The sequence below is a fragment of the Fringilla coelebs genome (genome assembly GCF_963513975.1).
Source record: "Fringilla coelebs genome assembly, chromosome: 5".
Classification (NCBI taxonomy): Eukaryota; Metazoa; Chordata; class Aves; order Passeriformes; family Fringillidae; genus Fringilla; species Fringilla coelebs.
The window spans coordinates 24,132,834-24,244,843 of NC_140033.1; the positions used below are offsets into that span (position 1 = coordinate 24,132,834).

Sequence of the window (112,010 nt, forward strand, 5' to 3'; positions counted from 1 at the left end):
GCCTCTACTGCTGAATCCATTTGACAGGCCACTGGGGTAGGGAAAGACTTATAATTTAGCCCTCATCTGACTACACTATATTCTTTATATACATCTCAATGTCTTCAACCAGAGAAACATGAAAGATACTTCTCATCCATCTACTCTGGTAAGTACTAAACATTCCAGCTCTTCACTTCAAGCCACTCCTAAAAATAGAAAGCTTTCAGCATCTCTCCAGTGGTTATTTCTTGACAACAACATGGACTATGTTCCTTAAGTGAATGTCTGAGTCCGTCAGACAATATTTGCCTTTTTTTTTGGGTTGCTGAGCATGAATTCCGAAATTAAAACCATGAAGAAACCTTCTCCATCATTCAACAAAGGCAGCAACATTCATCAGCAACAGCAAAACCAGCAGGCTTGAGGCACATCTCTTCCTGTAATACAACTCAAGTAATTTACAAAATACATCCGAAACCCTCCAGCTTTCCAGTAGAACTGGAGAAGCAAAACAGCCTCTGCTTGAAGAAAGGATGAAGGATCACTTTCTTGGTTGTAACTCTGGCTAAAGTGATCAAACCATAGGTAAGAGACGTGAGAATTACTAAGTGGGCTGTTCTTCAAGAAACTTCAAGTGACTTTAAGGGAGCACAAGGTATGGTGGTACTGGGCTGTAGTATCACTCAGAAACCTCTGGCTGCATTTTACAAGGATTGTATCTGGAGGCTCATGTGAGCCCTAGGGAGTGAACTTAGTATAAATATTGTTTATCCTAGGAAGAGGAAATTGGTTTCAGAGAACATGGGGGTTTGTAAAGGAAATGTATTACTGTATTGCATTGTATTGCTTAATTTGCAAGATGTTTTTAGACAGCAACTAATGGTCCATTAATGAACAGTTGTACGTCAGTTCTAAAGTGGTGTGGGGTTTTTTCCAAATGTTAAATCATAGCCAAGTAATTATAGACCTAAAATACCAAATCTATAAAAGAAAAAGAGGAAAAAAATCACCAGAACATTTTTTTAGGCAAATAAAATTGAATAAATTATGTAGTTGTGAAATTACCTCCAGCAATTAATACCAATTAATACAGGAAACTGCTTTAAAAGGCCTGAAATTGCTAAGAAATAACTTAAGCCTGTTGCTTATACAGGGTAGATGGAATTCAGAAAGTGTAGATGTCATCAGGTATTTAGCAGCTCTGATGTAACAGCCTGAGATTTTTGAGACTTGTGGAACTGGAGTCTTTAAGAAAGACTTTGGAAATGGCTATGTAATGAATAAAGCACAGCTAGTAAGACACCAGTTAAGCAACTGTGAAAAAAAAAGTTGTTTGTTGCAATAGCAGGCTTGTTTGACTCCAGTGAGATACTGAGCAGTTCCCACTAATGACAATTATCGAGCTACTTTGTGTAATTATTTTGTATATAAGATTTATGAAAATGGATAAGTGTGCATAGCTTAAGTTTGTTTAGGCTATCCTTGCTTAGCCTTTGCTCTCCCAAGAGCTTCTCAGTGCTGTAATAGTAGTGTGGCCACCCTTCCCCACAGTACTTAAGGACAGCTACAGAACCTCTTTTCAACTTTTTTTGTTAGCAGGCTGCAAAATGAAATCTCCACATGTAGTATTAAAGTCAGCATGCTCTTCTCTTTGTCTGTATGTTGTACACACCCACATTTCTGTACAGGTAGTTTTAATGACAAAGTGCTCTGGTAAGAGTATTTTTTATATCTGTTCTATCAAATACATGCAAAGCAAAGCACATGAGAAGAAAAATTCCCTTAAGTACTGCTTAGCCTGTGTTTATGAAGGTCATTGTTTGTTCTTCCACAGTTTATGGCCTCATTTGCTTCTTTTTTATTTTTTCCCTTCCCTTTTGTGCTCCATTTTCCATCACAAATAGCATGTGCAACTTCCCAGATTAGTTTCAGGCAAACATCCCTGGGAGCTGCCACCCTCTGGCAGCAGGTACAAGAACATTTACTCTAGAAAGTAACATGCTTTGCTCAACCTGTGTTGGGAAGAAGAGGCTGTGTCATCCTCCTCATGGAGGCTGGTACTAACTTACCTCCTGTTCCAGCTGGAACTCCAGAGGAGCTGGAGCAGTGGTTTGGGACTGAAAGAAATAGCACACTCTTCTCTCAGTTGCCCTGAGAGGGCAGCATCTTGCCTGGGCTCTTTGGAACTGGCACTGGCAGAAGCTGCTTCGGTGAGTGTTGTGGCCCGGGGTGGAGGCCATCAGTCAACTGATTTCCTTTTTCTTTCAAAATCCTCCTTCTGAGTGTTTGTATCAGCAGCTTCCATATGTCCCATCTGCTACATGCTCCTGCTGTATTTATCTTTTTTCTTTCCTGAAATGTGTCCTCATCTGCTGAATCCAGCTTACCTACCACCTTCTAACTCTGACAATGACACAAAACACGAACAGTTTTGCAAGCTCTGAGGCATGCGCTAGTTCTAATGACAGTCGTTCTTTTCTGCTGATCTTTCTGATCATCTTGTTTATTTAGATTATAAACTCCCCCACTGCTGTAACTCTTGAGTAACATCCTGAAAAAGAGTGACCCTTGGCACACCTCCTTAGACTTGGCCACACTTCAGCAGCCCTGGTCTCCCAGCCAGCCTTGGCCACCTACTCTGTAAAGACTTGTACAAATGGAGAGCTGACTGTGTCAGAAAAGGGACAGCGTGAGGTGAACAGTTTGAGGGGATAAGGGGAGTGGAGATGGGATTCAAAAGTGATGCTACTTCAATACACAGTTGGCTTTCAATTGTTATGAATCAAGCGGAACTTAGTGGCAAAGAAACAGTGACGTGGCAAAATTGAGACCCAAGGGTATCCAGAATGCTCTGTGAGCAAGAGGCATTGCTTCGTGGAGACAATCAGGCGGTGCAAGGTGTCCCCCACAGAAAGAAAGGAAAGAGACCCAGGTAAGTGCTAAAGATGGACAAGCATAAAAGTACAGTATGAAGGACAGGGCAGGGGAAAAAACGCCAACAAATATTTGCAAATGAAATGTCTAATGAAGGCCAGAAGGTATGCAGAGGGGGGCAGAGCCAGAGGGAAACCAGCGTGAGGCAGGGCGAGCAGCTCCAGAGTGAGCCCCAGGGCCTGCGCGCTCCGCCGGACACAGCGGCGCTTCTAGCAGCGCCAGCGCACAGCCGGGGGCAGGCCAGGCCAGCTGCTGCTCCAGGACGCCTGAAGGAGGTTAGTCCGAGCCTGAAGGAGGTTAGTCCGAGCCTGAATGAGGTTGGTCCGAGCCTGAAGGAGTTTAGTCCAAGCCTTGCCTGTGCTGCTCTTCGCAGCTGCAGGGCTCGGGCTCTGAGGGGGAGCCGGGGCCGAGCGCAGGCTGCGCCGCAGCATTTGAGGCCCGCAGCACCACCTAGTGCCGCCCGGGCAGCCCCGGGAGCCGCCGCCTTCCGAAAGGAGAGGGCGGCTGCTGAAAGTTGTGGCCGTGTTTTTGATAGCCAGCAGTGACTGAAGTGGAAGTAGTAGAATCTCTCCCCAGTGCCTGCCTCGTTAAGGGGGGCACGGGGGGCTGTAATGTGTCATACAGGCAGTTTCTCTTTTTAAAAATTTATTTAAAGACAAAAATAATCTAAAACACCGGTATATCACTAGAATACTTTAGTGCACAAAGACAGCATTGGACAGTACCTGGCCAAACTCTGGGGCTGCCCTCGTTTTCAACAGCTCTAGCATAATGAGACATCAAAGTCTAGTAGCAAAATATCCCTGCAACAATCCAAATATAAAACTTTTTGTACAAATATATTTTTCTTTATAGTACGTAATCACTCTTAAAATACATAATTTCCTTAGCAAAAGTTTGCAACAATATTAAAATAAATAAAATATCCTAGAGAACATTCAGTTTCATAATAAAACTGCAAACCAGAAGAGTATAAAAATTAATTTCATTTTTAAAGTCTACTTCTGAGAGGTTTCTTCCCCCTTTTTTTTTTTTTGGTTAGGCCAAAGTAAAAAGCATATAAAGATGCTAGACCTATACAGACTATTACAGGTCCACTGCCAGGAGTCCCACCTTTTGCTAGATACTGGTGTCAGCCTGCACTCATCCAATTGTGAGTGTGTGCAGGGTCAGGTTAACAGTCTCCTAGGTTTTAAGAGGAAATACCAATTCTCCCTTAACTGTGGAGACATGACAGATGTTGATTGGCTTCCAAGACAATATCCTTTCTTCCTTCATTTTCACCTATGCATGTGGCATTTGGCCTTTCCTGCTAAGCTGAAATTACAGTCACTGCATGGAAAACAAAGAGGAGGAAGTTTTCTGTGTGCCTTGCTGATATTGTCCCTTAATTCAGTTGCAGGAAGTGAATCCACAGAAGTTTTTTACATACTGATTTTTCTATTTTCCACCCAGATTTGATTTTTTTTTTTTTCACATTCTTCCTGCTGTCTAGTCCTCTCACCCCAGCAAGAACCTTTCTAAAAGTTTTCTGAAACAATTATGTCAGGCTAGGCAGGTTACTTCTGCTTGCCATCTCGTTTGTTTCCAATCAGAGCAGCTTTCCAAAGGAAATCTGGTTTCACCACTATAAGTGGCAAAACCTCAAAGAGTGTGCTAACATGCACATGATTAACCACAGAAGGGAAGCAATTCCCACGTGCTCATGCGGTCGCTTCGGTAAACACCTCTGGGAAGGCTGAATTTGTGCATGGCTGAGGCAGTTTCAGAAGTGCTGGTCCTGTCAAAATGGGGCACTGCTGACCATTCACTCCACAAAGGTCTCTACATAGCATCTCACAGTCTTGTCTCCTGCACTTCTTCCTCTGTCTCCTCCTGCAAGGCAGTGATTTGGGGTCGGGGTTTACGTTTGCTGGAGTTTCTGTGGTGTGCTGGCAGGAGCTTTAGGCGCGCAGCGTGACTGATGGCCTGCCTGAAGGAGCTCTTCTCATTCAGCAGCTTCTGAATGGATTCATACTGCCTCAGTGTATTGTCCTCGATCACCTGGAGAAACAGCACTCCATCAGATGAGCAGTGGTGATGCTGACAGAATTCAGCTAATGCAACTAATGGAGCATGGAAGAGACATGAAGACATGGCAAACATCTTCCAACAGAAAAAGCCCAATTTACAATTTCTAATTTCTAGTCTGCAGTTTCTAATTAAAACCACAAAAACATGAATTAAAATTTGAACACATGGAAAAGGTGCCTATTACCCAAATTACAAAGTGCTGCTGCACTGACTGGTTTCTCCTTGTGACTTGGTTTACCTCTGAGTCCCTTTATTGAAGTCTCCCAGTATCCTGGCATTTCCCTGGCACTGTAGACCGCCCAGTTAAGAAAGCGTTAATTTTTATATCACAAGGAGAGAGACAAGGCTGCCATCAAAGTGCCAGCCTTTCTTTGCTTTCTTCTCACCAAACAAGGAAGCACTGCTCACCTCTGTTTGAAGGAGACAAATTTACCCTGTAGGGTTGTGCCAGTCTCCCTGTCAGGTAGGAGCCAAGATAAAATCAGGCTCCTTTGCTGGCACTGCAATGTCAGCATATCTGGTAAGGGCACAGGTCTGACAGGAGAGAACTTTTAGCATCTCTGTTGCTAAAATGTGGTCTGGAGGGTGGGAAGCCTTTTCAGAGGTGAGGCTGTCTGCCTGCTGGGGGCAAGGCTGAGCCCAGCACACATTGAGGAGCAGCACATCCAAAAGGATGTACAACCTCCCTGCTGACTAGCCTGCTTTAACTCCAGACAGTGTTTCTCCATGCTAATGCACCCAATTCCTGCTGTGCTAATGAACCTAATCAAATAGACATCAAAAACCGTGTTTTGTTCTGCTAATAAAATTTAGATGCCCTCTCATAGAAGAGTGAAAAAAATACAGAGAGAAGAACCTTAAGAACAATTTGCATACCTTGTTTTTTCTTTACTAACCATTTTTATGTAACAAAGGAAATACCCCAGGACTCCAGTAATTTGTCCCCTTGATGACATGTAAAAGGAGTATTTACATGGCTTGTTTAAAGAAATCAGCAATTCTGACCATCACATACTAGGAAACTCCTCTTCCCCATGCAGCCTCCTATTGCTCAAGTGCAGTTGATTCTGCATTTGCAATTGTAAAACTCTGTGAGATGCTGAGACTTTTTGAATCTCCTGAGCCAATCAAAAATATAAGGCACCTGGATCAGCAGCTGGATAACCTACACAACTTTCCTTCTGGTTGAAACTTTCCTTCTTGCTCCTCCAGAACATGACCCAGCTCATCTGAACACAGATGTCTGTCACAGATCAGGTGAAGGAGCAAACAGGAGCCTGCTGCGGTTCTGCCAGTGGGTAAGTTGTTCAACTGCCCTGAATGACTCCCATCAATCCAGAAAACATTATTTCCACTTGGTGTGTTTGGCATGTTAATCAAATGTGGTGAGAGAACAGTAAGTGAGCCTATGAGAAATGCTCACCAAAAATCTCTGGCATTCCAGCATCGCCTCCAGCCTGTGCTCGGAGAGTATCACCGTGCAGTTGGCAAATGCGTGCTTCAGGGTCTTCCTGATCACTTGGGAAGTTCTGAAAGGCAAACAAACAATGCAACAGTGCATGCCCATAACTGCACAGGCCCATAACACACATGTGTAACAGCCTGGCTGTGGGTTGTAGAGCTTCACTCAGGGACACAGCTCTGCGGTGCCTCAGCTGCACCTCTGCTGTCAAAGTACCTATCAGCCATAGAGGAAAGGCTGTAACCAGGCTTCCCTGACCCCTTGCACAGAATTACCAACACGCATTACTGAAATCAGGCTTAGTAATAGGCCAGACAAGTTACAAAAGATCTCTTTAGATGGTGCTGCCTCATGGGGTTTCTTATTCCATATTAGAAAACAGAACAAATGAACAAAACATACACAGGGTCCAGGTGAGCACTTGGTTCATCGAGCAGCAAAATTTTAGCTTTGCTGAGAACTGACCGGGCAAGGCACATCAGCTGCTTGTGGCCATGACTGAGGACACAGCCTCCATCCACCAGAACAAAATCAAGCTTGCCTGGAAATTGCTCTATTACAGACTTCAGCCCAACCTGCCAGAGAAAAAAAGGACACAAAAAGTTTGCAAGACATAATTACTGCTGACTGTGGTAATCATTTACATCTTTGTAAAAGTTACGGAAAGTGATTTTTGAAAAGAAAACGGGCCTTTTTGGTTACTAGGAGTTTAAAAATAAGTGACCAAAATTTATATGCTACATTATAGCAACAGAAAATAACCCCAGTCACCATGGCCACTGTCTTCACGGCCCTAACAGTGTTTCCAGGTTCTTCTTTTATTGCCCTAAAAGTCTTGTACACTTTGGTTATACTAGGGGCACGAGGGGCTTCCCTCTGGCACTGGTGACCAAGTGTTTAGAGAGGTGCCCATGCCAATTGAAGCTGCTGCCTTTGGACCAGAAATCAGAGTCCAGCCCAGGAGATGTTCTCTGACTGTTTCTTCCAGTGCTTCTGTTTACTCTCCTTGGGAGATTTACACCTCCAGGCAAAGTTTTCCATCTTCCACAGATCCAAACCTACTGTGGTCCTTGGCCTTATCAGCAGAGTTTCAAGAGATATTTTTTCCAAGAGATATTTTTACAAAATATGAAAACTAGGAAATATATAAAACACTCTAAAAATGTAATGAAACTCCAAAAATTTAAAAAGGCCACCTCCCTTAGATTTTTTAAATATTACTGATCTGCAACTAATTTGCATCCCAGGGAAAACAAAAAATTGGAATTCCTACAAAGTGTTTTCACTTTGCACGGAAACAATATTGAACTGTGGTGTATGGGTATATGTGTTGTGTTTCTGGAGAGCTCGTGCTTTAATTTTCATGCAAATTTGTTCCTCATTCTCTTTTGAACACATGTTGTGTCCTTAATGAAATTTTGCATTCAATGGATGGAAAAGGTCCTTTCTTCTTAAAACTGCACAAGGTCTCTCCATGTACCCATAGGGTTCAGACAGCTGACTTCAGGAATAAGACTTAAGCTCACAAGTCGACACAAGTCTGACAGATTCAGGTGCTGAAATATGGGGGCAATAAAAAATGCAACATCAGAAAAGGCCTTGTTCTCTGCAGTTGATTGCAAGGAGTGTAAAAAGCTGATGCTGATCTCAGGAGGATCCTCTAAATCCTCAGCAGTCAACATGGGTCTGGAATAAGCTGACAGCTCATTTCTGTGCCGTGCTCCCAAAATTACACTGACTCACTGCTGAGCCAGGCTTCAAGAGCATGAACTTGGTAAACAATCCAATCACTCCTAGTAAAAAGCATTACAGCTCTTTCTTTTTTTATTTGCTTTGCATTCTTGCTTGTGCAATGGAAACCTCAGTATCAAATACAGATTTGCCCAACTCTTTAATGATAAACACTTCAAAATAAATTTTTTTTCACACCATTGTAAACGAGGTTTAGCTCTTTAAAATCCCAAGCTCAATTCCAACATACACTGGGAACAATCCTCCAAAGCAGGAGAGCTTATCTTCTTCAAGAAAGAGGATTTTGATCCACACTAAATTTTTTCCTGAGCCTCAGGGAAGCAGAGAAACAGCACTGAGCATGCTGTTGCCTCCACTAGGCCTGTCTGAAAAGCTGCGGTCACATCATCTAAACAAAAATGTCTCGATACTTTCATTTGACGGTAAATTACTCATAGAACATGTCTACTTTCCTCTTTTCCAAATATAGGGAAGGAATTAGAAAAACCCAAGAAAGCAAGCAGAGGCAGAGTTAACCTCCTGGATGGGAAAGGAGGAAGCTTTCAGATTAAGTCCCACAACTGTAAGCATTTTTTGATACTTGAGACTTGCAATGAAGGAAAGTGGCACCAATGTGTGCTTAGGTCTGTATTAATTAGGTCATCTCTACCTTGGGAAAAGGTACCCACTTTCTGGGCTGCAGCCCTTTCCCTCCTGTAATGCTCACCTGACTTTTCCTGGGCCTTATGGACACCTCTGCAACCCATGAAGCACTGTCAGAGCCAAGAGGTGGCACCTGACAACTGCCATGTGTGGCGCCTGTGCAGCATGGAAACAGAATCTGGCCCCTCAGCTTGGGAATTGGAAAAAAAAAAGTTGTGGATAACTCAACAAAATATTAGAAGACAACTTCAGGTCAGGAATTCTAACATTCCATGACTCTTATTTTCCATGACACAGGAAGCTCCATGACACAAGTAGAACAAAAGCCTGAATGCCTTGTCAGAGAGAGCTCCTCCCAGCTGGCTTCCCATTGGCCTGAGAATTGAAATAACTATTTATATAAAACATAATAGATATGGTTTGTAGCACAGCATGACCTTTCCCCTGCATTTTTTCCTAAGATTCTACATAAATGTAAAATATGACAATGATTAGACCTACACTGCACCCTGCTGTAACCACATCACCAGAGGGAGACAAATAACACTGAACAGCTTTACCTCCTCTGCAACTTTCCATATTTCTTCATCATTCCACTGCCCATAAGGATCCAAATTCATCCGAAAACTTCCAGAAAATATGAACACTTTCTGCAAGAAAAAAGACATACAGACACAGGTAGATAGATAGCCTGAAACATTGTATAAAGCATTGGAAATTGTGAAGCACACAGATAAAAGAATAACCTTCTGCAATTACCAGATGGAGCTAACTGCAGGGGTGCTTTTTTTTTAAATATTGTTCCCAAAAAAAGTGATTTTGAAAATTCTTATATATTAGAGATTTTGGCAATTATCTGAAGAAAATCTTAGCCAAACTTGTCGGAAGACCAGCAAACCCCAGATTTCAGCAGCTTTCAGAATAAAGTATTTCCTGCATTTTCATTTTGAAATAAACATTTTAAAGTGTCTTTGATTCTTGACTATGTGAAACATATTCAAACATACCAAAAGAAAATTATCAACCTAAAGTGTGTGTTTCCACAATTTTGCTTAGAGGAAAAACTATAGTTTATTTGTCAAAATTCAGGGACGTTGTGCTAAGTTGCTTTTCATCAATTAATTTCTTCTTCTAAAAAACGGTAGCCAAACACACGTTTCAGCATCATTCTGTTCCCTGGCATTTCACCGTGTCCCAGTCCCTGTGCCACTGTCACAGGGCTGAACGGTGACAGCATGGCTGCAGCAGCCCCAGCCCTCTGGGTGAGTTTCCCCGCCGGACACTGCGGGCTGTGCTGGCTGCACGCTCTGCCCCTGCCCCGCTTCCGCTGCAGGAGATGAGGAGGATGCACATTTCCTGGCACCGAGAGAGAACACGCCCTTCTCCAGCTGAAGTTTACTACTCCATTCTGCTTTCCCCATCAATTCAGGCAAGCAGATTTCAGCCATCATACCTTAGATACACGTTTTGTGGCTCAAGAAGCAGTGACTCAGACAAAATTAAATATTTGTTGAATCTCTTTTTACATGGGGTGGATTCTGAGAGAAATTAGATTCTTCAAGGGACACTGAGGCTGTAGGACATTTAAGAAACTGGTTTTTTCTAAGCTGTAAGATACACCCGCTGCTTGTATCAGGGAGAACTTGCTCTCAAAGAATTTAAGTGCCTTGTTGAGAAATATTACCATTTGCTTTCTCTTTCTGTGTACGTACACAACAAATACCAAGGGGAAAAAATTGAGACAATTATTTTCTCCCGTCTTCCTAAACAAAGTATTTATTTAGAGAGAATGTGTTGAAATGCCAGTGATTCACAGCCACGTAAGTTCCTGGAGTCTTGATAATCAAATACCAAAAGTAGAGAAGGACTAGCTGTACCAGCAGAAAATAACAGAGAGAATACACTTAGCAAGTGCTCTCTGAGTTTGGCCTATCTACCACGATTTCCATCTGACCCAACCTGGGAACTTGGCATTCTTTCATCAGATTTCAAAGTGATTTATACACGCATTTACATTAATCGTTTAATTATGATTAATTAAAAGTGTAAACATTGCAGAGGAAAATAAATTACATTAATTAATTTGCTCGATTAAGATATGCGTGCCATTGCCAACATATTTGGTGTAAAAGAGAAGGAAATAACTAATTCAAGAAACCAGAGGAGAAAAGCAGCTGCACTGTGGTGCTGTGCGCCAAATGGGGTGGATTTAAGTGCAATGATACCTTCAGCACATGGCAAACAATGCACTGACAGAGGTGCAGAACCACATTCAGCTAAAAATTAATCACTGAATTAATTTTTGTAGAGACAACAGTGAAAGAGTAGACTCTTTCCCTTATAATTGCTATTGTTAATAATAGTGAAAGCTTCAGTGAAGTACAGCCTAGTCCTTTCCCCATGCCCTGCACTGCTTAGGTGGCATGAGTGGGGTTACATATTTGCAGCAGGATTAGGTTCCTCCAAAGAGTGGGTGTGGTGGAAACAGCAATGCTGTGGAAACAGTGTCATACGTGGGTTTGCTCACACTGTGAGCCCCATACATTTAACTAATGGAATGCATGTTTTCATTTCTCAGTGCTAAAGAATAGTTAACTAAACAAACCAGTTCTAAAAAAGATAGGGCTGAATAACATTCCTGCTGAAGTGCACCAGGCAGAGTAACAAGGGGTACAACTTTCCTCTGAAGCTGCTGCTATTTCTAATAACTGTGCTTTCAAGAAGCAGGGCACTAAAAGCAAGCTATTCCCAAAAGCAGAGTTGGTTTTTCATCCCCACAAAGTAAATATTTCATTGTCCTGAATTCTGGTACTTCTCCATTTCAACACCTCCTTCCTCCCAGCTCATTAGAAACCATATAGGGGTCACTTAAGTAAATACCATATGAGTCACCTGGGCAGTTAAGGGTCTGCTTGAAGAGAAGCAGAAACAAATCTCTCCACATTCTTAAAAACTTGAAGTCTAAAGTGAAATAAAAACACCCAAAAGAGAATATGAAGGACTTACATTGTTCATAAATATGGAAGAAGTAGAAATAAGGAGAGAATTGGAAGAGTGAATGGATGGCTGGGTAGACTGGAAGCAAATCTGGAATAATTTCCTTCTTGGTCACTTGTTCAAATTCCCACAGGATGACAGTGGGTGTGATTATACAACAAACAGTTTCTTAAACCTGACATCCACCCACAAGCAAAACATTCAGAAACATAAATATGGTCATGTTTATGTTCTGGCCACCCCAAATATTGCAAATTCAACCCTTCTGAAGGGCATTAATCCCCATTAGTGGCTACAGCCTCTGTGTATTGGTGTGTGTGGCAATAAGCTTCCTAAGCAATTTATGTGGAGAATCAAGACCCCAGAGTACCTAAGGAAATGCTTACAAAAGAGTTAAGGATCAGCTGACAAGAGGCTGCTAAGGAGTAAGAGTATCCTGGTTGTGAGTAGCTGCTGCTGCAACCTGTGTGCAGGTCCTCAGCAAGATCCATGGACTCTTCTCCCCCAACGCTCCAGGGCTGGAGGACAAATGTAACATCAGCTGGAGCAGCAGCTCCATGCACAGAGAAGTTAGGAGTAACAACAGCATGACCCCCTTGTAGCCTCCTCTGCTTTGCCTGTGTTATAGCAGCAATATCAACATGAAGCAAAATCAAGTTACTATGTGAGTGCTTTAGCATTAGATGCAAGGTTTGAGGATTTGTTTTCTTAAGTGTGTTTTAGGGACAAAACATCTGCCTCCCATAGAGCTTACTGGTAAATACAAGTGCTGTGCCCCTGGCAACACTGAACCCATGATGTAGAAAACAACTTATAGAGTGCCCAAAATGAGCACGAGCATATGGAATGGTTAACTAGCATCCCCAGCTGCTCTGTGCACAGGTCTGAGGCAGCAGACACTCCCCACCATGGTGATGCTGCCTCTTCCCAGTGCCCTGCAGGACCCTCTGTGGGAGCACCTTGGGAAGTGGCCCTGCTCAGCAGCTGCACCAGGCAGGAGTGTGCTGGCACACCACAAACAGCCATGACCTCCAAAATTAAGCAGGCCTGAAGGGTACGAGAAATAGTGCTAGAGGCAGACAGACAGAGACAGACATATACAATGAGCAGAATGTGATAGCTGCTGAAAAACTGGAACTACAAAGACAAAAGTTGCAAAATTTCACTTCAGTAAAATAAAGGAGCAAAACAGGTTTGTTTTTTTTTTTTGTCAGCTGGCAGTCCTGCAAACTCTAGAAAACTTGTTCTCCATTTTAAGCTTGATTTTAACTCTATATGGAGTATTTACATGTAGAAAACAGTGTGAGATCCACTAGGATGCATGGAATAACACTAAATAAAACATCAGAAGTCATCCCCTTCCTCAGAGCTAGCAGCGCCTCATGGGTCTCAGTACTCTCATACTTGTTTTAACTGGAAATCAACTGCAGGTCTCCTGTTCTCCATTCAGAGACACATTTCTGGTGGCATGTCCTCAATCTGACTCCATTAAATACTTCAGGATGCAATCTGCTTGAGGACCCATGCATAAAAGCCTTACTGTGTTGAAACCAAATGCAGCTGGAAATCCTTGCTCTGGTAATCTAGTGGACAAATACCTGCAGAAGAATCATCAGAAAACCCTGTCCAGGAAGAAGAGATAATAGGTGCAAAAGTACAGCTGGTGTCAGTGGAGCAATTGTTTTTGGGAGAATGACAAACAGCCTGTAGGAGCAATGTTGGGCCGGCTGTGCTTCGACAGCACAGACATGTGAGAAGCTACAGCAAGGAACTTCCTTGAGGGTGCTTCAGGAAATATGTTTTATATGATTTAACTCTTCGCACCTCTACCAGGCATGACAGCCAGATTTGAGATACTGAAAAAAACAAGGGGTTTTCCTTTCTTCTGCTCAGTGTGATCTCTGACCACCCTGCAGGTGATTCCAGCACAGCCTGCATGGAGCAGACAGCAGAGTCTTAGGACTCTGTGTGTGCTATGTGGTTGTGCTTTAGTGAAGTTCCCACAGTGGAAAAGCACTTCTTTTCTACTAAATTGGGAAACTTAGGGTTAAGGAAGAGGAGAATGTTGGAAAAATTTCAGGAGGAAGCATGCCTCCATTCTCCTTTTGTTGACGAAGACTCTCCTGGAAACAGTGAATATCCAGGTGTTGCTGTAGGAGAGCCTCCCAGGAAAGGAAAGGCAACCTTTTTTCCATTCTGAAGCTTTAGGCGAATGGCAAAGAACAAATGACTCCCTTTGTTCTGCTGGGAAAGGCAGGGTGGCATATGCAATTTCTCTTTCCTGCTGGGAAAGTGCTGCTGAAAACTTCATTTTGTTCTGAATGTGGGAACTTTTGAGGAATAATGTGCAGCTCTTTGCCAAGGCTTTGGGACAAGTGCTGTGAGCTGAAGCATGCAAACAGGCTGGCAACTCTCATGACCTTACAGAGAATGGAGGGCTGGGATTATTTGGCATTGATCCATGTATCAGGGACTTTCAAATGTGAACTAAATGTGTAATTTTAACAATGAACTAACAATGCACCTCACTAGCAGAAAGGCAAGTTATATGCTCATATAATAAATGTCTCTTGCATTTTGCTGATGGCTGCAGAATGATATTTTCTATACCACTAGTGACTCTATAGTGAGTGCTCAGCTATGAGAATTATCCTTCATATTTTCACTGGGACAATGAGACTGCTTGTTACCAAGCATTCAGATTACTTCTCAGTCCATGCATTCCCAAGGACATGGGAGATGGAACACAGAAATTCTGGTGGGCAACCACATCCCAAAGGGCAAAAGGATGAGAACAAAAAGGTGACTATGACAGATAAGGAAGCCCTTTCCAATACAGAAATTTATACTTGGCTGTATAGGAAAATTTTCCAGTGCAGACATACCTTACTGGTAAAAGCATCCTTCATCCTGTACAGCCATGCTTCAGAAGACAGCTGTATAACATACCTGTCCTCCAAACTAAATGCAAGCAGCTGCACATGCAATTCACTGCACAGATGCCTTGATCTGAATGGGGGATCTGAGTTTTTTCAGATCTGAATGGGGGATCTGAGTTTTTTCGTACTTGCAAGAAACAATCACTCCGCAGAACTGAACCAGCTGTAATAACGAAATGAAAGTTTAAAGGAGTAGATAGATAGGAAAATGTTGAAGAGAGGACAGAAGAGGTGACAAGAGGTCAGTTATCAAATGGCAGCTTGCCAAGCAAGCCTCACCTCTGCAGGCAGTGGGTGACTGGCAGAGCTCAGGTAAGAAATTAATGCAACCTGTGGACTCAACACCGCTCTGTTAGGCTTGGTTTGTTAAAGGTGTAACGTGGCAGGGAAGAAAGAGTCTGTTCTGACAAGGTCAAAGTGCTAAAAAATTGCTGCCTCTAGAAAATTTCAGACCATGAAATGCACAAAGAAAAGAGAGTTGTACCTGCTTTGCATACCTACTCTAAATAACTGGCACTTGGGCTACTAAGGAATAACATATTTGGTAGGGAAGCTATCAAAACTGATCATCCCATAGAAAAATTGAATTCTGAGTCCTCCTTGTGTTTGCAAAATCAAGGCCATTTTTCTTCCAGCATGAATATTTCAGTGTCTTTTAACAGTGACCCAAGCTGTAAAACTTAGGGAATTTTTATGTTTAACTGTCTGGCTGTCCCAGAGTCTCTCCAACTAGTTTAAAATTCCTCATGTAGTCACTGCTACAACAGCTTCATACTACACGTACAATCCCCAGCTTTCTAAGACAAAACCCACCTTTCTCAGATGGGAAACTATCAGGGAACGCATCAAATCTTTACAGCAACAAGATGGAAACAGCTTTACTGGGGGACAGGATGGGGAATCACATAATTAGGGTTTGACAGCTAACAGTTAAAAGGGGTTGCTTGGGCACCTTGGTCGGCCCACTCCTTTGTGGGTGTGTCACTGAGGAGATCATCCAAGGTGACTGGGGATCAAACCATATTTTTCAGTCTCTGGGGCTGGTAGCCACCCTCAAGGATGGATGGATGGATAAAGGCAGGAGAGGCTGCATGGCCCCTCACAGTGTGGCAGGCTGATCTGCAGTCAGTCTCCTACTGCCGCCTGATATGACGAGCGACTCGTTGGTAAGATTGCCAGCAAGTGTTACTTGAATTAGTCTGCCACCATCACAGGATTTCCAAAGGAATGAGCACTGTTATGGAGGACATTGTGTATGTTTGGAAACTGAAGAACTATCTGATGTATAACTGTCAAAGAAGAGATGGTCAAGATGTATTATTCATGTATCAGTGTTGTTGGTAAGGATTGACACCAAAAGTACAAAGGAGTTAAAATTCTGCAGTTCATTCCATCAGTTTTCATTTCTACCTTTACAGTGAGCAATCACATTTTAGTGTTACTGTATGCGGACAATAATGTTCATTTTTCAGACAGATAATCCACAGCTGTAACTGATACAAGATGCTGTCCAGTGGCAGGAACATTGGCAAGAGACTCAGGAGCCCTAGGTTTACATGTTTGCTACCAGTCTGCCAGGGAAAACAAACAATGTGCAGTGTCCACATGTTAACGATAATATGTGATGTAGAGCTTCAGAAAACAGTAGCTGAGAACACTGATTGTGTTTTTTTTTCTTCAGGTGGCACTATCTTATCCTCAATCAAAATGCAAACTGTCTCAGAGAGGCAGGGATAAGCAGGCTGTAAACACTTCTGTTTGAGCCTGCTGTACCTTCCCATTTCTAGAGCAGTTCTTGTAGGAGCAGCAGAGAAACCCTAAAAATGCAAAGTTTGCTGTGAATCATTGCATCCTTGCACCCATCCATGCCACTCCCCTTTTCACAAAATCTGTGTTTTTTTTGTTTCTCAGCATATCATAACAAACACCTTAAAAGCAGCTATGTACGTACAGATACAGAACAAAGGTACAAAAATATTCAATATTCTCATTACCTGAGGAATCACTCCAAATGCTTTTCTCCATTGCTGCACGCTGACCGTGTTCCAGGAGACTCCATCAATCTGGATATCCCCTTCTGTATTCAGCAGTCTTAAAAATGCAAAAAGTAAAGTGCTTTTTCCTGAACCTGTTCTTCCTAAAAGGCCCACCTGCAATGCAAATCATACAAGCAAACATTTAATACTCTTCACAGATTAATCACAGACTAAAGCAAAAGCCTTAGAGGTCTCAGAAGTAAAGAGCAGTCCAGATAGATCTCAATGGGATAGCAAATGTCATTTATGTGGGAATGATAAAAGCCTACAGCAAGGGTGAAATCAAACACTGGAGAGACTCTTCTTTGTTTTTTTAGAATTAACTAGATGAAAAATCTTTTAGCCTACCCTTAGCTGAAGGACAGAAATTTGCTTGTCTATTATCTTGCACTGATCAACCCAGCTCCTTGTGCCTTTTCCCTTCACTTTGCCCTGAAGCCCTCATCAGCAAAATCGCATATAGAAACCAAAAACTAAGTAGGCAGTGCATTTGGATCGCCCTAGTAAGCTACTTCATTCTCATATGATTGAAAATAAAGGGCCTAACTCTGATTAGTGGGGTAGCTTGGGGCAGAGGCAGTGGTTACTGCAGACATCATCCCACTGGACACCTCTAAGCATATGTGCAAGTCTTCAGCCTGCCCAGAGTATGCTGATTTTCCTTATCCCTAGGGTGTGAAGAAACATAATAATATAGGTTTTGGGGTTTTCTAAAAGTTGTGTTTCCCTTGTAGGGGAGCCGATCTATTGCCAAAAAAAGCAAATATCTACAGTAACCACCGACAAACTCCAAGATGCTGCTTTTCCAGCATCTGGGTTTACACAGCTAACAATGTCCTGAGTGTGGGCTGCTTTTGTAGTGTGACCATACTGAAGAATGGCTGAAGGGTTGTAGTGAATGGGGCTATGTCTGGTTGGTGACTGCTATTAGCAGTACTCCTCAGGGCTCAGTCCTAGGGACAGTTCTCTTCCATGTATTCAGCAATGATCTGATGCAGGAGTCAAATGCACCCTTAGCAAAGCTGCTGATGACACCAAACTGGGAAATGCTGTTGACTTTCTTGAGGACACGAGGACTTGCAGAGAAATCTGATAGTTTGGAACACTGGGCAGTATTTAACTGCAATTTAGCAATCCAAATGTCAGATTCTGCACCTGGGATGGAGCAATGCCAGGCACAAGTATAAACTGGGAGAGGAATGGCTGCAGAGCAGCCCTACAGAGAGAGATCTGAGGGGGCTACTGCCAGCAGGATAAACATGAGTTAGCTGTGTGTGCCCGGGCAGCCAAGAGGGCAAACCCCATCCTGGGGTGATCAAACACAGCATCAGCACCAGCTGGGCAAAAGGGGTGCTTATCCCACCCTATTCAGTTTTGGAGGAGCCTCACTGGGATGCTGTGTGCAGTTCTGGGCTCCACAGTTTAAGAAGGATGTGAAGGTGAATGAATGCATCCAGAGGGGGGCAACAAAGCTGGTGAAAGGGCTGAAAGGAATGTCCTGTGATGAGTGGACAGGAACATGGGCTTGTCTAGTTTGGAGAGGAGGCTGAGGGGCAGCTGATTACTTATCCTTGGGACCCAGTGAGAGAACATGTGGAAATGGTTTAAAGCTACACTGGGGAGGTTCAGACTGGACATCAGGAAGCATTTCTTTACTAAGATGGTGGTTAAACACTGGAACAGGCTTCCTAGAGAGGTGATTGATGCCCCAAACCTGTAAGTCTTAAAGGCCCTTGATAATACGCTTTAACTTCTCGACAGTTACTAAGTGCTAAGGCAGTGGGAATAGATGATAATTCTGTTCCATTCCATCCCTCAGCAGAGGAGAGCTCCTGTTTTCTTCTTGGTGCACTACCTACGCAGTAGAGACAAATTCTTTCAAGTTTAAGGAGCATCTGAGTCCAGGGTTGATCACCAAACTTGAATCACAGCCCTTGAGAAAGGGATTTTTGTTTTTACTGCTCTCCCCCTCTCTTTACAGTACAAAAGTGTCTTTCATTTTCCTTACTCCACTGCTTCAAAGGATATTCCAGGAAGTAAATCTACTAGGCTGCAGCAGCACCTCTATCTTGACATTCCAGGAATCACAGGTATCTCTCTTTCAAAGGCAGACTTCCTTCAGGACGGTGCTACAGGAAGTCAGAACTCTGGATTCAAAATTTTGGTGCCCTCAAACTTAGTAGATGAAACATTCAGTTCATGTAAACCAAGACAAAGCTGCCAAACCCATTAAAGACTGGTGCTATCCAGATTAGGAGTGACTATGTGCCTCATGTCAAGGCCAGGGAGCTGTCACTGAACCTGTTTTCTCATTTACGTGGGACAGTTAAAATCTCCTCTTCCTCTGTATGCCTTCAGCTCAGGAAAGCACAAGCCTTTCTTCCCATTCCACCAGGGATGGGCCTTTAGCATGATCTTGAAGCAAAGTGTTAAACATCAACCTAAATGCTGTCCTGAAGCTAAAGCCCTTTCTTAAACACAGCTCCAAACACACACGATTAGAGAAGTCTGTCAATTCTGTAAAGAATAGAGGTGTTTATGGTCTGCAGTACAGTAATTCAGGGTGGTGTAGAGCCCTCATGGCACGGGTGAGATGGCACCTCCGGCCGCCGGAGCCAGCGGTGCGTTACCCTTGGAACGGCTGCCCGTATTCTTGTGTGCCCTGCCCCATCGGGTCAGCCTGTCCCCAGCACCTGCATTCACCAGCAAGCTTCCCTCTCCACAGCAGCAGAATTTCAGGCACTGGGATACAGCTTGGGAAACTGTTGCACATGTATTTTATCCCAAGTAATTTCTGTTCTTCAGTTAGTTCAGAAGATATTTTCTTTTGCAACAATTTCATTTAGAAAATCTTATGGGACTCAAAATCCTCTTTAATCATTGAATAGGTTTATGGCAATTTTATACTTAAGCTTAATAGAAGTCAGAAAAAAACAACAATAAAACAGTGTCTTACCCTCTGCCCTGAACTTATTGAAAAGGAAATGTTTTCTAGTACAGCAGCTCCACCTTCACCGTATTTGGCTGTAAGGTCTTTCACAGTCATTTGGCCCCCAGATGGCCAGTTCTTCTCATCCTTCACATGCCTGTTTTCAATTACAAGGGCATCTGAAAACTGATTGTTCTTCTGTGGCTTAATGCTTTTTGTCTCTTCTGTTGGCATGTCAATGAATTTAAATATTCGTCCGACAGACCGCATCTGCAAATCAAAACAAATGGTATTCTAATTGTAATTCATACTAAACTATCAAAACAAATGAAATTAAATTGTTCCTAATTCCTAGACAGAACAGTGAATTTTTTTTTTCTGTGTAAGCTACTGTCATGAGTAACCCAATACTTTATTGTACCATGATATAATCTTCAAATGTAGGCTGCTTCTCATCTAGAGCTCTAGATTCCATTGCACTTGTGCTTCTGACTTTGGTCCAACACGTGATTCTTCTTGCTTCCTTTTTAAATTGACATAGTAGCTCTTTCTACCTTAAAAATTGTGTTTTGAAAAGTGATGACTTGTATCTAGGAAAACAAAGTATAATCATAAAACAACATGGGTCGCTTAAACTCTTTCCTACAGGAAGGTGTGGGGTTGCCCAAAACCTGAAGTTCTTTGAATAATGACTGATCTCCAAAGATCAGTAGACTGTATGGGATTTGAAAAATGCAAAGCAGTAGCATTAAGTAAAAAAGGAACAATCATTAAACAGTAATATTTGAGTACTTATGAGTAACTATAGTTAAAAAAAAAATTGTAGGAAGTTCCATGGTAATGAATTTTTTATCAGTAATTATATATATTACGTGAAATAATGAAGTCTTGTAGTTCATGAACTTTAGACCAAAGTTGCTAGGAGCAGTCTTGGTGCATTTTCAAAGGAACGAGGGACTAGAAAGGATCCTCTTGATCTTTTTATTAAATGGGTCAAGGGTCAGTGAATAATCAATCTCCTTCACTACAGCTTCACTGCTCAGGTGGTCAGAAAACATATTTTTTACTTTATGGACAAGTTTGCTGTTATTACTTTTAAAATCAAAAGAGCTCCTTTTGCTAGCTGCTTTCCCATTCATTTATGGAGGGACACCTTAGATCCTATCACCCTTTGTTCTCCAGGACTAAAGAAAATCCAGGTTTAAGCTTCTTTCTTAATATATATTCTCCAAACTCTGCAGTTCAAATCAAGCTTTCTTGTTTGACCAGTATGCACACTGCAGTTTGGATGATGTTTAACCAGGACATTATACAAATGCATTGTTACTTCCCTATCTATACTAGGAATATCTGCATTATACATGCTAGGATTGTACACTGTTTTCTTCACAGACACATCTTACAGGCAGCCCTTGAGTGAAGGGTGGTCAGCCAAGCCTTCCTCCATTTTAGCCATTTCTAACCATGATTCTCACTTAGAACTGAGGTTATTCTTAGCAGTCCCTAAGTCCAAGCCTTTGCACTTTTGTTACTGAAATCTATTTAATATCTGCCATTTGAGGTCACCTAATACATTTAAACTCCCAGGATCCTTTATACCAACACTGCTTTTCAGCTTTGTCTCCTTGGTGGGTTTCTTCAACACTCTTTTACTTTGTTGAGAGCATTTAAAAAAGATTAAAATGAGCTCAGTCAGCAATCTAATCTTTGTTGAGTAGCCTCCCCACAGGTTAATACTTACAGCTTAATGACATTTCCTTTCTGACTAAGTCATTTACTAGTTCACAGTTCTTGTAATAATCCTGATATCCTTCATTTATATAATTCCTGAAACAGAGCCATAATCAATGCCTTCCTGAAGGCAAATGAGATCTATTACATTACTGTCAGCAAACATAAGGAACTCTAATCTATATGCATCACATTTTTAACTCATTCTTAAAAATAGTTTCTAAAGACTGTTGCTATCACATTAACAAACTGATAGTGTTATCAATGACTTCTCATTTCTCCTTCTCAACAAAAAATTGACAGTTGTTATTTTATCACATGCTACCACCACTGCCTGCTCGTTTATTTATTTGAAGTGGCCATTGTAAGATTTTCAGCTTCTTGGCCAGTTCTTCCTCAACACTTGGATGTGAGGTCTGCTCTACCTGGTATGGATGGCCTTGCTCCAGTCTGGTTGCACATGTTTAAGTGAAATGTCCAGCTGCAGAACCAAATTACCCCTAGCTGAAGATTCTGATTTTAGATTGACTGACTCACAGGTGGTCACAGGTGCGTGTCCCTCCACAAACTGTACAATGTAGGGAAACCTGGAAACCTGGATTCTAGCATGTAATTCCCACCTCAGATATTATAAATCCCATTTCTACCTTCTGTTCCACTTTTATGTCCACAGATTAAACACTGCCTTTTTAGTGAAAATTAATATCAAGTATTCATTCAGCTTTTGAGCCATTTGCAAGCCTAACTATGATTTTTTTCAAGCTTCTCTTCTCTATCTGCTTCTTGATCTCCAACTCATAGCTTGTTTGTAACATTAAAGTCCATTCTATATGGGCTGTAATTTCTAACATACTGTCAGAGAATGTTGTTTATGCTGGCAATCCTAGAATCTTCAAAATGTCCTATTTTTCTTCTGTTCAGGAAACAAGTTTCAGCTCCTTACTTGAAGAAGGCGTGACTTCCCTTTACATTCAGCTACCTAAGTGGCCCAGTCCAACTAATGAATTAATTAGATTCCTTGTTTTACAAAAGCTTGTTCCTGTAACAGCATTTGTTCTCTAATCTGTATTCTCAGAAATAGATTTCTGTTTAGTGGTATCATGGAAAACCCTTTATACATCTTTGTTTTACTGCTTTTACATTCTTTCTGAAAAGTGCTTCTCCTTGACGTATTAGATACAATTCCTTTCTGCTCTTCAATCCCAATGGAAATGCTGTTAGGCAGATTTTCTATGTGGAAGCAAATGCAAGGGAATACTGGGACCATAGTTTATATCTCAGCATCTTGAAGAACAATTGTGACAGAAGTTCTAAAAAGCATGCTAACAAGCCTATCAGTTCTTCTTTCCCTCTCCACCACTGTGCAAGATGGAAAAGCATGGTCATCATCATGTTCATGTATATATGCCAGTTCTTTTTGGTGATACAAACAGGAAGACCTTGAATCAGACTGACAATTTTCTCCCTGCCTGACTGACAGTAGTAAATCCCACAATGACCCTGCAGTTATTTTAATTGGTGTTGGATGGTACCTTTATCTTCAGAAATCTTAGCTTTATAGAAATATAGTCATTTTAGAAATGCAGATCTTTCTTGGCTTCATCCAGAGCTGTGAATGTTTGTATGGGCAGAGAGTCCCCATAAGTGCCCAAGGGGCCATACCACTGTACGCTGTCTAATGTCTGCTGAGAAGCCAGCTGGGTGAACAGCCTTTCTCTACAAAAGAAATTTTCATCCCAATGTCCTAGCTGCCCTGACAGACTTATCAGTTATGTATTTTAGACAGTTTAATAATTTTAAATTAATTCTGAATTCCTTGTTCTATAGCTTGAACTATGATTTAAATCTGGGCAGAATGTAGCATGTCAGGAACGTTTGACAAAAATATCCATTCTTCCTTTCACAGGTAGAAATGTTCTGTCATTCATAATGACAGGTATAGCATAGGAGACAGCAAGTTTCTTATCCATTATTCCCATCAGTACTGTGCCAGCTATCTTCATGTTCTTTAACTAGTACTTTTGAATAAAGGGGTATATTTACTATTTTCATCCCTAAGTCTATAGCATAGTACAATATTTTTAGCCTTGCCTAATTGTATTTTACTGATATTTCATTAGCACTGCAAATTCTTTTATTTATTTCCTCATTAATATCACTTAAACTCTTCTTAACTTTGAAGGAGAATTCATAATTATATAATTCATATTCCCAGAAGGTGGAAGAAGTAATTCTTTTACAAGTAAGCTAATAGAATTAATTTAATCAGGCTCTGTGTTATCTTCTACTAAAAAGAGAGCAGTCACCCTTTTCAGACCAGACACACATGGTGTTCAATGGCTGTGTTGCCAGACATCACCTCCTCACAAAAACACTGCTTGGAAGGTGCACTGTGCAACTGGGGGGGTCTGTGAGAGATTGGTCCAATGGTTCATGTTGTAAAAAATCTTGTGCATTAAGTCACTGCCAAAACTGGTTCTACAGGCAGAACACATGGCTTTACTGACGTTCCACATCATCTGCTATTACATATTGGGTGCACTTATAGGATGTGTGCTTCTCTTCTGAACTGTGAAATACCTAGCTCATTTAAAACTGTTACTGATTTTTTTTTCTTTTTTTCACACTGCTGTACAGGCAGTCAGAAAAGAGAATATTCTAAAGATTTTTTCTTCATTACATTCCTTTCCAGAAGACCAACACCTCCCTTTGAGGACTGCCATTCTGATGCAGACTTTACAGTCAAGTATTTACTCTACTTAAACTTGTGTTTAAGTGTTCTCAGATTTTCTGCCAACAGTAGTAAAAACCATATTAAGATCATGTCCTAGATTAAAAAAAAAAAGTCAATAAAAATAATCTGTAAGAGCACCATTCTTTTTCACAGCTGTACTTTTAAATTTGGTCCTTTTCTTTTCACTGTATTACTTTTATTCTTCAGCATCCCTGATGTACAGGTTGAGGCACTGTGATGTTTAGCAAGTTGGGTTTTAATATCTCATTGTGAGATTACTTATATAAGGAGATACAAAAAGAATCTTGGCAACAGTAAAAGCACGACATTTTCTCTTTAAAAAGGAACTGTCCTTCACAGTTGAAGCACTGCTGCTGCAGGATATACATCAGTGAAAGAAGATGTTAGAAAGCATTGAAATTGCCCACTGGGACTAGCTAATGCTTACCTATGAAAGCAGCACTTACTGAAAAAAAAAATTATCTTCTATTTCCTTATGAAGGAAAAAAAAAATCAAAATACTACAAGACTGCCTAGAAGGATAGGAAGAAAAAGACTGAAAACCAGCTAAAGAGATATTAGCAGAAATGATGAAAGTAAAACAATAAATCTAGCCTAATTTGTAGCATTTAATGAAGCAATGGATAGCTGTCAGAGTGACCACATATGTTTGGAGGGGAGGAAGGGGGGGTGGGGTGTTTGTTTTTAAATAAAGGCAGAGCAGACAAAGTATCAGGACTGTAGAAAATGAAATGCCAAAACCATTAAGCTATAATGGGGTATTAAGAGATGATAGGGATTTTTAATTTGAAGACAAACATGTACAACAAAAATTGCTTCAAAAACAGTATCTGTGTATGTAGAAATAAAAACCAACCTAAGAACTCAGATTTCTTCAATCTGTGTGCCAGTGCCATGGAAAGCTCTAGATGGAGATTGTGTGGAATAAAGTCAAATTTGCCACCACCCATCTGTTTGGCCAGCTACTCCATTGGATGTGGCTTTCAACCACTTGGAAAAAACTCCAGCTTTCATGACAACCAAAGACTGCTGCCTACAAATGTGCTATTCACTCAGACATGCTGGTCTGCAGGCTTGTGTACATAGATATTATAGCTGCTCAAGGAAGGGCAAGAGTGATGTCAACTAGAGCGGTGTGTGCATATCTGTAACTGGAGATATCTGGAGATGTGTCAGTTCTAGTCAGTCTGGTCCTGTGGGGAGCTTCAAACTACCTCTAGAGAGAAAAATAGAGCATAACTAAATAGGCTACTAAGTCAGGCAACCCTCTGCAGAACATCTTTAGCCAAATAATTGTAAAATTTTTTGATGAGGGAAGTGCTAAATCCAGAGACTACAGAGTAGTAAATAATACATGTGTATCACCCAGTGAAGCAGTTTTATAATCTTGACACCATTAAGCTATTTTTATCTGCTTATGCACAGGAACAGCTTTTGAATGTCAAGAAAACCATCCTGCCAGCAATATCTATTAGTTTCTCCTCTGGGATACCTAAAAATTCATGTCATGAGGGTGAGCAGTTATCCACTGGTAAAAGATGTCCAGAGGATCCACTCTATAACCTGATGGACCTTAGAAGGCTATCAATAATACAGTGTAACACATAACATAACCAGTGCTCCAGCACAGTCCTTTGTCTTAATCAGAGCAAAGTACCCAGAAATGTCTAGAGCAACTTGAGACTTCCTTTCCAAGGGAAAGGGAGTTACTTTCTTATTCCTACTAGTAGGTGACATTTTAACATGACTGTACTTTTTAAAAGGGGAAGTTCTGCTCTATTGAAACCCTATTATGTCCAGCACTCTCTGCATCCTACAGTAGGACTTCCTGTTGCTCTTGTGAAACACCTTCAGTTTGTATTAAGCCATGTGATGTGCACACATTGTTTGTATACAGATTTTTATACTTAAAGTGATCACATTCTGCCTTACAGGGGATGGAGTCTACAAATGAGAGCCAAGTGAATTAACGTGGTTGTTGCTGTTGTGGTTGAGCAGCTTTGCAGAGAAGGACCTGGGAGTCTTGGCTGATGACAAATTGGCTGTGAGCTGGCAGTGTGTCCTTGCAGCCAGGAGGGCCTGGGTAACCTGGGGTGCATCGGGAGGAGTTTGGCCAGCAGGTGGTCCTGCCCCTCTACTCGGCCCTAGTGAGGCGACGTGTGGGGCGCTGGGTTGAGTTCTGGGCTCCTCAGCACAAGAGAAACAAAGAGCTACTGGAGAGGGTCCAGTGAGGGTCACAAAGATCATTTGGGGTCTGGAGCATCTTTTAGGAGGAGAGACTGCAGCAGCTGGGCCTGCTTAGTCTAGAGACCACTGAGAGGGGATCACATGTAAGCGTCTCAAAGGCGGCTGGCTGTCAGTTGGGTCATGCCAGGCTCTTCTCAGTGGTTCCCAGTGACAGAACGAGGAGCAACGGCTATAAACCAAAACACAAAATGTTTCACCTCAACGTAAGGAAGAACTTTTTCAATTTGAGGATGACAGAGCACTGGAACAGGCTGCCCAGAGAGGTTGTAGAGTCTCTCTCTCTCTCTGGAGACATGCAAACCCCACCTGTGGGGAGTTCCTGTGTCACCTTCTCTAGGTGACCCTGCCTTGTCAGGAGAGTTGGACAAGAGGATCTCCAGAGGTCCCTCTCAACCCTAAAAATTCTGTGATTTACCAACATCACATTTTATTTCATTTTTAGTCATGTAACTACTATTCAGTAGGTCTTGCAGTTACAGCAATGAGGCCCTTTCACAAAGTACTTGCCCTTCAACACAGGCTGTTCATAACAAAGCAAAGAAGGAGCTAGCATAAAATATTTGGTGGACGGGAAACACTGCTGAATGGCCATCAGCTTTCTCAACTATCAGCAGTCACATGTGCAAACAAGAGCTTAGATGCTGTAAGTGGTTAATTCCTTGTTCTGAGGCTATTAATGATTTCCTTCAGGGCAAATCTAGTTGAATAAGTTATTTAAAAATAAAATTAATGTTAGATTTGCGAATATTGCTTCACTGTCACTATCTGCCCCAATTATATATTTTTAATGTAACAATTAATTTAAATTAATCAGGATTTAAGGGACTCTGAAATCTGCTGTAAAAATTTGTTTTCCAATACTGAAACGGTTGGGCTTGAGAACCTGGTTTAGGGTTCAGAGTGGGTAAGACAGGATGTGGGAGGTCTTTTTTCTCAGAAATTTTTATTTTTGTTTGTAAGACTACAGTATTTTGTTACACAAATTCTGTCTAAAATAATTCCTAGGATGAATGAAGTGGAAAGAGATCAGGAACTATTACATTTTAATATAAAAATGAAAATTTTCATACATTTGAGCTAATGTATGATGAAAAGTGTTAAGATATTCTTTTATGAGTTTCCTGTTTCACATATCTCAACAAATAGGTGATGAGACGCTAACCTTGTGAAATGCTCTGTTTTAAAGACAATCCTACCTATGAAAATTATGCATGACTGCAAAGTCCTATGTCAGAGGGCATTTTACATAAAACCAGAAAAAGACTTCCAGGGAAGTCAAGGACAGATTTTTAAATCACTATTGATAATAGGTGAAAGGATTTCAAAAAACATCCATTGTGATCTGCTATGCAAAGCTGTTAAGTAGACCAAGGAAGGTATATTTTATACATATATATACAGGAAATATATCATAACAAAGCAACCCCAAGCCTTTTTGAGGTTTTCCTATCACTGCTACATCTGCAATCTGAATACTCAAGTGCAAGTATTTGCTGTTGCCTATTCCAGGCCAGAAAAATTTCTTATAATGGAAAAACTCAGTCTGTGCCATCCCAAAGCCAGTAGTTTGCTATCAAAGGTATGAGAGAAACTTCTGACACATCTGCATAATATTCAACTCTGAAGATAATTCACTGCACAATCATAACCAAAAAAATAAGGCAATTCCTCAAAAGATAGCACAGCACCGTGCATTTTTTGCTTACCAAACTATCAACATCTATGCTTGAGTTTACTGCCCACTGCAAGGTTCCCATGATGTTCATAGCTAAAGTAAGAATAATTCCAGCTGTACCTGGTCCTTCACCTGTGGAGAGAAAAACACATTCCATTTCTGTGCAAATAAAAAGCCTTTAGAAAACAGAAAATTAGTGTGTATATCTTAAGATGCATATTCATACTCTCGCCTCTTTTACTTCATGAAGGAAACATGGATTTGTAAATCATAAAAAGGAGTCAGAGCTAAATCATAGTTTAACACCTGGCTTTGGTGCTGAATTAACTATGAACCCCAATATTGCTGGGCAGAAGAATCTCTGTACTTAAACTGTAAACAGAATCAGGTCTCTGCAATCTTGATTTGACTTTCCTTTTTTCAACACACATGAATCTGTGAAATTACTCTTATCTAGCCAAAACACCACACACAGATAGCAACTCTAAAATTCAAAATGGCTTACATTTCCACTTCTTTGACAAATAGAAGATATTCTCCTTAGTGTTTCACTAAGATGCAGATGTAAATTTTTTTGCTTTAATTGTTGGCTGTTACAAGCATGGGATTTTCCAGGGATTTTCCTTTATGACTTCATACAATACAATATAAGCATTTAATCTACCACATTTGATTTTTCACCTCACTATGTGTTAAATGGAATTGAGAATTTAAGCCAAATGCCTTTCTACGATTTCTCCATTCCTTACATAGTTTTCTTCAATAAACCTCCTGTTTTCTTATAGATGTCTCATTACACAAGTAAATGTAAAAGTAAGCAATAAAAGCAAAATATTCCTCATGAAAGCTGATAGATTAAGATAAGGAATTTAGTATTGCTGCAAGGGCCTATTATTTATAGCAGTAAAGGTTATAGTGGTGCCAAGATGACAAATGTTAATATTTTTTAAAAGTGTTTTAACTCCTTTTCTCAAGTAAAACATACCACACAACAAACACAAGAAATTATTTTCCTAAAAACCCCAAACTACTGAGGACACAAAGTGAGAAATGAGAAGGACAACAGGGAGCATTGTTTCCCACAAATGGGAAGGGAACTAGAAATCTCCTTAGTAACAAAAGAACTCTAAGTGCCTATTTTCATACACAAGTATTTGTGTGGTGTTTCCTTTTGTAAGGAGAGCTGGAGCTCCTTCTACAAGAAATAGAGGATAACATTTCATAAACTGTACAATATTTGATAAATTGCAAGCTCTTATATAACTCCTTTTCAACATTGACGTATGGCTGAAGGAAATTTGAATATTGTTAGATTTAAAAACCTCCTCCATAAAATCATCAAACTCTTGTTCATCAGCGACCATAGTACTGAAACTGCACACAGATCCTGCACACAAAGTTCAGTGTAAAACCTGGAGAGGTAGAACCATGTCCAAACATAACAACAGCATAGTGAATAAAAAACTGTATTTGAAGTTATCTCTAGCTGAATTTTTTAATTAATTATTAACATTTTGGAGACATCATACTCCTTATTTTTGCTTGTTTGAGGCTGGCTACAGCTGGCAAGTCATGGGCCCCACTCCAAATACAAGTAAGGTATAGTGTGGTTCTCATTCATATGCTGTGTTTACTAGGAGTGGTGAGTCATTTTTCAGGGGATTTTGAATAGAATTTGCAAAACTTCACATAGGAAAATGGGTCAGTGGGTTGGGAATTAAAGAACTGGACGACAATTTCTCCTAATGGTGTGGGCTTTGAAAGATTATAAAAACTTTTCATGTCTTAGCCATTTGCAAGTGAGAGGAACATTAACTTCTATTTACTAAAAATCTTTGAGCTATACAGGTGTGATCAACATCCATGCTTGTCAGAACAGTAATCTGGGTTCAAACACATGAGATTAATTTTACAGCAATTACTATCAACAGAATGAAAGTTTTGTCCCTTCAGTTACTATTTGCAGATTAATCCCTTTAATGAGTCCTCTACAATATCAGACTGCAAGCAATAATGGAGTTATTTCTACTTTAATTAAATTGTGTTTACTACTATGACATACTTAAATCAATGACTCCAGTGTATGCTAAATTCAACAACAGCTTATTTCTCTCAGAATTTTCTAAAGCTGAGCCGTTAAAAAGAAGCAGCAGACTTCCATTTCAGTTTTCGGGTAAAGTTACCATACCTGTAGTTATGATAGAGATAAATGCCACAGCAACAAAAAAGACAACAAAAATAATTTCTATCCTCATCTGGAACCAGCGCAGTGTTGACAGGTAGAGGAACCAGTTTGCCGTGTGTAGGTTCAGAGCTTTGTGAAATAAGGTCTCAAAATACGGCTGCCGCCCAAAAGCTCGCAGCGTCCACAGCCCTTTTAAGCTTGTAACAAGATGGGTGAAAATTGGACTCCGAGCTGCAAAGTGTTCAAATTAGAACAACAAAAACATGCATGAGGAAATGCCTTTGATATAATGCAAACACCCCACCATGCTCTACCTCACAGCAGCGGAACTGCTGCCAGTGTGCAATTTACATATGTCATCAAACTACGCGACTGAAGTAATCCTAACGAAGGATATCCAACAACAGTGCTTGCAATACACTGAATGCAATCAAATTGCAATGCAATGAAATTGCATTCAGTCTATTCACAGGAAGGGATCACAATAATTCTTCACAGTTAGCACATAACTATTGGTCACATATCTGTTTGGCGTTGCTCCTGGCCTTCTGTAGGATGCCACAAGAGAAAGACTGCTCCTCCCCAGCCAAAATTAATTCCTGAAATTTTGATAACTCTGATATATAATGCTTTCTTAGCGTAGACAGAGTATTTTAATGCTCCAGATTCAACTGCACTGACATGGTAATTTTAAGCAAATCTTGCATTACATAAAAAGTGGTGAGCCAGTGCTGGATCCCTGTGAACATCAAAGAAATTTAAATTTATGTCTAAGGAACTACAGAATTACATTTAAGTAAAAGGAAGAGGATCACCACTATTTAAAATTCAGGACTGATTTACTGAGGATCTGCCAGTTTGCTGCACAGACAGGCAATAGTGCATGGTCTGCAAATTCACACTTCCAAATGAGGTTTTCAATTTTATTTGGAACATTTTAGTCTCTTAATGGGAGGAGAGAAAGGAAATTTAATCAAATAACTTATTCAGATTTGTGATTTGTGATTAAGATATATCTATTGAAATTTTTTCTTACAAAGAAACAAACTCCAAGAGTACATACCAAGTCTGACCACAATTTTACAAGTTACATTTACTTTCAAGAAAACTGTATGTCAGGACTTTGTTTTCAGCTGCAGTGGTGATAAAGCCCATCCTTTAAAAGGCCTTTTTTATTGCTCTTTGGCAGCAGAGCACTCAGTGTTGGCTGGATCAGTAACAGCCCTGGCTTTAAGGAGATATGTGTTCTGCTCCCAAAGACAATGTCATCTTGCCAGAGAAGATGCAAAAAAGAGGAGAAAGAGTGAATCACTTCTCAATTGATTTGTTGTGAATTTAAAAGTCTACCAACTTTGCTGCTCCTACCTTCAGATTCCAGTTGTTTCAGCTGCTGAGAAGTGTGGAGGAAGTATGCCCTTAACAGAATAAAGGCTGCTATCACAGGCACTGATGCCAGGAAGATGTAGGGTTCTAATATTGAGACTACTGTTATAGCGCCAATCACAATCAGTATTAACTGTAGAATGAAAGAAAAATACTATTGATAAAGTAAACTTGTAATTTTATAGACTAGAGATTGGTGATGAATGTCCTTCCTATGGCAACTAGGTATTGTTTCAACAAACATCAAGTGCTAACCTAAGAAGATTTGCAGCTGAGAACAAACCTCCATGAAAAGATAATGAATAACTTGGACCAGATCCATAACCTGTTGCAAGAAGTTGCCATCTTTTCTTAATAGCTGGGAAAAGTGTTTTCTAGAGTACAATCTGCATTGCAGGCTTCTAAAATATGAAGCCACACAAAAGCAATGGCAGCTAGGCGCTAACTCTCCACTTAAAATATAAGAGTAACACTTGCGATATCTGCAGCCACCTACCAAACCTACTGGTGCTGTCCCTGCCTTGTCTGGACTAGGTGTGCAAGACTGTCAGGAGCTGTGTGACAGCCTCCTGCAGGTTCTGGGCAAAGCAGTCTTGCTGAGGATCAGAAAAAGTGGGAACTTGTACTTTTTTCATCAAGGGAGTGTAACTCATGCATGAAACTAACACTACTGCTTCTCCTGATCAGAATACAGGAAATAAATTTTATGAGAATCTGTGGTATGAGCAATTAGCAGTTTCAGGAGAAATGAAAATGTGTTTAAAGGTGTCAGATGACAAAAGGAACAAAATTGTTCAGAGTTAATCTATTTTAACCTACTAGAGACTACTACCATTTTAAGACCTCATTCCCAGTAGCTCCAGACAGAATTAGCTAAATCTGGTCTTAATCTTTACTCTAGAAGAGACTTAAGCAGGTAGACTGTTTTTTTCTCGTGTCTAAATCTAAAGAAAATCAAGTATACCAGTGTACATAGAATAGCAAAGTTCTGCTTTGTATCAGGGTGTTACTTCTAACACTAAACAACTACTTCATGCTGCAAACTTACCAGCATAAACCAACTGCAAATGGACAATTTGGGGCAAAATTATGAACATTGCATTGAAACATCACTGCAAATGACCAGTCAACAAAGAAACAGATGAAAAGCCACTAATTTCACATTAGGAAGAAACCTGCAGTGGGTGCTTTTGCTACTACATCCACATAAATTGAAGGAAGGATTTAAATTCCTAGTATTCCAAGTCAGAGGTCTTTCATGAACAGGTAAGCATGTATGTACTAAGTAAGTTTCCTATAACTTTTTTTTTTTTCATCAGAAATCTGAGCAATGCAAGAGCAACATCACATTATATGAAAAAAATTACACAACAGCTGTACTAGCTAAAGGAGGAATGGCTTTGAACAGAAATAGAGCAGATTTAGATTAGATATTAGGAAGAAATTCTTTACTGATGCTAGATATTAGGAAGAAATGCTTTACTATGCTATTCTATACTAGGTGGTGAGGCATTGGAACAGCTTGCCCAGAGAAGGTGTAGATGCCCCACTCCTGGAAGTGTTCAAGGCCAGGTTAAAGGGGCTCTGAGAAACCTGATCTTATGGCAAGTGTCATTGCCTTTGCAGAGGGGTTGGAACTAGATGATCTTTAATGTCCCTTCCAGCCCAAAGAATTTTATGATCCTGGGAGTTCTTACACTATTTTCTTCATTTCTCTTAAAGGAATGGTGATATGTGTGGGTTATGCCTGTACAGGCTGTTTAGCACTGGTCTGCAGCAATGCAAGAATGGATTTGTGTTTACTCATTACTTCAAACTGCAGAAATTAGTAGCACTTGTATCTCTCTCTAATTGTTAAGAAGCAAATGAGCTATTCAAGTGATATTGAGCCAAGTTATACATTTCTCACATTACTTGAGATTACAGTCACTCAGTGACTGTTAAAATTCCCATTTCTGTCATTTACTAGAATTTTGTAAAGGTCACCATGATGTTATATTGTTCTAACTGCTGGTCCCACAGTTATTTCACTAAAAAGTTGAATATGAAAATCTGTGTTATCTCATAAACTCCAAAGTAAGCCTGAAGTCAGATAGAAGATATTTTCTCTTAAAAGGCAGAAGCAAAAATCTAAACTACAAGCTATATTAGCATATAGTTGAGGAATGGCAGCAGAGGGCTCATGCAGCACAGTTCAGTGCCTCAGATGCTAAGCTTTCAGCTCTGGGACAGAGGCCAGATGGGGGATATGTCCCACTGTTTCCCAGTTTGGAAAATGCAGGAGGTAGTAGACAAAGCAACTCAGCAAGTGTTCAGGGTGGCAGTGACTACAACAGCCAGTTTGATTAACCAACAGGAGTTTATCATTTAGGCATGAATGATCATGATCACAGGCATGAATGTTCAGTGAGTTCACTATGAACTTTTGGCTGAGACTATATTAAACCTTAGGGACAAGCATCTCACGGGAGGGATCTTCAAGCAACAAGGACTGTCTGATAGAACTGGGTTTAGCCTTAAGACAAGGCTTAGGGAGATCTCATCACTTTGTATGACTATATACTGGTATTTATTATATTTATAAATGTTTCTGTATATGCAGTTTGTTATTAGTTATATAATTAAAATATATTCTGTTTATATAAATAATAGTTGGTATTTCTTGTGGACCATATGTGCTTGAGCCAAATTCTTTTAAATGGCACAGAGTGGGAAGATAAGAGGCAATGGGCACAAGCTGAAATGCACAAAATTCCATTTAAACATAAGAAAAAGCACTTTTAGCATGGGTAAGGTCAAATACTGGAATGTGTTACTCAGAGAACTTGGAGTTATCCAAAACCCAGCGTGGCCTTGAGCAACCTCCTCTAGCTGAACCTGCTTTGAACAGAGGGGTTGGAGGAGTTCCAGGTTCTAGGTCCACATATCCCTTCCACGCTCTGTGACTCTTCAACAATCATCAGAAGGAAAAAGTCCTATCTATAACTTCTCTGTATCTTTCAGAGGAATCTGACTTGGTTCCTTAGCAAAGTCAATGGAAGTCTGAATCCTCCTCTATGGAGGACCAGAAGAAATTGGTTGTGAAGGAATGACTGTTAAAATTATTCAAGATGATGGGTAGGTTCAATGATATTCAGCAGAAGAACCTGGAAAGAGAGGGCAGCTTATCATGCAGGTCTAGAAGCCTCTGCAGCTAAGACTGAGGAGAGAGAGGTGAATCTATGGGACAGCAGGATATAGCTAAACCTCTGAAAGGCATCAGAATAGAAAAGCCAAATACTGGAATTTTCCTTATTCTAGAAAACATGAAAAACTAGTCAGTTTCTTGTAGAAAGTTTGAAATGTAGAGACAGACTAATTTACATGCTTCTGGAATAACACCCTCATGGTAGATCCAAAATATCTGAAACAAAAAGGTTGTATCAGAAAAGACAGCAGTGAGTCCTGTTCACGCTGAAGATTATACTGTTGATTCAGAGAGTCCCAATGTACATGTGTACTCATTCAGCAAGTCCTCATGACATCAGCAGGACATGAAGCAAAGCTGTAATATACTTGAACCTCTTCATGTCAAGCTGCACTGGCCTCTCTGAAGTCATGAGTCAAAGTTATCAGTTCCTCACAAAGAAATAGGGAAAGAAATTCTGTCTTTATCAGATAATCATGCTGGTAGGAACTGTAAAGCAAGCAAATTCACAGATGGAGACAGGCAATCTGTACAGCAGAGTGTTTGGGTTAAGTTGGGCTTATATATCACCTAAATGATGCAGAGAGGAACAGGAGCACCAGGAAAGATTTGCTTCTGTTTTTAATATGCTCTGGGAACCAATTCTATCTAAGGAAAAGCTGGCATTTCCATAGAAGATAAAGGAACAGAAAAGTCAAGAATATATTCAACAGAAGAGAAGTAAACTAAGGCTGATGCTAGCAAACTGGGAACAGACAAGCTTAAGGAGGGGAACTTAGGAAACTGACTAATGCAATCAAAGAATAGCATTAAAAAACCAGTTAACTTGACCCAAGATAACAGAAAAAAACTAAGGAATGCCCTTTATGACTTACAGTTGAATCTGGGCAGCAGCAGGGATACTTGTCCTGTAGGGGTCTGCAGGGCAAAAGTATTTCTGAGCCTGAGTACTGAGTGGTTTGCATAAACAGTGGAGGTAAGTACACAAAGAGGCAAGCACTCAAAAATGAAGCAATTGAACAGCTGAACTACAGGATAAGCAGCTACATAGATAAATTTTTTAAAAATTCATATGATTTCTTTTGCAAGATGTAAAGCTGAAATATGACATTGCTATAAGACAGCAAAAGTTACAACTTTTGTTCTACAAACCTGAATGAAGTCAAATACTGTAAGTGGAAGTAAGTCATCCAGTACTGCTGTATCTTTTGAGAATCTGTTAAGCATACCACCTATGGATTAAGGAAAAAAAAAAAAAGTCAAACATTTTAATATCCCCCCAAATCCCACATTATTAATTAACAAAAGGTACAACTTCTTCTAAATACAAAGTGTTAAATACAAGATTTTTTTTAAATATAAGCAATTCCATTACAGTTTAGTGGAGCTACAGTTTCTGCCCCCCTGGAGGCATTTGGCTGCACAACTTCTGTTTCAGCTCTTGGAAAAAAACCCAGGAAATTGTAATTTAAAAAAATAAACAACTAAAAGGGGCAGAAACAGAGGCACAAAGCATAAGGTCAGTACTCCTTATTCAGCAGGCCCTGATGACACATAGGTAATTTGCAAATCAGCATTTGCATGGGTTTGTAACCTCTTTCTTAATTTTTGAGTAGAATTACTGTATTAAAGATTATGTAACAACAAAGTTAAGAATATAAGGGAAAATTAAGGAGAAGATCATTGCTGTATCATCACTTAGCAGTGTCTCCTGTGATCTAGCACTTATCAGTAAGAAACATGATATAGGAATTTCTTGTTAAATGGGAGATTGAACTTGTTGCACCAGTTATATAATGAGCTTTATATCAACTCCCAAATTTGAATATGCATACCATCATTCACACTAACTGATGTTTTATGCCATTTTAGTAGGACTATTCATTAAAAAAAGCACTATTTATCATCCACATCTGATTCCTTGTCACTCATGACATAGCTGACAATATGTTTTCTATTGCAGTTTTTGACAAAGTCTATTCTTTAGAAGTTATTCTACTTTTATTGCCTAGAACAGTTAATGGTTTATTTTCTCCAAATTTCATTCTTACAGGATGATATTTCAGAATCAGAATTGACAACTGAAATATGTCACACTTAAGTGCAATCAAGTTTCATTAAAAGATTCACAAATTACATTATGTGGCAAACTTCTAACATTCCGCTTGACTGAAAATGTAAATGGAAAGTAACACAGTCCTTTAACAGAATGAAAACCATTAAATTGAAAATAGATGCATAGATGAGTCAACCACCTCCCATTTCGGTTACCTGCTTTCCAAGAGTTGAAGGTTGACATAGGTGCATGAAGAACTGCATGCACCATCTTTTGATGAAGAGTCTTGGACACTGTTATAAGCGTATGCACAAGGGGCAAACCTCTGAAGATTCCCATGGCAAGCAGGGTATCTGCCACACCCACATAGATGTAAATGATGTAGTAGCTGCTGGTGTCGGTGACAATCACAGGAGGTTTGTCAGAGGTGCTGTTTTCTGACTGTGTTGAATTTGCCTTCAAAGCTGTCCTGTGTGATGGAAATGAAAAATAAATGCATTATGGGAATCGTGTGCTTTTTCTCTTTTATTTACTAAACAAAACCAAACAATACTCCAGTGTCCATTTGCTTTAAAACTATGCTAATGGTTATAGATATTTCCAGTAATTTTAAAAATATTGTCATGAATGTACAAAATATAAATTATTAATTGCTCTGGTAGTCTCTTGCAAATCTGCTGCCTATTTAATCACTGACAAACCTAACCTAATCCAGGAAAATACACCCACTTCTTTTAAACAGAAAAATTAGTTTAAGTCGTGAAAAAACTGAATTACTATGGAAGTAAAATTCTTTAGGTATACTATAAAAATCAAAGCCCTTAATGACTTAATGTAGATTGAAATCAACATAAATCACTCCACCTCCAGTGAGACCTATATCACCATTGACTTCTATACTCACACACACTCATTGCTGCAGGACAAAAACAGGGATTAAAAACATTAATCCAGGAAAAGCCACTGGCTTTTTCACTGCTCAGTACATTTTAACCTACAACTGCTGACCCTGTAACTTCTGGGAATTCTTCATAGATGAGCAGAAGAAATTTTACAATTGGGAGTCTTACAGAAACTGCTCCCTTGAAATGTCCTTAAGCAAGTCTTACCAGACCTCTGAGTCATTATATACTGAAGATAATCAGGTCTCTGCATCTCCAGAGTGAGCTGACCCAGGAAAATCTTGTGTACACTGTTGTGTACTCAATAACAAAGAAATAAACCATTCAGCTGCTAGCACTTAAAGAAGTAGCAGATACCACCTACACAAGGTATTTACATCATCCAGCTATGGACCGTTTTGTTGACTATAAGATAGTGACTATCCACACAGAATTCTGGCAGAATTTATTCATTCTTTACAGATAAAAAATAATATAAGGGATACCCCAGTTTGTTAATAAATTATCACCACTACTTACTTTTGAAGAAACCATACCACGCAAAGAGAAGCAGCTACCTGTGACCACAGAAAACAGAGTCAGATTTTGGTTTATCACTTTATGTAATCTTTCTCTCTTATCTTTTTCCATTGACTTTATACCTGTTTTTAGAGGGAGCATAACAAATGGGTGGAAGTCAAACCTACTTAAAGCAAAAACCTTGTAATACCTGCTTCTCTCTCCACGGAAACAATTTAGTGCATCCCACCAGGAAAGCTACATTTAGACTTGTATTACAATAAGGCTCTCAGGTGCCCGAGAGATTCTTCAATTCTAGAAATTCTTGATTCTTCAATTAAATTCTTTTTTACCATACTATTAATGAAGGCTTGCTAATGTCTTCCTATTAATAACTGTATGCCTTTTAAGTTTTAAAGATTAATATTTTTTATGACCCCAAAAATATCTCTTCAAAGGCATCCATGCAAATATGAATGCCATACCTTTAACATACCTTTAACACTATTATTTTTGCATTTTTGTTCTTGCTAGCTGACATCTACATTTGGTATATTCATTTGACTGATATTGCTTTGCTGCTTAGTTTTACATAATTTGCCACATAATCTATTGTCATATTTTTTAAATGTAGAATTAAACCCTTTTTATTGTGAGATGGTTCAGCATTTAACAAGAATTTAGTCTGTAATATATTCTTGTCTGTCTACCAAGATTCTGGATATCTTCATCTAGTCTATTATATTTTAGTTTGCTCTGTCAAAAATAATCTGACTATGATTTTTCTAAGGGTTGAAACAGATTTTACATTTTCTTCCCATACGTTTTTATGTCACTGGTGCAGAAATATATTGTGGTTATACCCAACTGATGCACATAACTGAAGTTTTCTCTATGGTAGGCACCAACTTCTGCAGGTCTTACCGTAAATAACTCAAGATTGACCATGATGGTCCTGCATTTATGTGTTTGTAAGAATCAGGCTTCTTTCACAATGATATTTTTACATCTCTCAATAGAATTCTGTTCTCATCTTGACTCCTCACAACAGAGGAATTTTTTCAGTTATGAAGATGATGGTAGGTAATATTGTCACAGAATAATTTCACAAAGCCTTTCTCTGTGTTTCCTTCCAAAACTGCTCTTCTTGCAGCTCAGCAGCCCTAGTCTCTGGGTACTACATCCATGAGACACAGTTTTAAGCTGCTTAAATGGGCTGCAAAACATACACCTCACAAGCCTAGGAAATAGATACAGTTTATGTCCTATTTATGGTGACCTGTGTGAATTAACCTTGGAATCTGCAACAATCCATCCAAAAGCAATCGATTCCAAATCTAAAACAGCATCTCTGGAACTTCCACAGTAGTCCCACCCAGATCTGAAGGGTGTAAAACCACCACTTTCAATTTACTTGGATGTCCATCACTAGCCTCTCTTCATTGTCTCAAGTTAGCACAGGACACACAAACACTTGGAATGGTATTTCAGCTCACACACAGAGGTTTGCTCAAGACTGGGCTGCAGCTGGGTATTTTCCAGTCTATTCATTTACCATCAGTCTTTTACTTCAATGATAGTCACACTGGAAACTTTAAATTGTATGGAAACATTCTTTGTCATAAGTTGTTTGGGTTTTTTTTTTCAGTTAGAAGATGAGGCTTTTTGAACCATTTAAAAAATATTTAGTCTAAAATAAAATGAAAAATGTGTAATCAGCATTAGAAATATATGCTGAATATACAGGAAAAAATCTGATCTATCTTAAAAATAAAATTTCCTTTGCCTCTAAAACTCACATCCAGCTTTGCTATTGTTTACATAGCCATTTTCCACAACCATGAAAATAAAACTTTCATGATAAAAAGAGCTACACATCTAAGTACTGCCTTGCTTCTGGAGTTGGTTTAAAAGTTAGGGTGTTAAACTAGATCTAAGCTCCAGTATTTATTCCTGGTCCAAGAGAAGTAACCTAAATCACCTGCAATATAACATCAGTTTAAATTCAGGATACCATCAGTCACATCTTTCTCCAGCTATGGTGATACTAGTAGTCTGAATCTTACTGCAGAATTGCTAAAAACCCTTTGCTGACAATCAGCCAGAAAATAATCCTATATTCCTGATGGATTCATCTTTTCATTCAGTTCATGTTGAAAAATACCAAGAGAAATTGGCACCATATTTTGTAAGTTGACATATAAATACAGTCTCATTGATTTTTCCCTATGAAACGTCTTCCTTCCCTTTAAAAAATACTTGATTTAGGATATTCACTATAGAAGAGAACATTAAGAGCTTCTATATGCTTAAAGTCTTTTCTAAATTGAGAGGCAAGACAAAAAGGAGGCAATTTCTGATATATGAAAAACAGTCAAATGTCTTCAAAGAGCCAGATGTTCTTCAGTACTTGTTCTGGTGTTTTACACCATCCTTGGAAAAAGTCTTCTCTGCGTGCTGCAGGAACACTCCTTCCATCTTTCACTGCCACCACAGGCATTCAGCACTCTGCCTTACTCACCACTCTTCTTTCACTAGGAGCAAAGCTAGTGACCCATTTTTCAAAGCAATTTTCCAGAATTTATGTATGTGCTGATAAAAAATAATCAACGCAATTATTGTTGTTACTTGCCTAAGGCTCTGCAAAGGTAATTTTTAATGAATAAGGGAGGATTAATCACCTGGACACAAGACACTTGCCTAGGGTAATAATTCTTATTTATGGTACCACATAGAGAAAATAACCTGGATAATTTGAGAGGATTGGTCTTCTGCTGCTGTGCACTAACCACTAACTTTTGTGAAGAAGTGCTCATCGAAGCAGGAGAAAAGTCCCTGCAATTTAATTTAGCAGCAGTTTTCAATAAGGGACGCATAGAAGAGCTTATGTCTTAATGCTTTATCCATTTTCACAAAGAACAGTTTGAACAAACATGTTGCAAACATTTGTTGCAACATGACACCAAGCACAGATTTTCTTACCTCAACTAAGAAGACAGTCACACACAAAATCAGAACAAAAATCAAGTTTTTGTGGATAGTAACGTATCTGAAATAGGTATTCCATGTAGTAACAGTACCCATGCTTTCAGCATCATCACTGAAGCACTCCTGTCAAAAAAACCAGTAAAATAATAGTAAGAATGCTAATAATGTCTCTGTGTGAGAATTTCTGACACAAGAATGCTATCATTCTTTCTGCTAACTCACTGCAAATAATTGAGCTGAAGCATTAAATTGGCTGATAATGGCTAGGGAGGAAGGTGCTGACCGGTTGAGTCACCTTTGATATAAAAATACAATCAAGAGATTATTTGAAATTTTCAGACAAGAGTGAGAGGCTGAGATTTGTCCAGTGCTACCAGAATCAGAAACTATTAATCAATAGCTATTTTCTTTCAATGAAGAATCATTATTGTGATTTTAGAATAAATTTGTAAGCACTTTGAGATTGTTTTTTCTGTTGAGCTCAAAAGAAAAACTGGGCAGTGCTTCAGCAAACATTGAATTTAAATTTTTCTTGGACATCTATTTCCACCTAGGAAACTTCCCCAGAAAATTTTCCTATCCTGAGGAAATCAGCTGTCCATTTTGAAAATGAAAGTCATGCATCATGACCAATTGAAACTATCAGAAACAAAGAAAATTTGGTCCAGTTTTTGGTAAAAAACTCAACCTTCTGGGTTTTTTTTGCACATCCATAAAACCAGAGTACAATCAAGCTTACTCCTCCATTCATTATCTACATCAGGACACAAAAATTAAACATTCTGACAAATTTATCAAGTTTGATCATATTTCAGTTTTAAAAACTGTGCTAGTACTTCAAATGTATTTTATTTTTTCCATGAGCCTTAATGTTTCAAAGGTGAATTTTACCTAAATGCTTTAAAACAATATTTTTCCAAGTTGCAGTTTCAAATTTTATTTTATTCTAAGTAATCTGAAAGGTGAATTGCAGGAGGTGTAAATTCTTTATTGAAATTCCCTACACTTAGCACTGAAAAATGAACCAAAAATAAGGCAATATAATTTTGTGAGGATTTCAATGATTTTGAGACTATACTTGAGTTTAAAAACTTTCACAGGTATTCAAAACACATTCTGCAGAGAAATGCTGCATTAGGAAGGAAATAGTCCAGTAGAAAAACAGATGAGGAGTATATTACACTAAACCATCACCATAACCAACCCCAAGATGAATTCAGATCAGCACACACCTTCAAATCCTCTTCATTGATTTCATCAGTTATGTCCAAGACGCTGTCTCGAGACACACGCCGGGTGTAGATATCCATCTCAGAAGACAGGTTGGTCTGAGGCACCATGGACATTTTCCGAAAGGTCGTGCTGCCCTTCTTGGAGAAGTCTGGTCCGTAGTTGGCAGAGGTGCTCGTCATGAGGTTCAGCACCGACTGCCTCCGGCGCCCTTGCAGCAGAGGGTCAGCCTTGAGCATGCCAGTCCTGAGCAGAGCCATGTCCCCCTGCTCCATGTCCGGCACCAGCGAGAGCCTCCTCTCCAGGGGGTCGCTGTATCCATCATCCACGCCATTGACCTGCACCCCGTTCTTCTGCGCTACTGAGAACTTCCTATTCGCATTCAGGGGGTTGATAACTACTGAGTTCTTCCTTTTGTCGTTCAAATCTGATTTTTGTTTGAAAGATTGCTTCTTTATTTCATTGCGTGATCCCACGCCCTCTCCTTCAATGGAAAATCGTCGGAGAGTCTCAGTAAGGATTGAATTTCTTCTCTCTGCGCTGAACTGATCAAAAGAGTCAAATCCCATCAGCTCCGAGCTGAAGTCTGGCCGTTGACCCTGAAGTTCAGAAAATGTTCCATAGAAATAGCAGCTCCCTTCATGTAAGATTAATATTTTGTCAGCAATCTTTAAGTGTTCCAATTTTGAAGTAACCAAGATCCTCGTTTTATTTGCCATCAACTTGCACACACAGCTGTAAAAGATGAAAGTGTGAACATTTAGATTGTTTTGTTCCCATCCTTAAATGATGATTTTATCCCTTTCAATTTGCTTTTACCTGCCCTGCTCCCAGTATGAGCAGTCTTGGGTGCTCCCTCAAACTACAAAGGAGGTGGTAAAGCTGAGATGTGTAAAGGGTGAGTACTTTATCGCAGGAACCCAAAAAGAAGTAAAATTTAATCATGTTCAGGTCAACCCAAAAAGCACACTTCATCATGAAGTATTTCTTTTCATTTTAGGGTTACTCAGATCTGCTGATCTGAGACTTAAGAGTATTACTCCAATTGCAAAACTTCAAAATTACAGAAGCTGAAAAGGTCATGGATGGCAGTGTGTGTCCTTACTGATTTCATCAAAAGGACAAGCAAAAAGTTTTTGACTTGGGCCAACCTGCATCAATCATCAGCAGGCAGTTTCAGGTGATTCAGCATTCAGTGATTAGAAAAACAGGTCAAAATACAGCTTTTGGTAAAAAATTATACTTAGGAAGCAGGTAATTGTTTTAAAGGGAAAGCCTTTCAGATACAAAGACATGTCAGATATAAAGCCACAGGCACTGGGAGTATGAGATTACAGCAGGCTCAATATGTTAAGATGGAAGAGGGAGCAGTAACGCTCACACCTGGCCCAGGCTTGCTCCCCACACAGTGCATTGTCCTACTGCTAACAAAAAATACTCAAAATATACACATAATACTACAACTTAATACTATGAGAAACTCTAAAAATTAACATCCCAACAGGCATAATTTTGATCACTTCATTATTTTTGTACTGCTATTAAAAACCCTTCCTTTTACTTAGTGCTGCTTGTTGAGATTCTGAAATACAGTCTATCAAAACATACAATACCTTTCAAATATCTCTTTTTCTGTAAAAATGTCTAAGTGTCCAAAAGGAGAATCCAGGAGATACAAATCAGCATCTTTGTACACTGCCCTGAACAGGAAAAAATGAAAATTATATTAACTTTTGCAGCTCTTATAAATTTAAATAAATATCATTTAAGAAGAATGCCTCAAATCTTTCAATTGATAGGCTTTCTACAGCATCAGTATGAAGCTGAAGTTTAACATGAAATGTGCTTATAAGACATCTTTTTATTAAGCCTTTTCTTGCTGCAGACCACATTACAAACTAACTCAGTTTTCCATTAATTTTGGTGCAATGAAACAAAGCTGTCTTTTACACAGGTTACTCTGTGTAAAAAGAAATCTGTTTCTGGCCTGAATCTGACAGTGCCCATTGATGCACAATGACCACTTCAATAGGAATTTAATATCTACTGTAACATCTACTGGTGCCTGAGGGAATATCGCATATATGTGAATAAACATGTGAAAAGACTTAGGTCTCAGCACTTAATTTCAAAGGTACTTAGAACAAAATGGTGAGCAAATAAAAGTGTATTAATGAGGCATGGTCCTGCAAACAACATTTGCAACTAGACTGTACAATTTTCGAGTTGACGACATCAAATAGGACCTTAAGCTGTATGTACCTGGACATGGCTCACTGAGACCTAAAGCTCTGGTTAAGAGGGTTCTTAAGAAAAAATTTGAATAGAAGTTCAAAATGACCCTCTGCCTTCCTCTGTAAGAATAAAAATCATTATGTGATATCAATCAGAGTATAATTATTGAAGAAATCTGGCCAGCTGCATTTATGTATTTTTAAAAGCACATTAATCAGTGTGAAAATATTTAATCACCAAGAGAAAAAGCTCTCAGTATTAGCTCATTATGTTAATAAAACTAGCAACTTTATTGAAAAATCCTCTAACACAATGGACTTCACATTTTACATTTTTATGATGTAACAGCTGCACAGCAACACAAATCACACTGCTCTGTGTGCTTTTATCAGCAAGAAGTTTGCAAGGTTTTATTGGTATAATTTGTGTGCTGCACTTAGTAGCTACAAAGCCACTGGCTTTGGGGTACCAGGCCAGCAAGCTGACTCAAGTCCAGGACACGCACTGTGTTTTTCCCTTGGTCCTTTCTTTCCCCTGTTGCAGGTGCAGGCAGTGGCAGTGCTCAGTAAGAAAGACAGGCTCATGCAGTCTCCACCTGCTTCTCATGACGGCTGGTTGGTGTCACTTCTGTCATGGATTCTCATTTCACTTGACCTTGCACAGACTACACCAGATAGGCTCATGCAGCCAGTCCAAGAACATAATGTTCAGTTTATCACCGGTTTATTACCTAGGTACAACCCAGGGCTGTAAACTTAAATTTACACCCCTAACTTCTCAGAGCTTCGTCTGCAACCCACACCTCAATACCCACCTGGTAGCACACTGAGCTTGGACTGGAGCCCAAACAAAATCTACAACAGTCACATGTAATTGAATTGCTTTAAAATTACTGTTCTACAGCTGACAATAAATACGTAAGTTCTGTGACCCTCCAGCAAACAAGCTATGACCATCCAAAAAGTGACAGACATGATTATCCAAAACATCTAGTCCGTGTAAATGTTGAATTTTAAATTAAAATCTAAGTGGGTTTTTTAGTTTTGGGGTTACATGCTTTGAAAGTTTTGACTGATCTTCCCCTCTTCTTTCCTCATACAGCATAAACCAGAACCATCCATATGCCTCTTCAGTCTCACAAGCCCACACTGAAAGATTCTCTGTTTTAATGATCCCATCTTTTAGCCTCACACAGATGTGCACATCTTTCATGGTATGCCAGTACTGATCACTATAATGTGAATTTACTTCTACTCAGTGTTTCTGGGCATGGGAATCAACACAATTTGCACTTGGCACAGAAATAAATGGGGCCATTTACACATCAGAACTGTCATTACTGGATTTCTCACGATAGCTAAGTGATTCTGCTGAAACACATAGCTAATTTATAAGACAAACACCTATGTTATTGTTCTGTAGACCTTCAGAATTACTTACTAACATTGGAAGGTCAAACAGACAAGGCAGTTATTCATACGTGCTAACTAAGTCACTGCTTTCAACTTTTTGTTTTTTCTTATGACAGAAGGAAGCCCAAAGTGTTAGCACAAAATGTTTTGGAACATGGCTGCTTTTTTTTTTTTCCCTCTATTTACCTGCAGGCAGGCAGCATGTCATTGATCAACACATAAACCATTCTGAAGAAATGCCATAGCAAGGAAAGGTCCTGGAATATTTATTTGTATTTTCAGTACATTAAAAGCTACACTTAGAGGTCCGAATTTCCAAAGACATCTTGCATCAGGGAGGGAAAGATTCATCTTGAGCTAAGCCATAGCATTTGTCTGACATCAAACTTTTAAAATTCAGTAAATTAATATGCAGGTGTTTCATAAACAAAATTACATAGCTGAACTCAGATTTCTGATAGTAAAATCACGTTCCTGGTATATGGAAGACATTTCTTTAGCAGGACATAGTCCACGTGTATTTACATGCTTAGTCATAATACATTCCATATCTGTGAAACAGTACACCGCTTGAAGAGCAAAATACTCACCTTGCCAGTGAGATCCGTGCTCGTTGACCTCCACTAAGAATTATTCCACCTTCACCCAGCAGCGTATAATCTTTGTCTGGGAACTTGGAAATATCCTGTTAACAATTTTTTTTTAAGAATCAGTATTTTCAATATCCAAGAATCTCAAGCTATAGATTTGATGGAAACATGGTGTACAATTGTCTACAGAACAGGTTGGACAGCAGTTGTAAACAAAAAAAATGCCCACGGAAGTCTTTTTTAATTTCATTTGTTTATGTAATCAGAAATGGTGGTAAGAGAAAACGTATCATTCTATTGCAGAAAGCAATCACAAACTGCAAGATCTTAAGAACAAATATTTGTCTGAATAGTTAATCTCCCTAAAAGCAGAGAATGTACCTTCACACAATGTCAGTACAAGACAGTAATTGCTCGAGAGTTCTGTCAAGTAACGATAAATACACTTGCTACTGAAGTTAGGGAAAGCAAGAAGCAAACTCTGTTTCTGAGCTCTTCAAAACCCAGAGAAATATATACTTCAGGCAGGTTCATTAAAAAGGCTTGACAAGCATTCCTAGCCAGGAATGCTCATGGTTTGCAAAAGGTTTGGGAGCCAAGTTGCACTGCTTGGGCTGAAAGTTACTTAGAACTCATGGCTATGAGTTAAAAATGGATCTTTAGCTGGGGATAAAAGCAGAAAATACCACTTCACTCTCATATGAGACACAGAAAGGAGAAACGACACCCTTGTGTCCCACTGGCAGGGGTAACTAGAAATTTTCTTGAGAAGAGTATTTAGCACTGAAATTGATGATCCATGTAAACTACAGAAATTCATGGAAGTGGGGACAAGGAGAATGGCTCATGTGCCTGAAGGTTGTCTAGCTTTTCTACTTTTAGAGTTGCTCTAACAAAAAATATTCATTCTTCCTTCAAGCCTTACCTGCCCTACATCCGTAAGCCAATAGAGTGACACCACTATCACTGGCCTGGGTGTTCCTTCAGCAGACTTTTCCCCAAAACACAGGCTGGGTGAGCTGCCTGTGCCTCGTGGCACCCAGGCTTCCAGGGGATACAATCTCAGGGCAGTTTGCCATGCAGTGAGTGATCCCTGACTGTGCCAGGAGCTCCCAGTGCTCACTGCCCAGCAGCACCATACTGCCTGTTCACGCCTTCCCACTCCCAAGGCAGGGATCCCCCGCAGCCAAGGAAGCTGACTGAGGCACCCAGTGCCAGACAAAATCAGCTCCAGTGCTCTCATGCACCACACATATTTTCCTTTCAGTGCAGCTTCTCAGGTAAAAAAGGGTGGCATGCATTATCTCTCAGAACCTGAGCTTCTGAGAAGGATCTTAGGCTGTGGTCTGGAAGGGGTATCCTGTTTTGGGGTCTCATCCTGCAGGCAACCAAGAGGCAGGCAGGAACTCAGCTGTCTGCATGCTCTCTGCAGCACCCCAGAAATCCTAGGGCTTCCACAATGAAAGACACATAAAGCACCATCAGGGCAATTCTGTCTGGGGTTCTAAGGAAGCTCTCTGTAAGTTGGTATTTCATACAAAGACACATACAATCCAATTTTGATGGCCCCTGCTGTGATTTTGATGGTTAATCACTCTCTGTTGGGCAACCTATTGGCATTCCAGGCCTTTGAGGTTTTGCAGAAAAAATAAATAAATAAATATATAAAAAAATAAAAGTCCTTCCAAAAAATGTTTCCTTCTTCCTCCCCTGCAAATTGCCCTGACCTCAGGAACAGAGTGAACAATGCTGTTCAGACTTGGAACAGTGACAGCTGAAGGGTCCGGCCGCTCAAGAGCTAGAAATTGACTGCCTGGTCTGTCAGGAAATGGGAGATTCTCACAACTCTTTAATTTGATAATAGCATTTACTTCCTGACTTAAAGGATTCTGACCTTAAAATCAAGATGCTCTTATGTGTGGAAAATCTATTGCAAGTGATTTTTTAATTATTCTCACATTAACTAGTTCTTTCCCTCTCATAAATGGAGTCACACAAGCAAATGCCTGGTATTAACATACCAGCTCGAGTATTTGCAGAAATAGGAATGTGAAAAACAGTGCCAGCAACAGTTTTAAAGAATAATTTTCTAAATGTGACAAAATCACCTTCCTATAAGTCATGAAGTATTTCGAGAGAACACATGAAATTCTGGCATAAAAAGTTTTTTGGCATTTCTTTGAGACAACCTGGTCAGATTGCTTGTGGTCTCTTTAGGCATTCAGGAGTCATGTTGACCATCTGTAAATTTGGCCTTATCATAGGGGTTTGCATGATTAAGTATCCAGATCTCCAAGCTGATTTAAGCTGTTTCCCATTTCTGCCCATACTGCAGCCTGTAATGGTGCTGGTGCCCTTGCTGTTTCCTGATTCTACTGCTTCCCAAAAAACCCAGGTGAAGAACTGGGCCCAGCATGTCTTCTCCTGCAAGCAGGGTAAAATTTCAGCTCTACTGAAATTCATTCCAGGGATCCCATTGCTTTAAAGGTTGTGGGGTTTCATCAGATATATTTCTTTGCAGGTGTGTCAACATGGAATTTTAATCAGACTTTTAATGAGTTCCCCTTCTGCTCTCCTCTACCCTTCACCTCAAAATAATATATGGCATGGAACAGACAAAGAACTTTTCAGGCTGTAATTATAATAATTTAAAAATGTTTAGTAATTTCTTTCAAAGGCATAAACAAAGCACTGAAGTCCAATAGATGCACAATGCTATTTGTTGGAACACACATGACCTATTGTAAAAAAGTACATAGGGCTGGTCCCAACACATCCTTGCTGTCATTTTGTGCAGGAAGTGAAATCAAGCCAGGGACAAACCTAATGTAATGATGCTGAGCGGCACAAGACTCAGCATATTAATGAAATATGAACTAGCCACTGGATTTTCTTTAACATATCTATTTCTAAATGCTTAAACTTGGAACAGGTTGGTTACTATCCATATGTGAAAACCCCTACAGTTCCCACAGGCATTAATTACTTTAGTGGCTGCTTCTAATATCAGGAGCTAAAAAGTTGCACACTCCAATAGCAGGCACCCTTTTTAATAGCTATTTGCATTTTTTGCAGTGAAAATGCCATATTCATCTACCTCAGCAGCAAAGGGATGGCCCCCATAATACCTTTGGGCTTGCTAAGGAAGAATACAGCCAGGATAGGTTCAGGGTGAACAGGAAATAAGATCTTGTTATTCAAAAAGGAAACCTCAGAATGGACTTCACACCCCAAGTCTTTTCTGTAGAGATTAATTGTTATCAGAATCATTAGATAAATCATTAGCAACAATGAAGATAATAAAGCATGTCGGAAAACAGGCTCTAAGAACCAAGAGTTGCTTAATATGTCCAAAGTTACTCAAACTACTCAAGCAGTTCTAATGATAGAACCTAAGTATTTTACTGATGTGACTTCTTTTTCTTACTTAAATTTGTCCTTAATTGTGTGGGGTTTGATCATCTCTCTTCTGCCTTCTCTCATAAAAGACAAAGCAGTCATGAAACTGATGGAACAGAGCAGCAGTCTTGACTCTCTGCATTTCATCTTCATTCTCTTTCAGTTCTCTATTTACCTTCTGTATTTATTATAGTCACCTCTACAGTAATCTTTATCCCCTTCCTTTTCTTCATTGACATTAGCATTCCCTATGCTTTTTTTCACAGTTCCCAGAAAATCTCCCCACTCTCATTGCTACTGAAGTACTTCCTTTTTCATCATCTTTTGAATTTTTTTTAGAGTTTTGAAATCAAGACTTGTGTTGCAGACTCATACCTACTACAGAATACTTCTATGAATTTTTAAAATATGAAGAATTTTCAATAATGTCTTGTATCTTGGCTTTTAGATGACCAGTCTGAACATTCCTGAATCCTCATTTCCTGGGAATAAGCCAGGAACCAGATTTATTTAAGTATTTACAAATAAGATTTTTTTTTTTAATTTAGGTAACTCTCTTCTCTCTCCCCATGATTCTGTAAGCCAAGGGTTTAGCTGAACCATTTATGAAGGACTTGTGATCCAAAAGCATAAGCTTTGTTTTGGCAGCAGTTTGTGACCTCAAACAGAGTGTCTGGCTCACCCAAAACTCAGATGAATGCTGGCAAAACTCACTTTCTCTATGGCAAAATATTTCCTTGGAACAGATTTTTGAAATGTGAAGTAGTCAATGCACTGCATGTGGGCAGGTTAAATGCAGGGTAAGAGAATTAAACATGATTCCAGAAAAGACACAGAAGATAGGACAACACCCAAGGTAATCAGTCCAGAGCCCTGTACCTAACACAGGCAAGTGGATGGGGAGACCTGTGTTTACTGAAACAGTTTTTTAACTAAATTATATCAAAAGAGAACATTGCAGAGGGGGGTGGGTCTGTTACACATATTTATGTGATCCCTGATAAACTTCTTGAAGTTTATGTGGGAGATTGTCTCTAATCAAGACGTTCCCCTGCTATAAACAAACTGTGCTAGCCCCTTAACTTGCAATTCACCCACAAAACTCACTGTCTGCAGCTTCACAGCTGATCTGCCAATGATTTTGGGCCACAGATAAGGATTTCAGTCAGAGGAGTTTGTGTAGGCCAGCAGATCACACCAGTGAGGGATGCAAAAAGCAAAGGTAGCCAGCTTTGGGGGCCACATGTCTGAGGTGCAGTGGTAGTGGGAGGTTTGATGTGGTGCTAATAACACCCAGGTTAGGGGTTCAACCCCCAGATGGCCTTAAGGGTTGGACCTGGTGGTCGTTGTGGGATTGTGGGTCCCTTCCAGTTCAGGATATTCTGTGAATTTGTGATGTGTTACGTGGACTTTCTGCCTGAAAGAGGCATTTATTCTCTTTTAGCTGTTTATATTAGGATGTGATAAACTTCCCCTTGACATGCCAGTGGCTCTCCCAGCTGTGAAGACAGGTTAAGCCACTTGCTCTCGCATAATTTACACCATGGACATGTACCTGATTAGATAACCAAGCTACCATTTAATACCTCTTGTAGAGAATTGCACACCACAAAGGACTCTGTTCCCCACTTGAACCCTTCATTGTTCCTCTCTTCCACACAGTTTGTCATCTGCCCATTTCCCTTGTGAACACAAGGCTCGAAATCACGGCACAAAGTATTTCACTCCCTGACAGAACTTCTCAACACCTACTGATTTAGTCATGTGACTAAAAAAACCCCAAAGCAAACAAACAAAAAACCAAAACAAAAACAACAAAAAACGAACAAAAAACCAAAACAAAAAACCAAAATACCACCAAACCAACCAAACAAAAACCAACCCAGAAAAAGCACAGCTAGAAGGAGCTGGGGCAGTATATGGGATGCAAGGATGTGTTTCTGTTTTAGAGCATTCTTAGCACTGCAGTGAACTTTTTCCCCCCAGGGTGAATACCATCCTTTGCAAGGTATTCAACAAGGAGATGTTGAACACATGGGAACACAAACCTGGGCTTGGCCTATCAAGTGTCTCTTTCTATAGTTAATCTCTCCACAGTCTAGTTATTAGATGAAAATTAATCTCCTGCACTCCCAGTAAAGCCAGCTCAAAACCCTAGAGAATCTGACCACAAACTTCTTTCCTACCATTATATAATTTAATTTCACGTGGAAACACTTCCTCTATTTGTGTGCATTGTTAAACATTACATTCATGAGCAGCTGGTGTCTCTCAAATCAGAGCATGTGTTTACTTTGAGAGTGGTAATCTCTCAAAGGTAGTTTACCATTATGTGTTTATGGACACTTAAGTAATTATTGAAGGATCACATGAATTAACTAGGTGGAAAAGTATCTATCTTACATAACAAAAAGGTAAAACTGAAAGTTATGGAAGTATGACTTCAAAACTCATGAACTACTGGACCCACTCAAATGTGATAGGATGCTTGTTAATTTTTAAACACGAATATCTGTAACAGGCCTGCTTCTGTAGTCTTGGCTGGAGGAATGCCTTCTCTTAGGATGAGTTTGTTCAATGTTAAAGCATTTAAACATGAAAATTCCTGTTTCAACTGTCCAGAGGTTTTACCTGCTTAACTTTTCAAGTTATTACTTAAGTTATCCCTTACTGTGATAAAATCAAACAAAAATCCCATACCCTGCGTATAGCAGACTCTTAATGCTGATTTTTTTAATCTAAATGTCTGAATATCATGGACACATTCTTCTCCTATTTTTCATAACATGAGTAAAAAGGATTTTGCAAACCCACATACCACCCACAAATTAAATCCTACAAATTTCAATTTATATCCATGTTAGCCCTGCCATTACATTAATACAACCTCCAATTAATACAATCTTTAGGGAAGTCACATTTTTAGAATTACTTCAAATTTAGTAGCAAGTTTCCACAGATATACAAACTCTGGAAATTCACATCTCTCAGTGGCTTTTACAATATACTTGGTCCTTAACTTGATGTGTTTGGCAAAAGTTCAGACTCTCTTGCTATAATTTTTTATTATGAGTGTGATGAAAGGCACTTGATAAAAAGGGCAAACCACTTTGTCAAAAGTGCTGCTGAGGCAGCACCAATTCATTTTATCTTACTTTTTGAGTTCCTTTGCGCTTGCCTGTGGGGACTGCCTTTAGAAAATGTGCTCAGAATCCATACCAATTGCATCTTGTCTACTCTTTATTATAGCATGCCAATATAAGACAGAGGTAATAGATTTGAGATAATACCCACAAACTCATAAGTACTCTTATTAAAACAATTCATTTCAAAAAATAATATAAATAAATAAATAAATAAAGGACAAATGGTAAGGACTACCGATCTGTGCTGGAATGGTTTAACCTAGGAGGTTAAAACCTTCACCTTCTTATTTGTTTACTGGGACCTTAATTTTGGAGGGCATATTAAATTAGGCATGCATCCTGCTTTCTTGCTTGCTAAAATAATCACTGTTTCTCAAGAAAAGGAACAGAAAGCAAGAAGGAAGTGGAGAAGGAGCAGGTAGCCCTTTTCCTATGTGTCTTGAAAACTTTTTACTGTGATGTTTTGGAGAATGTCTCATGTAATTTAAGTGCATTGGCATTCCCTTGAATTCAGCATCACACAAAAAATATGGGCAATGTCTACACGCAACTTACATCTCATTGCAGTCATATTCAGTGTGTGCCAGACATTCAGAAAGATTTTCTTGCCAGTAAGGCTATTTCTTTTGGCTATCAAGAACACTAATTAAACTCTTAATTACAGTCCCCTTATCTCTACTCCAAAGCACTCATTTTTGTTCTTTCACCTTTTACTGCTTTTCTCTTAACCTCTTCCCATTTACAAACTGCAGTAATGAGAACAACATGATTTTAACTCTTCTGATGCCCTACTTACTCTCAAAGGAAAAATATAATCAGGAAATGTAATTGTAATCAAGTTCTGAACCATTTTACACATATGAAACCCTCCACACTACCATAAAAAATATAGATAAAAAGATAAGCTTTAGAAGCATCCTAGACATACTTTCACTGATGCACAGAGATGCAGTTGAGAACCCTTCTCATGATTCTTCAGTATTATGTACCTGTAAGTGACACCCTGACATGATGAGGAGCAGTGGTACTTAGATCTGACAAACTTGCCTCACTGAGCCTTCAAAACGTGGCTGTCCCCATGTGCCAGGGAACACTACAGAGAAGAGCTGTGAGGACCAGGGACCATGAATGAAACTTTGACACTGCCCTGCTGTCACATGTGCCATCCAGTGGGACTACCCTCCAAGGAGCACCATTAAAACACAGGCTTCCCACACATGTGGACTTTTTGTGGACTCACAAAGCCATACCCACAGCAGGAGAATTCCCTGCATCTGACTGCCCATCAGTCACACAGCCGTGTCAGGGGCACTGGGTGGGACAACAGCCACGCAGTGCACGAGAAACAAGGGTATTTGAGAGATGTGTGCACACTGATTGGGCTTGTGACCTAGGGCACAGACTGACATCCCAGTGCACTGTGCCCTGCAAAAACACTCTTTGTCAAACTATCTTGGCATAGCATTTCTGAAGTATGCAGATCTCCAATATAGCAAAACAATTTTGTTCTTAATCTTCATCCATCTTCTGTTTCACAGGACACCATGAACAGGTATCATGGCACAAGTGGAGGGTAGGTGAATTGCATCAAGGCATAAAGATTGAGAAGCTGAAGGGAGAAATCCCTTTTGAGAGTTAAGGAAGTACAAATGTAGCTACCTGAACTACTTGGACAGAAAAAGTCCCATTTCAGTGCTCTAAATTCCTATAAACTTATGTAAGCTCAGAAAGGAAATAAAATAAAATCCTTTTGTTGCTCATAGTTTCACTGCTTTTCAGTAATATTTTTTGTGATTAATCAAAATTCCCTGGAGAAGAAGTCATCTTTTTAACCTTCCTTTTGATGGTTCCATACACAAACTGAACAAATTGCAAAGCTGTGAGAACATCTTTTACAGCAACATAAAAAATTCTTCCCTTCAGACAAACCTACCAAAGCAAACCTGTTGTTTAGATAATGGCTAACATAAAACAGGTTTGCCATTCTCTACAACTTTACAGAATCTGACATAAGACACATTCTTACCTCTGAAGATCTGATTTCCCATACAGGGAAAATTCTATTCTTGGACACCTAAAAATATGGAAAGCTCTGAGAAATATTTACTTGCACTTTCCATCTTTCATAGTTGCTTAGAGATAAATCTACTTTGCATACTTAGCAACTCTAAAGAGGGTCTAAGTGATACCTCCTTATTAAATTAACTACATACCAAATCAAAAAAGTCAGGCAGGAGAATGCAGCACTGAATTTTGTGAACATTCTCCTGCACCCCAAATTATATAAGTTACATTTCTCTAATATCATTTCCAAATCTCTATAGACCTAAAGCAAAGTGGAGACACCTTGTGCAACATCACCTGGCTTCAGCATCCTGTCCTGCAGCAGACAAAAACAGGCTGTGTGTGGCAAGAACAGGCTTCCCTGTGTGCCTGGGAGCCTCAAACCCACCTAAATGGGTTTTGGTGTGACCCACATAGAGTGACCTACAGTATTTCATTGGAACTAATAAAGAAGGAGGGGAAAAGATATCAAATTTACAAGCTGGAATAGATCTTCAGTTTTCTTCCTCTATAGGTTGATGGTGGAAATGGCAAAGTTTAAAGGGCACCTGACAGGTATATTACTTTTCACCCTACTAATACATCCATTTGTCCACTGGGTCAAAGAAGATGTCTTTGTATTCCAAAAGCATTTTGGTGAGTATAGAGCTTAGAAATAAATGTGACTTAGCTGCTGTTAAGAGGTCTATATAAACTGACTTGGAGCATATGCACAATAAGGAAATAAACTCTCCTGTATCACCAATCCTTGGTTTCTCAAGGGCTCTACATAAGAACTAGACTCAGCAGGCCTGTTTTCAGGTGGGATATATAACTACCTAGGAAGGCTGCAGAGAAGGGGGCAGAGTTAACCCAGTTAGGCAAAACTCCTCTGGTTTCTCCTTTCTGAAGAGCGAGAACAAACGCGCACACAAACTCCACTCCTAAGCACTAATACAATAAATCCCTAAAAGGTCACACTTGGGAATAAACAGGGAATTAATATTTGAAATCCATCCTTCAATCTGCCATACTGAGTCTTGTTTGGGAACTAACACATGAAAGCTAACAAGAAAGCATAATAATAGCAATAGGGTAATGCATTTGGCTTCCTTCCAGACTATTCTGCCTTCTCTTCAGGGCAGCCCAATTTACTCAGTCCAGGAGAAAAAAAAAATTCATAAGTATCAGACCTGATCTCAAATAATAAGCCCTGCTAGGAGGTGAAGCATATCATTCTGCACAGAGCTGCATCAACACAGATCAAAGCTGGCTTGACTGAGCCTGCCTGGAGAAAAAAGGAGCTGCAGCCTGCTGAGACACCGAGCCATGCCACGGCCAGTGAGAGCCCAGGCTGTGCCACCAGCCCTGAGACAGCCACCAGCAATCCCTATTGCTTAAATGAGATAAAACACAATATTTTTAAACAGACTGGCTATGGTTTCTTGCTTGACTGGTGCTAAGGAAAAATATATTTCACTATGTGGCCAAACAAAAAATCCTGTTCAGCACAGTTAAATATTTACTGGTTTTATTTGTGTATTACAGACAAAATCTTAAGCCATAGCAGATTTTGCAAAGATCTCAAATACTGGATCCTTTTGTATCTTGCCACATGTAAAATATATTTCCCTATACTAGCCTCTGTCAACATCAAACACATACAAGGACCTTTAAATGTGATTGTACTCATTGTGGGCAACATGTCACATAAGGATCAATCCTGAAATTGTTTCCAGTGTAAGAACTTTAAGTGTACACATGGAAAAAATCCCAAATTTAGTCAAGATTTTCTACTAAATAATTCAGATTTATGCCACAACGTCCCAGTTATCTTGCAGCCATTTTTGAAATGCAAAAGAAAGGAGAAAAACAGTAAGGAAACGAAACTAAAACTGTAAGGAAAAGCTTCTTTATGTGGAAGAAATATGACACAAAAATTTAGGAATAACATATTCGTACATAATTTCTTCAGCATCAGTATGTTTACTCAGGTTTTTAACTATCAAGGAAGGCTGAGAAGGCAGACACAATAAAATATCTGAGCCAGCTTACCCAGCTTCTGTTGTGCAAACTGCCAGAACTGTCAGTGTATCTCCCAGGCAGCTGGCAACAAGGTGACTTGCAATTCCACAAAATTGGGCTGTCAAGCTGAGTTCCTTAAATATCAGAAATTTCTCACTGGCTTTAAGCCCCATTCCCATACCTTTTCTTTGGGGTTTTTCACTTGGGTTGGGTCACAGGCCTGAGAAGTCCTAGATGACTAACCTCTTCTAGTTGGCAGGCTTTGATGACACTCCTGTACCGGTATTCATCATAGGATACACCAAAAATTATGTTCTCTTTTATTGTTCCAGGCATGATCCAGGAGACTTGAGGTGAAAAGGATATCCTTCCACTGTGCTTAATTTTGCCCTCTGAAGGCTCCAATTCTCCCATTATCAACATCAGAAGAGAAGTCTGAAAAAACATTGTCACTTGATTAATACATCAGAGATCTGTACCACAAAAAGAAAGGTTGCACATAGTGAGAGTCACTCTGCTAAGTCACTTCAATGGCGCATTTGTCTCATCAAGAGTGTCCCTGTAAGTGACATTTAGTGCAAACTACAGTTAGTGGAGATTTTCTTGATATAGGTGATTCTGAAAGGCCTCTAATAGAAGAGAAACTTAATTTAAAAAATGAAAAAAATTGTGTGATATCTTGTAAAAAAGGCATGCTGCTGCAAAAGTATGGCATTTTAATGAAGCTATCAATAATCTTATGATGTAAAAATCTCTTTGTGAAACACATACAGATATAAGGTACTAGTATTTATAGAGAATTCTATTTGATTTTCACATTATCAGTGACTATTTTGTTTGTTCTTTGTACAACATAATTCATGTTTATCATTTTGCTAGTGCTTATAAGTGTTTTATCTGTATTGCCTTGAAAACTGCAATTTCTCTGTGTATGTATATACAATTGCTCAGTATGATCTGAATTTTCCCCTGTAACTGTTAACTCATTTACGTGAATGCATGACCTAAGTATATTTACTATTTCCCTTCATAAAAGAATTGATTGCAATTTCAGTACTGACATGTTATAATTTCAGAGTTAATCAGTAGCTTGCAGTAACCTTGTCACACATCATTGGCTACTAGATCAAAGAATGGAATTGAGAAATACACGGAAAAATTTGTTACAGAGCCATTGCAGTGGTGTTCTAATCACTAATAAACAGTCAACAAAGCTGGGACGTAGCAGCCAAAGACCTAAAAAATCTGTCTAAGTCACAGTTTCGTGCTGTCAAGCCCAGAGATCCTTTTGTAAGTTATGCAATATCCTGGGGGATTCTCGTGAGATTCCTTCCCTTATACCAGAGTGTGACTTTTCCAAAGTGCTGAGTAAGAAGTTCCCAATCCTGCAAAGGACAGCTGTTTGGTACGTTCTGTACACTGGATGGTAAACCACTGCATCTTGTGCCAAAGAACACAAATTAAAAAAGAAAACAAAACTGAAACAAACTCTATCTAATATTGAAGCAATATTAAACAGCTGATGTCAGGCTTCCTACCTGTTATAGATTAAGTAGTTAATATAGATAAAATTGTGCAGTCTGTTTCATAGGCCTGACAATTCCTGGAATATACAGTAACAGCCTCAAGCACCATGAAGGAATCCTTACATGAAGAATGAGTAAAGGAAGAGCAGCATTTTTTTGGGAGGTGAACCTTATTTTTTTACTTTTTTGAGTTAATATTATAAGGCTTTTGTTTTTATTGCCTTGGAAAATGCAAATTTTTTGTATGCGTATACTCACATAGACTGTTCAGTGTAATCTGAATTTTCCACAATTTCCTGTGTAGCAGATTAAAGGAGATATACATATATCCTCCAGCATTTTCCAGTTCACATTTCTACGTTACAATTCCCAGCATTAGCAATAGCAATAACCTATCCTGCTAATTCAAAAACATCACACTAAAATGCACCTAAACACATCATCTTGAAGACAATCTCATGTTCTGAGTGTCTTGCTCTCTCTTGTGGGGATCATTAATGAAAAAATAAGAAGCCTTGATCCTACTGAAATTGATGGTTCCTTTGTCATTGACTCCAACAGACCAAAGATTTTACCCCATGCAAGTAAAAGAAATTTTCACCTATAATTTATTAAACAGGAGAAGAATAATGAACATTTTTTTTAACTTTCACATTTCCTCAAAAAACACAGTGAAGATGAAAAACTCATCAAGACTCATCTAATTACTTGCTGTTCAAAGAGAATAAGAGTATCACAGTTCAACTCATTTTATATTAATGATGTTAATTGCAGATGTGTCATCTGCATACTAAATGCATTGATAATATTTTGGGGTAGTAAAATGATGAATAGTCTAAACCACAACTTTTCACAGGAAACCACCAGTTTCAGCAGCATCTCCCCAGGCTTTCACGTGGGTCTCAGGAACCAGAGCTGAGTGATCAGGTACAGCACATGTCCAGAGCACACATACCTGGCTATACTCCTGTCAGCCTCCTCAGGTTACAAACCACATTGTGGTCAGTTTTTTCCTTAAAATGTTAGCAAGGCGGGGAAAAAAATGCTTTCCAGCACACTGAGCCATCAGTGTATCTATTCTATATTCTTCTTTTTTTAAGGGCCAGGAGATTCTCGCCACGAGCCTTAACTTTAAGTTTCAGTATGCATTACTCCTGCAAAATTTCCTTTTACTTCCAATGGGGAAAGCATTTTGTCATTAAATTGCTATTTCCTTATAATTCTGTAACCTTCTATTACAAAAAATATCCAGCGAACTCTATCTCATAGCGGCCACAGTATAAAACTTCAAGTAGCTCTTTCAGTGAAACTTGCAGATTATCCATATTTTTTCCTGCAGCCATCATTTCTGCAGCAAGCACAGGATAGCAAAAATACAGTAAAAATAGAGGTAACAATACAGGTAACAACACAATACTATTCCTTATAGTTATTAAGACTCTAGTTGAACAAGCAGAAACAGAAATACCTTGCCTGCTCCAGTAGATCCAGAAACAGCCAATAGCTGCCCCTTCTCAATCTTGAAATTTATATCCTGAAGAACAGGAGAGGCATGAAGGGGAAAATTATTGAAGAAGAGATGGCTGTCAGTGCTAGGAGCCTTGCTGTTGTTGCTTTCCTGGTTTGCTTTTACAAATAGCTCTCCAATTCCCTGCAACATACATGGATATATATTTGATGTACATAGAAAATAAATAAAGCATGCATATACAGAGTATACATGTACAGATATACATCATGTATATCACGCTATGGACTTAGGAAAACATGGACTTACTTTTCTCATGTTACTTTTCCTGTCAATAAAATACTAATTACATTATTGAACATATATATTTTTTAATTTATATATTGGACTTGTACCAAAATTTGTGAACACAGACAAAATGTACTTATTATAGAACTGTTTTCCAATGTTTATACATGACTTAGCCTGATCCTGTTTTCAGGCTGGCCTAAGTCAGTAATAACTGCTCATTACAGGCCTTAACACTTATTAAAGGGTTTCTTCCCAAGTTTCTCAATGTGTATAATTTGATATCATGCATTACTTACTTGCTAAGTATTCCTTACCTGCTGAAAGCTGAAGTAGGTTAGAATGAAAGAGTGTAGGCTGCTCTTTTTAGAGAGTGTCATGGCAAATATTAAAATATAAATATATATACACACTCTGTGTTTTAATGTAGTTTGGGTAAAAGTACCAACCTCATCCCAAAAAGCTGTTACTTTGTCCAGCTCAACCCCAGTGGTTGTTAGATTATACTCCAGAGCTTTATATTCTTTTTTCAGCAAGAAATCCTAGAAACACCATGAAAGCAGATGAAACAGTAAGGGACAAGGTCATATTGCACAAAGCAGTCTATATTTGCCTACACAGAGCATTAATATTTCTGGTGGTGCTTTTGCATTTCAGTGCTTTCAGCAAGAGGCATAAATATAAATTATACAATATTTTTGGATGCAGAAGGAAATGTTTTTGAAACTACCAATTCTTTCATTGCTAGAGAAAACAAAGCCGTGAAGGTATTTGCTTCTGATTTAGAAAGAATATTGAAACTTGGCTCTTGTTTTGCTTTCAGGACTTGTATCAGGCAAGATCATCCCTCTGAGTTTAACCCTTTGCAAATAAAGCTTTGGTTTTGGAGTGAGATGTAGAAGGTTGCACTCTGGTGAACAGTGAAACAAAGCAGCTGCATGCTGGTATCTCCCTTTTCCAAAACGGCAAGAGTTTAAAAGAGTTGGAATGATCTCTCCACCAACAAAAATAAAAGGCAGATAATGATCCTGGCATGCGCAGCAATGGTGCGGTGTAATTTCAAATGACACAAGTTAGCAACCCGGTGCTAGTGTTGCCTTTTGGGATAGCATTAGGAAATAAGAGGAAGGCTGTGATAATGTAGGGAAGGCAGCCTCTCTAGTCCATTATTTTATTAAGGGTATATAGTCTGTAGATATCATCTCCTCCAAATTCTATTTTTTATAATTACATGTAAGCAAATAGATCTACATGGGCAATACAGTGGAGAACCTAAGCAGACTCATGGGGAAATCAGTTCTCAACAGTAGACTTGCAAATTTCCCAAGTAGAACAAGAAGAAGGGCTCTGTTGGCATAACAATTAGACAGCTGATTGAAAGGGCAGGAACTGAAAAACTGGAAGGCATGACACATGTGTTTAATGAAAAAAAAAAGGCTATGCTTTCATAACAAAGGGGTCATCCAGTGGAGCTCCTGTAGCAGTGATAGTCAGAGAGAGCACACTGATTCTGAATTGTCATGGTCTAAAAAACATGTGAAAATACAATAACCCAGGGGAGATACTGGCCTGGTCAACTCTCTAAACTGATGTGGAAATTAAATCAGAAATTAAATCAGAGAGATGTGGGAGTGGCTTGCTATTCTTTATGTTTCTCAAGACTGGTAAAGGGCTTTGGTGTTTGGGGTCTCTCTCCTGTCTGTCTATGGGGACTATACTGAACCTGCCACAAAGAGATGATTATTTATGGGTTCTGGAGCACCCATTTGCTAATATCTCCAAAGACAAGCATTCAGTGAAGTGTGGGCAATGGTGTGACAGCTGGGCTTGCCTGTTCTGTGACTGTGTCCAGGGCACTGGACACACTCTTCCAGGAAACAGGAGGGACAGGATACTTCCACTTGTGCCTAGGGAATTTGAGAGCACAAGGAAAGCCTAAAATGGAACCTAACAAAGCAGCCTTCTGAGTGTCAAATGGAAAGGTTTATGGCTAGATTTCTTGAATTTTCTGCCCAGTTGAAAACCATAAAAATCCTACACCTATTTCATGTTCTAAAATGAGGTTCAGACATCTGATTAAGAACTTTAGGTTCTGTATTAGCTATTTTTACCCAACTAAAAATGATAAAATCTGTTCTACAAAAAAACCCACATCTATAAATATGCAATGAAAAAGGTCTAAGATTTCACCCCAAATAGTGTTAGAATTCTCTTCTTAGGGAGTAATTTCAGAACAGCAGGTAAAAAATATAGAGTTAATGAGAATCCACCCTGATTTTACTCTCCAGATAAGCCTCTCATGCTGGTATATGAGCAATTGATCTCAGTAGGTAAGGTGGGTAATAATTATTTGACTGGTACCTTAATTATATTTGCTACTTATAATGAATGAGATGCACATTTGCATAAAATGCACAGTCTCCTGCTGCTGTTTTCACAAATGTCCAGAAAAACAGAAGTTCTGTGACTGCAGCTCCTGGAAGCCATGCTATATTAAAACATGTACTAATTTTGAACTTCCTTTTCTGAAGGAAAAACATCTCTAAAGCACCATAAGTCAGTGATTTTATTAAGTTTCTTGTTCTGCAATGAGAATAACTAACTAAATGTCATGGTTTCAAAAAAAAAAAAAAAGCAGCAAGCTGGTAGCATGAGACTTGTGTGGTTATGCTGCCTGGGGAACAATATCAAGATTTATAATGACACTTCATGGTGTTTAGTCAAAGCAACATATATTCAAAAAGTCTGCATAAACGCTGTGTGCTTTTGCTGATCAGCTGACAAGATAACACGATACAAAGAATCAGCTTACGTACTTGGGAAGATTTCAGCCTGTGCACTGTACCTGTATTTTGTTTATTGCTCCAATAGAGTCATACCAGGTCTGTACAGAGCTGGGAAACTGCCTGGTCACTGTCATTCGAAGGACAATGCAGAAGGAAATGGTGGTAAATATTTTTCGGAGAGTAATTCCTTTAATCACAGCATACGGAAGCACGGCTAAGAACACCACAAAAAAGCCCGAGAAGAAGAAGGCTGAGCTGTTGAAATATCTCACATAAGCAGCTTTTCGGGTAAGCTTCAGTTCAGTTCTGTTTAAAAAAAAAAAAAAAAGTACAAATAATTAGTGTAGGATTTCACAGTTTACAACTTACAAATATTTTGGATGGAACTGCTGGCATAACAATTAACACAGAGGCTCACTTATCCTTCTTCTTTTCTAGAATTACAACTAAAAAGTAAGACTCCAATCTATTTCTGGGCCTAAAAGATCATTAGAGTCAAATTTTGACATCAATGTTCAGAGATGTCAGACAAAGTAACAATAATCTGTCATGATTTACCTACTGAATAAGCCACAAGCCTCTACAATTCCTGGCACAATCAACCTCAAGCATCTAACGCTGTGGTATGTGATGTACTCCCAGAAGATTCATCCCATACTCATTTGGATACATAACTCCTATAGAAAAAAGATACTTCTTAATGCCAGATTTGCTGTATGTTACCATAAAAATACTTTCAATGGACAATCTGATTATAAGGTCATTTTCTTTCGCATGGCAAGCCACTGATGGCTGTGAATTAGGATGCCACTTAACCTAAGTTTGAAGAAGTGGAAGGCAGGGAGTCCACCCTCCACCCTCTTTTCTCAGCTCTCTCTACAGAGAAGCTTACTGATTCCTGTGCAGTCAGGAATGCAATCAGTGATTACTCCCAGCTGTTTCCACAAGGTCCATGCATCTTATAGCAAGCTATTAAATAAAAAGATAAATAATCCCGGGGATATAAATGATCTTCTGAGTTGATAGCTCTAACTCACAGTGCTGAAGATTTCTATTGAGTGCTGTCATTTTGATCCTGTTCACATCCCCCAGGTGCCCTGCAGCTCAGTTTTGCCTGGACAGAAGCACCTCTGCTGCAGTGACAGAGCAGTTGCTGTCCTGCAAGAGCAATTAACTGAGGCTAGAAATGGTACCAGCCCCAAGATGCCCATTCACTGGGTGAGTGCTGATCACTGGAATACAGTGCAGAAGTTTGCAGTCACGCTGCTGATGGCAATATCTGGTGTTGCAAGGCTGAGCACCACAACCTTTATGGGTTGTCTCATATTGACCCAGTGTCTGCATTTCTTGTTAAGTCTGTATTTCACAAGAGAAGCATGAATAACGTAGCCAGATGTGCAAGTCACCACCATGATAGAGCTACTGCCAGGGAGAAAGGGCCGTGTATGTCCCTCCAGAGCTTGTATAAAGCTGACAGTGACAGCACCAAATAGGGATAACAAAGATTTTGGGACTTGGTCCTCATCCATTCCCACATAAATGTCTGGCAAGAAGCCATCAAAAAGCCCCCCAGTTCTGGAGAACACAGCCCTACTTCAGAGAGGGAGAATAAAAACATTAACACGTTTTTCAGTGTGCTCCCAAGCACCAGCCACAGACTGATGCAGCCACAAGCAAAAGTTTCCCAGAGGTGGTTCTGTCTGTGGTACAGACTTGAAAGCTCTGTAGACAGCTCATTTACTTGGGACAGGTCTGCTGATGCAACATGGGTCCTTGAGAAGAGGTGTAAGGGCCCCTACGAGCCCTGTGCATGTACAGAGTGTGGACCAGTGTCAGCCTGGTTCTGGAGTGATGCAGCAGGAACCAATACTAACACATAAGCTTGAGATCCTTTGCTAAATATAAAGATGTGTCTCTGCTGGGAAAGTACAGAAACTTCCAACCTTCACCTTCTCCAGTGCTGTGCTATGGTTCAGAGGAACAACTTGGTGGGGTGGTTTTTTTATTTCCCTGAATACATTGCACAGCCCATAAGAGTGCAGGTAGGTTTGTTCCTGTTAGGAACAATTATTTTCAGTGCAGACTTAAGAGGGCACAGAGCAGACAGCTCATATTGGTGTCTCTGAAGCTGATTACACTGGCATATATCAGAAAATGCCAGCATGAAAAAATGGTTTTGTGATGACTGAGTTGTGACACACTGGCTAAAACACAGACATGGCTCCAAACACAAGGTCTTGTTTCCTAGCAGCTGAACAAGCCAAATGATTTGGAGGTTCTGCAGAGCTGATTCCACAAGCCAAATTCAATTGAAATTCTGATATTCCTGGGTTGACTTGCTCTGGTGGTGTCCACTCAGTGACCAGCTGGATGACTTAAAAAAGATGGAAGAATCATACAATTATAGGATGGTTTGGGTTGGAAGGGACCGACCTTAAAGATCATCCAATTCCAACACTCCAGCCACAAGCAGGGACACCTTCCACTAGACCAGGCTGCTCCAAGCCCCATCCAGCCTGACCTTGAACACTTCCAGAGATGGGACATCCACAGCTTTACTTGGCAACCTCTGCCAGTTCCTCAACACCCTCACAGGGAGGAACTGCTTCCTAATATCTAATCTAAATTTACCCTCCTTCAGTTCAAAGCCATTCCCCTTTGTCCTATCCCTATGTCCCTTGCAAAACGTCCCTCCACTTATTACTTGTAGACTCCCTTCAGGTGCTGAAAGGCCATAATAAGGTTTACCCAGTGCCTTCTCTTCTCCAGACTAATTCCAATTTTCTCAGCCTCTCTTCATAGGAGAAGTACTCTGATCTTGTAATATTGCTTGCATTCTTGTCTTTTAAAAATCCATGCATCATACAGTAAAAATTAACTCCAGCATTACAAAATTTACTATAAATTATTATAGAAAATATGGCTAATAAAATAACAGTCCAATTTCCAGGTTTCTGTGGCCAGTTTATTTAATTAATTTCTAGAGGATTTGCTAGCATGATGTGTTCTCAAATTTCCTAAAAGCAATACATGTGACTAGTGACATTAGGGGAATACTAAACTAGTTCCATCCTTCAGCTAGCACTCATGACCTGGATTCAGACTGAGTTTCTCTGATTGTTTATAGTAAATAATTACAAATTTTAATGGTAAAGAACACTTCACTTTCCCTGGATTGTCTTTCAGAAAGCAGCTGAACAAGAAGGTGTTTGTGGAACAATATAATTTTATGTCTGTTATTTACATGATAATATGACACTTATATTTCTTTTATTTTCCCAATCACACACCTGGCACAGAATTTTATTTCTCTATAAAAGACTAAACAAACACACAGGACACATGGGAGAGTTTTCATGCAGCATCACCCATCAATAAATATGTCACTTCTCCTCCCTTTCCCTTGAACTCCTTGCTGGTAACAAAGACTTCCTTCTCACAGGTCTCAGCTAACTTTTACCTCCTTTCTCCTTCAGGTCTGGGAGTTACAGTTTAATCCTTATATTAATTGAGAAGATAAGCATTCTACAAGGCCATCTACAGACAATAAATGTTAATGTAAATGTGCAGCATAAGTACATGAATCTAATTTACTCCTTCCACAGATTGTATGGAAATTTTATAACCAGCTTTATTGCATTTCTCAGAAAATGGCTGCACAGGATTCATATTGTTTCCTCCACCACAGAATAGGGACTTCTGTTAAGCCTTAAGTAACCTTCACAAAAGGGCTTTTTATTTTAAGATGAAGACAGGGCTGGCCAGAAACAAACACAGATCCCACAATTGTTTTACCTGTGCAAACGAACCACTGAAACATCATTATAGCAAATGAGGAAGTAAATAAAAAATTTTAAAATCTCACCTCCACAGTAAACTTAAAAAAAAAAAAGAATTGGGAAAAAACCCCAAGCTGCAGTGTGGGAATGCATGTTCAGTTTATTGAGGATTAATAGTTGTTGCTTTACTTCTTAACTAACATGACCCCAGATGATGTTCACAGCCACCTAATATTTTTTTTGTCTGAGCACATAAAAAAATTTGTGTAACAAATGAGAACACTTACTCACGGATGTTTTCAATCATTTTTTCCATTGCATCTTCCCAACAATAGGCTTTAACTGACTGTATATTTTCAATTATTTCTGAGGTGATGACAAGTCTCTCATTGATCTTTCCTGCTCTCTTATTCCTATGAAGTAAAAAGACATTAGGTCAATCTCCATCATTTTCATCCTGTATAGGTAGCTTGTATCCCATTTTATCTAATGAAAACAGCTTCTATACATGCCTCTGATTAAAATGTTTACTTTAACAGAGTTATTATGGAGAATTAAGAAGAAATTAGTAGAAATCAAATAATTGTTTAAAAAGGAGAAAAAACAAACTCTAAAAAGAATGGATTAAGTAACTAACAAGTAGTTTTATTTCTAAAAATTCTAAATTTAATGCTAAATCTAATTTTAATACTATTTATTCCATGTTAGACTTTCAATTTTTTTAAGTTTAGACTTTAGACCTGCTCCTAAATATGTGAAATTTTGTCTGTAACTTTTCCTACACAGAAAACACTCTTTGAACTCATCCTATGTAATGTCCTAACCAGAGTCCCTTAATCAAGTGATATAAACTTCTTAAAACCAATGTGTTCCGGGAAAATATATTGACATATTTTAAAACATTCTTGTCACCTGTATTTCATCATCATTTGTCCCAGCCAGGCTTGGAATAGGACCATGACTATTAGTAAAGCAAGTCCAGAAAATGCAGAAGCTTCTAACATATCCCAGAGCAATCCCATCAGCAGTGCCACTTGTAATGGTGCAATCCATACAAAATGAGCCAGAGCAAGACCCTATGGAAGGCCACAGTGGAAAAAAAATAATGAAAGTTAGAGGTGTGCTCTGAAAACTACATGAAAAGGAAGAAGCCCTTAAAGTGACACTTTGAAAAAAGATAGTGAAGAATGGTACAAATATTTCCAGTAGAAAAACAAGTTTATAAAGGAGGACTTGTGATTCTGAGTACATAGCATTCTGGGTGTTAATTATGATGACAGTGCAGCAATACATATAGATTTCATGCCTAAACTTTGATTTTTCTAAGGCAAAGTTCAATCTGCAGCTCTCTCTTTGTTATGCATGAGGAAAAGTCACAGTTTTGTAAAAGTAAACGGAATTTGGCATCAATGCTGGCTTTTTCAACCACTGTAAGATGAGAAAAATACTTGTAAGAATCTTCTGTGTTTTAATCTGATATAGAAGGCAAATACTACTTTGGTGAAGGGAGGACTGTTGTATGAACACAACCAGTTGAATGCAGCTCTCACTCAGGAGATTTTGGAGTGAGCCCCGAGATCAGGTGCGCGGGGTCTGTGTCCCTGCAGCTGCACTGCTGCAATGACAGACCCCCTGTCTGAACCTGTGCAGCACCAGCTGACATCACAGTCATGCAGTGCTTCAAGGAAATGCACCCTGCCCTTCCAGCCATGTGTCTACAGCCTCTCTGATCTTGTGTCTTTCAAGGGAGGCAAATTTTATATACCAAAGGGCCAATTAAACACACTTGAAGAACAGAAGTTCATAGAGTTTCCAGTTCCTAAAGGCATTAGCAGGGATTTGCTGTAGTCTCTAACAAAAAAAAATTTTACAGAAGACTCTCTAAGATTTACTAAGGCAGATCTCTAAGGCTTCCTCACACAGTCTTACATGAACACTCACTTTTTAGTGGATGGGGTAATAATAGGAACAGGATGTTAAACCTCATTGCTTGTTCAATGGCAGAAATGGACTGGATCACCTTAGTAAAAAGATACAGTCATCAGGAAGTAGGATGTAAGGATTGAACCAGCAAGTTGTATGAAACTACCTGTTTAACAACCTTAGTCTCACTGGACTGAAGAACAAACCTGTTTTTATTATGTAACTGCTTTTTTAGGTTTCCTCTTCTAATCAGCATAGGAGATAAAGAATGTCATAAGTATCAGAATGAGCTTTTTTATGACTATGTGCCAACATATTTTCTTAAGGTAATGAATGAGTATTTAGTCTACAATGAGCACTCAGGGCAGCTCTACATTTATGCTCCTTCCTTCCTCAATATCTGTCATGAACAGCTTGACATTTGTACTTGATGGATCATCAAGTGAATTAAACAACCAATGACACACCTCATCAAATTTGTTCAGATTGTTGGAAAGAAGACTGACCAATTGTCCAGTACTTATTTTATCTAGAACTCTGCTTGACAGTTTCAGGATCTGTAAAAGAAAAAAAAACATAGAAAAATTGTCATGTAAGATATCTCCATAAAACACAATAAATAGAGATAAGAACTATAAGCAATGATGCAGTAATGTAAGTAATAATCCACTTATTTGTTTATGCTATAAAGAAAGTCTCATTAAACTTGTTATTTGTGTCACTTGAATTCAATATAGCCATTAAATTGCTTTAAAAATATTGATGTATTGACTTAGTTCTTGCTTTCTGTTGAATATTTTATGGATATAGATATATATGCAAATGCAAGTTTTAATTAAGCATGCATGCTGTGTGCTGCTGTGCATCCTCAAAAATCTCCTACTGTTGCCTCTCTTGACAAATATTTTTGAAAGATGCTTTCACAGTGAGCTTTATACTACAATAACTAACAAGTTTGTTTCAATTATCTTCTTTGGGTGTTGGTTAAACAAAGACATTTTTAAATCTTTGTATTTTTTAGCATGTGATGGGTCAGTATCTGTTGATTCTTCATACTATAGCAATGTGACACAGTATTATTCAAACTCAATCCCTTCAATGTCACATTTATTGTTTAAATCTTCACTTCTAATTCTCTTTTGAAGATATTCTTTGGCCACCAGCATGTTATTCTTCCTCTGCAGTACACATTTTTAACAGGAGCACAGTGGTAAAACAATTAAAGCATCTCACAACATATGCAGCAAGTCTGAACTCACAGAGGCTGATTTCAGTCAAACCAGCTGCAGACAGGTATTTAATTATTTGGACTGAGAAACTGAGAGCTGTCAGAAACTGTTAACCACATTATTCTTCCATGTACTATGTGTACCTGAACAAAACAATCAATCTTTCAACCAACTAGCCTAAAATTTACATAGACTACAGACAGAGGCTTGGCTTTGGGTGTACATGAAACAAGTACCTTCTTATAAATCAAGCTAAACATGGCTATCCTCATCTGCATCCCAATATGATGAAGACCGAATATAGCAGGGTGTATAAGCAGTGTTCTCACAAAAAAGAGGAGGCACAAGCCAATGCCCAGGTAGTAAGCTATGGATCTTTCATCAGAGTTGTCTGGATCATAGGAAGCTATGATTCTCCCCAGCAGAAGGGGTTGCACAGATTTGGTGACTTCCTGTAGAGAGAAACAAGAAAAGTAATTTTGGTCAGAAGTTGGTTAATTTTTTTCAAAATAAAATTTCAGTTCAAAGTCCCAGCAATTGAGACTTGAAATGTTGTATCTTAAATGAGGACATCAGACCTATTTGCTCTGCAAACCACAGAAAATTGCAGTAATTGCACAGGAGAACAGACAGCTGACTGGTGTGTTAAGTCTGTGATGCTCCTGCAACTGCACCAAAGCGAATCTGGCTCATAAATTTTGTTTGATCATTTTCCACAAAAGTGACAACTGAGATTAGCTTCCACATTTACTTTACAGAGGTGTAATGGATTAGCCATATCATATGACTGAATCTAGTTTATCAGGCTGGACCTCTGTTTTGGCCCTAGGGAACAGTTCTTGCTGCATTTTACTGGACTTAGAGGACAAGGGAAACCTCAGAACTACCAAAATGAACACTACCATTCTCACAAGACAGTGAGAATATAGCTAAAACAAAAAATAAATGGAAATAGGAACAGAATAAAAGTATAAATAATTGGATCATCTACTCAACAGTTTTAGACCCTAAATCCAGTTTTGTGACAAAAGCAGGAGGAGAGGAAGTAAATGGTAGGGGAGGCAAGTTTAATAAAGTTCCCAGAGAGAAAACAGTCCTTCCTGCACTGGAGGCCCCAGCACTTCCCATCCAGGGATGAGCAGAAGGATAGAAAACCAGGGTTGGAGAGGAGAAAGAGGTAAGGTCAAACCACTAAACTACAAGGTATCCCAATGATTTGCTAAAGCCCTGACTTTACTTTAGTCTGCTATTACATTTGTCCTCAGACTCCTCTTCCATTGTAATTGAACCCCAGAGTGTTACCTCACCTTTGCCTCTCATTTCCCTCCCTGCCTCATCATTCTCAAACTTTCACTCCTCTAACCTCCTTTTTTTTCATCTCTGCCTCTTGTCTTTCCTTACCCAGTCTTTCCCAAAGAACTGCAAAAATCACCTGTGTGCTGTGGTTAACCTTTTGCTTCATCTACTGCATGAGCTTCAGAAGGACATGAAGTAGTATGTGCTCCTTTGCTTCATTGTTATGGTCAGTTTAAAAATACATAGTGCTATGAACTTGTATGAATCTCCTTATTCTTCTTTCTGTTGTGTTGCAGCAGAAAGCATGTGATACTTCAAAAGTAACAAGACATTACTGAATTCTTCTGTACAGAGATGTGTTAAATTCTGCCCAAAAGTTACCAGTACTGCCTTCCAGATGAAAACCACAGAGACCGCCATAGAGACTCAGAGAAGGGAACTGGTGACATTCAGCTGTGATTGAAGTTCTACTGTGATAAATAGAATGGGAAAATCCCCTTTAGTTGTTTTTTTTTGTTTTCTTCTCCTTTGGGTTCTCTTATACAAAATCAATTGCAGGTACTTCTATAACCTCGATTGTGATCCCTTTTAAATATTACTGTTGGTGCAGCTGATATTAATCATTCGCTTTTTCCAGAGAAGAGGTAGAATTTTACATCTCAAACAGCATACCTGTACTATGTGCTACATTACCCAAATTACCCACTCTGCTGTGAATCTGGAGCCAGATTTGACAAAGACTTCAGTGTTATTAGTGGGCAAAGGGAGGAGTGTTTATTAAAAAACACATTACCCAGGACAGCTGTGCTTAGACCATATGCATCCCAAAGCATCGAACCAAGGCTCCCCAAAACTCATAAAATACAAAGCAGTCACCTCTCAAGGGCAAAACGGTGCTTTCATATTCTTGGAGATTCCAAGATAAGCTTTTCTATATCAGCTCAAAATAGCAATTTTTTTTGTGTGTGTTTACTTTTATTCAGTGAAAATGACATGTTCTGCTGCTGTGTTTGTTGTGACTATAAATGTATTGTATACATTCCGAGCTTGCTGGAAAAAAAGATTTACAGACTAGAATAGTGGCTGGCAACAAGCCAAGTCATATACTATCTCATGGGGCATAAAAGCCCACTGGTTCACAATGGAGATTTATCAGCTTGCTTAGCAATTATCTAGTCTATACAAATCAAAGCAGAACTGCCTGGTTTTTAATTTCTTCTCTTTTAAATTCAAAATTACCCACTGATATAAATATGAATAAACCGATTAAAACAACCTGCCTAAAAAAAAGAATGGCATTTGTACACCTAAGAGAAAATTCAGTTTTCAAGATTCATATTTTGCCTTTGCCTGTCCCTATTCTCCCTTCTGCATCCAACATAGGCCACTGAGAAACCCATAAGTGTTCCCCTCAAAGTGATCTTAATTAAAAGAGTAAAGATCTGAAGAGAAATAAGATTATGACGCAGCATATTGTGCTAATCTGACCTGGTATGATTATTCTTATGCAACAACAACTTTTATGTTACGTGTATCCCCCATATGTTCAAACACTCTGCATTTGAGGACAATAATGCACATCTCTTCTCTGGCATTTGGCCAAGGAGCACTTCCCTCCCTGCCTCCTCACTCACACCCGTGACCCATATGCGAGAACTTCAGGAAATCCTCATTAGGGTCCCTTGGGATATGATACTAAAACCACTTCTAAGCTAATGTTAGCAGCTGTTGTGCCTGAGTGGAAATATAAATTTCATGGCAATAAATATAAGACAAAAATACAAATAGAATCCAATTGATCCTCACAGCAAAGTACCTAGTTGGCTAGCTGGTATCAAGCTAAAACGCAAGATTTTTGTTTCACCACCATAACACCTTTTCTTTAAATTGTAAGACTCATATTCTGACAGGGTGAAGGATGGAAGCCACCTCAAACAGCAGGGGAGCAGATGCATTAAGTGCAGTAACCCAACGTGCCTAACATAACACTGTTTATGAGGGGGAGCTGTCTGCTCCAGGGAGCCAGAGCACAAGTGTCCACCCTGCCATAGCATCATTACCTACAGTGCACCAGGGACAAGGGAGAGATGGAAAAAAGGCTACACTTAATGAGAGCAAAGCTGTGATGCCAGCTGAAAGGACAACTCCACAAACAGCAGGGATGTCAGCGCACTTTAAACCACAGTCCAAGAAAGATGCCATGAAATGGCTCAGAGATTAGACAAGCAAAGAGCTGAAAGGAAAATTAAGTTCAAAAGAACACACAGCTTGGTTACACCTATGCCAGTACGGCACTACATCCTGTCCCCTTTCAAATTTATGGCAAAGCTCCCGTTAATTTCCGTGAGCAAGGCCTGCAAAGAACACCAGCATCCTTAGGAGCAATTTGGTTTTTTTTACAATTCCTCTTTCAATAAAATGAAGTTGCTTTAAATAAAATAAATATTAATGATAATAGCATTAAGAATTTAAACTAAGATTTAATCTTTCCATGTTCATAGTGCAAGGTGCAGATTTGTTTACTATGTGTTTAATATCTGTGATTTCTTAAAGAAATTTTAAAAAAATAAAATTCACACAACCAAAGAATATGACTCAAAAATCCTACAGTCTTGTTCTGTCCTCACCCCATCCAAAATTGTACTCCATTGAAAAAGTGCATCAGGAGAAATCAATCCCTGCGCATGCATGCCCACACACATTACCCAAACTTTGGGAAAGAGTGTTATCCTCAAGAGTGCCACCAAAAGCCCTCAGACACTGCTTAACTTTTATCAGGAATGCACTAGTGCAAAGGTTCTGGCTGGCAGACTGCAGGAAGAGCTGTCACAGTGCATGGCAGGCTACATTTGTAGAACCGTTTTGTGGTCGGTGGATCTTTTTAAAAGCAAACCTATCATGAATAAGGAGTTGCTGGCTTGGTGAGTAAAAGAAAATCTAAAGGCAGTAGTGAGATCACAGGAACACATAAAAGACGTGTTTGAGTAGGGGTCTGCAAGTACAAGGTGTCATCCCAGAAAAGAGCTGACTAAAGTGATAAAGGAGTAGAGAGAGAGCAGTTCCCCTGCAGCTCCTTCCATAGCAAGAGGCCCTGTCCTGGACAGTTACCTGCCTTACCTGGACAAAGACAATTTAGGGTCCAGTACCCAAAGGGCATCCTGCTGACACTACACTACCCCCTGCACCCAGCACTCCTTAGCCTTCCTTTTGCTGCCAATGTATTTATAGAAACCTCTTTTTTTTCCTATCTTAAACCGCAGTGCTCAAATCAGTAAAAATTTGGCTTTAGCCCTTCTAATTTTCTTCCTACACAACCTCACAACATCCTTTTAGTCCCAGATTGCCTGCCCCTCCTTACAAAGGTGATGCACTCTCTTTTTTACTACTAAATCACAGAAATTCGTAAGTAACACAGATATTTATTGTGCATATTTGTTAACAGCAATTTTCAGATTTACAGTCTGGCTACACATGCCTTGTGAGACACCATTAGCAATAAATTATTTTCACAGCTCTAAATCCCAGTGATAGGATTGTCAAACAAACAGGTGGCATTTGGTAAATCAAGGTAATCCTACCTAACATGTTGGAAAGGTGATAAACATAATCAGTTCAGGCTTTCACATCAAGTTCCTGATCACACACTTGGGAGCACTAACAGCACTAGAAACACTAGAAACATTTGAAAAAAGATATTAGGATATTATCAGAAAATACCTTTTTTAATGAAAATACATCTCTGTATTTATCACCTTTGTAAGCAATACACAAGAAAAATCTGTAGCTATACAAAATACTCTCTATTAATTTAGCAGTCCCTAAAACTTGGAGCTATTTAAGGAACACTAAAAGCTTACTGAAGAGGAGAACAATTCTTACCCCTAAATATAAAATTATTCCATAGAACATAAATTTCCAGAAGAAGCATCGTCGAAGAGCATTAATGAGTTTGGGTTTCTTCTCTGAAGTTGCCAGCTCTCTGTCCCATTCTCTGCAAAGAAACCAAAACCAGAACAATTAGTTTTATGAGCAAATACATGAGTCTGTGACTGTGACATACTTCAATTCATTCAAACATATCCAAAGAGATTTAGCTAAGGGGGCTAATGAAAGAAAGCTTTGCAGAGACCCCAAGAATCTGGCCTTCATGGACTTGATGGATCAATAAAAGTTCAAACCCAGTTCAGCCACATATTTGGTGGTTTTGAATACTCAGTCATACATCACCCTGCAGGGAATTACTTCATGAAAAGGTCACATTGTATGTTTTAAAGAAACCTGCTGTACTTAAAACCAGAGTACAATAATAGGCAAATAAACGTTTTGGAGCTCTTCCAGTCTGCAAAATAGCACCAACAAAGCATCAAAAATGTGACTTTTCTGTTGCACAGCACTATTTTAAACCTTGTTGCTGGGACAATAACCTTCTTTTCAATAATAAACTGTAGACCAGAAGCAATGCTGTATACAGGGAACACGTTTTGTCAAAATTCAATTCACAGATTAAAACACTCCAGAGAATAGCCTCAATTAACTATTGTATCAAATTTTCAACAGAATATTAGATAACCAGAATATTTCATTTATAAACTATCAAAACACATTTAGCATACCAACATTCTCTATAAATTCCACTGGTATGTATTGGTGTTGGAAAGACATGGACGCCTGGAGCTGGATCAGAAGCCGATTTTTATTGAGAATACAAAGTGTTTATATATGGATTTACAGGTATGGTACTTATATAGGATTCTGCTTTTGGTAACAATTCCCCATTTGTTACATATTCTTCAGGACATCAGTTGGGTAATCATGACCAAGTTTCCTAACATGCCTCTTGATCACTTCTACCCCAGGGAGCAGCTATCTCTGTCTGTCTCTCCCATGGTTTCTGCTCAATCAGGCCTGAGATATCAGGCTGCTTTATCCATTCCATTTGACCCTCTGACTTATCTCTCATAGTTTGGAATACTTATGCCTCACTGCAATTAAAATTGACTGGATTGGCACAACAATGCATGTGCAAACTGCCCTGGAACATCAGTGAAAGCTCCAACATCAGTTGGTGGGGAAGGAATGGGCTTAGGCACCTCTGTTGTAAGAATAAGTCACAAGTGCAGCACAATTTCTAAATTAGGACCCACTGAAATTGGGTAAAGAAGGGTGGAAACCTAAATGAGGAAAGTCAGAGTATGATTTCTGCAGAAACAATTAGTCTGTCAAGAGTGGTACCAAAGGAAATTAAGAATGTTATTTCGTGGAAGAAAAACCAAGGTTTTACAAGGTTATTTTGGGAAGAAAGAACAGCATTTCTGCTGTCTCCCTTTTCAGGGAACCAACATTGATACTCCGAGTCTAGCCTTGCTCATCACCCTGAAATTGTGCAGGATCTGTTGCTCCAGCTGGATCCCTACAAATCTATGGTGCCTAATGGGATTCATACAAGAATCCTCAAAGAGCTGGCTGATGTCATTGCAAAACCTCTCTCGATTTTTTAGCGGTCTCGGGAATCTAGAGCAGCTGACCAGAAAATGCTGTCCCAGTTTTTAAGAGGGGAAGAAGGAGGACCATAGAAAATACAAGCCTGGCAGCCCAACAAAACTATGGAGAAGATTATTCTGGGAGGTATTGGAAAAACACCTGAAAGACAAGGCAGTCATTGGTTACAGCCAGAACAACTTTATGAGAGGAAAGTCCTGCCTATCAAACCTGATTTCCTTTTATGACAAGGTAACCTACCCAGCTGAGCAAGGGAAACCAATTGATGTAATCCCTTTGGATTTCAGCACAGTTTTTGATGCTGTCTGTCACAGGATCCTTCTGGACAAAATGTCCACCCCACAGCTGGATAAACACTTTATGTGATGGGTGAGCAACTGGCTCATGAGTCAGGCACAAAGGGTGACAGTGAGTGGGGTGACATCAGACTGGGGACTTGTCACTAGTGGGGTTCCACAGGGCTCCATCCTTGGCCCTGTGCTCCTCAGCATCCTCATACATGACTTGGATGTTGTACAGGAAGGGGTACTGAGCAAGTTTGAGGATGATACAAAACTGGGAGGAGCTGTTGACTCTTTTGAGGACAGGGAGGCCCTGCAGAGAGACCCTGAGCACACAGAGAACAGGGCAGTCACCAACCATAGGAAGTTCAACATCAGAAAGTGCCGGATTCTGCCTGGGATGGGGCAACCCTGGATGTACAGACAGACTGGGGAATGAGACACTGGAAAGCAGTGCCATGGAAAGGGACCTTGGGGTCCTGGTCAGTGGACAGCTGAATGTGAGCCAGCAGTGCCCTGGCAGCCAGGAGGGCCAACCCTGCCCTGGGGGGCAGCAGGCACAGCATGGCCAGCCGGGCAAGGGAGGGGATTGTCCTGCTCTGCTCTGAGCTGGGGCAGCCTCACCTGGAATATTGTGGGCAGTTTTGGGTGCCACGATATAAGAAAGTTACAAAGCTTTGAGAGTGTGCAAAAGAGGACAGTGAGGATGGTGAAGGGCCTTTTCTGTGGTGATCAGCAGCAGGACGTGAGAGAATGGCCTGAAGTTGTGTCAGGGGAGGTTTAGATTGGGTATTATGGAAAGGTTCTTCACCCAGAGGGTGGTTTGGATCTGGAACAGGCTCCCCAGGGAAGTGGTCACAGCACAAGCTTCTAACTGAGCATATTCTGTGATTCTGTGATCAATGGCAGATATCACAGGTACCTGTATATAGAAATTTAGACCATCTAAGTTGTACATCTGCATCAGGGATCACAGTCATGCCCAAAGTAAAACTGTGTTCAATCAGCTTGCACCCGACGCTATTTAAACATTTCATCCAAAAGCTTTGTAATGAAAATTGCACTGTGATTCCTGAAACAAATTTATTTAATTAACCTTTCATACCTTTCCAGTTTTTCAGAAAGATTATCAGCAGAGTCTGCAGAAGGGATTTGATAAATATCTGAGAGCTCCAACCGTCGTCTGTAACCCTTTTTCAGAATTGGGTTTGTCCATCTAAGCAAATATTGAAGAAAAAAAAGTTAGAATTAAAAATATTCTAGCATTAATTCTGGAGTTACTTTGTCTCACCCTGAATGTTTTCTCCACAGCACCCAAGTATGCCTAAGTGCAAATGCACACACATATATGACTCAATATAGTGCAGCCCTGCATTGTATTTACAAAACTATATTGACAAATATAATATTAAAAGAATAATTGTGAAACTCCTGTGTTTTATAAGTTTTGAGGTCGGATCTTGCCCCAAACTTCCTACTGAGTGAGCAGAAGACAAATGAACAGAAGATTGAAACCCTTTGTACTGAATTTCCAAATATGCTGTGCACTATGTCCATATAAATGAATATTCAATCAGAACTATAGTAAAGAGGACATGTAAGTTTCATTCCTATCTGCTCTGCCCTGGGGAGACCCCTCCTGAAGTACTCAGCACAGGAAGGACAGGAACCTGGTGGAGCACATCCAGAGGAGGCCACAAAGAGGATTAGAAAGATGGAGCACCTATCCCTATGAATAAAGGCTTGGAGAACTGAAATTGCCCAGCTGGAGAAGAGATGGCTCCAGGGAAGTCTAAGAGCAGCCTTCCAGTACCTAAAGGGGCTCTCCAGGACAGCTGGAGAGAAACTTTTTACAAGGCCATGTAATGCCAGAACAAGGGGGAATGGCTTTAAACTGAAAGAGAACAAGTTTAGATCAGATATTAGGAAGAAATTCCTTACTGTGAGGGTAGCCAGGCACTGGAACAGATTGCCTAGAGAAGCTGGGAATGTCCCATCCCTGGCAGTGCTCAAGGCCAGGCTGGATGTGGTCTATTGGAAAATGTCCCTGCCCATGGTAGGGGTGTTGGAACCTGGCAATCTTTAAGGTCCCTTCCAACACAAGCCATTCCTTGGTTCTATGACATCTTACATTGCAATATGCATTTAACAACACAAATCTTCCGCAGGACTCCTCTTGAGGTCTTCATTGCGTCCATTATATAAACATATTTTGCATTTGTTTTTTCAAATGTCTGGTTTAAAATTTTAATACCAATTTATAGGGCATGTTTTGCTGAGACAAAACAAAGTGGGAAAAGGCTGCTCCAAAAGGCTACTCTGTAGAGAAAACCTTTATAAGTCATGACTAATTTTATCAAACAATTCTGCTCCAAAAAGGCCTATGAATCCCCAAGGCTTCAAGTCCTTTTTGAAAGCAAAGGACTAGATTAGAACATGAAAACTGTTTTGAAGTAGTGGTGTATACTAATACTAATGGTGTATTTTGAAGCTACTTGGATTTCTGCTTTACTGTCATCAATAAAAAATATTTCCTTAAAAATGAAGTGCCTGCAAAATAAGTAGCTTGTGGTTGATTGCTATCATACGTCTGTGTGTAAACCAGTGTTTGTAAAAAACCCAGCATGGTTCATGATTATGATAAAATTCAGCAAACCCCCAATCCTTTCAAAATGTTTGGTTTTAGCTGTTTTTTTATACAACAGCTAAAAAAACACAAAATACTTGCAATAACACTTTCCATGGTCACTCAGAAAATGCAAACAACTTATTGGACATGCTTCCCTGTATGCCTGTAAGAACACATGTCATACACACAAAGTAATCCACATTCTCAACTGCAGCCTCTGAAGGTGCAAAGCAAAGGTAAAAGAACATCATTGAACACTACAAAAGTGCAAAAAGGCTTTAAAAAAACAGATGAAAACTGCTTGTGTGCAACTGTGTGTACCCACATGCACGCTTTAACATTTACTTTAGTGAATTTATGAATTGCATGAGACACCAGTCTATGATCCCCATAATTCAGTAAATCACAAAGATATTTCCCAAGTTCTTGGTTATGTCACACACACTGGAAAGAGAGCGTGCTCTAAGAAATTGAAGGAGTATCCCTCATTTTTGCAATAATAGTATGGTTTCAGATTAATCATATGTCTTCTAGCTCAGTCTTTCACAGCACTGCAGCTGAGAAATAACAAGTGATCCGTGGTACATTATAGGAAGGGAGTTAGGAGAGTCCACTTTGGAGAGTCACTGGGCTCTTGTTTTACCATTTGGAGATGATGAAACATCCATAAACTTTACAACTACTGTAAACAGGAGCCAATATTTTTCAAAGATGAAATGGATTAGAAGGAAACCTTTCAGTTTCATGAAACACCTTACATTAAAGTCTTTCATGATTACTGCAAATGGTATATGAGGTATTGATTTTTATTTTATCAGCTCCTGAAGACAGAAAGGACCAGCTGCTATTGGCTTTTTGCACATCTTTGGAGACCTGGCTAATCCTTGTTATTCAGGAACAGAAACTCTCATTAATTTCTGTTCTCAGCTTCCCCTATGTCCCGTGTATGTAGATATTTCAGTAAGGACAGAATTAATACAAGTTATGGGACACAAAACCACTACTGCAGCTGATGCAAGGAAGGAACAGTACTTCCTAGGCAACTTCTTTAATTCACAACACTGTAGCTAAGTAATAACCTTCCTAAGCCCCTTAATAATGCTTTGAGATTGCAATAAGCAATTCCCAACCTGACAAAAGATAAGTACTTTACAGTTTCACTTTGTATGTTTTGAGAAAACGTTTTTATTGCACTGTTTCCCTCCACATATTTGATTTTATTTATAGTTTTGATTAGCACCTACCCTGGCATTTTGCCACAGCTTGAACTAACAAAAGGTGACTGCATTTAGAAAGAGAGCTGAGTGGCTATATTATCATTTGGGGAAGGCAGCACACTTAGCAGATCTACTGCATGTCTAGAAATGTCTCTTGTTTTACTCTGTGCTTAACTCCGTGTTAACCAGGTGCATTTATCATTGCCATCAAAATTATGTTGTCCCTAACTCCCCTCCTCTCCCAAGTCAGAGTTTGATACAGACTCATGCAGTCCTCTTCTTCATCTCACTGCTCATCTGGTAGCTGCAGCTGTGCTAGATAAACTCCTCCAGGCAGCTAAAGGAGCAGTGCTGACCCCTTCCCTGGGAACCTCCTGGTCTGCAGCCCGGTTCCTGCTGCAAGCTGCTGCCAGGGCTTGCACACAGAGCTCCATCTCCCAGCTGCCCTGGCCTTGCTTGGAAGTCCCACCCCACCTAGATCTGGCCAATTTGTGTGCTGTGCCAAGTGGCTTCAGGTTGGAGTGGTAATTGTGGGAGGAGCTGGCCTGATGTGATGTTTGTCTCAAGGTGGATTTTCAACACTGCTTGAGCTGTGCAGTCAAGAACTGAGGGAGACAGTTTGTGTTTTATTGAAAGGAATATACTAGACCTAAAACACATAAATATCTCATGAAAACAAATTTTTTGCCAGATTCCTATAGCATTCCTATAGCCATTATGTTCTAGATTTTTTGCAAAGATTTGAAATTCAAAATGACTATAAATTTATTTTAACTGGCAATTTAATCTGTAGTTATCCATTTTTCCATAACACTAGGTGACATAGCTCAGTTAGAGTTTGTCAATGAATATGGCTCTTCTATTTTTTTGGCTTATTGGAAACAATTTGTCAGTGTTAATGCTGAGGTTTTTCCTGAGGTTGTTGAGAAATTTATTCTGAAAGGAAGGGAGCAAGAAGGAAGGGAAACAGATTGGCTTTACAGCATTATGTTAGCAAATGCCATCGGATTACTTGCTGGCATTTAATGAACCCTTTCACAGAGAAACCTGTAGTGCTGTGAGAGTTTTGCCCCTAACTAGGAATGTTATTATGGTACACACGTATGAAACCCAGCAGGGAACAAGTTTCAAGGGTGTACAATAGGAAAGAAGAAAAGAAGGCAAGTTCCACATCTATTACCTATTGCCTGTAGTAAAACATATGTGATGAAATTGATATGTAAATATCATAAATATAACATACTGTTTGGTAGATTTCTAATGACCATTTCTTTGTCATTTACTTAAGGAGTATGCAACAGATTTCTTATTACAGCTATTGCTTTCTGCTGCGTGTTCAGACTCATCCCACTCAAATTGTATCAATGGGACAGATGTCTTTGGCTTTCCAGAGAGTATTAACACAGGCAATTTGTCAATAGGATTTGACTCTCCCTTAAGGCTGCTTTACATGTCACTGAAGACAGGAGCATCTGTGTTGCTAAGCCAACTGCTCAGATCTTCTTCCTGAGCACAGGAATACCCTAGCTCCATCAGGCTCTTCAGATCAAGAAGCACAGTTTGCTGAGACAGTAACAGAACAGTGCTCTTGGTGCTGGGGTACCCCAAACCAGCAAAAGAGAGCAGCTCTCCTGCCAGGGCCGCTGACCAGACTGGTGCCATTTCAACAGGTGCTCTGTGCACAACACAGCCACACCTACTGAGCAGCACAGAGGTGTCCATGGTTTCCTCCCCTCTACAAAGCATAAATCCCTGTTCAAAATACAGTTGGGCATAGTGACTGCAACTTCTAAGGAACTGGACCTAAAATTCGATGGAGAGAGCAAGAAGAGTGCCTCTGGCTTTAACTCATCCTTCCTCCTAACAATTAAGGGGGAGGTAGGGCAAGGCCAGGGAAGAAGGAACATCATCAAGCTGTAATTATGATGCTTTAGAGCCTGAGTTTTATGTGCTGTTTGTAGAGCCATGAATTCTTACCAACTGCAATAAAAGGCTGAGGTATCATGTAGATCTCAGACAATCCCAGAGAGTCCCTCTGACCAGGTTATGTCAGAGGCTCTGCACTCCCATCCTCCCTCAAAAGATACCCATCACTCCAGCGGCAGCAAATTGCAAATTGCTGCTCACTTTATACTGGAAGTGTCTCTACTACACCCAGTACTGCTTCTCCAGAAGAGTGTCTGCACCACCAGCTGTACTCTCTAAACATCCTGCAGTGCAGCTGTAAAAGTTCACCCCAGTTTTTTGTGATCCTTGCTAACAGATGGGACAAGTCAGCATGCCCATGGGGCACAACAGCCTTATTCCTGCCCTTGCCCTTTGGTTACCCTCAACAGAGTAGGGTTGCAGGTATTTTGTTTGAATAGTAACCTACTGAAATAGCATGTTATATATTCTGACAATTGTATTAACTTTAGGATGTCCCCCTTTGTAATCAACAATGAAAAATGCAATATAGTTTAATATTTAAATATAATTATTGCAGGGTCTCAACAACAAAGGTAAATGCAGACCCTACTGATTTATGGTTTTTTGTTGTAGCTGTTTTCCCCCAGATCACAAAAACTAAGATTTTAATTTCTTCACTAATAAACAATTCTTCCCCATGAGGGGTTATTTGACGTGGAAAGTATTTGACTGCAATATTATCTGCTACTAGCTGTGAGCAGCACCATTTTAAGAATAATCAATGTTCTGCTGAAACCCCAGGATTTCAATAGCAAATCTTAATTAGGATTATGCCACTGCAGTTCTTAGGGAAGTCTTGTCTTTTTTCCCAGTTTTTGTGAAGTGACACTTATTTGAGTTATTATCTAATTGCTAAAGGCTTTTTTAACAGAAATTGAATACTTTTTAATATTTAATACTTAAATATTTACAATTAGTAAGGTAGTCAAAATATTTCCGTTTGCAGAAGTACTGGGAGATATTTGAGAGAAAAAAAAGCACATCAGGGGATAGGTTGTGCAAGATGGAAGGACAGAATATATTAATTGTATTGCAAACTGTCAATTGTTTAGGTACCAAAGTCAAGTGTAAGACATGCTTCAAATATTTCTTTAAGGAAGCCAACAAAAAAGCAGTGGTGATAATGTGCTATGAACAAGGTTTGCAAGGCTTTTTCAGCGTACACCTACAGTTAGACTGACTAGGTGAGGATATTCATCCATCTTCACTCTTTTTCTCAATTGTATATCCCTCAGCAAGAATAAGAGAAAGATTTCTTTTCTCCTAGTCCTTTGAAAAAACAAGGAACATAACAGAAAGTTTGCATCAGCAAAACTGTTGCAGAGCACTTCTATTCATGATTTAATTGAATTTTAAAATCTTCCAGATGTGTCACTAAGTGATAGCAACACATTTCACCCAATTTAGCACTTCACTCTGTTAGCCATGGATTTTTAAGATCTGTTTCATAATGAAATAACATAGAGTTGCACATCAGGTGCAATGGCCCTTTCCAAAACTCTGATTTGTTCCCACCCCAATGACTGATATCTGGTCAGGTATAAACCAACAGGTGAACACAGTTGCATTTATTGAATTTTAATACCAAGGGTCAAAATGTAAATTACTATTACAGTAATATGGAATCAACCCTGAATTAGGTGCTGCTTCTCTTTAGTACTTGTTCTTGGCCATTTTCTCTGTATCCTGGTATTTGATGTAACTATTCCTTAGCATGATCCTTGCAAATTAATGAGAAAATGCCTCATATATTTTGATTTCCAAAACAGTCTTGGGCTTTGAGCAAAGAAACATTGGGGGACCTCTGTGAATTTGTTTTCTTTGTATTTATTACCTATAGAGAAATAAAAGCATTCCAGAACTTACAGGTTAACTTTAAAAATAATTAAGGTAAAATTAAAGTGAGATGTCAGGATGACTCCAATACAACAAAGGTTCACATCCTTTATTTTAAAAGTTGGGGGGAAAAATAAAGGAAAAATACCAACATTAAAATAGGATTTTCTCCTTCTGGTTTAAATGGAAAAGCTTCTGGCTTAAATTGAAAAATGCTGTTTCAAAATATGTCTTAAATGCCTACTTATTCTCTCCTAATTCTCTCCTAATTTCATAACAATGCAGCCTTGGATTGGCTTCTTTCTGACTGAAAGAGCTCATGCAGATCATTTTGCTTCTAAGAGAGGGACTGATACATAAAGAGCCTCTGAGTTCCTGCTCGTCTCACCCAGGCACACCCCCACTCTCATGGAAGGCAGTTGAACTGCATCTACAAATTCACAGGGCAAAATTTGGCAGTGTTTCAATGTCTCCCTGTATACTAGTTAATTTTCACCTTTAACCACTTATTTCAGAGGACACAAAGTGACACATACCTGGATGTCAAGTTGGCACCATCCTGGCTCCACAACTCTACCTACACACGTTGCTGCAAAGCTGGGGGTGGGAGGTGGGTGAAGAGAAAAAGTGTAAACCAAGATAACAGCAACCTCTGACCTCTTGCAATAAGTCACACTATTCCCACCATTTGGAAATTTAGCATATCCAAAAATGTAGATACTGAGAGACTCACATTCTTCTGTATGAAAGAGATGATAATTGTTCCCTGCAATAATATTCTGAAATAACTTTGTCGCACCAGAAATACCCGTGTGCAAAGTTCTGGACAGGAGATTTCGGGCAGATTTCACTGACTCCACCACATGCTTCTGGGACAAACCTCAATCCTTGTGTACCCCACTTTCTTCTCTAAAGAATTAGGAAGGAAACTTCTTTTAAACACATCCTTTGTGCTATCTGCTTAGACCTCAAGATCTTCAAAACATATTTCCTTATCAAATATTTTGCTTAGTACAGAGGACTTGAAATTTCTTTCAGTGCATTTAGAAGCAGATAATAAATCTACTAACCATGTCATTTGCCTACAGTATTAAAAAAAAATCAAGGATTTAGATGGATTACTTTCTATCTCACCAAAATCAAATAAGCATGTTGAAAATAACAAGGTACAGACAGGTCTGCAAATATTTCAAATGCTTGATAATTTATTTTGAGTATCAAGACAGTAAGTCTTCTTCCTGCAGGAAGAAAACAGACTTTAAACGTATTTCAGAAGTCAGATGCAACTTGATCTAGGCATCTGTGCTGTAGAGTTACAAAGCAGCCAGAGAAGATCCCTGTTCTACACAATGTTTGCATTTTTGGTCATTAGAGTAAGGATGCAGCACCAGGCTGAGCCAAGGACACATATAATATATATAAGGCTTTAATAATAGCCTTATTATTAAAGAAGGTATTCCTCTGACTGAAATGACTTGAAGTGTAGAATACTCTGCATCCTTTCTCCAGTTCACTTCAAGTTTCATATTTTACCTTGGCAACAGCAATAGAAGTCAAATTTTCAGAAGGAGTCCAAAACTTGCATGCACGTGTTTGAACCACGTGACTTTCAGAAGGTGACACCCTCCTGTTTTTGACAGCTCTGAAGGACTGGCAGACCAGCAGGTCTCCAAGGACCACTTGTGACAGCAGACAGATGATCAGGCAGCCCCACAGGGCCATCACCTGTGCTGCAGCTGCATCTGTGCTTGGGTATCACAAACAGCCGGGGTTCACATTGCCTGTGGCCAGTGAAAGGCAGCTCCTCAGGGCTGGTCACATCCAGGGCCCTAAGAACACACCACAGAAACATTGCCTTGTATGAGTGTGCAAGCTGGCTGCCCCAGGGGGTGAGGCATGACCCTGTGCCATTCACCTGCTGCTGCACACAAAGGCTCCTTATTCAAACAGGAAGGATGGCCAATGTGCTATAGCTAGGCATTGATAAGGGAGGGTCCAAATATATATTGGTTATGACAATTTGCAGACACCTGCCCTCCAGAGTGAAATTTATAGACATGAGTTAGGTATTTAAGCTTCATGTACCAAATGTGGAACTTTCAGGAACTCAAAACAGTGTCAGGACAAACTTTGAGTTAAAATGGTCACATTAAATGCCAAACTTTGCAAGGAAAACACAAGATTTTTTAAATTCAAGAATGAAAATCCTAAGTAACTTGTTGTCATTGAATTCTAAGATACATAGTTCAAGGATAGAGCAGGGACTGCCCAGGGAAGGTCTGGCTTTAGCTCCTTTTGCTGAAGGGAATCAATTTAATTCTCATGAAAATGTCAGAAACTATCTTGTACAAGGCACTCTTAAACTTGAAATTATGACTGAATTAAGCTACAAAGAGTGATAGAATAACATTACTATAGTGTATGGGCTAAATACTTTCAAAACTTAAGCCCTGAATTTTCTTATCCACTTTAAAGATTATTAGCAGACTTCATAAGAAGCTCACACCAGGAATTAGGACTTGCAAAGAAGTTTTTTATTCAGAAGAGTACAGAGTAATTATTGATTTATGTTCTAAAAAGTAGCTGAGTCAAAGATAGATAACTAAAACATCTTCACTGCCAAACAATGCTAACAGTCCGTCCTACTTCCTAGAAGAGGTGAGATATGGAACTGAATTCCTTTTCCTAGCTCTCACAACACACACAGGGCAGAAGAATGAATCCAACATTTATCCCATACTGGCTAAATTGTTCTAGGAACCCCTGGACAGCTGTGTAAATGTACAGATTCCTTTTTCTCTGGTTTGGAAAGTAAGAAGCAACTAGAGCAGATCTGACTGACTGAATCCATGAGAAGACTTGACACAAAAGCTGGGTTATTTGTATTTCTCATTTGGATTCAATAATAAATCAGGCACTAAAGTCTGATAGGTCTTGCCAAGTGTTGTCACGTTTGATAGGTACCAAAGCAAAAGTACGCGCTTAAAGAGTTGGACACAAGCACAAGGATTACTTTTTGAGAACTTGTATTTTTATATCTAAAGTTGTTTGTAAAAGAATAGTAACAAAATCAGAATTGTCTCATAGTTGCAGCCATTTCTGAAACTCCAGCAATAACTCCGTGTGCCAGCTCTCAGATAAAAATTGATTAATTAACAAGACTTCCTCATCTCAGTTAATTTTCAATAAAACCTAGGTGGTTGCAAAGTTGTCTGATATTGTTTGTGACAAAAGGTATGGCCTTGACCCTGCATAGCCCCAAAACTCCAAAAGAAAATAAGTAATGGGTATAAAGACAAGAGTGAAGCTTCACAATGAATGTGAAGCTAAGCATATGATGATCTGACTGCTTCTGCATAGAACTCTGCTTTCCTTAAGCAAGGTCAAAAGTTGCCAATGAACAGAAAGAATGTTTTGCATGAGGTTGCGAACAAAAGAGATCAACTCTGAAAATGTAATAAGGAAAATACAGTAAAACACAAAAGAATCTCTGAAACCCCAAACTCTCAGTATCTAGTGTTTTCTCTTTTTTGTGTCCCCCGAATGGAAGATCTCAAACCACTTGTTTTCACACCTTGTTTCTTAACCACCAAAGCTCAGTTTTTGAACCAAAACTATTTAAAATTAAGGGTGAAAGTTAATTTCTAATTTTAAGTACTTTCTATCATGACCACTCCTAGCAATTATCTATTTTTTTTTTTGGCCCAGTAGTATCACTAGCAGTAATACAACAAAAAGGTAGCACTTTCTATGAGATACTACTCTTTGCAGACCAAGACATTTTCTCTTTTTTTTTTTATAAAGAATTAAGAAAAAAGGTCCAAACAATACTGAAACATTTATAAACTATTCAGTTATGAGCAGAGAGATACATTCTGACTTTAACACATGTTAAACTTATCTCTCCCACCCAAACAGGATAGATTATGAAGCAATAAAATCTTGCCAATATGTTTACACACCTATAGCTGATAACAGCTTGTACAATATTAAGTAGTAATATATTATCAGCAAGATTCCTGGAATAATCCTAGCTAATATTTTAACATCACTTGTGCTAACATGATATTCAACTTATCACACTATATTCAGATTGGTACTTGACACATAAATGCATTGCAGACTCTTATAAAAGTTACTTCACTGAAACATGTACTGTGTTGTACTTGATAGCATCTATTTCATTATCATTGAAAAAAGCAATCTCTCTCCATACATCTTTTTTCCATTTCTTTGCTCTAGTTTATATTCATCATGAACATCTCCTTAACTTCACGTATTTTATTATTATCACTTTGGTTACAGTCACCTGACCAAAAGCTGGTACAGTATAATGCACCATGCATGATGGACATGATTAAAACAGCATTCAATTGACTTAAAGACTGTGATTTAAAAGATGAGCTCAGGCCTCAGGATGGTTAATTATGTACTCACTGAGCATGAACTGCATCTGGTTTCAAACATGGAAACTTTCACTATGGTAGGAATCAGAAATGTATTTGCTTTATCTTATTGGGGTTTTTTCTTCACACCTTCAACACCCTAGGTTCTAGGATGATAAATTTATAGAATTTTATAAATAAATAAAATTAAATCCAGTAAGTGGTCCCATCAAGCTACTAAATTAAGATACAGACTTATTTCCTACAGATTTATGCCTTATACTTGACAGGAGCACTGACTGAAGCATCATTTATGGAGAATTTATAATTGCTTACACCCTTGTCATGCATATTCTCTCATTCTAACAGTATTTGATAGCAAGCAGGGCTTCTTTCCCACTGCAGCACCTTTGGAAAAAACGCATAGGATCACTACATTTACCTGGATGTTTGTAAAACTTTAGGAACAGGTTATATTTGGGATTATTCCCCTCTATTATATCTGGCTAAAATCAACCAAAGGGGGAGAGACAGGCAAACACTGACTCATACAGAGTCCCATTAAGAATCTTTTAAAAACATACAGACCAACCTGCTGAAAGCTCTCCCAAAAGGATTTAAAGTGAGCTAAAACCCCTCAGTTTTTCAGGCAGAGACTTCATGACTATGTTACAGTTTTACACCATGTGCTCTTACTTCAGTCATCATGTTCACATCTTACACAAGATTTCCTCCCTCCCTTCCTTGCCATGCAAGAGACCCTCCAGTAACAAAAGGGGGAACCAGTACTCTGGCAAAACCAGAGCTGTGTGGGCCAATGCCAAAAAGATTATTTGTTCTTTCCAGTTCACAGTGTCATTTCTAGTGATGTCACATAAGACGTATTCAGCTTCCATATTGTCTTACAAAGTACATTGTGCCCAGGCACTGGTATTGGCTCCTTCTCCTTTTATTTGAAGTTTTTAGAAAGAAAAGGCACTGGGGAGTTTGTTTGTAAGAGAACATTTTCAAGGCTTGCAAGGAAGTGTTTCCAGTAAGATCATATATTACACTTGCACATTGAGCAAATGCTAAACACTCAAAGAGCCAAACAGAAGGAACCCTTGTTCTGAGAGCATTTCCCCTCTGCTCCCTACCACCCCACGGTGTTCTCAAAGTTTACATGAAATAAGAGATTAACTAGTTGAGCAACTACCAAAGGTTGCTCAAATTATGTCATAAATTCATCTGTTCGGGTCCAGCAAAGGTTTATGACACCTGACGGAGCCCATTCCTGGTGCTAATACCCCAGTAACAACAACAAAAAAAGAGTGATGTCATCAACAAGCGAGACTCCCACCGCTCTGCCCGCAGCCCGTTCCGGAGCTCACGGGCTCCCGGTGCTCGGTTCCCGTCTCCGCGGATGGGCTGGGCGGGGGGCGCGGAGCCCCCTCTGAGCGCCCCGCCCGCCGCTGCCCAGCCCGGCCCGCTGCCCCCGCCCGCACGCGTCCCGCCGCACCGGGGCTCCCACCTGAAGAAAAGTTTGGAGAAGATGTTCGCCTTCTCCAGGGGAGACCTCTGCATGGTGAGGTGAGGTGCGGTGAGATGCGGTGAGCGGGGAACCGGAGGCAGCCGCTAATCGCTGACGCCTCGCTCGCCCGCTCCGCTCCTGCGGCTCTCCCACCTTATCCGCCCGGCCGCTCTGATGTCACCGTCCGCCTCCTGCCCCGGCCCCTCTCCCCGCCTCTGCTTTGCCCCGGTTCAAAGGCGGGCGGGCTGGGGCCTCAGCCCGTGAGCTGCCGCCGCCGCCTCTCCTCCCCCGCCTCCCCGCCGCGCCCGGCACCGCGCACCGGGCGCGCCCCGCCGCTCCCCCCGCACCCTCTCCTCCCCGGCTCCCCGACGGCTCTCGCCCACCCCGTTACCTCCACCTGCCGACTCAGCTTCCCGAGCCACCCACCCCGGTCCCCAGCCTCTCCCCAGCGCTAAACCCCTCTTCTGACCGAGTGCCGAGGTGGGGAGAGCACCCCTCCAGACGGGCCTTCTGCCCTCTGTGCAGGGCAGCGGGGACAGCGCAGCGAGGAGAGCCCCGTCGGGGCGTGGACACCCCCTCGCCCTCCCGAGCGCGCAGCTCCTCTCCGCAGAGCCCGTCCCGGTACGCAGGGCTGCTTGCAGCCCACCGAGACCCGCGGGAGCCGAGGCGGCGTTTGGCCTCGGTGGGTACCCGCGGCCAGGGAGCTCCCCCAGGAGCGCCCCTGTGCCTGTGCGCGGCCCCGAGGGCGAGCGTAGCGGAGCACGGGCTTAAGGCAGAGGGCGGGCGGTCAGCCCAGGGAAGGGTGCGGGGCAAGCGCGATCATAAAGTTGATCATATGCGATCAACTTTCAAACACACTTGCTTCAGTTTTTCAAGTCCTCTGCCAGGCCCGTACCTGAACCGAGACGAATGGGAACTGAAGTTATATCTTTAATACGTTTAGCTCAAACACCCAGATCTAACACTAAGGCTGTTTCTGAAGCTTTATATGTGTGACATACAAACAAAATCACTGCTTTAATGGCGCACAACAGAAAGCATATTTGAGAGAGACAAAGATGACAAGAAGCAAGAAAAAAGAACATGTGACTTAATTCTGTAAAGGTTTTTATTTTATTTGTTGATTTATTTTGATATTTACATACCCCAGTGTTCTTTCACTTCTGTAACTTAAAATTTAAGTACGAATGGAAAAGCCCATGCTTTCTTAATCACGCAGACTCTGCCCTCTAAACTGGCTCTGTAGAGAAGCGAACGTACTTTTTCACGGACTTATACCTTGTGCTACAATTTAACCAGCTGTTACTCTTTGCAAACTTTGCAGACACTTTTTAATTCAAGTGTGTCGCTGCACCCCGCTGTGCTTTCCTACAGAATTTCTCTTTGCCTTGGCAATTTTTCCTCGAGGATTGCCGAACCAACAAGTGCCCTCTTACCCTGTCACCGCACCGGGCTCCTTTGTGTCTCAGACCTCCCTCGAATCCTTCCCGATTCTGCTTTATTAATGACAAAACCAGTAAGAAACGTGGGGCAGGCAGGACTCCAGGAAACTGCCCGCATTTTATCATGTCCTCAGACAATACGTAGAGGCAGGGCTAAATCCGCCCACGCTCCAGGACAGCAGCGCGGAGCCCTTCGGCATCCTGCCACCTAGTGGAGCCGGGCCCGGGGCGCCAGCGCATCCCGCACCGCATCCCGCACCGCAATGCACGCCCTACTGCACTGGGCACAGCACTGCATCCTGCACCGCATCCCGCTCCCCAATGCACCCCCTACTGCACTGGGCACAGCACCGCATCCCGCACCCCAATGCACGCCCTACTGCACTGGGCACAGCACCGCACCGCACACCGCAATGCACCCCACACTGAACTGCGCATCCCAAAGCACCCCCTACTGCACCGGGCACAGCACCGCACTCTGCACCGCACCGCGGCAGCCAGGAGAAGGCGGGATCATCTTCTCCGGGCGTTCAGTGCTGGGCACCTGAATGGCTCCTCCCGCCACTCCCTGAGCAGCAGTGACAGCCCGCCAGCCCCCAGCTCCTCCAGAGTTCAAGGAGCTTTAGTAGGAACGTGAACCAGGATTCAGATCCCTCCCCTGCACGAGCCAGGGCAAGGCTGGGATCCCACATGCTCCATCGGCCTCTGAGAGAAGTTCTTTGGGTAGGCCCTGGCATGCAGATCACCTAAATCTACCAAATTTTTTCACTTCACTAAAAAATAGTGAAATGTTAATTTAAAGACAGAATCAGAGAATCAGCTTCGTTGGAGAAGACCTTTGAGGTCAACGACTCAGGCTGGAAACCCAGTCTTCTAAACAGTACACACTAGCCTGCTATAGTCTCTTCCCTTTCCTAGCCTTTGGATCTCTGGTACAAGTGAATAAAGAAGAAACTGAGCAGAGATTAGACTTTTTTTTTTTTTTAATTTACATTAGAAAGTGAGGTATGTTAGTCATTTGAAACCATTAGTGGATCAGGTCCAAACTAGTTAAAATGTCAATTGGTAATGAAATATTCTTCATAACAGTATCTCCCTGTGGCTATTACCATAAGAGCTGATTTGCACACACGTAGCAAATTTGGGACTAACAAAGACATCCCATCAATCATCATTGATTATGTAATTTTTCTTACATGAAAAATTCCACGAACTTTCCCTAATTTTGAACACTTCTTCTCTCTAAACTTAGAATATTTCTTTGCCTACTTTCTTAAGTACCAGCTATGGTTCATCAAAACCCATGGAATGATGACTTCCCTGCCCTGTGATCCAATATTTTTGCAAATAAATCAGATGCTTTCACACTCACACATCCCTCAGTCAAAAACTCCTAAACTCTTGGTTTTCTTTTACATATTTATTGTCATTTTTCTCACGTGTATCCACAGCATTTCCACTGGTACATTTCCTTGCTTATTTCAGAGTCCTAGCCTTCCCAGGGATCTTGGAGATACTCAGCTGACATGAACGTAAAACTTCTCATTAGCATTACTGTGAGTAGGAATAAACTGTAATATTTCTGTTCTTCTCTAGGGACTGAAATACCTCTAACTTCAGTATTATGTATGCATTTCATTTAAATGAACTTCTTTCACTTTTACAGAAATGCAGCTTGATACACTGAGACAACAGCTACTGTATCCTTTAGATGTATCCACATCCACCACCTATTGGACTTTACTCAGAAGAAAACACAGTGAGGCTGAGTTAGACAGCCAGGCACAAGAACAGGAGGATGAGTAGAGCTGGCTCCCTGTGCCATCACAGGGATGAGTATGTGAGCAGAGCTGGTTCCCTGTGCCATCACAGGGATGAGTATGTGAGCAGAGCTGGCTCCCTGTGCCATCACAGGGATGAGTATGTGAGCAGAGCTGGTTCCCTGTGCCATCACAGGGATGAGTATGTGAGCAGAGCTGGCTCCCTGTGCCATCACAGGGATGAGTATGTGAGCAGAGCCGGTTCCTTGTGCCATCACAGGGATGAGTATGTGAGCAGAGCTGGTTCCCTGGCTCCCACACTCATGCAGGGGTAACTCAACCAGGTGAGGACCAACAGAACGTGGGCAGTCTGAAGTCACACACGTGGGGAAGAGACTGGCTGGTTAGGATGCTTCCATGTTTATGGCAACTCAAAGTGATTTCTGCCCTGGGAGCTGTATCTTGAGCTCTCTCCTGCCTTTGGGTACATGTTCCCATTCTGCTCCAAAGCCACCAGACTGCATGTAAAGCTGTGTAAGGCTTCTGATCTAGCTGAGAACCCCACCAGAGTGATGCATTTTCACTCAGATCTGAATTTAGGAGGAGGAGAACTCAGTGTTTTGCCACGGTGAGTAAGGGTACAAACCCATGGCAAGGGGCAAGGCAGAGAAAGGCAGGGCATGGATTTGCTTTACATGCCATGAAGTCACCAAAGGAGCTTTGCATTCCCTTCCCTAGGTACAGCAATACCTTGGGGGTCTGGGGCTTGTTTGTTTGGTTTTTAATCCAGCTGCTGGTTTTCAAGAAGAGGAAAAGAAGATGGTTTAGTTTATTAGTGGTCATTGTTCAAAGATTGGACTCTATAGATCTTGATGGTCTTTTGCCACCGTAATGATCCTATATTTTAAAAAAAAAATTATATTTGGATTTTTTATTAATATCACTGGACAAAGGGGTAGAAATTTTTAGTAGAAAGCATGATCATGTTAAATACAATCTCCTCAGAAAATGAAGCTAAAGAACTGTCAAAAGCAACACTTTAAGTCACTGTTTTTCTGTTGTTGCTTAAAATGAAAAAGTTCTTTGTTCAGTCTCTTAATTATGAAAAAAAGGGGCTGCACTGACCTATCAATCACATTACTAACTAAGCCCTCATTTTTTTTCTGAATATTTTAATTAACTGGAAACTCCTTATTTTGTAATTAATAATTTATTAATTATTTATTTTGCAATGTCTCATTCAACCCCAAAGAAATCTGGTTTATTTTCTATATTTGGTTTTTTAAATAAAAGCAGAGAATTTTATCCACAAATCTGACACTTGTCTTTCTCTCAAGCTTCCCTGTGCAGTCAGTTGGACCTGGGTTCCCTTCATCATTCCAAGTAATTTCAACAATGGTGGGAAGCTTTACTTCAGATCCTTTTAAAAGAATGACTTTAACATATGGGTCAGGTATAGGTCCTCAAATCTCTTACAAGCTGGGAAAGTAGTCTGGCCACTTTTCCATAGGGTAGGGCTTTAATCTACCCTACAGTTGTCAGTCACAAAAAATCGGTTACTCTGTCTCAGAGCTGCTTGCACACATTAATAAACTACCCAAAACAAGGCAGCAACAATGAAAGAACTCTGACAACTAGAGTTTTAAGTAAATGTATAATTTATTATTCAGCACAAGCATTCTACCTGATGACTTATAAATATCTACTCCCAGTTGCTGAAGTCCTCACAGTATTCTCTAGCTATGGACAAATTAGCAACATCTTACTTTACATACTGTTTGTCAGTTTTGGCTTATACCACTACGAATTCCAAAGAGCTTCTCTATTCCCAGGAAATATATCGAAAATTGAATCTTAACCAAGATAAAAGCAATAGCAGCATTCACTTGAAAGTAAACTATTCTCAGATGTTTACCTGACAAATATTTTTTGAGTCCACATTCATAATACTTCTAGAATATAGATGGACATGCAGAAAATGCCAGACTGACAGCTGTTGGATCCATTTCCCCAAGCAAAAACTGCATTCTAGTGCCTTGTCTTAATACTGCTAAAATTGATTCAGCCAATGCTTCAAGTATTTGCAGATTAACATTCTTAATCTGGGCACACTGGATGCTTTTGGCAAGCAGAGTTACGTATGCTTCACCAGTATCTATGTTAATTCAACACATGGTCTCAAAAAATCTGGAAAACAGTTTAATATTCCAGAGAAACAAAGCAGATCTTTTATGAGAAATGTGCTTCTGTGGCACAACACATGCAGCTGGGAGGCGAAGTACCCTGACAGTGTCAGAACTTTCATTCTGGACAGGTAAAACAGGCAGATCCCATTTTGGTAAGGTCTTACATGGAAATAACAAGAGGGAAAACGCTGAAGAATACTGCACAGGCTTGATGAAGGAATAGCAGAATAGCTGTGTGTTGGTGTTCAGTATGGTGCAACTCATGCTGAATTTGCAGAGGTTGATTTTTCAGACACCACACACCCACTTCTTCAAAGCACTTCAAATTGCACACAACTTTCAACAAAAACTGTAACATCTTACTACATGGAACCATCAGACAAAGTCAGATATGTTCATGTACTGTCATTTGGTCAATGGAGTTAATAACTAGTACAAGAATACCTTTTTAAACTGGAAGGTATTTTTAAGCCTTTTGAGATTGTCGACACACAATAAGGGAAATGTAAATGTATGATTTCATTCAGAAGCACATGACTCTGTGACAACCTATTTCTATTTACCTATTTACCAATTCATCAAAACAAGTATAAACTTTTAGACCTAATGAAGTGTCATTCTGATCTGCCTTTCTTCATGATCTATCAAAGTACTGACTGAAATCTTGCTAAGTTTATGTCAAATAAAGTCCTAAAGGACCTAGAATCTGAACAGAGGAAGTTCAGACTTTGGCCTTGATTACATAAGAAAATTATACTACTCCTTTTGCTAGAAGATTTCTTAAAATGGTGAAAACTCTCTGTTAGTAACTCTCATAATATCAAGACTTGTAGTGGGTTTTAACTGTTTGTTTACAGCTTAATCAGAAAACAATAATTGTCCTGGCAGATAGGGTATCGGCATTAAAATAAAATTTAAAAAAAAAAAAAGAGAGAGACAACTTTGGACAAACATTGAAGCTAATGGAAAAAGCAACAGGTACCAAATGTAGGGTGCATTTTTTCACTTCACACTTGCTAAAATAATTTGGTTCTTTGGAAGTTGCAGTAGAAAATAGTTTTCTGAAAACTTCAGGGGTTTTTTGCTTTCAGTCTAGAAGTAGTGAGGGGAGTTAAGAGCCTGAAAATCCAAGTCAGACAAGCTTGCAAGGTTTATGTTTCCAAAGATAGCTTAAACTTCTTCCTCTTCATACCGTCATGTAATAATCCCAGAACAATGGTATTATTGAAGTTAAAAGGGCAAAAATCCAAGACTGATACCTTCTGTGACTCAGTAAAAGACACACACCGGCAATCTTAAACAGCTGAGCAACAAAGATTATTGAACTACCTAGAGCATAACAAAAATTGCTTAATTATTTACAACTGCTTAAAAGAGAAAGAGCTTGAGTTCCTGTCAGAGCCCCGAGACTGGAATCATCTTTACTGGAATGTTACTGCAAAGATCATGCAGTATAAACTCTACCCTGTGAATCCATGCAGCACGATGGATCCTTTAGCCATTTCTTTTTGAAAGTATGCTTAGTTTTCTGTATGCTACTCTTGCCTAAAAAAATTGTATGTGGGTCTAAATATTTTCTGAACTTAACAGAAAAAGTTGGAAGCAAACCACCATTATTCCAGTTGCAAAAGAACTGTAAGACTTGGTCTTTTTTCCTAGTCTTGAAATAGTCTAAAATTGCCTCTGCAATTGCCTCTTCTTAAGGAAGTTGCCTTAATAATCAAAATAAAAAGTAAAATAAAATAAAATAAAATAAAATAAAATAAAATAAAATGTGGGATAATTGCTCCCCCTAAAGATATCCAAGAATTTTGAGATCACTGTGTGGTTAAAGGGGCAGACAGAGCTCGACATGAAGAGAAAGGGTGGGGCAGCATGCAATCTCCTCTTTTCCATGCACTTCTCTCAGCCTTCTCAGCCCACATCCAGACCATTTCCAGAGGCCACGCTGAGATCCATGTTAGTAGGTTAAAGCCCTGTATTTAGTCAAGCTTCAGAACACCAATAATCTTTTCAAGTACAAAAGAACAAGGATTGGGTCATTGACTGACGTTTCCACAAAGGGTTTTCTCCAGCCAAAATGAGAAGTGATGACTTTCCTTTTTCTTGGTTTTTTTTTGGTTTTTTTTTAATGGCAGATGTCAGAAGAATATCATGAGTTACTGAGCTTAATCAGCAACCTTTCACAGTGGACACAGTGAAAAACTTATATGAGGTTAAAAGCTTCTCTTAATGAGATCTTGAAGCTACTTGTGCTAAACCAAACAGGTACAGCTGTATTTTGAATAGCTGAGAATTTCAGGGCTAAAAGCAAGACTTCTTGAAATTGTGTAGATTTATGTCAAGCTGTGATTTACACAAGGGACAGCAGGAGAAACCCACCATTGTACAGCTATGGATAAAACTCCCCTTTCCCCCCTCGTTATTTACAAACTACCCTACACTTTTCTGCAAGAAAAAAGTTCATATTACAGGATAAGGATCATGTTAGCTAGGATAAGAATCGTGTTAGACAATCACAGCACAGTGGTGTGCGCTATCAATGACAAAGCAGGCGTCAGTCTTGAAGCTGTCCACAGAACTGGTTGATAAAAATGCATTCCTCCACTTAAAAAGGATTTCCTGAGATGTAAGAAATGATCTTTTAAGATACACTTTTGAATAAAAATCGCTAAACTGACAGAACATAAAGTTTGATCACCACTCTGCCACTGTTGCAAGTAAACCTGCAGAGCAACTCAATCCTACACACCCCTAGGTGATGCAGACCAAAAAATACTTCCCAGGGCTGTAGGCAAATTAAGGCTTATTGTAAAATACTGGCTGTCATTGTTAACACTGCAAAAATAAGGGAGCAGGCAATATATAAAGCCACTCAGGTTCCTGAGTTTCAACTTATTTACTAAAATACCCCAAACTTTACATACTGATATAATAACATATATAAAGGGAAAAAAAAAGCTGGTCAACAAAAGGCTGAGGCCCTTTACAGACTTACAAACTAAAGATGAAATTCATGTTCCACTGAGTTCTGCCATGAACTAGTGCCACCATCTCCCATGTCTGGTAAGAGACCTAGCTGGATGATAACTCTGAGATGAGTTTTCTGAGTTTGCTCTGCTAAAGCTATTTGACTTGAAGCCAGTCAAGCACCCAGTCATGAGCTGCTTTATGGAACCCAAATTGCAATCCTTTAATTGAATTCTATCTTTCAAATGAGAGACAATGTGGTATTTTGTTTGGTTTGGTTTTGTTTTTCTGTTGTTTTGTTGGTTTTTTTTTCTGAAAGTAAAAGTGTTATTTGATAGAAGAAAAACAAACAAATAAAACCAACCAACAAAACCAAATACATCACACTTCTCAGGTATCAGTTTCTTCCCACAGAAGAATGGGAGAATGGATAATCTTTTTTTTTTTTTTGGCATGAAAGACACATGGTAATAATGAGTTCTGAGAGAAAACAAGAAAAAATGGACAAATTTAACAACACTGAGCACTGAAATGAGAGACTCAAGCAGTTCTGAGGAGTTATCAGAGAAAGCATTTTCAGATTAGACTCTAGAATCAAAAAGGCTCTTTTAAAAGTTACATTTTATGTCCCTACCCAGGGGTTCCTACAATTAGCTAGCTACAATCAGGACTATTAAGTTGGTCAGTGTCAGCACAATACTTTTACAGCTGAGTTTAAAAAGCCAGGTATACATGAAAATTGTTATAACTAACAAACTGGGCTTATTACTTAAGAAAGGGAAAATATTTGCAGTTTTATTTCTAACTGCATTTACCACAGAAATTAAAAACAGAAATTTAATACTGTATCCTTACATAGACATCTCTCTTGCTGGCTAACAAAAACTTAATTTACACTTTCCTGTGCCTGTGTGGAAGGAAAAATGCAATCTATTCAGGTACACTAATAGATTATAAATTAGTATAACCATTGAGGGAAAGAACCCTCTGTGGGTCTAATTGTAGACAGCACAATGAAAGAAGAACGGACAACACAAGCTGTAAGTTATGAGATAGAAACCAATAATTAAAATATTGAATTATATTTTACAGAAATTAAATGATTTCTCATCAAATATTTGTTTCAGTCTCATTCATGTTTTCTCAGAACAATAGCATAGAAGTTAGACAACAATGAAAAAACTGTGTGTTTGAAATAATAATCAGGAAAGACAATATCAAGATTTCTGTTTACACTTTTGCATAATACATAAGTAAATGGAAATGCTTTTTTATTTGATGATGGTTAGGCTGGGAAAGTCAATGACCCACAGCTTTGTTAAAATCATAAGGAGTCAGGACACAAACAGACATGTACAGAGGAAGGGAAATATTTAACACATTTACAATCATTATTTATTAAAATCTGAAATGCCTTTTTATTGAGACAATATTTATTTCTGTGAATTTAGGAGGCAACATCTGGTACATGTTGTTTATCACAAAACATCTCTTACTACAGCTTCACTTTTTTCACTGTCATATCCTGGACAGGACCCTGGCTGGGGTAGGCAGCCACAGCAGAGAGGTCTGTCATATACTTTTGGCAGCAGGAAATGAAATATTCTTTTATTGACACAAATAAGGACAATTTCATTCTGACAGAAATATAAAATGGTGTTAGATGCTTCTTTTAGAGCTGGAAAACAAGGAGCAACATCTGGGTACTAGATGTACAAGAAAAGTACAACTACAAGAAAATGAAATAATATGAACAGTTATGCATCTGTTTGCTGTAAAATAATTTCATTTTGCAAATCAGAAATTAGATATATTTTCCATTTATTTACTTTATTACCTTGTAAGCTGTTTTCCCTATTATTGCAGTGCTACCTAAAGTCAGCTAAACCAGGATTCTAGTCACTCTCCTCAAACTGCTTTCATTCTGAAGGTAAGATAAAATATATGAGACAAACTTTTAGATTGTGATAAAACCTGTAAAAAGAAGATCCAGCAACATGCATATTAAAGGCTTCTCTTTCACCCTTTACCCAACCTCAGCTACCTTTCTGCTTGTCTCAGCCAAGCAGACCAAGCACACTTTTGAAAGAGCAGGTTCACCCAGTTATACCTGAGTGGGAAGAAGGTGGGCAGGGGTTTATAAGTAGAGAGAAGTCAGAAAGAAAAGTAGACATTTCTGATTTTTAGAAAGAAGTAGTTAAACAGAGGTGTGGCGAGATTCCTAGCTCTCTTCCTTAAGAGATTATTAAGAATACCACTAAAAAACCAAAACTAGAAAAAAAAGTTGAAGGTTGTGTTTCCTGAATTCTAGATGCTAAGCTGAGAGTAGAAACACTGAAGACTAGAAAAAGAGAGTAAGAGAAAGAATTAAATTTTATTCTTCAAAGACTAAGCTAGGAAAGAAAATAAGAAGAGAATTTATAAATTGATACCATGCAGAAAAATGCAGATAGAACCACTGGTATGGCTGACACACCTCATTTTGTGTATGTATAAATTAAAAAAAAAAAAAAATTGTAAAAAAAATCCCAAACACCAAAATGGCAAACAAGATATTTGTCTTGAGATATGTCACAGGAACAGTGAGCATATAGGGAGGCAGCTTTTTGAAGCAATGGAACCATTCCAGCACCTTCTTTTCTAACTATAAATATGCTTGTTCTACTACAAATGCCTGGGGAAAAGTTCCCTCTCAAAACAGAGGCTAGAACACCAAGTGCCTACACCCAGTTGAGCACATTGTCTATATCCAATGAGCTTGAGTTGGTAGCTAGTCACAAATAGTCTGCTTGGGCAGACAGGAACAGCAAACAGATTCCATTGCAAAAAGGCAGCCTTTTAAAAAGGAAACAGACAGAGTAACCTTCCTCTATCTGGACATAGCTGACCCCCAGCAACAACCTTGTTAACATCAGATTAAAAGGCGATCTATAGAACAGTGAAGAAGAAATATCCTCCATATAACAGAGCTCATGAGAAGGGGGTGCTAAAATTTTCTGTGTAGGTATATCAGCTGTACACACATAGAGACCAACTCATTCCCACTTGGGATACCCACCCCCACAAAATATTTATGAGAAACTAAATTAAAACTGGTGTGGAGCAGTGCTGCCCCGACAAGGGAGCAACTGCTTGGTGATATTTCCCTGTCTGAACTATGATTTTCAGGTACTGAGTTTCTATTTTAAAAAATATCCTTTGTGTTCTTCAAGGAGTTTGGCTTTTTTTTTTAATCATTCAGGCTAACCCAAGCCAGGATCCACACCCATCAGAGGCTTGCAAAACCCTGAATGCTTCAGATATCATTTATCTAAAAAGAGCCCTGAGATCTTACTTTCTGCAATTTTATATATACATATATATATATATAGGTGCTAAAATAATGAAGGCACAGAAAGGTAAACAGTAGCCCAACCAAAGCAAGTGGGACGTTCCTTAAGTTTCTGCTGCAACTCAGTGACAGATGAAGCATGTGATCCCTCTGTCTGATCAATCAAAAATCTCTTCTTTGCCTTTTAATCATCTCTGGATCAATTAGATGTACTACTCCCACATACTATGCTTATGATTAAATTTATTTTCAAACAGCAGTTTCAATTCCATTAACTGAACACTACATTACCAAATGCCTTTCCTTATACTTAATCCACTGTTCTCATTATTCTTCTGTCATTGCTGTTTTGATCATTAACTGTATCACTAGAAGTGGCTTAATAATTACTCATTGCTTCTAGAAGCCTTAGTATAAAATTCTTCCTGATTCCTCAGGTTTTCTGGAAAAAAAATCATTTTTATGCTATTACCTGTTAAAAACTTTTAACACTATTTCAAGAATAGTTGCAGTTTTTAACAGTCTCCTAAAAGTATTGCAACAAGTACAGCAGTGAGAGTAACAGTTCAGTAGAGCAAGTAGATGTTCATAAGACAATCATACAAGAATCCATCTGTAATAAAAAGCAGTTCTTCCCAGAAGTTCCCAAAAAACAGTGTCATGAATCACACGCTACTATTGTTTCACAAAAAAAACTCCCCAAGCCAAGATCTGTATTTGTCATCTTATAACAAAGATGATCAAATCTAACACTGTTCATTGTGAACTTGTTCCTCCATTACTCTAAATTTCAGAGACATCTAGACAAAAAGAATTTCTATAGGGATTAAAGCTATGTGCCTCTGCATGAAAAAGGCCACTCACTTGGGCAAGATAAGGCAGAAGACTTCCTGTTGGCAGTATTCAAATAAACTAAGATATGGCAACAAAACCTACAATCAAGAAAATTGTCCTTAATCCAAAAAGATTGTTCATTGCTTTTTCTCAAGTGAAAATGAAAAGTCTGAATTTAGACAGTGTGGATACTAGAATCAAGCATTCTCACTAGAAACCATCTAGGAACTATTACATTCAGAGGGATCCTGCCCTTCAAGCACACCATGTCAATCATAAATGCCCTGCTCTTACTATTTCTCTGTATTCACTGCACCACCTTCTGTCTCACACACCCTGAGAACAGATGAAAGCAAAATATCTTGGTACCAATTCAGGAAAGTGCTTCTGTCAGATCTAAAGAGGGATGCAAGAAGAGGAGTTGCAATGACTCACTGTGGGAATATACATTCTCAAAACCTACTTGTAGCACCATGGTCCCTGAATCGTCAGGGCTCTGGCCAGTTCATTGCCAGCTAATAGCCACAACACAACACGACATGATTCTGCTGTTGACTGTGATACTCTTCCACACAGTGACTCACAGCTTTGTTACCTCAAAGGTGTAACATTAGAACATGTTGCAAAATGATCAGCGGTGTCATGGGCAGGTAAAACAAGACTATTTTGCTAAACTGACAGTGCATGCAAATAAAGAGGCCAGAATAACAAATGGATGTTAAACAGAACTTGTGTTCATGTACCAAAAGTAGAAACAGTACAAGCAGGAGAAAAAAAACCATTTCTATATTACTTGAAAGTATAGACAGCCTTAAGGTTGCTTCCAAATGTAATGAAGAAGTTGAATTCCTTTTTTATCCAGTCTAGCGCTGCTCAAGATAAAATATGCTAAAAAAGTCACATTAATTCCCTGAAAAAGTAGTTTCTTTCAACAAACACTGCCATCTTATATTTATTTGTAAATATTCATGCTATGCTGTTTAGGTAATGTGGATGAGACTTAGATGAGGTTTGTCCTATTTAACACTTCTGTGAAAACCTGTTTTCCAATCATAGAACACCAAATATACATTTAAAAAATTACAAATCCTAACTTAAACTGACTGAAAAGAGTCCAGAAAAGAGTCAAGCCTTATGGAAAAATAGAACTTTCCCAAACCGGCTGCCTAAACCTATAAATGTGCAATTTCAAGTGTGACTTTCAGCACTAGCTAATTTTTGCTACAAAGAAATTATTAGCCCAAGAACATAACAAGTTCAATAATGTATTTTCTTTCTCTGTATGTCTCCCTATCTCTAAACAGATACACTGATGGTTTTAATAGTTCGCTGTTCAATAGAACACATACTTAAAAACACGTGACAGACTAAGAGGTATGTAACCATGATATTTCTATCCTCACAATCCATTGAACATTTTTAAAATGTTTTTTCAGTATTGTATTTCTTTTAGTGCTTCTTCCTGTAAAAGATCTGGTGTGTAAAGGCCTTCTCAGTTCCGTATAAACACAGCTTAGTAAAACACTAACATTCCATTTTTAAAGTATTGATCTCACTTTATTTTAAGCAAAGCAAAGCCTAGAGAGGACTGTTGCATTTTTAATGGTATTTTGTTAGTTAATCATGTAACAGAGGGCTCAACGAAAAAGTGATGACTTGTTAAAAAATGAGAAAGTCTCCAAAGGTCTTCCAAACAGTCAGCACTACTGAGCTGCACAGTTTTCCTGGTCCACTGGCCTGTTCCTGACAAAGAAAACTTTCTCTGCCATCAGTTTGGTAAAAATCTTGTGTAAGGAGCAACTTACTTTCCTTCCCCACCCTGTCTTTTCTCCCGTCTTAGTGCAGACTTAACTGATATTGTATCATTGACACAGCTTTCTTTCCTGCTTGCTGTGATACTTTTAGCTCCCGGTAAAACTAAGTAAGATCAACTGTAGAGGCAGAAAACTCTTCCATGTACAGGAGGAAGTGGAATAGTATGCCTTGTTCTTCAGAGCTGGAATGGAATAAGGAAGGTTAAAAGTAGGAATAAACAGAAAAGCAGGCTAGGTAAAAGCAAGGTGAAAGGGCAGTGTATTTGTATCTCCGTGTAAGTCTTCTGATTTATTTTAACTATTTGTATATAGTGTTTGACTTTGAAAAATCCAAAGCCTAGTAAGAACTAGAGTATAAACACTTCTAAAACCTGTATAGTAAATTGTGAACAACGCAAAGAAAAAATTCAAAGAGCAAGCACACTGAATTCCTTTTTATTTTTTTCTTCACAGCATTATGATACAGCCTTTACTTGTGTTGTCACACAAAAAAAAAGATGCTAGCTAGAACCATTTATTTCGCAAGGACTCTCCTAAATTCAGAATCAGAGGTTAGATATCCTGACATCCAGATGAAATTTCCATGTACCGGGAAAATCTTATTTAAAGCATGCTTTCTTTTGTCTGTTCTTCTAGATCCTGACAATAATAAGAATCCCATCAGTGTCACTCCTGCAAGCTAATTCTATTTTATCATGAATTATTTAAGTAGAGATATTAGCAAATTATGAAGCATTTTGGTGGGAATATTTGCCTGTTACAAAATCCTGTCTGCTTGAAATGACCAGTCAGAATTTGCTGCCAAAGGAGCACATGGAGATTTTGCAGAAAGTTAGCCAAAGGGTTAATGGAGGTTTGTTACAACTGGCTGATGTGGACAAGGAAACCGATGATCATGGCTTTTTAGTGCAAGTCATATGGTCCATTTTTCCCCCATATACATCTGTATTTCAGATATATTCCATGATGAGTTTGGATGATCTGCTTAAACAAATGGGTATTTCAAGGAAAAGCATAGAAAATAACTATACGGGACAGAGGCAAATTTGTTTATTGCAGAGCCTCATAGGCGACTGGGTTTCCAAAACTTGAGTGCAAGTTAAGCTTTGTAGGAAAGCACTATGAGAAAGAAATCGATATTAAACAGTTGTTGACAGCTTATACAGCTGCATTAACAAAGAAGGAGCTGTCTTCAATAACCTAAACAGTTCTGGCACATAGGATGATTAGGACTCAGGGAATTTTACAGTATCAAAGTAGATAGGAACTGCTGAATATTTACTGCACCAATTAGACAGAAGGTATCTTTTTTCATATACTAGTGCCTGCTGATTTTATGCACTGAAACTAATGAAGTTTTGTAACAAAAGAACTGTTATATCTATGGCAACAGCAACTTGAATGAAGGAGTTATGTCAGTGGTTAGAGACTTAGGAAGGAAAAGCTGCAGATACATATACAGGATCCTACGTACAAACATGATTCTATATGAGCACACAGGAGGCTGGACTATGGCCATTTAAATATTAGGGATTTATTAGAGGGAAGGAACCTTTTACTATAAGCCAAATAATCATTGCTTTAGAAACATGGAATTGTTACAGTTGGAAAAGATCACTGAGTCCAACCATCAACATAGCACTGCCATGGTCACCTCTAAACCATATTCCCAAATACCACATCCACATGCCTTTTGAACACTATCAAGGTGGTGTTTCTACCCACTTCCCTGGGCAGCCTGTTCCAAAGATTGCCTACTTTTTCAGTGAAGAAATTTTACCTAATATTTAATCTAAAGTTTCCTGGTGCAGCTTGAGGCCTTTCCTCTCATCCCATCACTTACCTGGGAGAAGAGATTGAACCACACCTCACTACAACCTCCTGGTAAACAGTTGTAGAAAGAAATAACGTCTCCCCTGAGCCTCCTTTTTTCCAGGCTAAGCAAGCACAGTTCCCTCAGCCACTTCTTATAAGAGGAACTGGTTTCTCATCTGGCTTCTGCCCCAGACCCTTCACCAACTTTGTTAACCCCTCTCTGGATATGCTCCAGCACCTCAATGTCTTTCTTGTAGTGAGGGGCCAAAACTAGACACAGGATTTGAGGCCTCACCAGTGCCAAGTACAGAGGGACAATCATTGCCCTAGTCCTGCTGGCCACATTATTTCTGATCCAAGCCAGGGAGCCACTGGCCTTATGTCCACATGGGCACACCACTTGGTCATGTTCAGTCTCAGTCTGCTGCCAAAGACTATCAGGGCATTCCCAGTGCATACCTGCTCCCACATGCCCAATAAGGAAGAGTTATGGTTTCCTCTTTCTTGGACTAGCTGTGACAGAATATCTCAAATTATCATGAAAATCTCTTCCACAGGTAGAGACTTCTGCACATAACTTTGGAGAGTAGAATAATAATGCAAGTATAAGACATTACAACAGTATAAGACAGTACAACATCTCTGAACGATTTTCCCACACAGTATGTTCTCATGATTCAACTGTTGGCATTTGTAACAATTTTAGTTTATACCACTGGGGATGTGGACAGTATCACGATTACTCTTGAAGAGGAGACCTTAAAGCAGATGTAAAGGATATGATGACTTTGCTGGAAAAGATGGATGAGATTAAAGGAATAAGTAGCAAAGTGCAGTTAGCACATCCTAGGAATTCAGTGAGGGGCTGAACAGTTCCTCTCAGAAGAGAAACTGAGATTTTAGGTGCTGTGAATGACTAGTATCACTTTGGAGAGCCAGAATAATAGAACATAATATAAAATATCCTCCAGACTTAGTAAACTCAAACAAAACAAGTCTAAAAGAGGATACATGTGTGGGAATTCTCACAATGCCTAGAGACTACTAGTGAGCTGCCCCAGCAGCTGGAAAATTAAGAGATAACCTAAGACTTAACACCCTGTGGTAAACCTATGATAGCAAGGCCATTCAGTATGAAGACATGACAATTATATTGTATTCTTTACTAATAAAAGAAAAGGAAGAGAAAAAAACAATACAAACCACCAAACATGATAAAGCAAAACAGCTTTTGATTCAAAACCAGTCCCTTTTCCAAGAAGCCATATTCCTTTTGAATTGGTCAAAGCAAAATAAGAATGTGGCAACCAATAAAATTACTACATATATGAATATACTGAAATATGTGGATAACCTTCAATCCTGACAAAAGTGATAAGACAAAGTGAGATATCAGAATAAAAGGTAAACAGTGTAGAAAGCTCAAAGCAGTACTTGAAAATTATAAACTGCCTTTAGAAAATTCAAACATTTGAGTTTCTAAGAGACAGGCAATACTATTACAAGTGGTTGCCTGAGTACCAGCAGAGAGTCAACAGGCTGAAACAAGAAGGTACTCACCATGATAACGAAGTGGGAGTACTGCCAGTTAAGATTAAGGGGACGAAACAGCATAGAACAGAGTAGAGATAGTGAAGGAATGAGGAATTTTTAATAGAGAGGTTGCATCTAGTAATATCAGGAATTGTTCTGACATGGATTTGCTACACAGACCAAAGCTTCTAGGTTATATGAAAAGAAGCTGAAAATCTGCCTGAGTGACACTAAAATAAAAGAAAGTATATTCAACATCCTAATTCTTGTTCTAGTTTTTTTATACATTACTGTCATAATAAGAGATATTTTCAAAACAGGATTCAGATTTACATCATGTCCACAAATTCCCCACTAAGTAGGGGGAATTTTGGCAATGGTTTAATGCTTCAACCAGAAAACAAATTTTACAAACAGAAAACCAGTTGGTATACAATTTATACTCATGTGTTTAGCAGCAGATTGAAAGTTTTACATCAGGTACCATCCAGATAGAATTGGTAAAGTGTACAGGAGGAACACAGCTGTAAGAAATGAATTATAAGCAAAACAGATAAAATGAAATACTTTCCATCTTTTTAGGTGCATTAGAATGATGACTGAAATAATTATGAACAACTCAATTTGCTGCAGTGCAGCATCTAAACCAAATTTGATGATGGCAGAACTAAAACTGATTTAACACTCAGGGTGATTTCAGATCACCAAAAGAACACAGACCACTTAAGGGCTTTTTAGACAATAAGTATCCATCTTTCTACTTGAAATACCTTAAATATAAGAGATGCTACAGCTATGTACAATTCAACTGAAAAATCATCCAGGTCAATATAAACTACATTGTTTCCCACTTGTTTCGTGAATGTGACCTGTTAAATTGCAATCACTTGTGCTACTTTACTGGATTTTTTTCAAATTATGTAAACTCCTGGATGTACTCCTCTTAACCACAGAACTGGTACAGCTGTTAGTTCACCATTTCCCAGTTGAACATTTAGTGGCAATTTGTCAGTTCCATAGACTGAGAGCTACTAAGCCTCTCTGAGAATGAGGATCTCTTACAATTTTCCCAGCTTGAGCATTCTATAACCACCTCCTGCATGTCAAATGAGTACTGCACAGCAACAAGGAAAAGATGTAAGGAAGTGTTCCTACAGGAGTAAGTAAAAACACACTGATATCTGGCAAATATGGATGACAGCCAGGACTTGCCATACTATCAACCAAAATAAGTCTGCCTAGCTGAAAAATCAAGACAGACTTCAAGGTCACAAATAAGCTGGAGAAAGAAGAATGTGAAAAAGGAGAGTCTACATCAACAATATTGTCTGATTTACAGAACCAAGCAAACACAAAAGGAGAGATCACCTGCTACCAGCTTCTGTGTGATCGTCCTGTTCACATTTGAAACAGCTATAGGGTACACTGGCTGCAAGGGTACACTTCTTCTACACTGTGAGCCTTTGAAAGGAGTTGGGATTTTTTCTTTTAACACTAGGTACTATCAGGGCTGTTACTGAAAATGACCTTCCCAGAGTGGTGCTCTTTGAGAAAGCAGCAGCTTGCAGGTTGCATTTCAAGTGTCTGCTGTGACATTTTAATTTGGATGGGTTACAATGCAGAGAAAAGGAAAAAAAAAATCACAAACAAACCAACCATCTCCAAATCGGAAACCTGAACCAGTACAAATAAATCACAATTGTCAAATACTAAGCAATTGGTAGTGTATTAAAGGTAATGAATTTATTCATGGTACCAATACCAGTTAGAAATAACTGTCTTGGAACGTGTGATGTCAGTTGTAAAACATCACACTCAGTTGTCTTTAGACTTTAGCCACTGGGGATATAAGTTCTACTTGTAAGACCATCTTCTGTAACACAGCTAAGCTAAATGAATAATAATATGGAGGCTTGATTCTGGTTATAGTTACTATAAAGTTGAGCACTGGTAGATTCAGTACAGATACAGAGAAGCTGCACACAAAAGGCATAAGTACTACTATTCCTCTGCAGAAAACAAGAAATATTCAGACCAGTACTAAAAAATCCTGAAAAGTTAGAATAAAAGTTACAATTTTATAAGAACTGACATGGCTACAAATTCATTTAATTATTACACATGGTAAACAATATATCTTCATTACCAAAATATTTTAAACAGAGATTTAGTGTATACAGCTAAAAAAAATAAGCATATAAAGCTAAGCCTACATATAGAAGCATGTATTAGAGTTGAGTCAATTTTAGCAACCTTTGCTCTGAGGAGGCTGTGTGAAAAGAAAGGGGTTTGCATTTCTATCAAGTTTCCAGAACTGGAACTTTCTCTCATGGGAGTTAATTTAAAATGTTCACCTACCTCTTACACCAAAGTTCCTCATTGTTAAGATTCTGACTTTCATTATACTTTAATGCAAACAGGCTGTCATATTTAACAGACAAGCAAATAAAATCCAGAAAATGCAGCTATTAATAATGTCAAGTGGGCACTATTGAAATACGCAGACCGTGCAGGTTTCTTTTTTAATAAGTGCAATTTTTATAGCACTTAGTATGTTCTAAGCATAACTCTAGCTAACCTGCAAATCCCAAGACAGAAAAGGTTGCTTTACACATCACATTGCATTAAGAAACAAAAGTTAAGCAAAAAATAAAATAAATGGGAAAACTTTCACAGACACCTGATCAAGATGAGGGTAACACATTTTAATTACATTTTTACCATGTTATGGGCACAAGGACTACACCTATCATTTTGTACTCTTCTCCAAGACCAAACTCCTCTTCTGTCAGTGAATGCTCAATTTCATTGGGGCAAAGTCTGAGATGAGCTCAAGGAGCAATGATGCCTGTGGATGAAATGCAGAACATCATTCCTCATTTGTTCTTCAAAGACTTTCACAGGAACCTTGTGATGGATGAGACATTTTCGGTCATTAGAAAGAACTCTAACCACAGCTCTGAAACTTAAAGCAATGCCCTACGGAGCCAGGCTGGAGGGCTAGAGGTCCAAAGTTTGGCTCATTATGTGCAGCTGCTGTTCAGGGTTCCCACGCGAGTGTCCCCACCGCAGGCTCGGGCTCTGTGACACTGCGTGACACACGCATAGGTGACCTCACAGGCTGCTGCTAGGTGAGGTGATGTGGAAGGAGCATGTTAATGACGTCAGCAATTAAAGAGAGGAACTGTATCTTGTACCTTGGATCCACACATGAGACCGGTCACAGATCTAAAGGCACAACTTCACACACGGCTCTGTTGCTTCTCCCAGCA

The 112,010-nt window shown here is 39.5% G+C and overlaps 1 protein-coding gene across 1 annotated transcript; it reads right to left on the reverse strand.

Annotated features, from left to right (window-relative positions):
- Positions 1 to 4,698: 4,698 nt before the first annotated feature.
- On the reverse strand, positions 4,699 to 91,106 carry CFTR (CF transmembrane conductance regulator; the record flags this gene model as incomplete). Its single annotated transcript, XM_084205922.1, has 27 exons — positions 4,699 to 4,959; positions 6,413 to 6,518; positions 6,854 to 7,026; positions 9,406 to 9,495; positions 16,776 to 16,931; positions 19,774 to 20,016; positions 28,186 to 28,286; positions 30,343 to 30,570; positions 31,705 to 31,855; positions 36,062 to 36,141; positions 37,181 to 37,434; positions 38,387 to 38,424; positions 41,348 to 41,476; positions 42,586 to 43,318; positions 44,197 to 44,283; positions 46,821 to 46,915; positions 57,677 to 57,868; positions 60,428 to 60,610; positions 61,165 to 61,257; positions 63,561 to 63,807; positions 67,568 to 67,693; positions 68,193 to 68,356; positions 69,671 to 69,760; positions 70,669 to 70,884; positions 75,608 to 75,719; positions 78,614 to 78,724; positions 91,054 to 91,106. 27 exons carry the CDS (start codon positions 91,104 to 91,106, stop codon positions 4,753 to 4,755), a joined length of 4,458 nt encoding a protein of 1,485 aa, XP_084062048.1. The 3' UTR covers positions 4,699 to 4,752.
- Between the last annotated feature and the right edge of the window lie 20,904 nt (positions 91,107 to 112,010).